The sequence below is a fragment of the Periophthalmus magnuspinnatus genome, chromosome 17 (assembly GCF_009829125.3).
Source record: "Periophthalmus magnuspinnatus isolate fPerMag1 chromosome 17, fPerMag1.2.pri, whole genome shotgun sequence".
NCBI lineage: Eukaryota > Metazoa > Chordata > Actinopteri > Gobiiformes > Gobiidae > Periophthalmus > Periophthalmus magnuspinnatus.
The window spans coordinates 187262-331440 of record NC_047142.1 but is presented as its reverse complement, the minus strand read 5'-3'; the positions used below and the strand labels follow the sequence as shown (position 1 = coordinate 331440).

At 42.4% G+C, this 144179-nt stretch overlaps 6 protein-coding genes across 6 annotated transcripts; 3 read left to right on the top strand and 3 right to left on the bottom strand.

Moving 5' to 3' along the window:
* Window positions 1-33202: 33202 nt before the first annotated feature.
* On the top strand, window positions 33203-34990 carry LOC117385457 (homeodomain-interacting protein kinase 2-like). Its single transcript, XM_033982745.1, has one exon. The coding sequence runs from the start codon at window positions 33203-33205 to the stop codon at window positions 34988-34990; it is 1788 nt and encodes a 595-aa protein (XP_033838636.1).
* Window positions 34991-36945: 1955 nt separating this feature from the next.
* Window positions 36946-46373, bottom strand: mrpl37 (mitochondrial ribosomal protein L37). The gene is made up of 8 exons (XM_033982404.2): window positions 45877-46373; window positions 44046-44229; window positions 43085-43200; window positions 42730-42918; window positions 40403-40557; window positions 39533-39664; window positions 38179-38253; window positions 36946-37309 (listed from the first exon to the last, which is right to left on the bottom strand). Exons 1-8 carry the CDS (start codon window positions 46262-46264, stop codon window positions 37232-37234), a joined length of 1317 nt encoding a protein of 438 aa, XP_033838295.1. The 5' UTR covers window positions 46265-46373; the 3' UTR covers window positions 36946-37231.
* Window positions 46374-47524: 1151 nt separating this feature from the next.
* On the top strand, window positions 47525-59901 carry parp2 (poly (ADP-ribose) polymerase 2). Its single transcript, XM_033983051.2, has 17 exons — window positions 47525-47702; window positions 48587-48796; window positions 49524-49694; window positions 51536-51606; window positions 52215-52265; window positions 52412-52508; window positions 52580-52655; window positions 52729-52831; window positions 53028-53181; window positions 53810-53948; window positions 54217-54280; window positions 55925-56059; window positions 57041-57168; window positions 57322-57421; window positions 57488-57586; window positions 57940-58064; window positions 59448-59901. The coding sequence occupies exons 1-17, from the start codon at window positions 47627-47629 to the stop codon at window positions 59605-59607; spliced, it is 1959 nt and encodes a 652-aa protein (XP_033838942.1). The 5' UTR covers window positions 47525-47626; the 3' UTR covers window positions 59608-59901.
* Window positions 59902-61089: 1188 nt separating this feature from the next.
* On the bottom strand, window positions 61090-65551 carry si:ch211-284o19.8 (protein lifeguard 1). The gene is made up of 6 exons (XM_033982744.2): window positions 65517-65551; window positions 63867-64285; window positions 63113-63313; window positions 62463-62591; window positions 62025-62168; window positions 61090-61271 (listed from the first exon to the last, which is right to left on the bottom strand). The coding sequence occupies exons 2-6, from the start codon at window positions 64272-64274 to the stop codon at window positions 61137-61139; spliced, it is 1017 nt and encodes a 338-aa protein (XP_033838635.1). The 5' UTR covers window positions 64275-64285; window positions 65517-65551; the 3' UTR covers window positions 61090-61136.
* A 4720-nt stretch (window positions 65552-70271) lies between these two features.
* Window positions 70272-79238, bottom strand: zgc:66427 (uncharacterized protein LOC406256 homolog). Its single transcript, XM_033982742.2, has 5 exons — window positions 78474-79238; window positions 78227-78322; window positions 77085-77190; window positions 71377-71472; window positions 70272-70829 (listed from the first exon to the last, which is right to left on the bottom strand). The coding sequence occupies exons 1-4, from the start codon at window positions 79063-79065 to the stop codon at window positions 71415-71417; spliced, it is 852 nt and encodes a 283-aa protein (XP_033838633.1). The 5' UTR covers window positions 79066-79238; the 3' UTR covers window positions 70272-70829; window positions 71377-71414.
* A 798-nt stretch (window positions 79239-80036) lies between these two features.
* tep1 (telomerase-associated protein 1) lies at window positions 80037-136104 on the top strand. The gene is made up of 55 exons (XM_055228801.1): window positions 80037-80119; window positions 81291-81733; window positions 83394-83588; window positions 83679-83828; window positions 84362-84526; window positions 85675-85815; window positions 86703-86774; window positions 87325-87449; window positions 89246-89403; window positions 89592-89701; window positions 91999-92077; window positions 94075-94270; window positions 96172-96445; window positions 96971-97123; window positions 100301-100381; window positions 101267-101388; window positions 101722-101787; window positions 105682-105822; window positions 106606-106894; window positions 107698-107816; window positions 108250-108360; window positions 108634-108751; window positions 109614-109796; window positions 110253-110485; window positions 111513-111651; window positions 113201-113380; window positions 114707-114799; window positions 115016-115151; window positions 115590-115749; window positions 116757-116890; window positions 117265-117353; window positions 117626-117740; window positions 118771-118978; window positions 119505-119625; window positions 119793-119917; window positions 120874-120973; window positions 121450-121605; window positions 122105-122317; window positions 123029-123085; window positions 123574-123700; window positions 124055-124372; window positions 124548-124705; window positions 125089-125193; window positions 125258-125362; window positions 126107-126230; window positions 126654-126736; window positions 127187-127313; window positions 128090-128220; window positions 128347-128465; window positions 129108-129260; window positions 130833-130932; window positions 132163-132274; window positions 132986-133068; window positions 134319-134423; window positions 134876-136104. Exons 2-55 carry the CDS (start codon window positions 81293-81295, stop codon window positions 134993-134995), a joined length of 7818 nt encoding a protein of 2605 aa, XP_055084776.1. The 5' UTR covers window positions 80037-80119; window positions 81291-81292; the 3' UTR covers window positions 134996-136104.
* Window positions 136105-144179: the final 8075 nt, after the last annotated feature.

The following is a 144179-nucleotide window of genomic DNA, read 5'->3' as shown; positions in this document are numbered from 1 at the left end:
TGTAACTTTGTCAATATGTTTACAGTGTTTGCTTTTACAGTGTACAAATGAGAAACACACAGTAAATACGTTTTAGGCTTTTCTTATTCTTACAAAATTGTAAGGAATCAAATACATTTCCACAAACATTACATTTCTCCCCCAATACTATAAAGTCAGAACACGATGCACTGATTTGATATTATGCTCTTCAGTTTTTCGATGGCGCGTTGGAGCTCAAGGTAAAATCCAAAAATAACGTGGAATAATCCTACAGTCTGTTGTTCACTTTCACATTCGTATGGAAAAAAGATTTATGAAGATGGGACACAGAATGTGCTGTCCTGTCTGTCCTCACAGGTGACCTCAGACTCGTCCGTGGACACACCAGTCTCTGTCCAACTGACTCTGAAGTGAAGTAGCACAAAAACGGCGCTAGCTTTAGCTTAGCTTTTTTTTTGCACGGTTCTCGGAAGACTCCGTGAAAACTCACCCCCAGACTGTGCGATAAGTCCCGCGAGTTCTCCTCAGTCCTCAGTCCTCCAGAGCAAGGGGAAAAATCTTCAGAGTAGCTGAAAAGCGGCTTTCAATAATGTTTGTGTTTTCTCGTACGAGCTTCTCTTCGTTGAGTTGTTCGCGAGCCATTGCCACTTCTCGAACGTTCTCTGCATCGTGCATCACGTCATCACGTCATCACGTCCACATCAAATCAAGTAACATGTTTATTATGGGGTATTTTTTTAAGCTTTTTATCAATCATGAATTCTTTATATTTAAATGTTGTAACACCATGCAAATGCATATTTAACTATTTTATAAACTTACAAAATGGAAATTTTACTCTATTTATAATAGGAAATAACATACATTCTCAAGATGAACAAATGAATGAAAGATGAACTAATATAACAAATATTCAAGTTATTACACATAATATAAGATCCGGTACTACACAAAATTGATTCTATTCTTGTGAGCTTTAAGCCATGTTATATGTTGTTACTTCATAAAAAACCAAAAAAACTAAAACAAAAAACAAAAACTGGTTTATTAGTCTGTCTACATATCCAATGCTCAAAATGCTCAGTCTCCCTTGTGATGTTGTGGTTTACAATATATCTGTAATGAGCAAGACAGATTTAGCTCAATTATATGAAAACTAGGTACAGTCACTTTTAAACAGCAAATTCTACCATAGAATCCTGACTGTTCTCCAGCTCACATTTAAATGAGGCATTCTATAATGTTTCATGAAGTCATGTGACCAGCTCTAGGACACTCACCTAGCAACCAGTAACAGTTTCTCGTCACCATGGCAAACCGTGACAAAGAAAATCCTTTGACAAAAGCGATTCTTTGACACGAAGTGATTCTTTGACACAAAGCAATCGATTTGTAGTACTTGTTAGATCAAACTCAACGGTCACAACAAAGTCAATTCAATTCTTCAATTCAATTCAATTTTCAAGTGCTCTTGTATTGCTCTTGTATTGTTCGTATATTGCTCTTCTATTGCTTAGATATCTCATTTTTTGACCAACCTAAATACATACTGAAATGGCTTCAGGATATTCCTCCAGACCAGATCAAACCCTGTTTAAGTTAGGGGAGTACATCGTCTTGGACGTACTTGGGGAAGGGGCTTTTGGTACAGTCACTAGATGCTTTCACCCTCAGAATTTAGAGGTCGTGGCAGTTAAAACCCTGAAGAACGCCAGTAGCGTTCTCGAAGAAGAAGTTAAGATCTTGGAGGAGTTGCGCCTCTTACAACCAGACAAGTACAATATTGTCAGGTTCATTGAATACTTTGCAGAACAGGACTCCGAATGCATGGTATTTGAAACATTAGACAGGAGCCTGTTCGACTTTATGGACATGGAGAGAAGAGGCATTGTCTTTGTGTGAGCTCCGTCCAGTGGCACAGCAGCTCCTGGTGGCCTTTGACGGTCTCAAGACGGCTGGGATCATTCATGCAGACCTAAAGCCAGACAACATCATGCTGGTGAACCACAGTAGCAGCCTTTTAAAGTCAAACTCATTGACTTTGGCCTTGCTGGTTATGCAGACATGATGGACTTCTGGTCCATGGCGCAAACCTTTTCCATACCAATCTCCAGAGATCACTCTAGGCTGCGAAGTCACTGAGGCTGTGGACATGTGGTCTCTAGGCTGCACTCTGGCAGAGTGTTTCACAGGATACTTTCTTTTCAGTGGACACTCAGCCTACGACAATCTCAGGACCATCGTCGAACTGGTAGGACTTCCAAGCGAAAAAGTGCTCCAAAAAGCACATCTGTCTTTAGATTACTTTGTAAGCCCTTCAGGTGACTTCACACAGTGGAGACTTAAAACCTTAGATGAGTACTATGGCAGTGAGAAAGAAGACATGCCCAACGTCTCAGAGTGTCTAGCTGAAAAATTCAGCTCTTTAGACAGTGTTTTTCAGGGGTCTCATACAAGAACGGGAGACCCAGAGCACAGAGACAGATTGGCCTTTGCTGATTTCATAAAGAGACTTCTGGACCTGGACCATGAGATGAGAATCACTCCCAAGGAGGCACTCCATCACCCCTTTGTGACGATGGAACATCTGATCGGTGATGACAGTGAATACAGTGAGAACGCTCGTGGCCTCATGGCCTTAGCTCTTAAAGGGTCCACCACTGTGTCTGATTTGAGCCCTCCTGAACAGCCCAGTCCACACGTCCACAACATGTACCAGAGCCGCTCCGAGATGAGGAGGAAGCAATAAGACCCACCCAAACACTGGAGCACATAGACAACACAAAGTGTTTCAACGAGGGTATTCTAGAGACTCCAATGGACAACGAGGAAAACATGCAACCTGTCAAGTACGTCGATGGGTTTTTCTATTTGGCCGTGAAGATCCAGTTTGGAATGAACCACTTAATGTAGGAGAAACAAGTGTCCCCCAAATACCTCAGTGTTTGAACCCAGCTATTCTAGAGACTCAGATGAACAACAAGGAGAACATCCAGTCAGAGAAGTCTGAACACCGCATCGACGTCACAGGCTTTGAAGATCCTGATCCGATTAGGGAAGCGTCAAATGCCAAAGAAGACAGGCCAGATTACATTGTCATTGACATTCCAGACGACATTGTACCCCAGGACTCAGATTTTGCCAGTTCTAGCCTGAGCAGCATTGTCATCGACATTCCAGAAGACATTGTACCCCAGGACTCATATTTTGCCTGTTCTAGCCTGAGCAGCTCCTGCTCCATTTTGGGATGTTTCAAGACAGTGGCATTTGGTGGTTTTCTAGCAGGACAGACTGCTCTCAGTTATGTGTCATCATTGCTGGAGCCGTTGTACTCCCCATAATTCTTTAGGGTTGTAGGTTTTTAAGTTTCCTTCATCTGAAGGAAACTTAAGAACCTGAGTTCTTAGGTTTCCTTCGGGTTCTTAAGTTTCCTTCAGGTTCTTAAGTTTCCTTCATCTGAAGGAAACTTAAGGAAACTTCAGATGAACAATTTTAATTGTTCTAATTAAAATGGTTCATCTGAAGGAAACTTAAGGAGCTGAGTTCTTAAGTTTCCTTCGGGTTCTTAAGTTTCCTTCATCTGAAAGAAACTTAAGAACTCAGGAAAATATAATAAGTATTTAAGAAGATGAGAAGAAGGTTCAGACACAACCATATTTGATTACACAGGCCACTTTACAGCACAGGAATAGCAGGGTAATATGTTTATTACACTGTTATTGAAGTAAAGTGAGCCGCTGTAATCCCCCATTCGTCCAGGAGTAGCTAGTAGGTGGTAGCTAGTCAAGTGTGATCCCATCTTCTCTACAAATTGTTCTAATTAAAATTGGCAATAAAAAATACAAAAATACAAAATCATAAACTTGAAGTTGACTTTTATTTAGCATGCTGTCTGTAAACAATTTGTCTGAAGTACCAGTCGTGTTACTGTAGTAAAAGTGCAGTTCCTCTGAAGTACCAGTCGTGTTACTGTAGTAAAAGTGCAGTTCCTCTGAAGTACCAGTCGTGTTACTGTAGTAAAAGTGCAGTTCCTCTGAAGTACCAGTCGTGTTACTGTAGTAAAAGTGCAGTTCCTCTGAAGTACCAGTCGTGTTACTGTAGTAAAAGTGCAGTTCCTCTGAAGTACCAGTCGTGTTACTGTAGTAAAAGTGCAGTTCCTCTGAAGTACCAGTCGTGTTACTGTAGTAAAAGTGCAGTTCCTCTGAAGTACCAGTCGTGTTACTGTAGTAAAAGTGCAGTTCCTCTGAAGTACCAGTCGTGTTACTGTAGTAAAAGTGCAGTTCCTCTTCTCTCTGTGAGTCTAAAGTGTCTGGAGCTTTAACAAAATGAAATGATCTGAACATTTGTGTTTGTTCAGTTTTACTTTGGATCATTTTTGTGACTTATTTAAGTCTCTTTAAGTTACTCTTACTTGAGCAGTACTTTTCCCAAATACTTTTTTTACTCTTATTGGAGTCATTTCTTTTTCACTACTCTGTTCTTTTCCTTGAGTAATAAGAATAACATTACTGCAAAATAATATAAATCCTTTTCAGCTGCTGTGATGAATATGTGGGTGTTTTGAAATGTTTCACAATTCCTGGAAGAAAACTTTATCCCAGAAATGGACTTGGGACAAGGATGTTGTGAAATGTTTTGTAAGCGAATGTCAAGGTGACCCTTTGTGAGAGGAACCAGATGCCAGAGTGAGCTCAGATCCCGTCTCACTCCCTTCTATGGTCAGAGTCAGGTCCAGAGTTAGAGTCGCACCAAACTGCGTCAGGTGGGTGGACGGGCCGAGGAAGGGGTGGAACCTGGATTCGAGTAGAGCTAACAAAAGTGACAGTCACACCCAAATCTGGGGCTTTTGCTGGGGCTTCTGGGGCTTTGGGGGCATCTTTAGATTCAGAGCCACTTGTTTCTCACTGAACTGGTCTGGGTCCTCTCAGTTGGGTCTGTTTATATATGTATATTTGTGCACTGATGTAACTATTTTAAGGGGCAAGTGTTTTAATATACTTTGCATATTAGTGAATTGTAAAAAAGCCCAACCAGGGACGGGAGTTGAAAATGAGCTCTTGCTATAAACTCTGTCTGCATCACATCAGCTGCAATGTTCATGTTGTAACTGTGTCTGATTGAATTGTCCCTGTCAAATAAATATATAAATAAATAAAGTTGGGTCTAATGACTGAGACACCTGATCTGTAAGATAAAGTCATTTCTGTTCAGACTCAACACTTCAATAAACCTGTGGAACCTTATTTTGGACTCGGCTTCTTTCGAGAGAAAGCACCCACAAATAAAATGTGCACATTCACATATTTGTATTTGTGTTTATTGAATCATCCACAGTCTCCGTCTGTTCGTCCGTCTGTTCGTCCGTCTGTTCGTCCGTCTGTTCCTCCGTCTGTTCCTCCGTCTGTTCCTCCGTCTGTTCCGTATAAATATATTTAAATGTTGTGGTCGTGGAGCTCAGTTCTACACAGCTCCGTTCAGATACAGAGACAGAAACTTGTGGAAAGTCTGTGGGTTGAATCCTTCCAATCCAGCGGCGACCTGCAAAAAAACAACAAACTGAGAAAAGTTCTGCAGACGACAGACTGTGGCACTACATGAGAGTCTATGGTGAATCATGACATTTTCTCCTGTAAAAACTCCAAACACTAAATGTAAAATGTGACAGAGCTGCTCCAGGCTGAAGGTCGCCGGTTCAAATCCTGCTCTCGACATCATGGGTCAGACTGAGATGATTTTTGACACAAATCACAAACACATTAATTCTGTTCAGCCTCAGAGCCGCAGTCAGAAAGTTCAGGGGCGTTTCTCAAATTAAATAAAGTCAGTGCACACCCTGTGAGGTCAAAGGTCACACGTACTTCACTTATATTTACAGACTTTATACTTATCGTCTACTTTGGGCTGCAGCTTTCTCTTTATTTACACAAACCCAGTGAGAAACTCTGACTCTCTTTTTTATGGGCACCGTGTTTAAATAAATCTACAGGTCCATATAAAACAATTCTAATAATGATAATAATAATAATCAATAATCCAATGATTCTTTTAGCAGTTTAATTGAACACAGAGTTCTTTTTATTGTCCACAAAGATTTTGTAAATATATTTTTAACCAAATAAAGGTTGAATTATGGCGACTGAAGTTTTCTAGACAGAGAATATTTGCAAAGTAAGTGTATTATTAAGTGTAATTATTTCTATTTTTACTACTTTCTACATTTTATAAACACAGAAAACATCAAATATATGAAGTGAGAAATATGGAATTATGTCGCAGAGAAAAAAAAGTCAAATGTCTCTTATTTTTAAGTGATTTACCTTTTTTTTTTTTGGCTACATAATTCCATATATCTCACCTCATATATTTGATGTTTTCTGTACCTGTTTATTTGTGTAAATAAAAAAGTACCTGTACTTCTTTCTTCTTGATGAGCGGTCGCACTTTTGCGTATTCGTACAGCTCCTGATCCTTGTCCATCCAAACCTGAAGAAACAAACAGGACTCACTTTACTTTAAATCATTTTCCAGGATGTTTTGATGTAATCACAGAATCTACAAACACATGAGCCTCTTTATACAGTGTTTATAATAATAATGATGTAGCTCAAGTCCGTACGTCTAAATGAACGACACAGACTGTTTTTCTGTGGTGTAGATGACTGTTCTAGTGAACAGATAGATAGAGCTAGTCTAGATTGACCAGGTAAGACTAGCACGCAGAATAGCTCAGGGAAGCACAGTGACAGTGATAGTGACGTTAGGGAGCAGTTTAGACCAGTGAAGCACAACTCAGTCAGAGGGAACAGCTCCAAACAGACAGAGACTGTGTGTGCCCCACGTACAAAAAGCACAAATAAAACACCCCTAAACTCTGACAAGGAAGCTGTCAGATCTCATAACTTAACAAAAATAAATAAATGTGCCGCAAATAAACAAAATGATAAGTGTGTAAAATGTGGACTGCTAAACATCAGGTCTCTTTCCTCCAAATCTCTTTTAATAAATGAACTAATTGGCGACCTTAATATTGATCTGTTAGCCCTAACTGAAACATGGCTTCGGGAAAATGATTATGTTAGACTAAACGAATCTACACCATCAAGTCACATGAACTTTCAGAGTGCCCGGAGCACAGGTGGAGGTGGTGGTGTGGCCGTCATCTCTCATTCTAGTCTAATTCTCAGCCCCAAACCCAACTATACTTACCTCTCCTTTGAAAGCCTCGCACTCTACATTACGTGCCCCAATTGGAAAAACCAAAAAGCTGTTATATTTATAATAATTTATCGACCTCCTGGTCCATATGCCGACTTCCTGACAGAGTTTTCTGATTTCATCTCAAGTTTAGTCTTGAACTGGGAAAGGATTGTTATAGTTGGAGATTTCAACATTCACGTAGATAACGGCAGTGATTGCCTCAGTAATGCTTTTGGTGCGCTCCTGGATGGGATCGGTTTCACCCAGAGTGTGAATAAGCCGACTCACTGTCACAATCACACTCTAGATCTCGTTCTAACCTATGGTATTGAGATTAATGATCTAATTGTCCTTCCTCAAAACCCTATGATGGATTCAAAATATATATTCAAGTTATATTATGTTATCTCACTGTTCATTTTAAAGGTACTGTAGGTACTGTACTGTAACTGTAGTTACTATAATCATTATATTCATTATATTCATTTCAACTATGTAAACTATGTAATCTGCACTAATGTTTGTTCTTGAGTCTTGCAGAAGTTATCTTTTGAAAGTTGCAGGATCCCACGGGAAGAAGGTCACTCTGAATGTGTGAAACAGAGACATCTTGGGAATGACCTTTGGAGATGCGAAAACAAAATGTATTTCTCTGTGAATCTTATCATATGTTTTCATTTTGTGATGTAAACTATGTCCCCCATCCCTTGAGAACGCATTTGTAACTAGGGTCCCTAACTAAATAAAAGGAGGAGAAAGACGGTGGAAACTTCAGAAGGGAGTGTGGTTGTAAACTGAAGGTTTTGCCTCTCCGCTCTTTCTCCTCAATATTGAGACAAAATAATCTCTCTTGTCTTCTCTTCTCTTTTGAACTCTAATATAGGTTAAAAAGGTGAACCTATCAACTTGGTCCTTCGAGCCGGATCCCAATATACCGGAGGACTCCAGCGGGTGTCGGAGACCCAGGAGAGACTGTGCGCACAGCATCCGAGACCTTTTCCAGGACTGGTTTTCTTCGATATCTTTTGGAGTCTAAAGGTTGACGGGATACCGAGGGAGAGAGACGAGACGAGTGAGTAGCTCTTGCTTTAAAAAACGGTATGACTGGGGGTCATGCGCGTAAAGAAACCCTAATTATCCTAGGCTCCAATTAGGTACTAAAACCTACTAATACTAATAGTAATAGTAGTACTAGGGACGGATGCGGAGTCCCGTTACCGGGTAAAATAGTGATATTTTACTGGCTGGTACAAAACCGTGATAAAAGGGACGGATGCGGAGTCCCGTTACCGAGTAAAATAGTGACATTTTACTGGCCGGTACAAAACCGTGGGAAGTAAATAAAAAGCAAGGGTGTGTGAGAGAGAGACGGGTGAGTGGAGATTCTGAACCACTAGGTGACGAATCTCATACCAAAAAGGTTGGGGAAATACGGTGTATTTCTGTGGATGCAGAGGCAAGATCTCTCCGCCTGCTGAGGCTAAAGTGAGAGATACCACACTAATCACTCGTACCAACCTGTTATTGTATTCCAGCGATAGAGACCTCCCTAGGAGTTAAAAGCTGGACTAAATTTGAGGAAATAAAAATGGGAAATAAAACTACAAAACTGACACCAAAAGATAGACTAAAAGTAAAAGACTGGAAAGCCGTGCACGCAAAATATCCTGAAAAATGTACACAGTTAGATTTGTGGGTAACAAAATATAAATTTGAAGGCGAGTTAAAATCTTCTAAAATAATGGAGCTCCAAAATAAAATACAAAAAAAATGCAAAAATAAAGAATATGATATGTGTAAACAAGGCTACTATCATTTGGAAAGATGGTTGGAATTGGCACAAGCCAGAGAAAAAGGCCAAACACAGGCAAAGCGTAAGCAACAAATTATGCTTAATACAAAGGAGGAAGATGATTTCACCACTGTAATAGCTGCTCAGCCAGAAACACCAGTACAGCAGGCTCAAGCCGAGATAGAGGGAGCAGTAGCGGGAGGGGAGCAGCAAGTGCCCCCGCCCCCGTATCACCCATATCAAGAGGCAACAGAGCTATTACACAAGATGAGAACTACACAAACTAGAAGTGAGGCAAAAGGTAAAGGTGAAAAAATTGAATTTAGTAAAACCATGGGAGCTGACCCTGTGGTCATTACTACTTATCAACAGCCTAATGAAGCATCCGAGCAGGAACAAACTTTCATTATGCCTACTGCCCCCATGAGTACAGAGGAACAGGTCACAAAACCAAAAACAAAATCAAAACACCGGATGACAAAACTTTTCCCTATGATACAAGTTGCAAATCCCAGAGCAGGACAACTAATACAACCTGGTGATGAAAATGGTGGAAGGCACCCAGAAACAATTTTAGTGCATAGACCCTGGACAGAGAGTGACATAGATGATGCATTAAAAGGAATTGTTTCACCCATGGAGGATGTAACAGAGTTTTTGGCATCCATGGAACAATTGAGAAAATCATATAATTTGAATGGACAGGAAGTAGAGAGGGTGTACAGAAAGGCTTTGGGACATCACTGGGCATCTGTTAGTGGGGACTGGGATCATTTGGGGGGTACAAATCAAGATAATTTGGAAATACTGTCCCATGATGACGAACAACTCCAAGTTAGGTTGACAGCATTAAGAACAAGGATCCAAAATAGATTTACTAGGAGAGCAAATTATATGGAAATAAACAGAACTAAACAAAAAGAGGATGAAGGTTTTGAGGAGTTTAAACACAGACTTACAAAGGTGTTTAAAGTACATAGTGGACTTGAAGATGAAGCTGGCAATGAGAATTGTGCATACAGACAGCAATTAAAGAATGCTTTGCACGCTAATTCTACCACAGGAATTCGTAATTGGATTGACAAGCATTATATAAATTTTGCTACAGGGACACTAGATCAATATGTAGATCATGCAATGCATGCAGATAAAGTGATAAAAAACAAACAGAAGAAGGAAAAAGAAAGCCAAATTTTCACACTGGAGGGAGCACAAATACTCTACAATACAGGTAGAGGTAGGGGACAGAGAGGACGGGCTCGTGGTAGAGCTGGTAGAGCACGAGGGAGAAATGCTTTTCAAAGAACACCTGCTAATCCTACTGATATGCAAGATACCAATGAGATAGACAGATGTTGGTGGTGCGGGAAGACAGGCCACTGGAAGAGAGACTGTCCAGAGTGGCCAGGCTATCAAACTAAGGGACGAGGATATGACAGTACAAATGGCCAGATTGCATGACTAGGTCAACCACCTGAAGGATTCTGGTTAGATGACACTGACGACATACCTAACCTATTTACTGACCCAGGGGGCCAGGATTTAACTGAAAATGACTTAATTATGGCAAATCAACAGGCTTATGACCAAGAAAAACCACAGGAAGGAAAAATACTAGTTGATTTACAAGCTGCATTAGGATGCGGACGCACCTTGCCAAAAGTTACTCTACTAGTTAATGGGGTACAAATTTCTTTCTTGTGTGATACTGGTGCGTGCAAAACCACCATGAAAACTAAAGTCCCAGATATGACACACAGTGGGGAGTCAATGACTGTAAGAGCAGCAAATGGAGAAGTTACACATGTTTCACTGACAGAACCTGTCATGATACAAGATCCAAAGGGAAAGACAATAAAACTTGCTGTATTGTATTTCCCTGACTGCCCATTAAATTTGTTGGGTCGTGATGCATTGGTAGCTTTAGGATTAGTCCTAATCCCAGATAACACAGGTAACATACAAGTAAAAAGAATGCAAGAAGTTCAGACCAACAACTTATATGTTATTCACCCAGATGATGAGGAAGAACTGTTTCCCTGAAATGTGTTAGAACTTACACAAGAGGAAGAGGCCATATTAAGTGACGTACCACAGTGTTTGTGGTCAAAAGGGCCATCTGATGTAGGTCTGATTAAAGGGGTAATCCCGGTAACAATTAGACCCAAATCTGAATACAGACCTTGTGTGAAACAGTATAAATTAAAACCTGATGCTATAGAGGGGATTAAACCGGAAATAGAAAGCTTAAAACAAGCAGGGGTAATAGTGGAGTGTAATGACTCACCCTGTAATAGTCCAATATTTCCGGTGAAGAAACAAGCACCATCTACAGGATGGAGAATGGTACAGGACCTACAAGCTGTAAATAATGCAGTAATTCAGCGAGCACCGTGTGTGCCAGATCCACACACACTATTAAATTCACTCAGATCAGATGCTGAGGTATTTACAGTTGTAGACATTAGTAATGCTTTCTTCTCTGTGCCTATACATAAAGATAGTCAATTCTGGTTTGCATTTACTTTTGAGGGACGTAGATATACATTATCACGATTAGGACAAGGTTATTGTGAAAGTCCAACAATATATTCACAGGCAATGTCGACTAACCTAGCAAAATTTAACCCACCTAAAGGAAGCCAAGTACTTCTGTATGTGGATGACATACTTTTGGCTTCGCCAGATAGAAAATCATGTGAAATTGATTCAATTGCTCTACTAAAATTCCTAGCAGAAAATGGCCATAAAGTGAGTAAAAATAAGCTTCAACTTTGCAAAAATACAGTGAAGTATTTAGGACATAGCTTGAGTGCTTGAGGCCGTACAATAGTAGCAGGCCGTAAAGAGGCTATACTTAAAGCACCAAAACCTCAAACAAAGAAACAAATGATGTCATTTCTAGGATTAACTAATTACTGTAGACAGTGGATAGCTAATTACGCTGAAATCACCCATCCATTGAGTAAAATGATGTATGATGTGCCAATAAATATGCATGACAAACTACAATGGACAGAAGAGAGTGAAAAAGCATTTACAGAAGTAAAACAGGCCTTAGTTTCTAGTGCTGTGTTAGCACTTCCTGACTATGACAAACCTTTTGTGCAAATGGTAGACTGTAAAGGTCATTTTATGGCATCAGTTTTAACACAAAAACATGGGGATAAGCTCAAACCAGTAGCATTTTACTCCTCCAAATTGGACAGTGTAGCATGTGCCATGCCACCTTGTGTTCGAGCTGTACTAGCTGCATCTTTAGCTGTACAAGCTAGTTCACTAGTGGTACTTTTCCATACATTAGTACTCCGTGTACCACACGCAGTGTCAGCACTGCTGTTACAAACAAACTTTTCCTTTATGTCCCCAGCACGCCATCTATCTTGCATGACAAATCTATTATCACAACCTCATCTGACAATAGAGAGATGTACAACTTTAAATCCTGCCACATTAATTCCATGTGAAAATGATGGTGAATCACATAATTGTATTGAATTGGCAGAAGAGACTACTAAGTGTAGACCAGATTTGTCTGATATGCCCTTCCAGGAAGGACAAATAATATATGTAGACGGATCCTCCAAAAAGACATTACAAGGACAAAATCAGACAGGTTATGCAGTAGTCACAGACACAGAAATATTACAAGCAAAGGCATTGCCCCATACTTATTCTGCTCAGGCTGCGGAATTAGTTGCATTAACTGAGGCATGTAAACTTATGAGAGACAAAATATGTACAATATTTACAGACAGCATTTATGCTTACTCAACAGTGCACACATTTGCTAAATACTGGCAACACCGTGGAATGGTTACGTCTACGGGAAAACCTGTAGTGCATGCTGAGTTATTAAAAGCACTGATAGCCGCAGTACAACTTCCTAAAAAGCTGGCCGTATGTAAATGTGCAGCACACACTTCTGGTACAGATTCAGTGACTAGGGGAAACGCCTTCGCTGATAAAACTGCTAAAAAAGCAGCAGAAAATAAAGTGCATGTGGCTAGTCTAAAAATAGACCAGGAACTTGACAAAGGACTGCTAAAAGACATGCAGCAGCAGAGTCACATACAAGAACAGCAGATGTGGTTAAAAAAGGGAGCTAAATTAAATGATGACATTTACGTATGACCAGACGGAAAACCTATTTTACCAAAAAATCTTTTTAAATATGCAGCAATTTTGACACATGGTGTCTCCCATGTATCAACAGTGGGGATGGTAAAGCATATAGGTCAAATATATACAACGTATGGATTTAATAATTATGCAAAAAAATTTTTGTAGAGCATGTCTCATATGTGCTAAACATAATCCACAAGGAAATTTCAGACCAAAAAGAGGAAGTTTTCCAAAACCAAAATATCCATTTCAAGAAATACACATGGACTATATACAACTAAATAAAAGTGAAGGAAAACAGTATTGTTTGGTAATAATAGATGCCTTCTCTAAATGGATCGAGTTATTTCCAACTAAAACAGCAGATGCGCTAACAGTAGCAAAAGCATTGTGCAAAGATATCATAACTAGATATGGAATACCAGAAATAATACGATCAGATAATGGAAGACATTTTGTAAATGAAGTAATCACAAACATAGGCCAATTATTCTGCATTAATTTAAAGAATCACTGCGCCTATCACCCCCAAAGTGCAGGATTAGTAGAAAGAATGAATGGTACTATTAAAAACAGATTAAAAAAGTGTATGGAGGAAACTAAAAGACCATGGACACAGTGTTTAGACCTGGTAAAATTGTACATTAATGTATTAGGTGGACAAGGGCTCACACCATTTGAAATGATTTATGGACGGGTTTATAAGTTACCACAGTTTAAGGAAATATGGAAAGAAGAAAATGAACATAATCTAGCTGATTATATGCAAAAAATGTTCAAGAACCAACAAATGAATGCCGACCAAGACCCAAACTCCCCTTTGCAGGAAGCTGAGCTGGTGAAGCCAGGAGACTGGGTCCTGATCAGAAGTGTTAAAAAGAAGCATTGGCACTCACCCAAGTGGGAAGGACCTTTCCAAACCTTAATAACGACAACATCAAGTCTAAAAATAGCTGAGCGTGACAGCTGGATTCATTTGTCACATTGTAAAAAGGTGATACAATATGACGGGTAAAACCATATCTTATGTCATATGCATGTTTATGCTTACTATGGCGGCAATATTGTTGACACTATCAATATGGTATGGGTGGAGGCCTGTGGGACTACCTGCCCCTACAGTGCCAGGGCAGCCAATGCAAGTGATGCAAAACTCTAATCTGACCAGACTCAAACCCAGGTTCAAACGAGAATTACAACATGGGTCACCAAAACCAAGCAGGAAAGGATGGTGCTCAAAGGAAAGGTCATACGCATATGGGATTCAAGGTTGCATTCCAATTGGAACTATTACTACAATTACTATTCCTATGCGTAGTCTGGCAGCAGGAATTGAATATACTAAAAATTACTGGTACATAACTAATGATATTCAAAATCAAGGATGGGACACATTAGTAGCTGACCAGGAAAACAAATGGACACCAACACAAACAAAAACTGCTTGGGCAGGTAGGCAGGCAAAGCTGCTAACCTTAGCCAAAACCGAATCTAACCTATTAATAACAGTAAATAACATGAAAAGGAACTTAACTATTAATGGTCAAGGATGCTGGATGTTTCTGTTGAGAGCTCATGTAACAGGACCAGACCCCATTTATAAGTTAATAATATGTGAAATGAGCAATGTTGATACTCCTGAACCGATTCTGGTTTCTAGACTGCAAGGCAGTGGAATAAAAATTAAAGCAACAATAACCTTTACTAAAGAACAAGTGTTCAATATGGCAACTGGTGTATCTGATTTTGGAAACAATTGGCTAACAATGATAGAACAGGCATCAAAGTACGTTAATAAAGACTGTGTTGCTTGTATGGGACCCAGACCGCTTTTGAGAATGGTACCAACACCTCCTGAATTAACAGTGCAATGTGTGGAGGATATCTTAACTAAAACAGTACCAGAGGCAGAGTGCGCAGAGTGGGATGCAGTTTACCCACTAACAGAACCTGAAAAACACAAACCAATATTTGAGGCCAAATTGCCAAAAGGAAATTACACCTGTATCCAACGCTCAAATTCGGTAACGAATGTTTTAGGTAATATTGATGGAAATCTATGTGAAAGAAATCTGACTACAAATAAAGCACTACCCAAAATGCGCAGTGACATCTACTGGTACTGTGGAGGGAAAATACTTAGAGCAAATATGCCAAATGAATTCACTGGAGTATGCGCTCTAGTTAATCTGATAATACCTATAGAAGTCATGTCAATAGAAAATGAACAATTAATAGCATTGACTAAGCAAAACCCAATTGAAATTGAAAACCATATCAGAAGACCTAAAAGAGAATACAAGGGACGTTGGGGAGAAAATGACCCGACGTATATTGATGCAATTGGAGTGCCCAGAGGGGTTCCTGACGAATATAAATTAGTTAATCAAATTGCCACAGGATTTGAAAACATTCCTTTAATAGCCGCTCTAATTCCAATCACTCCCAATAAAAACGTAGACAGAATAAACTACATCCACTACAACGTACAAAAATTGGGAAACTACACACAGGAGGGGTTTGAAGCAGTGCACGAGCAACTTAGCGCAACCTCACTTATGGCTTTCCAAAACCGCATAGCTGTTGACATGCTCCTGGCAGAACGAGGAGGAGTTTGTTCTGTTATTGGGGCTAGCTGTTGCGTGGTCATCCCTAACAATACCGCTGCAGACGGAAGCCTGACTAGAGCTATAGGCAGCCTGCGTGCGATGAACAGACGCTTAAAGGAGCAGTCTGGGTTGAGTACCCCGTTCTGGGATGACTGGCTAAGGGTGTTTGGGCGCTACAGAGCACTGGTCTCATCGGTCCTAGTATCAATCGCTGTGTTTGTAGCAATTTTAACCTTGTGTGGATGCTGTTGTATTCCTTGTCTTCGTTCCCTGATCAATAGGTTAATAACCGCTGCCATCTCCTCCGCACCTGAGGACAAAGGGGTGCAGATGTACCTATTGGAGGGCAGTGATGACGAGAACCCTGAAGGAGCACTTCCAAAGTTATTCCAAGAAACCCTCTAGGTGTAAGAACGAATGAACCGGTAATTAAAAATCCTAGGGGAAGAGATTACATGGTGATGTGTGTGATGTCACAGTTCGATAAACAGGAGGGAATGATGGATTCAAAATATATATTCAAGTTATATTATGTTATCTCACTGTTCATTTTAAAGGTACTGTAGGTACTGTACTGTAACTGTAGTTACTATAATCATTATATTCATTATATTCATTTCAACTATGTAAACTATGTAATCTGCACTAATGTTTGTTCTTGAGTCTTGCAGAAGTTATCTTTTGAAAGTTGCAGGATCCCACGGGAAGAAGGTCACTCTGAATGTGTGAAACAGAGACATCTTGGGAATGACCTTTGGAGATGCGAAAACAAAATGTATTTCTCTGTGAATCTTATCATATGTTTTCATTTTGTGATGTAAACTATGTCCCCCATCCCTTGAGAACGCATTTGTAACTAGGGTCCCTAACTAAATAAAAGGAGGAGAAAGACGGTGGAAACTTCAGAAGGGAGTGTGGTTGTAAACTGAAGGTTTTGCTTCCCCGCTCTTTCTCCTCAATATTGAGACAAAATAATCTCTCTTGTCTTCTCTTCTCTTTTGAACTCTAATATAGGTTAAAAAGGTGAACCTATCACCCTATACTCTCTGACCATTTCTTAATTACCTTTCAATTTATACTAAAAGACTATCCAGCCCCACAGAAAAAAACTATAATGAAAAGAACATTATCAGATAAATCGGTTACAGAGTTTAAAGAAATTATTGAGCCATTACTGAAAGATATGTCATGTGACAATGGCAATAATTTTAATCCAATTGTCACTGATCAATTGGTTGACAGAACAATGCTCACCTTAAAATCTGCTCTCGATGTTGTAGCTCCGCTAAAACAGAAAAGCATTAAACCAAGACCTCCGGCTCCATGGTACACGTTACAGCTCAGGACACTCAAACAACATGTAAGACGCACAGAGAAGCTTTGGCGCCGCTCGCGCTCTGAGCAGTCTCTGAAGGCATGGAAGCTCTGCCTGCTCACTTATAAGGCCGCTCTGCGGAAAGCCCGAACTAGATACTATTCAAATCTAATAGAAGTAAACAAAAATAACCCCAGATTTTTGTTCAGCACTGTAGCCAGGCTGACAAACTCCCACACTGCTAATGAGTCTCTTATCCCCTCCAACATTAGTTGTGATGACTTTCTTCACTTCTTTGATTACAAAATCACAACCATTAGAGACAAAATTAACAAAGCTACTCCAAAAATCAGCTCTGAGCAAATCCAGTCTGTAATGCCAATGTCCCACATGGACCCTCTAATAATATTAGATAAATTTACTCCTGTTGATGAGGTGGAGATTACCTCAGTCATCATGTCGTCAAAACCATCAACCTGTTTGCTCGACCCTATTCCAATCAGACTCCTCAAAGAAGCCCTCCCCCTAATAATAGATTCCATCCATAACATAATAAATATGTCGTTAGAAAATGGCTACGTTCCTCAGTCCTTTAAGTATGCTGCGATTAAACCCCTTTTGAAAAAAACTAACCTAAATCCTGATGAATTAGTCAACTATAGACCTATCTCTAATCTTCCCTTCCTCTCAAAAATTCTAGAACGAGTTGTGGTGAAACAGCTCTGCCGCCACCTGCAGGACAATAATATATTTGAAAAATTTCAATCTGGATTCAGAGCTCACCACAGCACAGAGACTGCACTGCTTAAAGTAACAAATGATTTACTACTAGCTGCTGATAACGGGCTGGCTTCAGTCCTGGTCCTACTGGACCTCAGTGCAGCGTTTGACACCATTGATCACAACATTCTACTGCAGAGGTTAGAATGTGACATTGGAATCAGAGGGACCGCCCTCAAATGGTTTAAATCCTATCTATCAGATAGGTACCAGTTTGTTAGTATAAACCAGAGCACCTCTCCCTGTTCTAAAGTAGCCTGTGGTGTTCCACAAGGATCTGTGCTTGGTCCAATCCTATTTACTCTGTATATGTTGCCATTGGGTAACATTATCAGAAAACATGGCATTAATTTTCACTGCTACGCTGATGACACTCAGCTGTACTTATCAATGAAACCAAATCAGACTGATCAAATAGATAAACTCAGTGCCTGTGTGAAGGACATCAAAACCTGGATGACCTTGAATTACCTGCTCTTAAATCCTGAAAAAACAGAGGTCATTGTCGTTGGTCCCAAAGGTCAAAGAGATTCTCTGTCGGACCAGATAATCTCACTCGACAATGTGAGTATAGCTTCTAGCCCTACTGTAAAAAATCTTGGAGTCCTATTTGATCAAAATCTCTCATTCACAGCCCATATAAACCTAGCTTGTAAAACCGCATACTTTCACCTGCGAAATATAACTAAAATTAGAAATATTTTACCTAAAAACGATGCTGAAAAACTCATCCATGCATTTGTTACTTCCAGACTTGATTACTGTAATTCCCTGCTTGCCGCCTGCCCCAAAAGTACTATAAAGTACTATAAAGTACTATAAAGTACTATAAAGTACTATAAAGTACTATAAGGAGCCTCCAGTTGGTCCAAAATGCAGCGGCCAGAGTCCTAACAGGAACTAAAAGAAGAGACCACATCAGTCCTGTACTAAAATATCTGCACTGGCTTCCTGTCGAGCTTAGAATCAAATTCAAAGTCGTCCTCCTGACATACAAAGCCCTAAACGGTATGGCCCCATCCTATCTGCAAGATGCTATTGTCCCGTACCAGCCAAACAGAGCACTCCGCTCTCAGAATGCAGGACTATTAGTGGTTCCTAGAGTGTCCAAAAGTACAGTGGGAGGGAGAGCATTCAGTTACCAAGCTCCTGTGCTATGGAATCAACTCCCTGCTGATGTTAAACAGGCCCCCACAGTCTCTGTATTTAAGACCAGGCTTAAAACCTTCCTCTTCGGTATAGACCAGGTTACATAGTGAGGGAGTTAGGGACAAACCCGGGATAAGACAGGCTGCAGTAGGAGTAACTAGCTGGGGGAAGTATGGTAACCTGAGCACTATCCTCTACTTTGCCCTATTTTCTCATCAGCAATGCTATTCACATGTTGTCCCCTGTCCCACTCCCCCTGTGGAGTGTATCTCTTTCAGATGCCCCGATGATAGTTGGACCTCCTCCTCGCCTGGCTCTCCTCCTCCTCGTCTGGTCTTCCTCCCCCTCGCCTGGCTCTCCTCCTCCTCGTCTGGTCTTCCTCCCCCTCGCCTGGCTCTCCTCCTCCTCGTCTGGTCTTCCTCCCCCTCGCCTGGCTGATTTCTTATGTTGTCTGATTTTTCCTGTTGTGTCTGATTGATAGGTTCACCTTTTTAACCTATATTACAGTTCAAAAGAGAAGAGAAGATAAGAGAGATTATTTTGTCTCAATATTGAGGAGAAAGAGCGGGGAGGCAAAACCTTCAGTTTACAACCTCACTCCTTTCTGAAGTCTCCACCGTCTTTCTCCTCCTTTTATTTAGTTAGGGACCCTAGTTACAAATGCATTCTCAAGGGATGGGGGACATACTTTACATACTTTGCAAACAGTGTAAGTTTTGTTTTTGCATTTCCAAAGGTCATTCCCAAGATGTTTCTGTTTCAGGGTTTCAGAGTAACCTTCTTCCCGTGGGATCCTGCAAGTTTCAAAAGACATTTTCTGCAAGACTCAAGAACAAACATTAGTGCAGATTACATAGTTTACATAGTTGAAATGAATATAATGATTATAGTAACTACAGTTACATTACAGTACCTACAGTACCTTTAAAATGAACAGTGAGATAACATCATATAGCTTGAATATATATTTTGAATCCATCACTGATTTTTCCTGTTGTGTCTGATTTTTCCTGTTGTGTCTGATTTTCCTGTTGTGTCTGATTTTTCTTGTTGTGTCTGATTCTTCCTGTTGTTTTGTTTTTTGTGTCTTGGCGGCACGGTGACTGAGTGCCATCACTCATGTCTCACAGCAAGAAGGTTGGTTCGATCCCCGGGTCGCCCAGGCCTTTCTGTGTGGAGTTTTTCATGTTTCTCCTCGTGTCTGGATGGGTTTCCTCCGGGTACTCCGGTTTCCCCCATCAACCAAAACATGAACGCCCTTCGAGACAACTGTTGTTGTGATTTTGGGCGTTACAAAAATAAATGAATTGAATTGAATTGTTCTTTCTCCACATGTGAACGGTTCTGGTCAGACTTTGTGCTTTAAAAGTAGAATAAAAGTGATAAAAGTGCAGCATTAAACTCTTACCTTTTTCTGTGTCCTTCTTAAATATGTTTTGATCCACTTTTGGGTCAGAACAAAAACATTGATTTACGTTTCTTTTTTTAAATATAAATCAGTTTTATTCAACTTAAACTTATTTTCATCTTAGTTAAAATATATTTGTGTATTTACATTTTTGATTAGATGTTTTCAGTCTAATCACATGTTCAAAACTTAAACTTAACACAGTGATTTATTAAGTGCGTTTTATTCTATATTTGTATATCTGATCTGAATCACGCTCTCGACGTAAACTCCAGCTCCCACAGATGAATGCTGCTGTTGTGTCCTTGGGCAAGACACTAAACCCACCAGTGTCTGTGTGTGAACGTGTGAGTGGTTCTTGATGTAAAGTGCTCTGAGTGTCTTAAAGATGGAAAAGCGCTGTATAAAAATAGTACAACACTCCTACGTGACGCAAAATGGGTTATTATCCACTGTCTGGCCAAAAAAACCCTCACCACCTGGATTTAACTGAGCAAATAGGTCCGAGTTTCCTGCAGTTGGTCCGGTCGAGGTTCAGCAGAGTGAGGTCAGCTGACACCTGAATAAACTGAATGACCAGGTTATTCCATCTGTGGATTTTTGGGCATATTCCAAGACAAAAATGCCACGATTCAACGAGCTCAAATAGTGACAGAGGATCAGGAGCAGAGACGTCATTTTCACACACGTCCACCACAGAGTCCAGACCTTAACCCCAGTGAGAATCTTTGTGCTGGAGAAGCTTTGAGCAGCGTCAGACTCGACCATCATCAATGAAACAGGAGAAACATTAAAGCAACAACTGGATGGAAATAAATCTGTGACGATGAAGAAGAAATCGAAATAATGACACAGAGAATGTGACGTGATCAAAGGTAAAGGAACAACCAAATATTAGAGTGTGGGACCTTTTTGTTGGGCAGTGTATGAGGCAGTGTCCAGTGGTGATCTGACCTGAACTGATCAAGTGTCAGAAAAAAAACAGCAACATCGATGAGGAAGTAGTCGCTAAACAATGGTTCTTATTGGCTGCTAGCTTCAGCTCATTGGCCAATCAGGAGCTTTCAACCCCTTTCTGAGGCTGGAAACAAACATCAATCAAATACATGCATTAATATTGAGTAAAACTAGATTTAACCTCCTGAGACCCGAGCGCTTGCAAGACTTTATTTGCAAAAACTAAATTTTTTCACATACATTTTGTGTAAAAAACAAAATGAGAAACAAATGTGCCTCTTGGAACAATGTGTCTCATTTGTGTGACATATGCCTTTAAATAAAAAATAAATAAATAATAATAATAGATTAATTAAAATACAATAAAATAAAATTATAAATATAAAATAAAATAAAAAGATTAAATAAAACAATAAAATAAAATAAATAATTTACTTAAAATACAATACAAAATAAAATAATAAATAACTAAATACAAATACATTTTTTATTAAAAAAACAAATATAAATAAATAAATATAAAAAATAAGTAAATATTCTAAACTCTTATTCAAAATTGAACATGTTCTTGTTGCTGTTCTTCTAAATATTTGCACTGTGGCCTAAACAACCCAAAATGTGTTGTCCACAGATGAGGACGCCAGGTCTCAGGAGGTTAAAGTATTAGACAGACACAAGTATCTCTGCTATAGTTTTTATCTGTAGCTTTAAACTCAGAAAGAGAAAAGTGTTACGTTTGTCCATTTTTTTCAGCAATAATATGACAGATGCAGAATTATTAAAAGGGGCTCTCTCTGTTTATAAGTAACACCCTGTTTGTAGATTAATAGCAGCTGCTGTTACTGCAGCCCTAGACTCCACCCAGAGGTCTCAGGTCAGAGGTCAGCTCCTGTGCCCAAAGCCAGGCTCAAGACCAGTGACTATGACTATGGAACAGCGCCCTCTGCCTGTCAGATCCTCTCAGTCTTTAACACAGTTTAAGACCAGACTGAATCCCACCTCTCCTCCCTGGTATTTAACACCACACAGGACATACAGGTGTTGTATTGTTCTGTTCCTGTGTGTCGTGTATCTGTGTGTTTGTTTTTTGTTGACTTTTGTGTGAAGCACTTTGGTTCAGCTCAAGTTGCTTTAAATATAGAAACAAACTTTAAATGAAATAAATTGTTTTTGGAGACGTTAGGTAACATGTGGTGACAGCGTGCACTCCTGTCCCTCCTTTGAAAACACCACACGAGAACATTTCCTGTGTCTTATGTTGTTTGAGGTTCTGCTCAGTGTGAGCGCACATTCAAGTGTCTTTCACCTTCAGTTCATTTCTGTTTTGTTGTTGTCATTTTGCATAATAAGCCCTTTTTAGAATACTGCCAAAAAGGTGAGTACTGAACAGAACTACTTCTAATTTTTACATTACAAATTAACGTTAAAATATCAAGATCAATGTACTGCAAGTCTTATTTAATAAATAAAATGACACAAAGGACAACAGTTTTCTCCATTTTAGCCAAACATGTAAATGTGTAGAAGTGTCATTCACGTCTTTGTTAAACTCACTGTGTGTGGCCATTTTCTGCTGGTTTAGTGTGAAGGAAAATGAGTTTGTAATGAATCATTTAATGGCATTTAGCAAATAGAAATAATTCTGTTAATCCTAATGGACCTAAAACAGGAAAAGTTTAGTCTGATTCATGTCAGACAGAGAGAGAAAAAAGCAAATGTGTCTTTTTATATAGTGCATGTAAACTTGTGTATATATGATTAGTGCAGGGGTGAGCTGTACAAAACAGTGAGGGACGTTCAGAGGAAATCAGAGGCTTAAGTCATAAATCGTATATGACAGAAGATCCAATTCCCAACACAACATGATGGGCTTTATGTTTTAATCATTTCATCTCATATATTTTTAAAGACTAAAGTAATTCAACCCTCCCAACCATTAAATGTGCCCTGTGCATCTTCCCCAAAAGGGCGTCCTCTGCTCGAGCCCCTGGACATGAATGAGTTTAATGCTGTACTGTGTAACAATCCAGGCAAAGTAACATCTGTATGAAGAAGCAGTTGGTAAACCCTCATTCAAAAAATCCTACTGCTGATGCCACGTGGTTTACAATTACTGCAATCAAAATAATGAACTGAAAACTTGAAACTACATGTATTTTTATGTATTCTTTTTGTTATGTTCAGGGTTACACCTTTCACGATGGCTGACGGAAAGTCGTTTCTTCGAAAGCTTCTAAAAGTCCACCTGGCTGATCGTCCACCTCCTACCCACACTGAGGAGCTCCTGACCAGACTTCAAGGACTGGTCACAAATCTTTCCTGGAGTCCAGATGAGGTCATTCAGCTGTTTACGTCTTTACTGAAGCGATTCGACTCTAAACAGACAGAAGACGACCTGCCGCTGTGGATGCTGAAGATGCTGCATTATGTAGAAATCAATTAGATCACTCCAAACTGGAAATCTGAAAGGTCTACAATCGACAAAGAGATATCTGAAAAGACTTTTATTGAACTGATTCAGGACAAAACAAAAACAGATGAACAACTGCGTGAGACTTTAGGGGCAAATTCAGATAAGGGACTTGATGAAATAATCAGTGAAATTGAGCAACAAAACACAATTGATAAAAAACTTCTCGATGATGCCAAACAAATCATTTTAGAATTCAACTCAGAATCAAACCACAAACATGAACTCACAAGTGATCTGCAGAGGGTGGTAGCTGCAGTGAAGAAGACGAGAAAGATCACTCCCAGATGAACACAGATGGTGAGCTGGACCCTCATGGCTCTGTCCGCAAAAGGTCGTCTGATTCAGGTGAGGACGGGAGAGGGAAAAACCTGCATCATCGCCACGTTTGCCGCCTTCCGAGCTCTGCAAGGACAAAAAGTGGACGTCATGTCCAGCTCTCCAGTTTTAGCCGAGAGAGACTTTAACGACTGGAAAGATTTCTATAAACCAGTCGTGTTTGAGCACGTTCAAAAGCCCCAGTGTGAGTCCCAGCTAATAGTGAAGAGCACTGCTCAGTGTGGATACTTTATACACATAAATTACAGTCACAAGCTAGCTAGCATTAGCCACCAGTTTTTCAAAAAGTCTCTGTCACTTTATTGTTGAAACTCAAACTCCTAAACAAGACCATGAACTGATCACAGGCTCTAGAAAATGTGCTGTTTGAATCCATTTTGTGTTTTTTTTTCTTGAGTTTTCAGAAAACATATCAGTGTGTTTGCTAATGTGTGCATTATGTCAACAAGGTAACTGCTAAACATTCTACCATAGACATACATGCAGAAAGTATCAATAATCAATAGGAAAAAAACTGGTCCTTGGAAGGCCTCCTGGGAGGATGACATCACATCCTAGAATCTGAAAAAACAACCAATCACATTAAAGAAATAAGAAAAATATTAAAATGACAAAACAGTGGTCCGTCACTCTATCGCGGTTCACCTTTTGTGGTCTCGCTGTTTCGTGGATGTTTTTTTTTTACAGTGTATAAACGTGCATTGTGTTCTGCGTCCTGATTGGCTAAGGGACTGTAGACCAGACATGAGCAAACTACGGCCCGGGGGCCTCACACGGCCCTTTGGGTTTATTAATCTGGCCCGCCGAACGTGACCAAATTATATTAAAATAGATAAAAGTAGGCGAAGCTCTGGCCTGGAAACACCTTGGACCGACCGTAGGAGCTGGAGGACGTGTCTGGGGTGAGGGAAGTCTGGGAGTCCCTGTTTGGACTGTTGCCCCCGCGACCCGGCCCCGGATAAGAGGAAGAAAATGGATGGATGGATAAAAGTAAACATATACACACACACACACACACACACACATACATATATATATATAAACATATATACATAGAGAGAGAGAACTAAACTAAACAGAACTAAACCAGGACTAAACCAGGACTGGACCGGGACTAAACCAGGACTGGACCAGGACTAAACCAGGACTGGACCAGGACTAAACCAGGACTGGACCAGGACTAAACCAGGACTGGACCGGGACTAAACCAGGACTGGACCGGGACTAAACCTGAACTATATACTATGGACTTAATCTAGTTGAAATGACTCAAATTATAAAAAGTTTATAAACCACAAAAATTCGAGCCTTGGTTTAAATGACTTGAAATAGGAAAATGAATCTGCAATGAATTTAAATAAATATTTCCGTGCTTGTGTGTGAGTCGTAGTGATTTGTGTAAATTCACTATGTTAATCCTGCAGTGTTCTGGTGTGAGGAAACCATACACTGTTTATATAAATGGACATAACTATCCTGCTGCCGACACGTTCCAAACAGGAAGTGATCATGGGCTGCACATCCGGCGACTCTGGCTCCAATTCACTTTACATTGAAAAACTGTGTCTCCTCTCTCTGTAACTGCTGCTGTCAGACTCATCATTTTGGTGGTGATATGTTCGTGTGGACCCGTTCTACGTGATCCTGGTGTTTTTATTTCACTATTGTGTTTGAGATATGAACATTAATAAGTTACAAATCCTCCGCACTGACAAGCAACTGGAAGTGGAACCTGCATGTCAAGGTGTCGTCATAGCAACACATACAAATAACCCACGCTTGGCCCATGCACTCATCGTTGCGGAAGCATTAGGCCCTACGCCCTGTATGGGCTCAGGCCTAAGTCCAACCATGATCGGGAGCATTTTCAATGGAGATACATTTATACGTTGTTGTGGAAAATTAAAGCCAAAGGAAAAGGAAGGAGTTCGTCCTCATCCAGGATCAGGTTTGTGGAGATGCAAGTCTGCTGACCACAAGGTTTTCAGTGGAATAAAGACAACCAAAATGAAAAAATGTGCTCTTATTTTTGGCTAAAAAGTGACTTAATGTGACTTTAATTTGTCATTTGATGACATCTGTCCTTCCTTAACATTGTATATTACCATTTAGTATAGAAAAAATATAAATATAAATAAATACAAGTTTTATTAACCCTTTCATGCATGAATTATGATAGGCTACTTCAGGATTTTTTTCCAAAGTGTTTTTATTACTCTTTAGGCATGCAAAAGAAATATTCATCTTATTTTTTTTCAAACATGCATTCTTCAAGGAGTTGGTGATGTGTCCACTAGGGTGGACAACGCGCATTTGAACAATGAATGAAATATGTGTTTGAGAAAACAAATATTAAAAAAAAAATACTGAAAACACGATAAAACATGTTGTTGTGTGCTCCCTAACATTGTGTTTATATATTTGAGCCTGAATAAGTGGAATGGTGCAAAAGAAATTGTCAAAAAACACCTTGTGATTCTTTTGCTGTATGTCATCACAAAGGTGCATGACAACATCTGCAGCCATTCCCAAACCACTGGCCACACCAGGCCCAGCCAAAGCCTGACACACTTCAAATCTGAGCATGTATCCAGAGCTCCCTGCTCTAACCCACACTTTCACACCCCAGGGTTTGGGTTTCTTTGGGATGCACTGCTTCAGAGATAAAAGTCCCTTGAATGGAATGATCTGTTCATCAATTGGTTAACAGAATTCTTTGGGATCCACAGCTAAATGGAAAGTTCTTTTTAGTGTATCCAACACTGGCCTGATTTTGAATAGCTTATCACTATTTCCCTGCTCCTGTGAGAAGTTATCAACAAAGTGAATGTAACTCAGAATCTGCTCAAATCGATTCAGTAGCATGGCATTTGCAATCAAGACGCAACCCTTCCTCTGATGACCAGTACATTCTTGATCTTGGGTATCTGAGGTATGACATGACCAAACTGATCCCTAGAAACTGATTCATTTGACCATTTGTAATGGCCAGATTTTCTTTGACTTTTTGCAATGCACAGAGGTTTGATCTGAGCACTATTTCATCTATCAGCTCCTCAGGAAATAGATGCATGAAGAAATCTATTGGTTTTGTTCCTTCAATATTCACCTTCCACTCTCCTAAAAAGGAGGCAAGTCTTCCTCAAACTCATTATCTTTGGTTTTCTAGACATGTCTGCTTTTTTGTGTTCTTGAGCTCTGTCAGGTAGGACATCCTGAGCACCCTCAGCTTCAGCCTCAGCCTGAACTTCCTCAGCATCCTCTGCTCCTTCCACATCCTCAACTTCACTCTCACTACTGCTGCCATTTGCCAATTCTCTTTTCTCTGGTAGCCATTCATCATCACTGCCACTAACATCATCTTCACTTGAGTCAGATGGCATTTGCTGGACTATCCTGTAGGTTTTGGTAGCATGATCTGCACCTGACCGCTACATAAACACAAGGACAAAGATAATTACTCTCATGCTAGAACTAATACCCACAAATTATTGCTATAATATAAATTAAATTGATTTTCATCCAAAACATTACTGCAAATGGTGAATTTAAAAAAAGAAAAAGAAAAACAACAGTGACAGCAATACTATGAATTGTAGTCTAAATATAGCTAGCGATGCATGATGTCCAATTTAGTGGACACATGATTAATCACAATTTCCTCAAATCACAAAATCAAAACTTGGATATTTTAACAATTATATTGTTCCTTAGTTGTTGCTTGATGTCCTCATATTTTTTTTACCTGCAAGGGTCTCCTATAATAGAAGGAATTGACAGAAATTGCTCCCCTGCGAGGCACATGTGCTCTTCTGTCGGCCATCTTGTTTTAGAGATTTTTTTTTTACTCTTGTCAAAGTTCACCAGTGGGTGGCAGTGTATTGTGTGACACATAAGCGTCCACTGTAGTGACTGATGTGCAACTGTGATATTCAAACTCACTTATATAGGAGAAAACAACAATTGAATAGCTGTCCACTGTAGTGACCACTATGCATGAAAGGGTTAATATCAGATTTTTACCATCTTCAAAAAAATATGAAAAATGTGACTAGGTCATTTTAAATAGTTTGCACTGGTCCAGAGTTATTAAGATAAGACGTTAAAGTGACTAATACATTGATTTTGGCGTTCCACCACTGACCTGAGGCACACATCACATGTAAACACAATCACAATTCCCCTTGTAATGTTTCCAAAGATCTGAAATGCCCTGACTGCTGTTGTTGCACCACACGTCCATTCACTAAACCTTCAGCTGACAATAAAGACGTCAAGTGACAACTAATTACAAGTGCGTCTCTGTGGACAATTATGAGTCACTACACAGTTGTCTGTAAACAGCCGAGCATTTAACCAGCGATTAGAATGTGTGGGCTTTTATTTGACAGATTGGCCGTGCGGTGCTGTGTCCTGGTGTTGTGACTGCTGTTTGTGTGCAGGCAGTAAACAGACAACAGGACTAGTTCATTTTAAATGGTTTGCAGTGATTATTCCTCACTTATCTTAAGCATTCTGAGCATCCCATTTCAGAGGCATGGTGACTGAGTGTCTTGCACCGTTCTGGGTTGGATTCCTGATTGGTCCAGGCCTTTCTGTGCAGTTTATTGTCCTTGTGTCTAGGTGGGTTTCCCCCAGGTTCTCCCCATCAACCTAAACGTCATTTTATGCAGCCCGCGAAAAGGTAAATTAAAAGGCATAACTGTCATAAAATAAATCTATACTGCTTTAATGTGTGCATTGACCAGAAATTAATGAGATTTTCCCAACAAGTGGAGCTGAGAAATATTTGCAAATCATCATCACAAAATGTTCACGAGGAGGAAAATTGTCGACATGGAAGGAAGTTAGAAGGACTTTAATCCTGTATTGTCCCTCATTCAAGACTTCACTTTTGTATTCAACAATTATACAATTACTACCAAGAAATACTTGGCTTCGTGGTGTTACCTGCTCATCTCTGTGCAGATTACTAAAATCTGTCTTTCTTCGGAGCATCCCAGGCAAAACAATAACATCAGAATAGAAGGTTTCGGACCATTCACCATGTACAAATTGCCCAAATTTATGTTTGGCTAAGAATATATTGGGTCCTATATGTAACCCTTTTACCAAGCTGCTCATTATTTTGAAAGGAATAACCAAATTATATAGGACTCCTGTAACCTCAAGTTAAACCAATGGTAAAAGAGACAATGTATAAAAACTTTGTCTAGGGTAGAAGTATGATTCTAGCTTTTAAATTTAACAAATAACTCCAAGGAATATAATTATTATGACGAGAAACCGAGATGCAATGTACATTTAAATATTTTTGTAACTTTGTCAATATGTTTACAGTGTTTGCTTTTACAGTGTACAAATGAGAAACACACAGTAAATACGTTTTAGGCTTTTCTTATTCTTAAAAAATTGTTAGGAATCAAATACATTTCCACAAACATTACATTTCTCCCCCAATACTATAAAGTCAGAACACGATGCACTGATTTGATATTATGCTCTTCAGTTTTTCGATGGCGCGTTGGAGCTCAAGGTAAAATCCAAAAATACGTGGAATAATCCTACAGTCTGTTGTTCACTTTCACATTCGTATGGAAAAAAGATTTATGAAGATGGGACACAGAATGTGCTGTCCTGTCTGTCCTCACAGGTGACTCAGACTCGTCCGTGGACACACCGTCTCTGTCCAACTGACTCTGAAGTGAAGTAGCACAAAAACGGCGCTAGCTTTAGCTTAGCTTTTTTTTTGCACGGTTCTCGGAAGACTCCGTGAAAACTCACCCCCAGACTGTGCGATAAGTCCCGCGAGTTCTCCTCAGTCCTCAGTCCTCCAGAGCAAGGGGAAAAATCTTCAGAGTAGCTGAAAAGCGGCTTTCAATAATGTTTGTGTTTTCTCGTACGAGCTTCTCTTCGTTGAGTTGTTCGCGCCATTGCCACTTCTCGAACGTTCTCTGCATCGTGCATCACGTCATCACGTCATCACGTCCACTCAAATCAAGTAACATGTTTATTATGGGGTATTTTTTTAAGCTTTTTATCAATCATGAATTCTTTATATTTAAATGTTGTAACACCATGCAAATGCATATTTAACTATTTTATAAACTTACAAAATGGAAATTTTACTCTATTTATAATAGGAAATAACATACATTCTCAAGATGAACAAATGAATGAAAGATGAACTAATATAACAAATATTCAAGTTATTACACATAATATAAGATCCGGTACTACACAAAATTGATTCTATTCTTGTGAGCTTTAAGCCATGTTATAATGTTGTTACTTCATAAAAAACCAAAAAAACTAAAACAAAAAACAAAAAACTGGTTTATTAGTCTGTCTACATATCCAATGCTCAAAATGCTCAGTCTCCCCTTGTGATGTTGTGGTTTACAATATATCTGTAATGAGCAAGACAGATTTAGCTCAATTATATGAAAACTAGGTACAGTCACTTTAAACAGCAAATTCTACCATAGAATCCCAATACCCAAACCATTTTGTCAAGAACGGTATAATAATAGATAAAATCAAAGAACTGACAAATGAATTTAATAACTTTTTTGTAAATGTAGGGCCCACCCTTGCAAATGAAATTATAGAGCCCAGAGAAAAGGAAGGGTTAAATGAGGAGATTATTCAACGAAATACAAATTCTATGTTTGTAAGGAATGTACACGAAGATGAAATTATACAAATAGTAAGAACATTTAAAAATAAGAAATCTACTGACTGCTCTGATATAAATATGTTATTGATTAAAGACATCATACACTGTATAGTTAAACCTTTTACTTACATCTGTAATCAATCCTTTACAACCGGCATCTTCCCAAGTAAAATGAAAACAGCCAAGGTAATTCCAATATTTAAAAATGGTGACCGACACCTGTTCACTAATTATAGACCCATCTCATTACTCTCGCAATTTTCAAAAATATTAGAAAAACTGTTTGCAGTAAGGCTTGATAGTTTTATTGAGAAAAATAACTTATTAAGTAACCATCAGTATGGGTTTCGATCAAACAGGTCCACTTCGATGTCATGGCACTAGTGGAAGAGATAGTAACAGCAACGGACAACAAACAATACACAGTTGGAGTCTTCATAGACTTAAGTGAGGCCTTTGACACCATTGATCATAAAATACTCTTGAAAAAAATGGAAAGGTGTCAGAGGCTCTGCACTCACCTGGTTAAATAGTTATCTTAGTAACCGACATCAGTATGTGCATATGAACAATTTTAACTCAGATAAAAAGACGATTACACACGGAGTTCCACAAGGTTCCATTTTGGGACCAAAATTGTTCATTATGTATATAAATGATGTATGTGACATACTGAAAAACCTAAAGTGTATTTTGTTTGCAGATGATCCCAGTCTGTGCTGCTCAGGAAGAGACTTAGATCAACTTCTGGATACAGTGGAAAATGAGCTCAAAATAATTAAGAAATGGTTTGATATTAACAAACTACCACTTAACTTAAGTAAAACCAAATATATACTCTTTGGGAATAGACAAATTTCCAAACAAATTAAAATTAAAATTAATGATATAGAAATAGAAAGAGTGTATGAAACTAAATTTTTAGGTATCACCATCGATAGTAAAATAAGCTGGAAAGTACATATAAATAATGTAAAAACAAAAATATCAAAAACTGTTGCTGTAATGTATAAAATGAAAACTATTTTAAATCAAAAATCACTGTTTATATTATATTGTTCTCTTTTCCTTCCATACGTTAATTATTGTGTGGAAATATGGGGGAACAATTATAAATCAAACATGAATCCAGTATTTTTACTTCAAAAGAAAGTGATGAGGATTGTCAATCAGGCAGAATATTATGCATCCACCAACCCACTCTTTATTAAACTAAAAACATTTAAACTAAACGATCTGGTTGAGTTTAATACAGCAGTTGTTATGTATAAGGCCCATAACCACATGCTCCCACACTGTATCCAGGAGCTGTTTAGACCCAGAGAGAGTCGCTATAACCTGAGGGGAACTGGCATCTTCCAAACAACTATGGCAAGAACTACAAAAAAATCTATGTGCATCTCAGTCACAGGGGTTAACTTATGGAATCGTTTGGACAATGAATTAAAAAGCTGCACATCAATCAAAGTATTTAAGAAAATGTATAAATTAAAAATTCTAGAAAAATATAGAGCAATAGTATAACTGTTACTATGACAACTGAACTGAACATTAAAGAACATAGTATAAACTTTGTCTACTACATAATATGAATTATGTAATAGGAAAACAAAATAGTAATAATAATAATAATAATATTTTGATGATTAAAAATAACATCTATGATCAGGATAAAAAAGGACTACTAATGATTATTATATATACAAATATAAATCCAGAGTTAATTGTAAGAATATAAAAACAAATGTATTTCTTTTGTTGTATACTGTATGTTTTTCTTTAGATGTGGAAACAGGCATAAATAAGCTTTGCTTCAGCCTATGCCTTTCAGACACAATGAACAAATTCTATATATGTGTATGTGACTGTGACAATGTTTTATTTATTTTCTGTGTGTGTCTGAATAAACTAACTAACTAACTAACTAACTAACTAACTAACTAACTAACTAACTAACTAACTAACGTCACTTTAAACAGCAAATTCTACCATAGAATCCTGACTGTTCTCCAGCTCACATTTAAATGAGGCATTCTATAATGTTGTCATGAAGTCATGTGACCAGCTCTAGGACACTCACCTAGCAACCAGTAACAGTTCTCGTCACCATGGCAACCGTGACAAAGAAATCCTTTGACAAAGCGATTCTTTGACACGAAGTGATTCTTTGACACAAAGCAATCGATTTGTAGTACTTGTTAGATCAAACTCAACGGTCACAACAAAGTCAATTCAATTCTTCAATTCAATTTTCAAGTGCTCGTGTATTGCTCTTGTATTGATCGTGTATTGTTCGTGTATTGCTCGTGTATTGTTAGTGTATTGCTCGTGTATTGCTCGTGTATTGCTCTTCTATTGCTTAGATATCTCATTTTTTGACCAACCTAAATACATACTGAAATGGCTTCAGGATATTCCTCCAGACCAGGTCAAACCCTGTTTAAGTTAGGGGAGTACATCGTCTTGGACGTACTTGGGGAAGGGGCTTTTGGTACAGTCACTAGATGCTTTCACCCTCAGACTTTAGAGGTCGTGGCAGTTAAAACCCTGAAGAACGCCAGTAGCGTTCTCGAAGAAGAAGTTGAGATCTTGGAGGAGTTGCGCCTCTTACAACCAGACAAGTACAATATTGTCAGGTTCATTGAATACTTTGCAGAACAGGACTCCGAATGCATGGTATTTGAAACATTAGACAGGAGCCTGTTCGACTTTATGGACATGAGAGAAGAGGCATTGTCTTTGTGTGAGCTCCGTCCAGTGGCACAGCAGCTCCTGGTGGCCTTTGACGGTCTCAAGACGGCTGGGATCATTCATGCAGACCTAAAGCCAGACAACATCATGCTGGTGAACCACAGTAAGCAGCCTTTTAAAGTCAAACTCATTGACTTTGGCCTTGCTGGTTATGCAGACATGATGGACTTCATGGACATAGGGCAGCCTTTTCCATACCAATCTCCAGAGATCACTCTAGGCTGCAAAGTCACTGAGGCTGTGGACATGTGGTCTCTAGGCTGCACTCTGGCAGAGTGTTTCACAGGATACTTTCTTTTCAGTGAACACTCAGAATACGACAATCTCAGGACCATCGTCAAACTGGTAGGACTTCCAAGCGAAAAAGTGCTCCAAAAAGCACATCTGTGTTTAGATTACTTTGTAAGCCCTTCTGGTGACTTCACACAGTGGAGACTTAAAACCTTAGATGAGTACTATGGCAGTGAGAAAGAAGACATGCCCAATGTCTCAGAGTGTCTAGCTGGAAAATTCAGCTCTTTAGACAGTGTTTTTCAGGGGTCTCATACAAGAACGGGAGACCCAGAGCACAGAGACAGATTGGCCTTTGCTGATTTCATAAAGAGACTTCTGGACCTGGACCATGAGATGAGAATCACTCCCAAGGAGGCACTCCATCACCCCTTTGTGACGATGGAACATCTGATCGGTGATGACAGTGAATACAGTGAGAACGCTCGTGGCCTCATGGCCTTAGCTCTTAAAGGGTCCACCACTGTGTCTGATCTGAGCCCTCCTGAACAGCCCAGTCCACACGTCCCACAACATGTACCAGAGCCGCTCCGAGATGAGGAGGAAGCAATAAGACCCACCCAAACACTGGAGCACATAGACAACACAAAGTGTTTCAACGAGGGTATTCTAGAGACTCCAATGGACAACGAGGAAAACATGCAACCTGTCAAGTACGTCGATGGGTTTTTCTATTTTGGCCGTGAAGATCCAGTTTGGAATGAACCACTTAATGTAGGAGAAACAAGTGTCCCCCAAATACCTCAGTGTTTGAACCCAGCTATTCTAGAGACTCAGATGAACAACAAGGAGAACATCCAGTCAGAGAAGTCTGAACACCGCATCGACGTCACAGGCTTTGAAGATCCTGATCCGATTAGGGAAGCGTCAAATGCCAAAGAAGACAGGCCAGATTACATTGTCATTGACATTCCAGACGACATTGTACCCCAGGACTCAGATTTTGCCAGTTCTAGCCTGAGCAGCATTGTCATCGACATTCCAGAAGACATTGTACCCCAGGACTCATATTTTGCCTGTTCTAGCCTGAGCAGCTCCTGCTCCATTTTGGGATGTTTCAAGACAGTGGCATTTGGTGGTTTTCTAGCAGGACAGACTGCTCTCAGTTATGTGTCATCATTGCTGGAGCCGTTGTACTCCCCATAATTCTTTAGGGTTGTAGGTTTTTAAGTTTCCTTCATCTGAAGGAAACTTAAGAACCTGAGTTCTTAGGTTTCCTTCGGGTTCTTAAGTTTCCTTCAGGTTCTTAAGTTTCCTTCATCTGAAGGAAACTTAAGGAAACTTCAGATGAACAATTTTAATTGTTCTAATTAAAATGGTTCATCTGAAGGAAACTTAAGGAGCTGAGTTCTTAAGTTTCCTTCGGGTTCTTAAGTTTCCTTCATCTGAAAGAAACTTAAGAACTCAGGAAAATATAATAAGTATTTAAGAAGATGAGAAGAAGGTTCAGACACAACCATATTTGATTACACAGGCCACTTTACAGCACAGGAATAGCAGGGTAATATGTTTATTACACTGTTATTGAAGTAAAGTGAGCCGCTGTAATCCCCCATTCGTCCAGGAGTAGCTAGTAGGTGGTAGCTAGTCAAGTGTGATCCCATCTTCTCTACAAATTGTTCTAATTAAAATTGGCAATAAAAAATACAAAAATACAAAATCATAAACTTGAAGTTGACTTTTATTTAGCATGCTGTCTGTAAACAATTTGTCTGAAGTACCAGTCGTGTTACTGTAGTAAAAGTGCAGTTCCTCTGAAGTACCAGTCGTGTTACTGTAGTAAAAGTGCAGTTCCTCTGAAGTACCAGTCGTGTTACTGTAGTAAAAGTGCAGTTCCTCTGAAGTACCAGTCGTGTTACTGTAGTAAAAGTGCAGTTCCTCTGAAGTACCAGTCGTGTTACTGTAGTAAAAGTGCAGTTCCTCTGAAGTACCAGTCGTGTTACTGTAGTAAAAGTGCAGTTCCTCTGAAGTACCAGTCGTGTTACTGTAGTAAAAGTGCAGTTCCTCTGAAGTACCAGTCGTGTTACTGTAGTAAAAGTGCAGTTCCTCTGAAGTACCAGTCGTGTTACTGTAGTAAAAGTGCAGTTCCTCTTCTCTCTGTGAGTCTAAAGTGTCTGGAGCTTTAACAAAATGAAATGATCTGAACATTTGTGTTTGTTCAGTTTTACTTTGGATCATTTTTGTGACTTATTTAAGTCTCTTTAAGTTACTCTTACTTGAGCAGTACTTTTCCCAAATACTTTTTTACTCTTATTGGAGTCATTTCTTTTTCACTACTCTGTTCTTTTCCTTGAGTAATAAGAATAACATTACTGCAAAATAATATAAATCCTTTTCAGCTGCTGTGATGAATATGTGGGTGTTTTGAAATGTTTCACAATTCCTGGAAGAAAACTTTATCCCAGAAATGGACTTGGGACAAGGATGTTGTGAAATGTTTTGTAAGCGAATGTCAAGGTGACCCTTTGTGAGAGGAACCAGATGCCAGAGTGAGCTCAGATCCCGTCTCACTCCCTTCTATGGTCAGAGTCAGGTCCAGAGTTAGAGTCGCACCAAACTGCGTCAGGTGGGTGGACGGGCCGAGGAAGGGGTGGAACCTGGATTCGAGTAGAGCTAACAAAAGTGACAGTCACACCCAAATCTGGGGCTTTTGCTGGGGCTTCTGGGGCTTTGGGGGCATCTTTAGATTCAGAGCCACTTGTTTCTCACTGAACTGGTCTGGGTCCTCTCAGTTGGGTCTGTTTATATATGTATATTTGTGCACTGATGTAACTATTTTAAGGGGCAAGTGTTTTAATATACTTTGCATATTAGTGAATTGTAAAAAAGCCCAACCAGGGACGGGAGTTGAAAATGAGCTCTTGCTATAAACTCTGTCTGCATCACATCAGCTGCAATGTTCATGTTGTAACTGTGTCTGATTGAATTGTCCCTGTCAAATAAATATATAAATAAATAAAGTTGGGTCTAATGACTGAGACACCTGATCTGTAAGATAAAGTCATTTCTGTTCAGACTCAACACTTCAATAAACCTGTGGAACCTTATTTTGGACTCGGCTTCTTTCGAGAGAAAGCACCCACAAATAAAATGTGCACATTCACATATTTGTATTTGTGTTTATTGAATCATCCACAGTCTCCGTCTGTTCGTCCGTCTGTTCCTCCGTCTGTTCCTCCGTCTGTTCCTCCGTCTGTTCCTCCGTCTGTTCCTCCGTCTGTTCCTCCGTCTGTTCGTCCGTCTGTTCCTCCGTCTGTTCCTCCGTCTGTTCGTCCGTCTGTTCGTCCGTCTGTTCCTCCGTCTGTTCCTCCGTCTGTTCCTCCGTCTGTTCCTCCGTCTGTTCGTCCGTATAAATATATTTAAATGTTGTGGTCGTGGAGCTCAGTTCTACACAGCTCCGTTCAGATACAGAGACAGAAACTTGTGGAAAGTCTGTGGGTTGAATCCTTCCAATCCAGCGGCGACCTGCAAAAAAACAACAAACTGAGAAAAGTTCTGCAGACGACAGACTGTGGCACTACATGAGAGTCTATGGTGAATCATGACATTTTCTCCTGTAAAAACTCCAAACACTAAATGTAAAATGTGACAGAGCTGCTCCAGGCTGAAGGTCGCCGGTTCAAATCCTGCTCTCGACATCATGGGTCAGACTGAGATGATTTTTGACACAAATCACAAACACATTAATTCTGTTCAGCCTCAGAGCCGCAGTCAGAAAGTTCAGGGGCGTTTCTCAAATTAAATAAAGTCAGTGCACACCCTGTGAGGTCAAAGGTCACACGTACTTCACTTATATTTACAGACTTTATACTTATCGTCTACTTTGGGCTGCAGCTTTCTCTTTATTTACACAAACCCAGTGAGAAACTCTGACTCTCTTTTTTATGGGCACCGTGTTTAAATAAATCTACAGGTCCATATAAAACAATTCTAATAATGATAATAATAATAATCAATAATCCAATGATTCTTTTAGCAGTTTAATTGAACACAGAGTTCTTTTTATTGTCCACAAAGATTTTGTAAATATATTTTTAACCAAATAAAGGTTGAATTATGGCGACTGAAGTTTTCTAGACAGAGAATATTTGCAAAGTAAGTGTATTATTAAGTGTAATTATTTCTATTTTTACTACTTTCTACATTTTATAAACACAGAAAACATCAAATATATGAAGTGAGAAATATGGAATTATGTCGCAGAGAAAAAAAAGTCAAATGTCTCTTATTTTTAAGTGATTTACCTTTTTTTTTTTGGCTACATAATTCCATATATCTCACCTCATATATTTGATGTTTTCTGTACCTGTTTATTTGTGTAAATAAAAAAGTACCTGTACTTCTTTCTTCTTGATGAGCGGTCGCACTTTTGCGTATTCGTACAGCTCCTGATCCTTGTCCATCCAAACCTGAAGAAACAAACAGGACTCACTTTACTTTAAATCATTTTCCAGGATGTTTTGATGTAATCACAGAATCTACAAACACATGAGCCTCTTTTATACAGTGTTTATAATAATAATGATGTAGCTCAAGTCCGTACGTCTAAATGAACGACACAGACTGTTTTTCTGTGGTGTAGATGACTGTTCTTTCTCCACATGTGAACGGTTCTGGTCAGACTTTGTGCTTTAAAAGTAGAATAAAAGTGATAAAAGTGTCTATATGTGACAGCTCATCTAAACAGGAGAGAAGACGACGTGTGTGAGGGGATCGTCCTCCACCACAGACTGAATAAAGACGTCACTGAGTCTGACGTCTCCACAGCTTCAGCTCCTGATGAAGCTCATCCAGGCCAGAGCAGGTGTAGAGTCTAACCTGGAGCAGAGTTTTATAAAGTCGAGTATCACAGCAACCAAAGAGCCAATCAGGAGTGAGGATGTTGAAGGTCACGCCCACACTTCTGGTTTAGCACTGTCAATCAAACCTGTTGCTAACGCTAACAGGAGCGACCTCGGGGAAAGAAGGACCTGATTTGTCTGTTATTAATGTTCAGATCTTGATTTACAGACACAATAGTGAAATAAAAACCCCAGGATCATGTAGAGGGTTAATACGAACATTTAAGACCAGAATGACAGAGAGGGGGGACAGTTTTTCAGTGTAAAGTGAATTAGAGCCAGAGTCAATGGAGCTGAAGCCAAAAAGAGGTGCAATTTCCTACATTTCCTGCAGTTAAAAAAACAAAAAACTGCTCCAACAGGTGGCAGTAAACGTATCTATTAATTTGATACGCAACAATACAGCAAAGCAAAGTGTGACGAAATATAAACATTTTCCACGATGTTTGGTCTTTCTACTCATTTTCCGTGCGTTTTGCCGATTATTTTCCAGGTTTTTGAGAATTTCCATGAGAACTCTGATAAAGAAGATTCAAATACAAACAGAAACTACGGCCGCAGAGAGAAGAGGAGCCCGGATTCGTCGCTACTGAACCACGACAAAAAGGCAGAGAGAGAGGTTTTTTGTCATCTTTTCTGAGCATTTTGAAGAAGTTTTAGATGTAAAATTTAGAATTAGCAGAAGACAAAGTTTAAATCTGTCAACTGGACAAATTGTTGTGGGAGTGAAGAGGTTTGTCTGCACATCCAAGCCGCGGCTTGGATGTGCAGACAAACCTCTTCACTCCAACAACGTCAGATTTAAACCACATTATCACCAGCGTGTTTATATCATTTCATGTCTGACCAGGTTCTTCACGCCGCCGTCCTCCGATAAATCTGTGGTGTTGAGCTGGAAAACCAGGAAGTGGAAGTAGCGTCCGTTGGTGCCCACAGCCTGGACCACGACCGGGCGCTCCAGCAGGCCCCGGGGCTCCAGCTGCAACGACAACAAACAGTTTAACGGAGAGTCGATGGAGCAGAAGCACAAACAGGCCAAGGATTAGATAAAACTCACTGTTTCTAAGTGAACTGCTTTAGAATAAGAAAGAAAAGAGTAATTATGTGGCCACAGTAATAATAATAATAATAATAATAATAATAACAGTTGAAAAAAAAGTCTTTTTCTATAGTGTATATAAACGTTTGCGTTCTAGACTAAACTTTTCATGTTTCAGGCCCATGAGTGTTCAGAAAGTTTTGTTTATGACATTAAAAAACTGTAAAATGAATGAATTCATAAATAGGTGCGTTTGATTCTGTTTTTATTCAGTTCTGCTTAAACATTCGTGGCAGTGGATATTATTTCTTCAGATTTGTAAAATGGCCTAATCTTTATTAAATGTGTTGAACGGCTCTGTCTGTGTGTGTGTGTTGTGTGTGTTGTGTGTCGTGTGTGTGTGTTGTGTGTGTTGTGTGCCGTGTGTGTTGTGTGCCGTGTGTGTGTGTTGTGTGTGTTGTGTGCCGTGTGTGTGTGTTGTGTGTGTTGTGTGCCGTGTGTGTGTGTTGTGTGTGTTGTGTGTGTTGTGTGCCGTGTGTGTTGTGTGCCGTGTGTGTGTGTTGTGTGTGTTGTGTGCCGTGTGTGTGTGTTGTGTGTGTTGTGTGTGTTGTGTGCCGTGTGTGTGTGTTGTGTGTGTTGTGTGTGTTGTGTGTGCATGTGGCGTGTGCATGTGCTGACCCCGTACTGCAGATGCGCCCGTGCCAAGGCGTTCCCGAAGGCGAACATGACCATCTTGGCTCTGAACTGTTCCGGCCGTAGAGAACAGCGTGAGCTCTTCTGGTCGTGGAAGAAGAGTGTGTGAGCGTGAGGAAACGGGAAACCCTCCCTGAAACCTGCAAAGAAGAAACACAGAAAGAAACACCAGTTTGAAGAGTTCAGTTTAACTGTGTGTGTGTGTGGGGGGGGTCCTGTGGGGGGGTGTGTGTGTGCGCGCTGTGTGTGCGGGGTGGGTGTGGGTGTGTGTGTGTGTGTGTGTGTGTGTGTCATTTTAACACTGGACTTTATGCAGAACCATTAAATCAGTGTAACTTTGTTCTTCAGAAACAGACTTTGTGGCGTTGAGCTTTTCTTTGTCCCTGAGATGTTTCGTCTTTGAGCTTTAAATTGGAGACAGATATTTGTTCAAACTTCAGTGTCCAGCAGAGGGCGACGTTTGGCTTTTAGTTTTTAAACAATCGGCCGTGAAAAAGAAACATATTGGTCAAGCTCTAATTTAAAGGTGCACTATGTAACTTTTCTGGTGGAGGGTCGTACTGGAGAGTAGCAGGTACTGCCATCAGGTCAGGTTACGGGTCAGATCTGTGGAGGAGTGACTCTGCTCACAGTTAGAATGTTTGATACATTTAAAGTTGTAATGTAGAACATTCCAGGCAAAGAAAAAAATAACATCCCCATGACGACGAGCAGACGACAGACCCCCATCAGAAAAGTTACACAGCACATCTTTAATAAAACAAACAGTCTTTGCCCATGTTGGTCACCAATCTATTTTATAAATTATATTTTTCAGTTATAGACAGAAACATTTACCCCAACAATAGTAAATAAATTATAATAAAAGTATATTATGTAGTAAAAAATAAAGTAAAGCATAAAAATAAAAACATATTACAAATATATCGTGTCATAAATATTGTATATTACTCTTACTCAGTTTAAGTCTCGGCTCAAAACTCATCTTTTCTCCGTGTCTTTTAATCCTGTGTAGATAGAATGTGTTGGTACTTGCTCTGTTATTGTATTTTATGCTCTTTTGTATAATGTAACTATACCTCATTGTGTTTTATGTGTTTAGTTATTTTATGTGAAGCTCTTTGGTCAGCTCAGGTTGTTTTTAAATGTGATGTATAAATAAACTTGAATTGAATATTAAAGTCAATGTTATATGGATATATGGAATTACGTAGTACAGAAAAAAGTGAAATAACTTAATATTTTTCAGCAAAGCCGTCGGAGACTTTCAGGATTTGAGGATCTGAATCTTCAAAATATATAAATAAATAATAAAATTGAATTTCCTACTGTGAGGATTTGTCTTGTGTTTATAAAATGTAGAAAGAAGAAAAAACACAGAGTGAGAGGATGTGACCTTTGACTGGTGCTGTATTTGTAACATATATATTTAAATGTATTTGTAACATATTTAAATGTATTTGTAACATATTTAAATGTATTTGTAACATATATATTTAAATGTATTTGTAACATATTTAAATGTATTTGTAACATATTTAAATGTATTTGTAACATATATATTAAATGTATTTGTAACATATATATTAAATGTATTTGTAACATATATATTTAAATGTATTTGTAACATATATATTAAATGTATTTGTAACATATATATTAAATGTATTTGTAACATATATATTAAATGTATTTGTAACATATATATTTAAATGTATTTGTAACATATATATTAAATGTATTTGTAACATATATATTTAAATGTATTTGTAACATATATATTAAATGTATTTGTAACATATATATTTAAATGTATTTGTAACATATTTAAATGTATTTGTAACATATATATTAAATGTATTTGTAACATATATATTAAATGTATTTGTAACATATATATTTAAATGTATTTGTAACATATATATTAAATGTATTTGTAACATATATATTTAAATGTATTTGTAACATATATATTAAATGTATTTGTAACATATATATTTAAATGTATTTGTAACATATATATTAAATGTATTTGTAACATATTTAAATGTATTTGTAACATATTTAAATGTATTTGTAACATATATATTAAATGTATTTGTAACATATATATATTAAATGTATTTGTAACATATATATTTAAATGTATTTGTAACATATATATTTAAATGTATTTGTAACATATATATTTAAATGTATTTGTAACATATATATTTAAATGTATTTGTAACATATATATTAAATGTATTTGTAACATATATATTAAATGTTTGTACTTTGTTAGATCAGAGTTCTGGACTGAAGGACGTTACCTGTGCAGTTCTTGAGGAGGTGGTAGACGTCGACTTGCTGCAGGTCGATGGTGGGGGACACGGGGTAGAACGAGTCCAGGATGAGCTCTCTGGTGCCCTCTACGTCCTGAGGCTCACACTGCGGCGGCAGAGGGTCCATGCTGGTGACCAGGAGACCGTTCAGCCCCCGGATCTGGAACAGGTCGTCTCCTGAAAACACGTCACAGACGCACAAAAACAAAAACATGCTTTAAATGTAGTTTTTTTGGACTGAAAAGTTACAAAGTGGGTCTTTAAGCCTCTGTTTGCTATTTCAAGGTTAAAACTTCCATTACAAAGAAACATTCGACTTTTATAAGAGCGACTGAGGAGGAACCTCTTTTCCACGTCGCTGCCAGAGAGTGCTGCTCCGCGAGGATCCGTCGTCCAAGCGCCGGGTGAGAGGGGAGCAGCCCGGCGCACAGGTGGAGCAGGTTCTGAAGAAGGACTTTACTGGAGACAAGACAGAGGACGAGTCTTTAGATCAGAGACAAAACTAAACAGAGGACGAGTCTTTACATCAGAGACAAAAGAGAGGACGAGTCTTTACATCAGAGGCAAAACAGAGGACGAGTCTTTACATCAGAGACAAAAGAGAGGACGAGTCTTTACATCGACAGAGACAAAACTAAATTAAAGCCGCAAGCCGTCATCGAGGACTCCTCACGGGTCGGGCTTGACACTCGGTCGACCCGGCGCTCACTGAGGACGGCGCTCACCGAGGACGGCGCTCACCGAGGACGGCGCTCACCGAGGACGGCGCTCACCGAGGACGGCGCTGACGTGCCTCTTGTCTCTGTGTTATTGTGGCTTTGGGCTGCACTTGTCACTAAATAAAGTCGCTGACGCGCTTCATCGTCATGGCAACACCGTGCAAAATATGACTTTGACCCTGGGACTTTTTAGATCTGTCACTCTGCCAAATTTCATGTTCTTCAATGAAACTAATAGTTGTTTTATTAGTTTAAATTTAAGAAAACTCTGAAATTTTTCCATTAGGATTTTCACATCGTCACGGCAACACAGTGAAAAACACCATATGGTTCATTTTGATTTTTTTGATCAGGACGACACGAAGAGCCAAATTTCACTTTATTTAGATACTCATTTTTTTCTCATAAATGGGATTTTGGGATCAGTTCTGTTAGAATAAAACTGGCGCCTTCACAAATCACCAACACGGTTAAAAATACAACATGGTTTTCACAAACAGGACTTTTGTGTTGCCAATATTTATAAAAAGTATTGACCGTATATGTTCTGAGTACTACAGTATTCTGCAGTACACTGTGTGGTACCTGTATCGTTCCTGCACAGGTTTGGGCTCAGTCGTGTCCCAGAAGCGAGCGTGTTTTATGGCGTTCTTTACTCGCTCGTCCTGATCCGGGATCTGATTGGCCAGACCCTGAGCCAATGAGAGCAGCCGAGGAGGCAGAGCATCGATGAGTTTGGTTTTGGTCAACCACAAGGCCTGAGGAACACCTGGAAACACAACAACGAGATTTAGGATTAAGGCACAAAAAGATTCACTTGAGGGGGCAAAACTGTTTAAAGCTTTTTTTTTTAAAGGTATTACTTGGAAAAAACAACACCTCATTATATTTAAGATTTTGCTAAACATTTCACATGTTTTTCCCCAGTTTAGACATTTTTTAGGTTTAAAATTTTACTTCCTGGTTGAAAATGATGACCTCACGCTGGGGAATCCCATAACTGTGACTTAAAAACAATGAAACTAAGAACAGACTGAGCCACAACTCCAGTGTGAACAGAAATTATTATGTGACAGATAAAAATATAAGAAAACACATTTATTTTTAAAAGTCAATGTTTAAACTATAAAAAACTTTATCCATCAGATTAGTCAAATTTAAGGGAAAATGTCATATGCACTTTAATTTGATTATTTTAATTTGATGTTTAGTTTCATAGTCTTGAACATTTCTATAAAACAGTTTCCAAAGAAATGAATTCAAAACTCAAGTCTGTCTTTTTGTTATTTTTACGATTTAATTAGCAAATACTGGTGAGAAGTAAAGTATTTCATTGGAAAAACACTGGTCTAAAAAGAATCTAAAAACAAACTGTGGCACAGTCTCTTTCAGATGGAGCTTTGGCAGCTCTTCATTTTTTATGTAAAATAAGACACAATGTTTTGTCTGAGGAAACAGTGGGACTTTAAAACGAACTGCATCCAGTCAAACTGTGACTTTGATTTGATAAAGACTGTGCAGAAGTTAAATCTGTAACTGGACAAAATGTTTTAGACTGAAGACGTTTCACTGCTCGTCCAAGACATTTATTCAGTTCTGCTCAGATTCCTGCTGGACACTGCCTTATATCTGTCTGAAGGGGGCGCTAACGACACTGAAACTGGAAACAGCTTTTGTCTCAGTGTAGTGAACAGTGAACTGGAGAAACTAAACACTCCATAAGAGAATGAATCAACACGAGAGAGAACAGCTCAGGACCACAGTCTGCTCAACACGAGAGAGAGCAGCTCAGGACCACAGTCTGCTCAACACGAGAGAGAGCAGCTCAGGACCACAGTCTGCTCAACACGAGAGAGAGCAGCTCAGGACCACAGTCTGCTGTTCATCTCACACACACTGACCACAACTTTGAACAGAGGGAGGGTCAGATCTGAGCCACAGAAAAGAAATGGTTTGAGGAGAGTTAAAGAGAGAGAATCCTTCCTGAAACAGGAATGGAGACATAATAATGATCTCTCACAGATCTATGATTCCACCCTTAGACCCAAAGCAAACAAATACAAAGAGAACAATAGCAGGGCCGTTAAGGCTGAAACTGAAGACAACAGCTGTTTTCAGTTTCAGTGTCGTTAGACAGATATAAGGCAGTGTCCAGCAGGAATCTGACCAAAACTGAAGCAGCATCTTGGACGAGGAGAGAAACGTCTTCACTCTACAACAATTTGTCCAGTGACAGATTGAAATGTCGGCTTTTGTTCTGGACCAGCCCTGGACGGCTGAGGGACACAGACACTGAGCAGGCCGAGTTTATGCAGTTTTTTGTATTTTAGTATTTGGTCCTGTGGTGTTTGTAGTATTTGTTCCTGTAGTATTTGGCGTAGTATTAGTAGTATTTGTTCCTGTATATGCTGTGTACCTTCCAGCACGTTGGTCCTCTGGTGGATGACGTAGCAGGGCTGGTCTCTGCGCATGCGCATGTCGCACCGCGGGGGGCTGCGGTATCTGTGCGGGTCTTTATAGTCTCTCTCCCACCGCGGGCTCTGCGGGGCGGCCAGCCCCGGGACATAGTGCATCCTGTCGGCGTAAGTGATCCTCTCCAGGCCCGGGATGTGCACCTTCTCCCGGGGCACTTTAGTAGGAGGAGCCCGGGCTGCGAGGCTGCGATGGAGGCTGAAGTGTCTCCTGGGGCTGAGGTGTCCCCGGGCTCGTCCCTGTCCTGTCAGCGGCCTCGCCTCTGCCAACAGCCCGGCTCTAGTCCACCCTCCGCCCGCAGCTCTCAGGCACCGCGCCGCCTCTGGAATCATGTCTCTGAGTCAAATTATACAGTTTGTGTTCAACGACAGCGTGACCCGAACCAGAAAACATCAGGAGGCCGCCATGTTGTTTCTTCTTCACAGAGTCCAGAGTGAAGAGCTGCTCTACTGCCCCCTGCTGTCCAGAGTGAAGAGCTGCTCTACTGCCCCCTGCTGTCTCTATGTGGCCATAAACTATATAAAAGTAAAACTAAACGCTCTGTATGTGGCTCATGTGAGCGCAGTTTGGCGGGTTCTTACATAACATCACTAGATGCTGTTTACTAAGTGTCCTGGTGGTGCTGGGTTGTTGTTTGTGTTGTGGAGTTTATTTCATTTTTAATGCTCTGAACCTTGTCATTAAAGAAAACTGCAAACTTATTGCACTTAGATGTGGAAATTAGTTCTAACGGCAGCAGAGCTGGAGGTTTGTTAATCTGTTTACTGCTGCAAACAGGACACGAGAGTTGTTACTGTAACTTCCAATAATGTCAAAAATACCTCTCCCTTGTTCATAAACTGTGGTTGTACATGTGCATCTTTTCTCTGTAAATTATATATCACAGATTAAAGTTGGTGGAGTTTGATCTATCCATTATCACGTAATTATAATGATCTAAATAAACATAGTTTGTGACATTCATGGATTTTAAACTGCTGGAAAAAATGGCATGAGACCAATCATTCCCTTTTTATTGCACAATAATTAGATTCATAGACTCAAATTGAACGTGTTAAAATATGAACAAAAGCTTCACAACAAGCATTTAACTTGATCAAACTATTAACATAATAACCTCATGAGGGAAATGTGTCATTCATCTAAATTCTTTCCTGAAATACTACATGCTAGTTCCACTCACAAGAACTCTGTGGCAGAAACTACACAGAAAATACTCCGTAAAGTCATTTTAGATGAGTTTATGTGTCTTTCACGCGCTGTTTAATATTATTTTAATGTTAATTGTTCAGAATAACAGTAGGGCACATTTTCCTATGAGTCCTTCAACAAAATAAGTCCGTGTAGCAGCAAAAGCGGAAAGTAAAACCAGTTCCGCAAGAAAAAATAGATCCTTTCCAAGCCAGAGTACTCTATATTCACAATAAAACATGTTTGTAAACTACATTTATAAAAAGAATAAACTACCCTTAATGAAACTATTTAATATTATAAATTATATAAATGCATCTTTTAAAGCATATTCGTATATTTATGCACTTATATTTCTGGAACGCAAACTATCGTAGCGCTGCATCTTCCCCTCACACGATCTTTACCGGCGCCAAAACATTAGACACTGGGAACATTTCTCTCCGTCATTTTTTCTCATTTTTCGCTGTAAAATTGTTCAAACCTGACTTTTTGAACCCACCATGAGGCGAACAAGAAGTGCAAGAAATAAGAGCCAGAGCAGTTTGCCTCAGAGTGGTGAAGGCGAGTCCAAAACAGGTCAGTTTGAGTCTGGTGTTAAAACCAGGAACCGCGTGACGTCACGAGGAGGGGTCACGTGGGAGAGGGACATGTCCAGGCTGTTTGGACAAAGAGAAAATAAAACAATAATAACAACGTGTTTAGTTTATTTAAAAATACTGGACAGAATGTGTTTCAGAACTAATCCAAGAGTTTGTTTAAGTGGCATTAGTCTCATGGATTTACTTTGTTATTGCAGAGTGAGCCCTGGTTCATCTGAATCTTAAACATATTTTTGTGTTTGTTTTACCTCATACATTATATTTATTTAATCAATCATACTCATGAGTCATACAGTATTTGCTACATAAATATTCAGTAAATGTTTGAGATGGAGGCAGTGGCTGGTGTTTGGATCATAGACCACAGTGTTGTGTTGTGTTGTGTTGTGTTGTGTTGTGTTGTGTGGTGTTGTGTGGTGTGGTGTGGTGTGGTGTGGTGTGGTGTGGTGTGGTGTTGTGTTGTGTTGTGTTGTGTTGTGTTGTGTTGTGTTGTGTTGTGTTGTGTTGTGTTGTGTTGTGTTGTGTTGTGTTGTGTTGTGTTGTGTTGTGTTGTGTTGTGTCTGTGACTGGAGAACTTCTATAATTTCTCACAATATTAAACATTGCCCCTTATGAATCATTATGTGCATTTTCATTTAAATTGTAAATACTGTATTTATTATATTCACACTTGGGATGAGACTTGTACTTTTTTAATGCACTTTAATAAGAATAAACATGAACTGTCTGCCTTTTGTCTATTTGAGGTGTTTTTACACAAAACAGTAGATTTCTGTTGTGATTGTATTTATTGTCTCGCAGTATTGATTACTGTTTATGATACAGTTCTGATATTTCCTTGTTTAAATGTGTATTTGTCAGTGTGGCAGTGGACGGGGGACGGGGGCCAGTGGGAGTCGTATCCAGAGTCCGTGTGCACAGAGCTGGACTCTGCTCTGGCTTCAGGAAAAACATCCTTCACTCTGAGTCTGGAGTCTGGGAAAGAATATGACATCGACCTGAAAAAGATGGTTCAAATCAACCCGGTCACGAAATACAAGAGAAAGATCCGCTCCCACACTGTAAAGACAGGTGCGTGTCGACTTTATCGACTTTATTGATCCTGTGTCTTTGTATAAACTCATTCTTTTCTACAACTTTTCTGCATAAATAGTAGTTTTTGGATGAACTTCTATATTATCTGAAACTGACCCCCGTGAGCTTTAATCCATGTTCTAATGCTCCTCCTCAAAAACAGATCTGGAGTTGTTTTTAACACTTTATTATTCGTCTGTAACATCTCCAAAGCTGAAAATGCTCTGTTACACCTTGTGATGTCATCAAGTGGTAGTTTTCATGTTAACTCCTCCTTTTACCTTTTGTTCAGTCGAGATAAGAGACAACTCCAGGACTGAAATGATCCAAATGATTCTAGTGAAGGTGGAGTTTAAAAACACAGCGGAGCACTTCCTGTATTACAACATGATGACATCACAAGGTGGAACAGAGTGTTTTCAGTTTGAGAGAAGAACTCAGCCTAAATCTGCAGGTTTGTGTGTTAAACATGTGAATGAAACAAAACACAACTCCAGGTCTGTGTGTGACGAGGAAACGACACTAGAACAGATCAGAGAAAAGAGGAATATAGGCCGTTTTAATAATAAATAAAATAGTCAGCGATTCTTTTATCAGTCGATTAATCAAGATGATTCTGAAGAACCGCAGCCCTCGTGACACGTGGATCTAACATGTAACCTCTGTACGATTTAACATGTAAAACAGTCTGGACATTAAAACATTATTATGTCTTTATTTTCAGAAAACATAAATGAAGAATTGGAAATTTGTGCTGCTGCGATGAACGGAAACAACACAGAAAATAAACAAGAAGAAGAAACAGAGGAAGAACCAGCTTCAAAGAAACGCAGAGGACAAAACAGAAGCCAAACCAAAACTAAGACTGTCCCCAAAGAAGAAATCAAAGTAGAAGGTAGAACTAGAGTTAAACATTATGGTACTAGTCAAAGTCAGAGGCAGAGCTGCAGATAAACACGATGGAACTGATCAGTCCATCCAGCAGTTTTTTCTCTCACTTCAGTTATTTGTCCACAAACCTGTGAATCTAAGACTTTGTCCAAATATGACTCAGATGAAGCTGCAGCAGCTTGACTGGAATTTCCCCACAGCAGGGGAGGCATATCTCATCTTATCTCATCTTATCTCATCTTATCTCATTTTATCTCATCTTATCTCATCTTATCTCATTTTATCTCATTTTATCTCATTTTATCTCATCTTATCTCATCTTATCTCATTTTATCTCATTTTATCTCATCTTATCTCATCTTATCTCATCTTATCTCATCTTATCTCATCTTATCTCATCTTATCTCATTTTATCTCATCTTATCTCATTTTATCTCATCTTATCTCATCTTATCTCATTTTATCTCATTTTATCTCATCTTATCTCATCTTATCTCATCTTATCTCATTTTATCTCATTTTATCTCATTTTATCTCATTTTATCTCATTTTTATCTCATCTTATCTCATTTTATCTCATTTTATCTCATCTTATCTCATTTTATCTCATCTTATCTCATTTTATCTCATCTTATCTCATCTTATCTCGTTTTATCTCATCATATCTCGTTTTATCTCATCATATCTCATTTTATCTCATTTTATCTCATTTTATCTCATCTTATCTCATTTTATCTCATTTTTATCTCATCTTATCTCATTTTATCTCATTTTATCTCATCTTATCTCGTCTTATCTCATTTTATCTCATCTTATCTCATCTTATCTCGTTTTATCTCATCATATCTCATTTTATCTCATCTTATCTCATCTTATCTCATTTTATCTCATCTTATCTCATTTTATCTCATCTTATCTCATCTTATCTCATCTTATCTCATTTTATCTCATCTTATCTCATCTTATCTCATCTTATCTCATTTTATCTCATCTTATCTCATTTTATCTCATCTTATCTCATTTTATCTCATTTTATCTCATCTTATCTCATCTTATCTCATTTTATCTCATCTTATCTCATTTTATCTCATTTTATCTCATCTTATCTCATCTTATCTCATTTTATCTCATCTTATCTCATTTTATCTCATTTTATCTCATTTTTATCTCATCTTATCTCATTTTATCTCATTTTATCTCATCTTATCTCATCTTATCTCATTTTATCTCATCTTATCTCATTTTATCTCATTTTATCTCATCTTATCTCATCTTATCTCATTTTATCTCATCTTATCTCATTTTATCTCATCTTATCTCATTTTATCTCATTTTATCTCATCTTATCTCATCTTACCTCATCGAGGACGTGATGGTGGAGTGTGTTTATGTCTGTGTGTGTTTACTGCTCTGCTCTTACGTCATGTCTGGAGCGTGTTCTTGGACGTGTTAACGATCATTCCATCAATCAATTAGATGATAATTCTAATCATTGATTAGTTGAGATGAATTGATTCACTTGCTGCAGCTTCAGTCGAAGGTAAAGACTTTATTATAACAGGATTTACACTTAAACCCAAAATATTTGTGCTCCAGAAAAATCAGTTTTGTGCTAAAGGCCGAGCATAAGAATGTTTTTAGTTTATTTGTAACTGAATAAATAACATAGCAGAGAAGTTTAATGCCATATCAGGGAACATTCCTGGCAAAACAAAAGCATCTCCATAAAAACAAGCAGATAGTGAATCTTCCACCTAAAAGGTGACACAGTGAATCTTTAAATGTGCTCTTGGACACAGCCTTTATGATGTTTTTAGTTGTAACGTTTCATCTTTTATTGAGCAGAAACGGTGAAGACGGTGGTGATGAAGGGCAAGGCTCCGGTCGACACTGAATGTAAAGCCAAACTCGGAAAGGTACAGTTAAAATTACTTTTTTAGAAAATTAAAAAAAGAAAGAAAGAAAACATCCAGAAGTTTTTTTTTTTATTTTGCCTTATAAATTAAAGGCACTGACCTGATTTTTAGTCTTAAAAATAATAAAAACAAGTTCATTTTAAACAGTTCAGAGGTTCAGTTCCTCCTCACTCACCTCATGCTTTTAGAACATCCTGATTATTCACCACGATGAGTTTATAAGAGCAGGTCATAACTATCAGAGACCAGAGTTTTACTGTTAGGGTAATGCTAACAACAACTAGCATGCTAACACACACATCCTGATTCTCTGACAGTTTAACTATTTATATACAGACAGTTCACAGTTTAAACATGAAACACATGAGGAACACGACCTTTAAGTTTGTTTACAGTTTGTGTTTGTTTACAGTTTGTGTTTGTTTACAGTTTGTGTTTGTTTACAGTTTGTGTTTGTTTACAGTTTGTGTTTGTTTACAGTTTGTGTTTGTTTGTTTATAGTTTGTGTTTGTTTACAGTTTGTGTTTGTTTGTTTATAGTTTGTTTACAGTTTGTGTTTGTTTGTTTACAGTTTGTGTTTGTTTACAGTTTGTTTGTTTTCTCTTCAGGCTCATGTTTACTCTGAAGGGAAAGATGTTTATGACGTCATGTTAAATCAGGTCAGTAGAGTGTGTCCCTCTCACCAGGAGGTTGTGAGTTTGACTCCTGACTGGAGTTTGCATGTTCTGCCTGTGTGACTGTGGCACAGTGGTTATCCTCTCTGCTCCCTCTCACCAGGAGGTTGTGGGTTTGTGCTTATTTTCAGACAAATCTCCAGTTCAACAATAATAAGTTCTACCTGATTCAGCTGCTGGAGGACGATGTGTCCCAGTCGTTCAGTGTGTGGATGAGGTGGGGTCGAGGTAACACTTTATAATGACACAATCTTATGACCAAAACATTTCCTTTAGTTTCACTTTTGAATCTGTTTTAGTTGGAAAAGTGGGTCAGAACAGCCTGACGTCGTGCGGAGGAGACCTGCTCAAAGCTAAAGACGTCTTCAAGAAAAAGTGAGATCATTTAAACCTTAATATTTCATGTTTTTAGTCAGAACTTAAACGTTTTCTGATGTTTTTACTTCAGATTCCTCGATAAAACCAAAAACAACTGGGAGAACAGAGAGTTTTTTGAGAAAGTGCCTGGGAAATATGACCTCGTGTTTATGGACTACAGCACCGGCGATAAGGTCAGAAGACTTTTAATATTATTGTTTAAAGGGGCACTGTGGAACTTTTCTAGTGCTGAATTTACCAGATAAACCCTGACCTATAAAGTACACGTAGTCAAATAAATACTGTATATATAAACAGATTAATTTAATGCCGTATTGTGAAGCAGTGGCATCCATTTTGAGCGTCTTAAAGTTCTGTTCCTAATCTCAGGTGGAGAATAAGACGGAGCCGGACGCGGCGGCGGTGAAGAAACCGTCGACGTTGGACGGTAAAGTTCAGTCTCTGCTGGAGCTGATCTGTGACCTCAGGGCGATGGAGGAGTGTGTCCTCGAGATGAAGTTTGACACTCGTAAAGCTCCTCTCGGTCAGTGCATGTTTATGTTGTTACTTTGTTTGGAATGTTCCACAGTATGGCATTTAACTGGTCTGTTTCCATGGAGACACTCACCAGGCCAAGTTACACGTCAGATCTGTGAATCCTCCTGATGTAACCTGCACATTGTGACTTTTATATTGGTTTGGACGAGAGGAAACACACAGCACTGGAGAGAGACGGGGCCTTTCAGACGACACACACGTTTAACACTTTATTATTCGTCTGTAACATCTACAAAGCTCAAAACGCTCTGTTCCACCTTGTGATGTCATCAAGTGGTAGTTTTCTCTTTAACTCCTCCTTTTACCTTTAGTTCAGTCGAGATAAGAGACAACTCCAGGACTGAAATGATCCAGATGATTCTAGTGAAGGTGGAGTTTAAAAACACAGTGGAGCACTTCCTGTATCACCACATGATGACATCACAAGGTGGAACAGAGTGTTTTCAGTTATAAATCTGCAGGTTTGTGTGTTAAACATGTGAGAATGACACAAAACACAACTCCAGGTCTGAGATGAGGAAACAGGCCTTTTTAAAGTGACTCGTTCTTTCCTGAGTCGGACATTTTAAAATTCAAATTAAATGTAAAATATTTTAAATTCATTTGTTTTTCAGGTAAACTGACCACGGAGCAGATTCGGGCTGGATACGCCGCGCTGAAGAAAATCGAGGAGTGTTTGAAAAGAAAAGGAGGGAGTCGCGAGCTCCTGGAGGCCTGTAACCAGTTCTACACTCGCATCCCTCATGACTTTGGGTCAGGAAAATATTTATATTTATTATTTATATTTATTAAAGTTGTGCAGGTTTTTAGAGAAACTGTGTGTCCTGTGTTTTATAGAGAAATCTGCTGTAGTTCAGACGTCTGCAAACTCAAGTACATGCGATTCTTGTATTAGTTCTTCACTTCATGTTTCAGTCAGACTTTTTAAACACAAACCTCTTTAGTTTTTTACCAAAATGCTGCAGCTCCTTAAACAGTGAACACAAAAGAATCTGCGACTAAAATGTTCAAACTGTTTCAGGCTAAAGCCGCCGCCCGTCATCCGCACAGAGCAGGAACTGAAGGAGAAGATTGAACTTTTAGAGGTGAAACAACATTAAAGCAGCATTACGTAACTTTTCTCTTTTCCACAGTAGGATGACATCACTCTGGGAGGGTTGTATATGTATGTCTATGGCAGAATGCTTAGCAGTTATCACAGTGACACAAACGCACACATTAGTAAACACAAAAGTGTTTTTAAATGGACTGAAACTCACAACATGAGTTTAAAGAGACAAGTTCAGAGTCTGAGGTCAGTCTGAGGTCAGTCTGGGGTCAGTCTGGGGTCAGTCTGAGGTCAGTCTGGGGTCAGTTTGAGGTCAGTCTGGGGTCAGTCTGGGGTCAGTCTGGGGTCAGCCTGAGGTCAGTCTGGGGTCAGTCTGGGGTCAGTCTGAGGTCAGCCTGAGGTCAGCCTGGGGTCAGTCTGAGGTCAGTCTGGGGTCAGCCTGGGGTCAGTCTGTGGCCAGTCTGAGGTCAGTCTGGGGTCAGTCTGAGGTCAGCCTGAGGTCAGTCTGGGGTCAGTCTGAGGTCAGTCTGGGGTCAGCCTGGGGTCAGTCTGAGGTCAGCCTGGGGTCAGTCTGTGGCCAGTCTGAGGTCAGTCTCTGGTTAGTCTGGGGTCAGTCTGAGGTCAGTCTGAGGTCAGCCTGGGGTCAGCCTGAGGTCAGCCTGGGGTCAGTCTGAGGTCAGTCTGAGGTCAGCCTGAGGTCAGCCTGGGGTCAGTCTGGGGTCAGTCTGAGGTCAGTCTGGGGTCAGTCTGAGGTCAGTCTGAGGTCAGTCTGGGGTCAGCCTGGGGTCAGTCTGAGGTCAGCCTGGGGTCAGTCTGTGGCCAGTCTGAGGTCAGTCTCTGGTTAGTCTGGGGTCAGTCTGAGGTCAGTCTGAGGTCAGCCTGGGGTCAGCCTGAGGTCAGCCTGGGGTCAGTCTGAGGTCAGCCTGAGGTCAGCCTGGGGTCAGTCTGGGGTCAGTCTGAGGTCAGCCTGAGGTCAGCCTGGGGTCAGTCTGGGGTCAGCCTGAGGTCAGCCTGGGGTCAGTCTGGGGTCAGTCTGGGGTCAGTCTGAGGTCAGTCTGAGGTCAGCCTGAGGTCAGTCTGGGGTCAGTCTGAGGTCAGTCTGGGGTCAGCCTGAGGTCAGTCTGTGAGTGACTCACTGAAAAACTGTTGGCTAATGTTAATGTTAATGCTAATGCTAGCTTGTGACTGTAGTTACTTGAGAGTGATTTGTTTAACGGCACAAATCGCCGGTTGTTGTTCAGATAAATCTGATGTTTCTGGTCAGATTCTGTTCAGACAAAACTCAGATTAAAGTCAAACAAAGCCTCAGACAGAGCAGTGCCTCCAGTTAGCATCACACCCCCAGGGAATGTGGATGACATCAGCTGTATGAATCCCATACTGTGGAGCATTTATTTTATTTAAATCACAGACAGTGCTCAGGCCGTTTATGAGGAAAGTTCCGTAGTGCTCTTTAAGCTGATCTGAAGAATGAGCTTTGATTGACTCTGTGTTATTTTTTATTGTAAAGCCGCCGTGTTTGTTTTGACCTCACCGTGTTTGTTTTGACCTCGCCGTGTTTGTTTTGACCTCGCCGTGTTTGTTTTGACCTCGCCGTGTTTGTTTTGACCTCGCCGTGTTTGTTTTGACCTCATATTAAACGACGTCTGTCCTGACGCCTTTACCCTCGTCTGTGTCTCAGGCTCTGAGTGACATCCACATCGCCGTGACGATGGTTCAGTCCAGTGAAGACGGAGACGAGCATCCACTGGACCGACAGTACAGGTCTCTGTGCTGCGCTCTGCAGCCGCTGGACCACAACGCTCACGAGTATCAGGTCAGAGACACGAGTATCAGGTCAGAGACTCACGAGTATCAGGCCAGAGACTCGCGAGTATCAGGCCAGAGACTCGCGAGTATCAGGCCAGAGACTCGCGAGTATCAGGCCAGAGACTCATCACTACAAGGTCAGAGGTCAGGTCAAAATTAAAAAGAGGGTGTGTCCAAAACTTTCCCTGGTTTTAGATCAATTTGAATTAACAACATGATTTCTATTAACTTAAATGCCAGAATAATGAGAAGGACTTTTTTAGACTATTTTTTCTCATTTTTTCAAAGTCAGAAGTTTACACACAGTGAGATTATTATGACTTTAAACAGTTGAGTAGAACTCATAGGTTTATTGACCTGTGACCTGTGACCTGTGACCTCTGCTGCAAGTCACAAAACAGATGCATCAGGAGGAAAGAACTTTATGTGGAAAAACTGAAGCAACATTTCAACACATCAGCAGGAAGTTAAAGCAACAAATGTGTCTTCAAATGGACAATGACCTGAAGGATAACAAAGTGACTTAAGGATAACAAAGTCAGTGTTTTGGAGTGTCCATCACAAAGTCCTGATCTCAGTCCTGTTGAAAATGTATGAACAGACCTGAAAAGGCCTGTGCGAGTGAGACGGACACAAACTGGACTCAGTTACACCAGTTCTGTCTGGACGAATGGGACAAAACTCCAGACAACTATTGTGAGAAGTTTGTGGAAGGAAATCAAAACATTTGACCCAAGTCACACAGTTTAAAGACAATGGGACAAATACTAATGAAATGTGTGTAAACTTCTGACTTTGAAAAAAAGCATGAAGAAAAAAAATACTACTCTTATTATTCTGGCATTTAACAAATAGAAGTAAATGTGTTAATTGTGATTAACCTAAAACAGTAAAAGTTTAGTCTGATTTCATGTCAGACAGAGAGACTAAAGCCTTTGAGTCTTTTTCTCTCGTGTATCTAAACGTTTGGTGTGAACTGTGTCTTTAGGTGATCGAGCGTTACCTGCAGACGACTCACGCCTCCACACACAGAGACTACGTCATGACGGTGGAGGACATTTTCACTGTAGATCGACGAGGAGAGAGCGAGAACTTCCTCAAAGACCTTCACAACAGGTTTAGTGTCTCATATAAACGAGTGTCGTTCATTTAAACATAGAAAAACACTTCAGTCTGTTTTATTTTGCGTGTTTGTTGTACAGACACAGCCTCATTAAAGTCATGTATGTTTTGTTAACGTGTACATTTAAACCTGTTCTTCTTCCGTAGGACTCTGCTGTGGCACGGCTCTCGTTTGTCTAATTGGGTCGGGATTCTCAGTCAGGGGCTTAGGATCGCTCCGCCCGAAGCCCCCGTCACTGGATATATGGTATTTGGACTTTAAACATATAAAAAGAGAGTTTGCATTAAAATATTTGTCATTTATTTCCTTCAGTTTGGTAAAGGGATCTACTTCGCCGATATGTCGTCCAAAAGTGCAAACTACTGCTTTGCCAATCAGCAGAATAATGTGGGACTGCTGCTGCTGTGTGAGGTGAGTTTGTGCTTTAGGTCATTTCAAAAGGTTAATCGCCTTTAGTCGATTAATCGGTGGATGAGTCTCAGTCGAGCAAAGTTTGTGGATGAATCGTGTGTTTTGGACGATGAGGATTTCTCTGAGACGACAGAAGTGACAGTATGTTTTTTTATCTGTAAAAAGATTAAACTCATGATTCACAAGCTTAATCTGTCTTTATATAAAACATATATCTACATAAATAATAGTTTTTGCATAAGCGCCTCCTGCAGGTGGAGTCGTGTGAGTGCAGTTTGGGTCAGATACACAGATACAGAATAGTTTTACCACGCCCCCTGATACTCCCGCTCTATGACCCGTCTCCTCCTCAGGTTGCCCTGGGCGACAGTAACGAGCTGTTTGATGCTGATTATGAAGCGGATAAACTTCCTCCAGGAAAACACAGCACCAAAGGCCTGGGCCGGACCGAACCGGACCCCAAGAACACGGTCACACTGTGAGTATCAGAGCGGTCACACTGTGGTATCAGAGCGGTCACATGTGAGTGTCAGAGCGGTCACGCTGTGGTATCAGAGCGGTCACACTGTGAGTATCAGAGCGGTCACACTGTGAGTATCAGAGCGGTCACACTGTGAGTGTCAGAGCGGTCACACTGTGGTATCAGAGCGGTCACACTGTGAGTGTCAGAGCGGTCACACTGTGGTATCAGAGCGGTCACACTGTGAGTATCAGAGCGGTCACACTGTGAGTATCAGAGCGGTCACATGTGAGTATCAGAGCGGTCACACTGTGGTATCAGAGCGGTCACACTGTGAGTATCAGAGCGGTCACATGTGAGTATCAGAGCGGTCACACTGAGTATCAGAGCGGTCACATGTGAGTATCAGAGCGGTCACACTGTGGTATCAGAGCGGTCACACTGTGAGTGTCAGAGCGGTCACACTGTGAGTATCAGAGCGGTCACACTGTGAGTATCAGAGCGGTCACACTGTGAGTATCAGAGCGGTCACACTGTGGTATCAGAGCAGTCACACTGTGGTATCAGAGCAGTCACACTGTGGTATCAGAGCGGTCACACTGTATCAGAGCGGTCACACTGTGGTATCAGAGCGGTCACACTGTGGTATCAGAGCGGTCACACTGTGGTATCAGAGCGGTCACATGTGAGTATCAGAGCGGTCACACTGTGACTATCAGAGCGGTCACACTGTGAGTATCAGAGCGGTCACACTGTGGTATCAGAGCGGTCACACTGTGGTATCAGAGCGGTCACACTGTGGTATCAGAGCGGTCACACTGTGGTATCAGAGCGGTCACACTGTATCAGAGCGGTCACACTGTGGTATCAGAGCGGTCACACTGTGGTATCAGAGCGGTCACATGTGAGTATCAGAGCATGTCCATCTCCAAAGCTCAAAATGCTCTGTTCCACCTTGTGATGTCATCAAGTGGTAGTTTTCTCTTTAACTCCTCCTTTTACCTTTAGTTCAGTCGAGATAAGAGACAACTCCAGGACTGAAATGATCCAGATGATTCTAGTGAAGGTGGAGTTTAAAAACACAGTGGAGCACTTCCTGTATCACCACATGATGACATCACAAGGTGGAACAGAGTGTTTTCAGTTTTTGAGACGAGCTGAATGTTTAACTCGTCTCCAGGTCTGTCTGTGATGACATAGATCAGAAAACAGTGTCTCACCTGAGCTCAGTCCTGCACAGATCAGGAGGAATGTGTTTGGAAACGTGAGGAATCATTTCAGACGACTCTGGTTCTGTTTTTCACAGTAAAAATCCAAATCCTTTAAGACGCTGTAAATATAAATGTGTCTGTTCTTGTTAAAATGTGGAACAAATCGTCTTTATCGTTTGTTTCTCCTCAGAGACGGGGCGACTGTCCCCATGGGTCCAGGCGTCTCCTCTGCAGCGGTGAACCCCACAGGATACTCTCTGCTTTATAACGAGTTTGTGGTTTATGACCCGGCTCAGGCCAGAATGAGGTACCTGCTGCGTGTCAGGTTCAGCTACGCCTCCCTGTGGTGAGACTGGGAACTGCAGCTCAAATAAGAGAGCGTTTGAAATGAACATAACTCTACAGAAACGTTTACGATACGACAAAACCTAATGTCATTTTATCAGTTCATTGTAGAAGCAGAACATTTTGCACTATTCTCAAACATTACACTTTTTAAACTGTGTCTGTAGATTTAAATGTTTCTTGTAAAACCGTAAAAGGTTAAAAACATCATGTGTAAATCTGCACTACAGAACTCTGTGTCACGCCTTTATCTGTGTTTTAAAATGAAGATGTTTGTTCAAGTCTTTTGTTGCCATGGCCTTAAAAACAGTTAATAAAAGAGAAAACATAAAACAGTTTTAGATTCTGTGTTGAATAAGTCGTCACAATTTCAACGTGTTTGTAATATTTATTATGTAAAATCTCATTTAGAGCAAGTACAAAAAACAGTATGTAAATAGAAACAAAAATGTGAACAATATTTGAAAATGACGAAAGAAAAAGTGTCTGGTGTTTAGACGCTCCAGTGTAAAATGTGACGTTAAAGCTACAATCTGCAACATTTGATGTTTTCACCAGTAGATGGCAGCGGTGAGACCATGAGGACAGGCACAGGGACGATCTGGAGTTTGATCACGAGTATCATAGCAACCAAACAGCCAATCAGGAGCGAGGCTGATGAGGGGAATCTTCATTTACAAAGAGTGAAACAGTGAATACGACATTTAAAGACAAAAGACAAGTCACAATTTACTAATGTAGAGTCGATGGAGCAGGAAGTGCACACACGATCACTTCCTGTTTGGAACACTGCGCCTGACAGTTTATGTCCTTTTATATAAACAGTCTGGTCATGTTACAGAATGTAGCTTTAATGCTGCTCCAGAATCACTTCATTTATGTTTAACTTTACAGACAGAACCAGCACAAAAAGACGACACAAAGAGACGACACAAAGAGACGACACAAAGAGACGACAAAGAGACGACACAGAGACGACAAAGAGACGACACAGAGACGACAAAGAGACGACACAAAGAGACGACACACAGAGACGACAAAGAGACGACACAGAGACGACACAGAGACGACACAGAGACGACAAAGAGACGACACACAGAGACGACACAAAGAGACGACACACAGAGACGACACAGAGACGACAAAGAGACGACACAGAGACGACAAAGAGACGACAAAGAGACGACAAAGAGACGACACACAGAGACGACACAAAGAGACGACACAGAGACGACACAAAGAGACGACACACAGAGACGACACAAAGAGACGACACACAGAGACGACACAAAGAGACGACACACAGAGACGACACAAAGAGACGACACAAAGAGACGACACAAAGAGACGACACAAAAAGACGACACAGAGAGACGTGTCTTTATTCTGTAAAACTAACACATTCATCATAACAAACTAAAAATGATATATACAATCTACAAATCAGACACACACCCTCCTCTGATTGGATGAGGAGGTGTGGAGGAGGTGAGGAGGTGAGGAGAAGGTGTAGAGGAGGTGTAGAGGAGCGTTCTCATCTTCGTCCGAGCAGGTAGAGGAAGATCAGGACAATGTCCAGATAAATGATCAGAGCTGCAGTCACATAATCCTCTGGACTCACACGGTGAGACATAGAACCGGTCATCATCTGGACATCAGCCATCAGGAACTGAGGAGGAGGAGAGAGGGGGGAGGAAGAGGGGGGGGGGGGAGGGGGGGGAGAGAGGGGGGGGGGGAGGGGGGGGAGGAGGAGAGAGGGGGGGGGGGAGGGGGGGGGGGGAGGAGAGAGGGAGAAAGAGGTGAGACAAACATTAATACTCAACATTTGTATCAAATCACTTGAACTGTAGCACTGGCTGCTGTGGCTCAGTCGGTAGAGCAACGCCAACCCGAAGGTCAGAGGATGATTCTCACTCAAAGTTCTGTTGTTGTGTCCTTAGGCAAGACACTTCACCCTAGTATGAAGTGATGTGTGAGTGCCGGTGGTCAGAGGGGCCGATGGTGCAGATGAGCAGCCGTGTTTCAATCAGTCTGCCCCGGGGCAGCTGTGGCTATAATAGGATCTTACACCTGTGAGTGAGTGAAAAATGACACAGCTGTGAAGAGTCTGTGAAGAGTCTGTGAAGAGTCTGTGAAGAGTCTGTGAAGAGCCTGTAAAAAGCCTGTAAAAAGCCTGTAAAGAGTCTCTGAAGAGCTCATGAAGAGCCTGTGAAGAGCCGTATGAGTGAGTGGAGCTCGTAGGTTAAAGGTGTTTTTTTCTCTGACTTGAACAAATGTTTTGATATTTATTAGTTTAACGTTTAGTCTGGAATATTTATTTGTCTGAAAACAAATATTTGGCACAAAATTCAAACTGCAGAAAGCAGCAGCTCAAACAGAAAAGTTCCTCAGTGGATCTTTAAATCCCGCGGTTCATTCTTACCAGAGAAAAGAGCAGCGCCCCCAGAGATCCATATCCAACATCAGCCATGTGAGAATAATAAAACGAGGAGAAAACCACAAACATGAGCAGGTCCAGACCGAGGATGAGGAGGAGGACGTAGCACAGGGTGAAGTCATAACGGCTCTGAGGAAGAAACAACGTGAATTATACAACGTGAAACACGTGAAACACGAAGAGGAGAAACAACAGGTCCACATAAGAATAATATAATAATAAGAGAAGTACTAAATATGTTATAAACCAGGACTAAACCAGGACTGAACCAGGACTAAACTAAGACTAAACCAGATTCAAACGGGACTTGTGTCATTCATCATTGCCCCATCTAAAGTTGGTGTTTCATAAAGTTTCAGACCTGTGTGTCTGAGTTTCATAAAGTTTCAGACCTGTGTGTCTGAGTTTCATAAAGTTTCAGACCTGTGTGGCGAAGGCGATGATGCCCAGAGAAATGGTCAGCGTGGCTCCCATGGCCATAATCACCGTCATGGTGTCGTGGTACGAGGCGATCGTCCCCACCATGTACGACAAACTCACGGTCACCACCACCTGCAGAGAAACGGCACAGGGAAACGGCACAGGGATCACTGAAGCTGATCAGTTAAGAGAAAAGACACAGCTGAGGTAAATCCATCAATAAACTGCACTCACATTTTTAAGGGGAGACACTACATTAGAGTTTTGTCTTTAATAAACCTGAGTTCTCTGGGACAGTAAATATCTAAATTTAAGGTTTATTTCTGTTCATCTGCAGCGTTTGGCCTAAACACGACTAGAAAACACAGAAAAATATGTAAAATGAAGCTGTTTACTTCTGTATAAAATAATCTGCCTGGTCAAAAAAAGGTCCCACACTTGGACCACGTCACTTTCACTGTGTCATTGTCTCGATTTCGCTTCATCACAGGTTTATTTCCATCCAGTGTTGCATTATTTTTTTCTTGCAGATGTTTGATGGTCGAGTCTGACGCTGCACAATGAAAATATCACTAAACCAGCAAACGGATGGTTATGTTCTGTTAATCTGGGGAATCGTCTGCGCTCATGAACACAAAGGCGTTTTCTCTGACCAGAGCGATGAGGTTCCATGGGTGTCGTCGGCTCAGGGACGTGCAGAGACTCAGCGGCACCACGACCACGGCGAAAACGATGTAGGCCGAGACGTAAACCCAGATACTCGACTGGACCAGCTCCTTCACGGTCGACGAGAACGTGAAGATGCAAACCACACAGAAGGTGAAGAGCAGCTGCAGGAACACGAGACTGAAGACCTGAATAAAAAGACAATACATGTTTGAGTTTTCAAACTCATGGTTCACCTGGTGCAGACCTGGAGTCGTAAAGTCCTGGGCGACACTCACAGATGAGGGACGATATTTTTTGGTTTTGGGGAAACTAATTTGATTCAGATGCAGCAGATTTAGAAGATGCAGACGACCAGAACATGCAACTCACTTTGGACGACTGGGCGTGGCCAAAGCTCCTGGTCAAAGCCTGAGCTGGTCTGAGCTCGGACGCTCAGGTCTGTCAGCATAAAACAGGACTAAACCGGGACTAAACCGGGACTAAACCGGGACTAAACCGGGACTAAACCGGGACTAAACCGGGACTAAACCGGGACTAAGCCGGGACTAAACCGGGACTAAAACAGGACTAAACCGGGACTAAACCGGGACTAAACCGGGACTAAACCGGGACTAAACCGGGACTAAACCGGGACTAAACCAGGACTAAGCCGGGACTAAACCGGGACTAAACCGGGACTAAACCGGGACTAAACCGGGACTAAACCAGGACTAAACCAGGACTAAACCAGGGCCTTACCTTCCTGACAAAAGCCCTCCGTATGGTCTTGTCTTCAAAAGCAGATGTTGTGACAGTCGCCTCTACAGAACAGACCTCTGGGTTTAGTCCGGACTCTGGGAAGGTCTCGTATGGAAACGGCTCGCCGGGTTTCTGCGAGGGGTAGACACCAGGGGTCACTGTGGAGTACGGAGGAGGCTCTTCAGGCTGGACTTCAGGCTGGACTTCAGGCTGGACTACAAGAAAATCCGGTCTAAAACCAGGACTTGGAGCGGGACCTAAATAGGGATTTGGATCAGGATCTGGACCAGGATTCAGATCAGGATTAGGATCAGGACTTGGGGAGGTCTGGATGGAGAATTGAGGAGCAGCAGGAGGCGGCTCAGAGGCAGCAGCGTCCTGAGGCTCAACGAGCACCGGGTCCGACATGTTTAAGAAATCTGCAACAACAGATACAAGAATGAAACTAAACTGAATCCTCTGACCCTCGATCCTCTGACCCTCTGCTCCTCTGACCCTCTGCTCCTCTGACCCTCTGCTCCTCTGACCCTCTGCTCCTCTGACCCTCTGCTCCTCTGACCCTCTGCTCCTCTGACCCTCGATCCTCTGACCCTCTGCTCCTCTGACCCTCTGACCTCTGCTCCTCTGACCCTCTGACCCTCTGCTCCTCTGACCCTCTGACCTCTGCTCCTCTGACCCTCTGCTCCTCTGACCCTCTGCTCCTCTGACCCTCTGACCTCTGCTCCTCTGACCCTCTGCTCCTCTGACCCTCTGCTCCTCTGACCCTCTGACCTCTGCTCCTCTGACCCTCTGCTCCTCTGACCCTCTGCTCCTCTGACCCTCTGCTCCTCTGACCCTCTGACCTCTGCTCCTCTGACCCTCTGCTCCTCTGACCCTCTGCTCCTCTGACCCTCTGACCCTCTGCTCCTCTGACCCTCTGACCTCTGCTCCTCTGACCCTCTGCTCCTCTGACCCTCTGCTCCTCTGACCCTCTGACCTCTGCTCCTCTGACCCTCTGCTCCTCTGACCCTCTGCTCCTCTGACCCTCGATCCTCTGACCCTCTGCTCCTCTGACCCTCTGCTCCTCTGACCCTCTGCTCCTCTGACCCTCTGACCCTCGATCCTCTGACCCTCTGCTCCTCTGACCCTCTGCTCCTCTGACCCTCTGCTCCTCTGACCCTCTGCTCCTCTGACCCCCGACCCTCTGACCCTCTGACCCTCTGCTCCTCTGTCTCTGGCAGGAAGAGGCCCATAAAAAGTCTGAACTTCTCAAATCAGGGCAAACCTTTTTTTTTTTTTTACGTAATTTTTTATCTTGAGTCAAACTGACTAAAACTACAATTTAGGACTGTACTGAGACCAAACCAGGTCTAAACCAGGACTAAACCAGGAATAAACCAGGTCTAAACCAGGACTAAACCAGGACTAAACCAGGACTAAACCAGGACTGAACCAGGACTGAACCAGGACTAAACCAGGACTAAACCAGGACTAAACAGTGATCTGTACCAGATCTTGTGTCTGGTTATATTTTATATTTTATTCTACTTCTATAAAACTTTGTCTTTGTACGAGGTTTTATGTTTACTAGTTTTTCTTATTTCAGTTTTATATTTTGTCTTTTATGTTTAATTTTCTTTGATGAGTCATAAATGTTTAAAAATCACTCACCTTCAGAGCCGAGTGTGGAGTCTCAGTGAAACGAGTGAAACACGACTGTGGCTTTTATCGTGACGAGCTGAGGTTTAGTTCATTTCCTCTTTTTAATATTAACAAACAAGAGGAAACTTGGCTGAATGTCCAGACTTACAACATCTCTCATGTAGTGAACGTATTATATATATATATATATATATATATATCAGCATCAGCACCTCCTCCACATCAAACTGTACGATAAGAATGAGACACTGCCCCACACCACCAGGACCTACAGCTCAGGGTGGAGGTGGAGAAACAACAGACATCACAGAACCAAGTGAACATCAGGAAAAAGGAACATGAGAAACTAGAGAAAAACCAAGAGCTCCACCAGAAAAGTTACACAGTGCAACTTTAAACATCCATCCATGTTCTTCCTCTTATCCGGGGCCGGGTCTGAGCAGGGACTCCCAGACTTCCCTCACCCCAGACACGTCCTCCAGCTCCTCCGGTGGGGCAACTTTAAACAGTAGAAATAAAAGTCCCAGACCAACGCTGCATTTGTCACACATATTTATTGTAAAAAATACATATAAAAACAATTTGAGACATACAAAAGATTGGAGCTTAGAAACAGTATTGAACTGACAAAGACCAAGCCATTTCTCGCATTTCATATTTACATTTCAATAAATAAAAGTCAAAGATTTTTTCAAAGACCAAGAGAAAAAAAAGATTGTCCGTTTACCTTGGGGCTGCCAAAACCACTGGAAATATTCATTGAGAATACAAGGTTTGGAAACCAAAAGGGAAATAGTGAAAACCTAATGCGGCTCATAGTTTTGTACATTAGCCTTTACAGAGAGTCCATTTTAAACACTGCTTCAGGTTTTGCACCAGAGCGAAAAAAAACGGGCCAAAGAATCAGGTAAATGTGCCATTTTAGGGCTGTTTACACAAGAATGCCCCTGTGTGTGACGGTCACTGTTTTCACACAGTTTGTATGGTTCACTTTAATCTGTTATTGACACAGGAGGAAAAATATTGTTTTTTTTTCTTCTGCATCCGTTCAGTTTGAGAATGTGCAACGATTTTGAAAAGGTGATTTCAACACAGTGGTTTTCAGATTACTCAAATCTGCAGCGGCACAGGGACAGAGTGAGGCCGAGTGAAAACCAGACCAGGTCCTGGGTTTAGTCCTGGTTTAGTCCTGGGTTTAGTCCTGGGTTTAGTCCTGGGTTTAGTCCTGGGTTTAGTCCTGGGTTTAGTCCTGGGTTTAGTCCTGGGTTTAGTCCTGGGTTTAGTCCTGGTTTAGTTCTTGGTCCCCGTTTAATCCTGGTTGAGTTTTGGTTAAATCTTTGTCAGATCTCGAGTCCTTTTAAAGTGAAATGTTTAGACCTGGTTCATCCTGGATCTTGAAAGTGGTTTACAGTGGACCGTTTTAAAATGCACTAGGACTGTGACTATGAGTGTTCCCGTTGCGAGATAGGGCCAAAGCACCAGTGATCTCAACTCAAAGCAGCCCGTTTATGTTCTAAACTGTTGTACTGCATTTTTGTGTAAGCAGCCGTTTTAGATTGTCCATTTCTTTACAAACCACAGATCTGACCCTCCCAAAATGAAAAAATACAAAACAGGTAAACGAGCCCCCCCCCCCCCCGAGCCAAAAACATCAACATCAAAATTCATCACGATTATTAACAATGACGACCGCTGTAACTCGCCGCCGCTCCCTCGAAATGGCCACACGACAAATACTGTGAAATCTGAAAGTTTCTCCTCAACAAAACCAGGAGGAGCATCAAACTGGCCCAAAATCATAAACATCCACCAACGTTTACCCAGAATCCCCATCGGCGTTTTAAAGGTTCAGTGTGTAGAATCATTATGCCATCTCCAGAGAAGTGTCACCAAACTCACATTTTCACTGTAATCACACCTGGATGATTTTTTCGCGAGCATATTTAAATAATAATAATAAAGAGAAAAGCCTAAACCTGAGCTCGTTTTTGTTTCATATTTATAATAATCCCTACAGACCTTCAAGTGAATGTGTAACCAGAAATTAGTGATACATTTAATTTAATCTACGCTTGATATTTTTGTGAATACATTTAGGTCGTCTTCAGGCCGTCGTACTTGAGCAAAATCTGGATCCATCTCAAATTTCCTCACAAAATGGCACTGAAAAGCTACACAATGCACCTTTAACAGCAGCCAAAGAAACAATATTTTCCTGTACCACACAACCCCATTTGTCAGTCAAGGCAACCAGCACAAGGCAAAAGAAAGCAACAAACACAACAGCAATGCTCATAATAATGAAAAACTATGTATTAATACTTGAAAATCCTAAAGAAAAGGGCTCAAATAATCCACTTTCTGTCAATAATCTCCGGTAATGAGAGATCAGCAACACGCCAAGTAAACACGCCCCAAACGTGTAAGAAACAAACAACACGCGCCAAGTAAACACGCCCCAAACGTTTAGCGCAGATAAATCATGCACTGGTGACCTCTTGGTTGGCTTCACTGGTAACGAGTCCTTTATATCTGCACAAAACCAGTGTTTTTATCTGCATAAACAAGTCTATATCTGCATAAACGAGTCCTTTTTATCTGCGGTAAACGAGTCTTTTTATCTGCGGTAAACGAGTCTTTTTATCTGTGGTAAACGAGTCTTTTTATCTGCATAAACGAGTCTTTTTATCTGCGGTAAACGAGTCTTTTTATCTGCATAAACGAGTCTTTTTATCTGCGGTAAACGAGTCTTTTTATCTGCGGTAAACGAGTCTTTTTATCTGCGGTAAACGAGTCTTTTTATCTGCATAAACGAGTCTTTTTATCTGCGGTAAACGAGTCTTTTTATCTGCGGTAAATGAGTCTTTTTATTTGTGGTAAATGTTGAAAACTAGGTTGAAATCTCTTACAAAACTTGGCTTGGGTGGGGACAGTTGAACAATTTTGGAGTATTGCCAGACTTTTCCTGTAAAGAGCGGCCATTTTGAGGACCTTTTGACCATTCAGTCCTTTTCCTCATACAAAAAAAATCTCTCTTTAGATTTTCCAGACATTTTCAGAACAGTTTGTGGATTTAAACTTACTTATCTGTATAGTTTATTTATCTAGAGATAGTGGGATTTGAACCAACAACCCTTTGGTTAACTTAATTTGAAAATAAAAATCAAATCACAAGATTTGTCCACAAAAAATCAAATTATTTTTCCCAAAATTGTTCACGTCTCCACATCGCTCCAATCCAAAACAGACCACGACGAACAGAACTAGAGCCGTGTCCTTTTTGTTTTGTACCACATAATTCAAACGATGGCATGTAACAGTAGAATTTGTAATAAAAATTTACATTATTTCAGAAAAACCTGCTCAACTTTGCAGAATTTGGGGCATTTTTACAATAAGCACGTACACACACACACGCGCACACACACACACCCCCACACGCACACACCCACACACGCTCCATATGAAAATACTACGATTCCAAAGACGGGATGAAGTCTTTCCTCGTCAGTTCACTCAACCACTCAAGAGTCTCCCAGATTTAGAATGAAAAAAGAAATGAAAAATAAAAAGGTTAAACCAAAAAAAGGGACAAAAGTGCTCAAGAATTGTGCCAAGACCAGCGCTCCCATGGCCCTATGAAAAACCATCCACTTCCTGTCTCCTTTCAAAATAGCAGCACGTTTAAATCAGCGCTAACCCTATCCACCACGACTGACCTTTTCAAAATAAAAGTCCAAGAACGAAACAAATCCCCCAGTGAAAAGTTTACAGCACAAACTCTGATGGAAAAACAAAGACATCTTTTTTTTTTTTGTAGCGATATTTCGATGTTAGCGGTTAGCCGCGTCGTAGGGCTGCACAATATAACAGATTAGCATTAGCATTAACAGCATGGATCGTTAGCAACACGTAAAGCTAATGATCAGCGTCCGATAACGCCTCTACACTCCACGACACACACTTCAATACTTTATGATGCAAGTCTGGTCACCCCTGAATCTCCCCTGGATGTGATTGACAGATGTGTTAGCCAATCAGGAAGACGCACGGTCCCACTGTATCAAAACAAATATGGCGGCTTACGAGAAAAACAATATCATATGGGACTGAAAAACATGGAGGACATCTGCATAAATGAGCGACGCACTAAACTCTGTTCATCTGAAAACAGAGAAATGTCATTTTGTGAGTAAATGATGAGCGACCAATGAGCTCCTTCGATTCACAAGCGTCACTGAAATAAACAAATCTGATTGGAGGAAGTGGTGACCAGACGGACATCCCTCTGTCTGAAAAATACAGACACATCAGTCTGGACTTGCCCCATTAAACTCTTTATGCTACAATTATTCCAAAGGTTTGTGGGAAAAGTGTAAAATAAAAATGTGAGAATATTGAAAAGTGCAGTTTTAGTCATGATGATTTTCAAATGTCCAACATTAGCATTATGTTTTATATAATTATGTTTTATATAATTATGTTTTATATAATTATGTTTTATATAATTATGTTTTATATAATTATGTTTTATATTATGTTTTATATTATTATGTTTTATATTATTATGTTTTATATAATTATGTTTTATATAATTATGTTTTATATAATTATGTTTTATATAATTATGTTTTATATTATGTTTTATATTATTATGTTTTATATTATTATGTTTTATATTACGAGCTTCACATCTGCTCAAAACGTCAAAGATTCTCTTTCAACTTTAAACACATATCCATTTGTCTTCGTAAACTGCGCAGCTCTACCGTTTGTTTCCATAGATGATTTTGGGGAATTTGCAAACTGAAAATAGTGAACGTCCAAAGCATGAGGCCTTCACACGACTTTTAAAAATACTGAACTCGAATGACCGAGATAGTCCCATTCAGTGAGATCAAATTACACAGGTAGTGTCCAGTCTCACAGTAACAGATCCGCCCTGCGGCCCAGCGGCCCTCAAGTTCAAGATTTAATTAAAACAAAAAAGTTGTTTGTGTTTACTTATATTTCATCAGCAACAACATTCGATGTGTTCAATGGTCTTTGTGTAAATACTGGTCAATCCTCCGTTGCCGCTGGCGCAGAGCGAGCGTCAAACTGGTTCCTTTTTGGTTTGAAACTCTCTGGGGACGTCACTGGAGCCTGGAGGGTGAATCGTCCACTTGAATGTTCAGCTCCAAGAACAGCTCCAAGAACAGCTCCAAGAACAGCTCCAAGAACAGCTCCAAGAACAGCTCCAAGAACAGCTCCAAGAACAGCTCCAAGTTCAGGGGTTTGTTCAATCAGGTTTTTGGGGTTTAATGGGTTCAGTGTAATCTCCTGAAAAAGACAAAACATGTTTGAACATGAGACTCTGCAGGTCAGATATCACATACACCAGGTCAGTCACACCAGGTCAGTCACACCAGGTCAGTCACACCAGGTCAGTCACACCAGGTCAGTCACACCAGGTGCTTCATGTTGTCGTCACATTATATAATAAAATATACACTGGGGATTTTCGATATTTAGTTTTTGAGTAAACTCAAAAATGATACAAAATTTTAATTTTTGGGCATTTTTCAGAGTTAGAACTTTAAATAAAACTGCAGCCAGTTGGTGCTTCATTTTTTATTGAAAATAAATAAATGTGTTAAACTGTGGCGTCTCCTCTTGAGCGTCCACACTGGCTGCAGTTATATTTTAAGTTATAAAATGATTTAAATGTAAACGGCTAAATCATAGATTTCTTGTGGCCACGCCCCCTCAGATCCTCACAGACTGTGAGGTTTATGTCTCATTTATATAATCTTATATAGTCCCTATAATCTGAATAAAACCATTACACTGCCCTTTGAAGTGAACACTGTCACTTCCTGGTTGGTACCTGAGTTGTTGGTCACATGGTGGGTCATGTGACACAGGTCAGTCGAAGGGATGCTCCGGGCAGCAGGGCTTCACCTTGGACCAGGAGTCAATGCAGCTACAAAACAGACGACAGTCATGTCACATTTAGTGTTACCATACTTTATTTCAAACTTTCAAACACTTTGAGACAAAAACTGGTTCATCCAAAAGGACAAAACCCCAAGACATAAAGTAATGTGTCCATTCAGTGAAGAGTGAGTGTTACACTGGAGAAACTAAACACTCCATAAGAGAAAGAACCAACACGAGAGAGAGCAGCTCAGGACCACAGTCTGCTCAACATGAGAGAGAGCAGCTCAGGACCACAGTCTGCTCAACACGAGAGAGAGCAGCTCAGGACCACAGTCTGCTCAACACGAGAGAGAGCAGCTCAGGACCACAGTCTGCTGTTCATCTCCATCTCACACACACTGACCACTGCTTTGAACAGAGAGAGGGTCAGATCTGAGCCACAGAAAAGAAATGGTTTAAGAGGAGAGTTAAAGAAGAGATTTTTGTAGGAAAGACAATCCTGCCTTAAACAGAAATGGGGCCTGAGACATCACCTGTCCCTCATCTATAACTCCCCCGACCCAAAACAAAACGGGAACAAAGAACAATCGGTGGCCATTACAGGCAGAATAGGGTCGTTAAGGCTGAAACTGGAGACAATAGATGTTTACAGTTTCAGTGTCATTAGCTCCTCCCTTCAGACAGATATAAGGCAGTGTCCAGCAGGAATCTGACCAGAACTGAAGAACAGGACGAGCAGAGAAACGTCTTCACTCCTGCAGCAATTTGTCCAGTGACAGATTTTATTTTGTCTTTTGCTCTGGGTTAGACCTGGACGACTGAGGGACACACAGACAGTCAATAATATGTGCTATTCCACATCAACATGTACTTTGTGTTCTATTCCATGTGTTACATGTGTATTACATGTGTGTTACACGTGTGTTACACGTGTGTAAGCCTCAGTGTGCAGTAGTTCACACTGGTCCATGGTGTGTACTGGTCTATGTGTCTTGTACTTGTGACAGAGACACATCAGTATAAACAGATTCAGGAAACTGGGACTTTTTTAGTATCGATACCTGTGAAAATGAGAATCTAGTTTCAATACTAGTTTTAGTCTTGATTAGCATCTTATTTTTTATACTTTAGCTCGAGACACATCAGGTGGAACTTCAGTGCAGGAACGAAGGTCATTTAACATTTGAGTCATTTCCTGCTTCTGAATGTGCAGACGCAAACTTTGCTTGCTCCTGCTGCTTCCTCCTTACTTTGCTTTTTTTAATCTGCAAGATGCTCTTGTCCCGTACCAGCCAAACAGAGCACTCCGCTCTCAGAATGCAGGACTATTAGTGGTTCCTAGAGTGTCCAAAAGTACAGTGGACACTCTAGGTCAGTGGTTCTTAACCTGGGTTCAATCGAACCGTAGGGGTTCGGTGAGTCAGTCTCAGGGGTTCGGCGGAGGTCAAGACACACACCCGACTCATATGATTCACGGACTGTGTGTCTCCAGACGTTGGCCCAATTCGACAAATGCACCTTTGATGTGTCTATCGACGTACCTGCCCAACTTAAATGAGCCGTTCGAACGGCATAAAAACAACATAAAAACGAAGAAAAGGAACAGACTTTTCTGTGAAAATGAGATGAGAGTGGCCAAGGGGAAGCCACGCATTTCTGAAATGGTCTCTCAAAGGCAACAGCAGAAGTCACTGATTTGCACTAAATATTCATTATTATTGTGGCCTGATGGAAATGAGGTGATGGGTGTGTGTTAAAATGTTAAAAATAATAAATAGCATAAATACAATAAGTTCATTTTTGGTTTTACTCTTTGAACACAGTGATGTTAATGCACGGTTCATGTGCACCAGTAAAACACACATATGTCTGGAATTTGAAAAAATATATATACATATAATTTTCAATGAAGAAGGGTTCGGTGAATGTGCAGATGGAACTGGTGGGGTTCAGTATCTTCAACAAGGTTAAGAACCACTGCTCTAGGTACAGTCCTTCACCTATGGCCCTTCCTGACCATCTAGAAAGTCTCATCAGATCAGGAATTAAGATGGCTCCCCTCACACCTAATATAGAGCGATCAAGAGTTCTGGCATCAACTATACAGAACTCTTCCCCATACCCACCTATCCCCCCTCGTCTTTCACCCAAACTCCCCCCTGCTCCGCCTCCTCACCTGGTCCCTCACCCGGTCCCTCACCCGGTCCCTCACCCGGTCCCTCACCCGGTCCCTCACCCGGTCCCTCACCCGGTCCCTCACCCAAACTCCCCCCTCCTCTCCCTTCCCTGCCTTCCCCCAGAGCTGTTATCAACAAGAGTTAGGACACACAGGGCCTCTGCTGTCTCAGGACATACAGTCATGATAAAGATAATATCAGACTGAGGCCTGTGATGGAGCTATATCTACAGTTACACCACGTAGACTGATTAACAGAAGGACAGACTGTCCAATCAGAGACATTTAGTTCACATTCCCTGTAAGACGATAACATCCAGTCCTACTGAAACTAATCTGAAACTTGCTGTGCTCAATGTCAGATCTTTATGTAACAAGTCCTTTTTAATTAATGATTTTATTTCCTCTTTTAATCTTGATTTTATGTTTTTAACTGAAACATAACACAACAAAAACACAGGTAATGCAATTCTAGTGGAATCAACTCCACCCAACTTCAAATTTGAATCTGAAACACAAGTAAACAAAAAGGGTGGAGGTGTGTGCGCATTTTTTAGAGATAATTTAGTTACTCACAGATTGTCATTTGTGGTGTTTTCATCTTTTGAGTATGTTTCATTCAAAATGGAGCTAAAACAATCCCCCTCCAGACTCTGCTGGGGAGGTTTGTATTTGACTAAGCACTGTCTTTTATTGATGATTTTACTGAGATGCTTTCAGTCGTATGCACAGACTTTGATGCTTTAGTCATTACAGGTGATTTTAATGTACATGTGGATAATGTGTTTGACAGAAAGAGCTAAAGAGCTCAGTTCTGTGAAACCTTTGGTCTGACTCATGTCAGTGAGCCACAACAGAGGACACTCTGGACCTGCTCATCACAAAAGGAGTAAATATTTCAAATGTCAATGTGGTGGATGTTGCTCTGATCATTTCTGTGTCTTCTTTGACCTGTCTGTTATTCCCAAACCAGCGGCTGGTCCTGCAGTTGTTCAGAGGAGACACATAAATGATAAAACAGGTGCACTGTTCATGGAAATGATTCACTTTGAAAATGCCTCATGCTGTCTGTGCTCAGTTTGCTGTCATCTCTCACTCACATAGTTAATATGTCACTTCAATTTGGAACATTCCCAAGAGCTTTGAAAACAGCGGTTATCAAGTCTCTCCTAAAGAAGAGCAGTCTTGATGCCACAATATTGAACAATTATCGACCGATCTCAAATCTGCAGTTTTTAGGCAAAGTCCTTAAAAAAACTTGTTTACCAACAGCTTATTAACTTCCTCGAAATTAACAACTCCTTTGATGTTTTCAGGTTTTAGACCCACCACAGACTGAGATGCTCTTATCGAGGACAAATGACGTCCTCCTGACACTGATGTAAAGTCTCAGTGTTGATCCTGTTAGATCTGAGTGTTTGACTCTGTGGATCATGGGATCCTCTTACAGAGACTAGAGGACTGGGAGCGCATCTGTGGTACTGCACTAAACTGGTTCAAATCCTATGTAGAAAACAGGGAGTACTTTGTTGAAATTGGAAAATTCACACGTGTCCTGTGGCTCAGGTCTCTGGCTCCTGTGGCTCCTGTGGCTCAGAGACTTTAAATCAGCTCTGTGTGTATAAGTCTCTCCATGGCCTCTGTCCAAAGTTCATCTCCGACATGTTAGAGCCACATGAACCATCTCACAGTCTGAGGACTTCAGGGACCGGCCTCCTGCTGGTCCAGAGTCAGGACTAAACATGAGGAATCAGAGTTTAAGTTTTATGAAGCTAAAACCTGGAACATTCTCCCTGAAGATGTGAGACAGGCCTCGACTTTGACAATGTTTAAATCCAGACTCTGTTCTGTTCATCTGTGACTGAAAGGTTTTTATTCTGCCTCTTCTCTTTTAATGGTAAATTTATGATGATTATTTGTGATTATTTATGTTTTGATTTGTGTGATTTTAATGTCCTTCTTATTCTGTAAAGTACTTTGAATTACCTTGTGTATGAATTGTGCTGTACAAATAAACTCGCCTTTGCCTACTGAGTTAGCGTTGATTATGCTAGCTGTTAACCTGACCACATTTTCATCATCTTACACTCTGAAATGGTTAAAAATGTTACCCATCCGCTATGGCTTTAGTTTCCATTGATTCAAGTTTAAAATATCGCACAAATAACGTTTTAGAATGTTTACTTTTACAAAGACTCACAAAATCCTGATACAAATTTGGTTTGGACAAAGGAGTTTAGGTTAGAGGGGCGTGGAGACATGTGACTAGCTGATTATTTATGTTTTGATTTGTGTGATTTTAATGTCTTTCTTATTCACACACTTATGCAATAAACACAGCACTTTAAAAGTTGTAGTAACCCTCCTGAGTTTATGTTTTTGACTTGGCTTCTGTCCTTTTTCTGTATTTGACTGTATTTTGTGTATGTGGTATTTTATGTTAAATGTGACCATCAGCCTGTCCAGGGACGACAGATGGAAACAGCCTGTGGCTAAAATCTGCATATTTACATATGTATCTTATGTTCATTAATATGCACTGTCCCTTTTCTAAATGAATAAATAAATAAATAAATTCTGTAAAGCTCTTTGTACAGCACAATTCGTACACAAGGTAATTCAAATAAACTTGCCTTGCCTCATGTGCTAATGCTAATGCTAATGCACGCTAACACCCAGAGCCGTGGGCCTCGGGGCTCCACACGGCGTGAAACCAAACTCATAATGACTGTGGAGATTGGGATTATGAACAGCTCAGTTAATAATAATGCAATAATCTCAGGACATTAACGTCACTGAGCCTCAGAAAATGAACTTTCTAAAACACATGTTCTGTCCTGTTCTTTTTAACAGCAAACGTGATTCATTTGAGTATTGACTTTGTAGTTTTGAATTTAAAAATTCAACAGTGGACAAAAAAAAATCAGGACAGTGAGAGTCACATCCTGCCTTCTGTTTGTGTCACTTTTATAATAGTTCATCATAATAATTTAAATAAAATGTTTTTCTCAAATTCAGTGTCCTGGAGGTTCATAGTTAATGGCCCATAAAATGACTGATTAAGAGATAGTTCTAAAATGTAAAATGGGAAAATTAATAGCTTTAGTGTTAGCGCTCTGTGGTTATTTTAGCGTTAGTTCAGTGTCTGTTCCAAAGGCTAAATGAAATTATCAAAGAGCAAACACAAATATCTTTTCTGTCGTGTTTTAAGTGTCTGCAGAGCCTCCACAGTCTGCATTTAACCTGCTCTAGGCTTTAGCATTAGCCACAGATGGCAACAGCAGCAGAGCTCACACCTGCGGGTGCTCCTTCTGGTCTGAGTACTCACCGATATAATACCTGTAAAAATATGCGGCTTTTGCCGATATCGGTATCGTATTGGAACAACCCTAGAAAAAAGCTGTACAGCCTCAGTCAGATTCAAAACTCACAAAACTAAAAATGTGGTGGAACAGTCGGAGAAACAGAGCGTGACTGACCTCTTGTGGTAGACGCAGAGGCAAGCGAGGCGGGCGATGGTTTCTCCCTGGACCAACTCTTCCAAACAGATGGAGCACTCGCCGCTGTCTTTACTGAGCACGTCCGCTGGAGGCACAAGAGCACAACATCAGAACAACTGGAGTCTAACGTCTGTGAGACGCCCCGGGCGTCCAGGTGCGTTTAACTCTGTCCACTGGACTAAACGTTTCACTGCTCGTCCAACAGCAACTCAATGTGTTCTGAGGGTAATTAGACAGTATTTATAAAAATAATATCATCTATTAGACCATTTTTAATTCACTTTCATTTATTTTGTAAAGCCAAAATCACAACAGCAGACGCAGCTTAAGGTTTTGTCGATTTAACCAACAGAAAGTTAGAAAATCAATAGTGAAACAGACACTGGTGAATAACAAGATTAAAAACATTCAAGCACATGGACAACTGTCCCAGAGCGCCCCCTGTCTTAGATCACAGGAAACTGAATGAGGAGCTGGCACTACTGAAAATGAAAGACAAAGGCCCTTATATTTTTAACAACAAATTCTGTAGATAGAGTTTAGTCTAGATTATACTCACTGTTGTAGTTTTACACTCACTGTTGTACTTTTACACTCACTGTTGTACTTTTACACTCACTGTTGTACTTTTACACTCACTGTTGTACTTTTACACTCACTGTTGTACTTTTACACTCACTGTTGTACTTTTACACTCACTGTTGTACTTTTACACTCACTGTTGTACTTTTACACTCACTGTTGTACTTTTACACTCACTGTTGTACTTTTACACTCACTGTTGTACTTTTACACTCACTGTTGTAGTTGTACTTTTACACTCACTGTTGTAGTTGTACTTTTACACTCACTGTTGTAGTTGTACTTTTACACTCACTGTTGTAGTTTTACACTCACTGTTGTACTTTTACACTCACTGTTGTAGTTTTACACTCACTGTTGTAGTTTTACACTCACTGTTGTAGTTTTATACTCACTGTTGTAGTTTTATACTCACTGTTGTAGTTGTACTTTTACACTCACTGTTGTAGTTGTACTTTTACACTCACTGTTGTAGTTGTACTTTTACACTCACTGTTGTAGTTGTACTTTTACACTCACTGTTGTAGTTTTATACTCACTGTTGTAGGGCAGGGGGGGAGAGGTCAAACAGCCGAGCAAATGCTCCTCGATTCGACCTCCAGGAAAAGGTTTGGAGCAGAATGGACAGCGGATACCTGCCACAGAGAAATGATTAAACCTGATTAACCCTGTGTGTGACTTATATATTCTGTCTGCTCTTTTAAACCCTTGTTATGACTTAATCTCTGCTCTTTTAAACCCTTGTTCTGACTTGTATATTCTGTCTAAACCCTCCGTGTGACTCACTGCCGTGCCGGTTGTTGACTCGGTACAGTCCGATCCACGCCTCTGACACGGGTCGGGGCTGTGTGCTCCTGCCCCGGGCGGACCTCACGCTGCGGGAGGAGGAGTGCCTGGTCCCGGGGAGCCTCTCTGAGAAAGTGCGGTGCGGAGTGCGGCCTGTGCTGTCCTCCAGACCGGGCTGAGGCTCCGCTTCCACCGGGGCCTCCGGGCTCCTGCCGCCGTCCTCCCCGGACTTCCCCTCGGTGTCCCGGGCCGGAGAGGCCGGAGAGGCCGGGGAGGCCGGAGAGGCCCGGGCGGAGGGCGTGGAGGCGGTGGAGGGGGTGTGCTGGAGGTGCTGGAGGTGCTGGTGGTGCTGGTGGTGCTCTGCGGGGCTCCCCTCTGCGCTCGCTCCGTGCTGTCCCGGGTCTGAGTCGCTTCCTTCCTCTGATCGGCTCCGGTTTGTCTCCGTTTCTTCTAAACTCCCGGTGAAATGGACCATGAGGCTGGAGGGCCGAGCACAGCGGGGTCTGCGGTACGACTCCCGCCTGGACCCGTCTTTGCCAAAGGCTGCGGGGAGGACGGGGTCCTCCTGGAGGCGGCTCGCTCTGGTCCCCATCTCACCGGGCCCAGGCTTCAAGAACAAGAAGGAGCTTCAGCCGCGGAGCTTCAGCCGCGGAGCTGCGGGTCTTTATTGAACAAAGGCCCAGGGCCCGGGGCGGACACTGGAGATGAAGCGGTTCCTCGCTCCTGGATCGGCCTCAGTTTGTCCTTTCGATCCACATTTTCCTTTTTCTGCTGCAGCGGAAGTGGAACATGGAGCTTCCTCCTGAAAACTCCTTTACAAACATTACGGTAACAACACGCCCCTTTACAAACATTACGGTAACAACACGCCCCTTTACAAACATTACGGTAACAACACGCCCCTTTATAAACATTACGGTAAACACAAAACAGCCCTGAAAGACGATAAAAGATTAAAATGTCATTAATATTGTAGCATTCGTGCTCTATGGATCAATAATAATAATAATAATAATAATAATAATAATAATAATAATAATAATAATGTCATAGTAAACAAATACATATTTTGAATTTTATAATTGAGTTTTATATGAACAAGGATCAAACTAAATTCCAAAAAGTCTCACCTCAAAAAGTGTTGACACAAGTCATTTGGTATTTTTGCACCTTTATTGGAGTTAAAATTTATATAATATATTTATTTTGCTCTGTGTTTTTATATTGTAAAGTGTCGATAAACCGCGATAAAACCTCTGAGTTCTTACAACATTATTACAACAGTTTGCATCATGATCTGCAAATGTCTCTGCGCCTCAAAAAAAAAAAAAAAGTGTACACAGCCGCCTGAGCCAATCAGCGGCGTGTTTCCGCATCAGCTGACCAATCAGCGGCGTGTTTCCGCATCAGCTGACCAATCAGCGGCGTGTTTCCGCATCAGCTGACCAATCAGCGGCGTGTTTTCGTAGCAGCTGACGCAGTGACGCAGCCGGTTTACCATAAACGAGCTTTACCCTCGGTCCAAACTCGATGAGTTGAGTCAAATCAGAAAGACGCGTCTAAATCTGTCCCACAAACTCAAACCGCGGCTTTAATTCTGACATCGCTGCTTTTTCTGCGCTAAACTGACGGTGCTTCGTGTTGAGGTGAGTGTTCTGCGTCAGAGGCGTGTCACTGTGCGTCAAAACACAAACAATGAGCTCATTTAGATAAGAAAATACAGAACTATAACACTACTTTAAAAGACTACTTTAAACACTAAACACTACTTTAACACTACTTTAAAAGACTACTTTAAACACTACTTTAAAACACTGCTTTAACTCTGTGTGTGTCTTTGTGGATGAAGTTTAATCACAGAAGTTTGTGCATTTGTAAAATTACTCAGTTTGGGAAGTTTTATATCTGAAAAAGTGCTGTAAAGTTGTAATAGTTGCCTAAAGTTTATTTGAGCTGCCACTGGAGACCACAGCTTTAATTGACAGAATCCTGAGTGTGAAGTTGAAGCTCAATATAATACAACAACTCAGACTTAACATATACACAACCAGCTTATATTACCTCATGCATTCAGCAGCACAGGCTCAGTTTTAAGAGTGAGGTTAATTCAACATAAATGACTGAAGTCTGTGCATTCAGTGTAATTCCACTCCTCATTTCTAAGATGGCGGTTTTGTTGTATTGTACAGTCATTTTAGACTTTGCTCTACTTACATTCAATCAATAGACTTTGGCTCACAGCAGTGTGTGTGTGTGTGTGTGTGTGTGTGTGGGGGTGTGTGTGTGTGTGTGCGTGTGTGTATATATATATATATATCTGCACCATCCCCATTGTTCAAACATCTGGAGGAATGCTGCTGAACCGTGTGTTCTATGGGAGTAAACACTAAATCCACACACTATAGGACCTGTGTCATTTCTGTGTTGGTCACTTTTTTCCCCTCTTTTGTTTAGCAACACCCTAACAAATATAATGATCTCGTGGATGAATAAAAGTCATTCTTTATAAACAGTACAGCTGCAGCTTTAATCGCATCAGGGTCAAAATCACAGATTTGAAGGGAACGCCGTTAGAAAGACACAAAGTCACTATATTTAAAGTACCATAAAGTATAATTTCTCTGTAAACAAAATATCTTCTTTTATTCAGCATAAAAAGTCTAATCCTGTAGTTTAGATCTGCAGATGTTCTGAGTAACATAAGTACTACCAGTATTATGACTGTAGAAAAATGTTTATAGAGAATCTGTTAGTTGTTTAAAGCAGTTATTTTGTTCAGTGTTTAATATCTCAACAAAATCTGAACTTTATTTGCAGACATGAAGACCTTGAGTTTATCCACGGGGGCGTCCGGAGACGGGCGGAGTCAGCCTTACACCTGCACCGCCCCAAATCTAGAGAATAAGCTCCTCTCCCAAACGTCCACTTTACTCAAACCCCCAGAAACCTCTCCCCTTTTATCCCTGTCAGTCTCTCAGTCTGTCCTCTGTCCCTCTCTCCAGCCCTCGCTCCTCTCCTCTACCACTTCTAAACTCTTGTGTCCAACACTCCCGTCCTCTCTCCTCTGTACCCAGAATAAGCTGCTAAAGACTGAATCTCCTCTTCTGTCGCAGCCTAAGTCCTCTGTAGTGTCCTCTGTGCAGCCTGGGAGTGCTCTGCTCAACCGGTTTGTTCATAGTGAATTGAAGGAGACAAATGGAGGTGATCAGACCAGAGACACACACGACACAATGTGCTGCACTGGGGAAGACACTACTGTGGTAAACCTGACCCCTCAGTCCTCTACACTGTGGAGTATTCCAGACATACAGTGGGGAAAAAGTATTTATTCAGCTTCCAACTGTGCAAGTTCTGCCACTTAAAAAGATGAGAGAGGCCTGTAATTTTCATCATAGTTTCACTTCAAATATGAGACAGAATGAAAGAATCCAGGAAATCACACTGTAGGATTTTTAGTGAATTAATTGGTAAATTCCTCGGTAAAATAAATATTTGGTCACCTACAAACAAACAAGATTAGTGTCTCTCACAGACCTGTACCTTCTTCTTTAAGAGGCTCCTCTGTCCTCCACTCGTTCTCTGTATTAATGGCCCCTGTTTGAACTCGTCCTCTGTATAAAAGACACATGTCCACAACCTCAAACAGTCAGACTCAAACTCCACTATGGACAAGACCAAAGAGCAAAGGAACCACAAACAAAACTGTAGACACCAGGCCCCGAACACTCAATCTGCAACAGGTAAGAGCTGGAGTCAACAAATCAACTGTGGAGCAAGTATTACAAAATGGAACAAGACCAAGACCTGGGGCTCCACCAAGATCTGACCCCGTGGGGTCAAAATGACACAAGAACAAAGAGCAAAAACCCCAGAACCACACGACCGAGTGAATGACCTGCAGAGAACTGGGACCAAAGTAACAAAGGGACCATCAGTAACACACTACACCACCAGGGACTCAAATCCTGCAGTGCCAGACGTGTCCCCTGATTAAGACAGGACATGTCCAGGCCCGTCTGAAGTTTGACAGAAGCATTTGGATGATCCAGAAGAGGATTGGGACAATGTCACAGGGTCAGATCAAACCAAAAGACAACTTTTTGGTGAAAACTGAACTTGTCGTGTTTGGAGAAAGAATGCTGAGTCTCATCCAAAGAACATCAGACCTACTGTGAATCATGGGGGTGGAAACATCATGCTTTGGGGCTGTTTTTCTGCAAAGGGACCAGGACGACTGATCCGTGTAAAGGAAAGAATGAATGGGACCAAGTATCATGAGATTTTGAGTGAAAACCTCCTTCCATCAGCGAGGACATTGAACATGAAACGTGGCTGGGTCTTTCAGCGTGACAATGATCCAAACACATCGCCCGGGAAATGAAGGAGTGGCTTCATAAGAAGCATTTCAAGGTCCTGGAGTGGCCCAGTCTCCAGATCTCAACCCCACAGTAAATCTTTGGAGGGAGTTGAAAGTCCGTGTTGTCCCAAAACATCACTGCTCTAGAGGAGATCTGCAGGAGGAACGGACCAAACTACAGCAACAGAGAAAACCTCTGGAGACAGAAAACGACCTGTCACTGCAACAAAGGGAATATAACAAAGTATGAGATGAACTTTTGTTATTGACCAAATACTTATTTTACTGAGGAATTTACCAATTAATTCATAAAAAATCCTACAGTGTAATTTCCTGGATTCTTTCATTCTGTCTCATAGTTGAAGTGAAACTATGATGAAAATTACAGGCGTCTCATCTTTTTAAGTGGGAGAACTTGAAGAGTTGGTGGCTGAATAAATACTTTTGTCCCTCACTATATTAAGAATGTCTCCATGGAGATGGATCCTCAGACTCGCAGCACATTCACAGGAATCCAACTAAACAAACAAATACATGATATACATTTTGTTTTCGGTCTGCAGCATTTCTCTGAAGAGCATGTGTCTGAAGAAGAGTCCACTATGTTTGTGGAGGAAGAGCAGAGTGTGTCAGCCATCTTTGAATCCCCTGAAATGGAGGAGGAGGGGGACTCAGAGGAGAGTCGAGTCGTGACCCTGGAGTTTGAGGAGCTAAGGAGAGACGAGAAGGACCGAGAGGAGCAGCTCAAAGACAAAAAGGTCAGAGCCAGAATCTAACACCTCTGAATCTATGGACCAGACCCTGCGGAGCTTCAGATCGACCTCATGTATTTATGTTTATGATCTCAGTACCTGCTGCTGAACGTGGTGTGCTGTTCGTTGGTGAATAAGTCCAAGTCTCCGGGTCAGGAGGACTGGGACAGCGAGGACTCTGTTTGGACTAAACTCATAAACCTGAGCAAAGACATTTCAGAAGAAGATCCTCAGTTTCTGCTAAAGGTGAATCCATCATGAAAACTTTTATATTTTTATATATTAAACTGTATCTTAATTCTTTGGAAAGGCATTTTAAACCAGACCTGTTCTGTAAACTGGATGTTTCAGAGCTTTACAACATGTTACAGCTGTTTCCCACTGTGACACGCCCCCTGTGACACGCCCCCTGTGACACGCCCCTTGTGACACGCCCCCTGTGACACGCCCCTTGTGACACGCCCCCTGTGACACGCCCCCTGTGACACGCCCCCTGTGACACGCCCCCTGTGACACGCCCCCTGTGACACGCCCCCTGTGACACGCCCCCTGTGACACGCCCCCTGTGACACGCCCACTGTGACACGCCCTCTGTGACACGCCCACTGTGACACGCCCACTGTGACTTAAAATGTGTAAATTAAAACAGAATGATCCACAAAGATGAGAACCATAGAGACACAATAGGACTGATTTAAAGGAAAAAGTCGTATATTTAAATATCGAGCTGATGTCGCTGCTCTGAGGTCATTTATTAAAAACCTGGACTCTTTGCGCAGGTGGCCGTTTACACTCGCCAGGAGCTGAACATCAGGATCACAGCTAACTTCCTGTTAGCTTTAGCGGCTAACCTCCCCTCCACAAAGTCTCACGTCCGTCGTTATTTCTGTGCCGCTGTTCAGCTGCCTTCAGACTGGCTCGAGGTGGTCAGGATCTACAGCACGGTGAGTTTGTGTTTTATTATTTTGTGTTTTCTTCTGAGGTTAAAGCCCCAGAGGAAAAAATAAAATCAACTGCTCTGAAAAATGTAGAAAAACATGTGTCCTCACAGCGGGCTCGCATCTCCATAGACCTGACTCTTTAGCATGGAGGATGGTCTCTTCCTGCTTATAAACGTTTTGTTCGTGATAATATTCCACAGTGTGGCATTCATCCTCTCCATGGAGAGGAGCAGTCTCATCAGATCTGTGGAGATGCGAGCGTCTCTCTACATGGTGAGAAAGAAACTGAATAAACCGACGTGTTTAATGCTCTACTGGGAACATTCAGGCGAAGCAGTGGCATCTCCATGGAGACAGAGAGAGAATATTCATCAGAAAAGTTCCATAGTGGAAGAAAGCGGCTCACGTCTCATTTCAAACTTAAACACTTGATGTGAACGGATCAAATCAAAAATATCGCAGCCGTTGCTTCTTTTATTTTGAATCTGAACTAAGTGCACAGCCCATTTATTTCACCTTCTGATTTTGTCTTAAATTTCCCTTTAGTTATTTATTTATTTATTCAATATAATTTTTTTAATGTATTTATTATATTATATTCATTTATGTATCATTATGTAACCAATATATTCAGTCTTTTGTATCTGATCTTGATATTGATGTATTATCTTTGTTTTTTGTTTTTTTTTATAATCTTCAAAACTGACCGGTATGTCCAATTCCAAATGAATTATTTATGCATCTGTGTGTGTGTGTCTGTGAATGTGTGTGTGTGTATGTGTGCGTAGGGGTGTATCTGTGTGTGTGTGTGTGTGTATATATGTGTGGGGGTGTGTGTGTGTGTGTATAGGGGGATGGGGGTGTGTGTGTAGGGGTGTGTGTGTGTGTGTGTGTGTATATGTGCATATATGTATCTATGAATAAATGTAAATCTTCCTCTTTTTTGTGCCTGCTGTCCTGTTGTATTTTTGTGTCGTGGTTATATTTGTTCAAAAGTATTTAAAAATCAATAAAAACAATTGGAGAATAATAATAATAATAGAAAAGTTCCGTAGTGCACCTTTAGATGTCTAGTGAATATGTGGATACTGAATTTACTCTAAAAACACTAATAATTGTCAATTAAATGTGATTTTGTGTTTTTGGTGCAGTGTTTCAGTCGCTCTCTCCCCATGTGCCTGAAGAAAGGACTGACGGATAAATTCAAACAGTTCAGTGAATATCAACTGGCAAAATACAACACTCGCAAACATCGGAGCAAACACAACAAAAACAAGACGTCTAAAGCAAAGGTGAATAATTAACCTTAATAAAGCAGGAACAAGGACTTCATTCATAATGAACTCAGTTTATTAAGAACGATTCAGGCGGAGGAACGACTCAGTTAAGGAGTTTGGACGAAGAGTTTGTGTCTGTGGAGATTTTACACGTCTGAGTATTTTATGTCCTGGGCCCTACTCAAACCCTCCTTTAAATAAAATACCACCTCTTAGTTATTCATTAAGTCAGCAGTTAGTTTATATTTTCTAATTTTATTTTCTAACATTAAGTCATTTAAGATCAATAATAAAGCTTTCAATGAAGTTGTTAATATTATGTTTTCTACTACGGAAACATGACATTTGAACAAATGTCTTTCTAAAATACATTTCCTTTGCACCTTCAGCTCACATCCTCTGGGTTAAAGGGTCAACAGTTTGACACATGAGCTGATTCATGTGAGGATGTGACAGAAGAGACTGCACAGACTCTGAGTGCAGCGCTCGTTTCACTCTGGAGAACAACTGTAAAACTCTGACTCCTCAACTTAAATAAAGAACCTAAACATCATTTTTATTGTCCTCATTTAAGAGTTTCACCTCAGGGACAAAAGAGACGGGAGGTGTATGAAAGAGTGAGCGAGCCCCTCGGGGTCTGGGGGTCGATAAAGACGTCACTGAGAATCATTAAATATGTCTCTCCTCTGGATGTGGGACATGGGACACAGAGTCACAGAGACTTAAGAGTAATTATTCAACAAAGGAAAATATAAATGTTTTAAATATGGGATGGATGATCAATAATGATCAAAAAACTGAGTTTGTCTTCATTAAAATGATAAAATAAATGTTTTTTCTTTGTGTAAAAAGCAGATTTTCACTTTTGGCATCAATGTGTTTTTTTTCTATTTTATTTACAGGAACCGTCGGCTCAAGAGCTGAAACGTTGGGCCAACCTGGTCCAATCGGAGCCAGCGCTGATCCAAAGACTCGTACGACCGCTTTAATATGACATTTAAAAATATGTGTAAATATCCCATTTTACACAAAACTGAGATTTAAGTCACGTTCTAATGCTCAAAAACAGACCTGGAGTCGTGTTTTGTTTCATTCACATGTTTGAGTCACAGTTTATTATTCGTCTGTCACATCTACAAAGATCAAAATGCGACGTTCCACCTTGTGATGTCATCAAGTGGTAGTTTTCATGTTAACTCCTCCTTTTACCTTTAGTTCAGTCGAGATAAGAGACAACTCCAGGACTGAAATGATCCAGATGATTCTAGTGAAGGTGGAGTTTAAAAACACAGTGGAGCACTTCCTGTATCACCACATGATGACATCACAAGGTGGAACAGAGTGTTTTCAGCCTAAATCTGCAGGTTTGTGTTAAACATGTGAGAATGAAACAAAACACAACTCCAGGTCTGTGTGTGACGAGGAAACGACATAGAAAAGACCAGAGAAAAGAGGAATATGGAGCTTTAAACTAAATACATTTATTATCTTGTTTAATTGTGTTTTATGTTTTGTTTTTTTCAGATTATGGGCAATTCCAAAAAGCAGGTGGTGGATAAAAAACAGAGTGAATTCAGTTTAAAGAAAATGATCAAAAGACTCCACATCAAAGAACCAGCAGAATATGTGATGGCCATTTTGGGACGAAAGTAAGAACTTTATAACACGTTTAAAGATGTTTATAACACGTTTAAAGATGTTTATAACACGTTTAAAGATGTTTATAACACGTTTAAAGATGTTTATAACACGTTTAAAGAACTTTATAACACGTTTAAAGATGTTTATAACACGTTTAAAGATGTTTATAACACGTTTAAAGAACTTTATAACACGTTTAAAGATGTTTATAACACGTTTAAAGATGTTTATAACACGTTTAAAGATGTTTATAACACGTTTAAAGAACTTTATAACACGTTTAAAGATGTTTATAACACGTTTAAAGATGTTTAACACGTTTAAAGATGTTTATAACACGTTTAAAGATGTTTATAACACGTTTAAGGATGTTTATAACACGTTTAAGGATGTTTATAACACGTTTAAGGATGTTTATAACACGTTTAAAGATGTTTATAACACGTTTAAAGATGTTTATAACACGTTTAAGGATGTTTATAACACGTTTAAGGATGTTTATAACACGTTTAAAGATGTTTATAACACGTTTAAAGATGTTTATAACACGTCACATTTTAAAGATGTTTATAAATAACAGCTCAGATTTTAAAGATCCTAATATAATAACACAGGTGTGTGTGATTATAGACACACAGGTGTGTGTGTGTGTGTGATTATAGACACACGGGTGTGTGTGTGTGGGGGGGGGGGGGTGTGATTATAGACACACAGGTGTGTGTGTGTGATTATAGACACACAGGTGTGTGTGTGATTATAGACACACGGGTGTGTGTGTGGGGGGTGTGTGTGTGTGATTATAGACACACAGGTGTGTGTGTGTGATTATAGACACACAGGTGTGTGTGTGTGTGTGATTATAGACACACAGGTGTGTGTGTGTGATTATAGACACACAGGTGTGTGTGTGTGATTATACACACACAGGTGTGTGTGTGTGTGTGATTATAGACACACAGGTGTGTAACTGTCAGATACAGGTGTGTTCACCTGGTTTATGGTTAATATCTGTAACTCCTGAGTTTATTCACGTGAAACAGACATTAGTTTAATCCTGGTTTAGACCTGGTTTAGACCTGGTTTAGACCTGGTTTAGACCTGGTTTAGACCTGGTTTAGACCTGGTTTAGTCCTGGTTTAGACCTGGTTTAGTCCTGGTTTAATCCTGGTTTAATCCTGGTTTAGACCTGGTTTAGACCTGGTTTAGACCTGGTTTAGACCTGGTTTAGACCTGGTTTAGACCTGGTTTAGTCCTGGTTTAATCCTGGTTTAGTCCTGGTTTAGACCTGGTTTAGACCTGGTTTAGACCTGGTTTAGACCTGGTTTAATCCTGGTTTAATCCTGGTTTATGGTTTATACTGTGTTTTTGTTTTATGTGGATAAATCCAGTAATTACAAAGTTCAACGTCTCTGAGATGTTTTTTTAGCTTTGTCTGGATTTTGGAATGTTCCACAGTACAACATTAAACGTCTTATCTTGATTTTTTTCAGTTACAGGCGATTGTTTTAAAAACATAAATTCTTACCGATGGCGTCACCTGCTGGTCTGTTTGGAGACAGATACATTTAATGCCAGGCTGTGGAACATTATACAGAAAGCAATAACATCTCCATGGAGAAACACTAACACCAGAAAAGTTACACAGTACTCCTTTAATTTACTACAGCTTTATCACATACAAGTGACCTTTTGACCTCAACACTGTCCTCTGATTGGACCATGTGTCAGAAAACTTTACAAAACACATTTTAGTTTGAGTGTTCAGTTTTGTGTGACTAAACGTCGAGCGTTCTGTCGTCTGTAGATATCCGTCTGATGCGAAGGCGTTCACTCACAGCGGGATTAAAGGGACGTGGGACAGAGAAAGAGCTGGGAAAAGGATGAAACTAAAAGAACCTGAAACATGGGAACACCTGCTGTGTCGAGAGGGGAACAGCGCCACCACATGGGAGAAGCTCATAGGTACAGGCACATGTGGTACTTTATGTTTTACCTGTATAATTTTTAAATACAGGCTCTAAGTACTACCTTCAGTTTAAAGTCTCTCTACCTTCAGTTTAAAGTCTCTCTACCTTCAGTTTAAAGTCTCTCTACCTTCAGTTTAAAGTCTCTCTACCTTCAGTTTAAAGTCTCGCTGTTCTTTCCTACAGACAACAACTCTCTCCCTTTTATGGCGATGTTGAGAAATCTGAGAAACATGATCGTGGCGGGCATCAGCGCGGCGCACCACAAAACCATCCTCTCCAGACTCACCAATAAGGTCAGACGGGACTTCAGTGCCCATGTGGGTAACGACAGTGACACCTGGAGGGGCGTGATTGGGAGGAACGGCCTCCCTGATCTGAACCCGAGCGGTGTTTTGTTATTGGACTTCTGTGCTAGTCACAGTTTGTCCATAACAAACACCATGTTCGAGCACAAGGGTGTCCATCGGTGCACATGGCACCAGGACACTCTAGGTCGGAGGTCGATGATCGACTTTGTTGTCGTGTCATCTGACCTCCGACCGCGACACTCGGGTGAAGAGAGGGGCTGAGCTGTCAACTGATCACCACCTGGTGGTGAGTTGGATCCACTGGCGGAGGAGGAAGCCGGACAGACCTGGCAGGCCCAAGCGCATTGTGAGGGTCTGTTGGGAACGTCTGGCAGAGCCCTCTGTCAGGGGGGTCTTCAACTCCCACCTCCGGGAGAGCTTCTCCCTGATCCCGGGGGAGGTTGGAGACATGGACTCCGAGTGGGCCATGTTCTCCACCTCTATTGTCGATGCGGCTGCTCGTAGCTGTGGTCGTAAGGTCTGTGGTGCTTGTCACGGCGGCAATCCCCGAACCCGGTGGTGGACACCGGAAGTAAGGGATGCCGTCAAGCTGAAGAAGGAGTCCTATCGAGCCTTGTTGGCTCGTGGGACTCCTGAGGCAGCTGATGAGTACCGGCGGGCCAAACGTGCCGTGGCTCGGGCAGTCACAGAGGCAAAAACTCGGGGTTGGGAGGAGTTCGGGGAGGCCATGGAGGAGGACTATCGGACGGCCTCAAAGAGATTCTGGCAAACCGTCCGACGCCTCAGGAGGGGAAAGCAGTGCTTCACCAACACTGTTTACAGTGCGGGTGGAGAGCTGCTGACCTCGACTGGGGATGTTGTCGGGCGGTGGAAGGAATACTTTGAGGATCTCCTCAATCCCACTGTCACGTCTTCCGAGGAGGAAGCAGAAACTGGGGACCCAGAGGCGGACTCGTCCATCACCCTGGCTGAAGTCACTGAGGTGGTTGGCAAGCTCCTCGGTGGCTCCGGGGGTGGACGAGATCCGTCCTGAGTACCTCAAGTCTCTGGATGTTGTGGGGCTGTCTTGGCTGACACGTCTCTGCAACATCGCGTGGCAGTCGGGGACAGTACCTGTGGAATGGCAGACCGGGGTGGTGGTCCCTCTGTATAAGAAGGGGGACCGGAGGGTGTGTTCCAATTACAGGGGAATCACACTCCTCAGCCTTCCCGGTAAGGTCTATTCCAGGGACTGGAGAGGAGAATCCGACCGATAGTCGAACCTCGGATTCAGGAGGAGCAGTGTGGTTTTCGTCCTGGTCGTGGAACACTGGACCAGCTCTGTACTCTCGATCGGGTCCTCGAGGGCTCATGGGAGTTTGCCCAACCAGTCCACATGTGTTTTGTGGATCTGGAGAAGGCATTCGACCGTGTCCCTCGTGGTGTCCTTTGGGGGGTGCTCTGGGAGTATGGGGTCCGGGGCCCTTTGCTAAGGGCTGTCCGGTCCCTGTATGACCGGAGCAGGAGCTGTGTCTCTGCAGTAAGTCAGACCTGTTCCCGGTGCATGTTGGACTCCGCCAGGGCTGCTCTTTGTCACCGGTTCTGTTCATTATATTTATGGACAGAATTTCTAGGCACAGCCAGGGGCCGGAGGGGGTCTGGTTCAGGGGCCGGAGGGGGTCTGGTTCAGGGGCCGGAGGGGGTCTGGTTCAGGGGCCGGAGGGGGTCTGGTTTGGGAAACACAGGATTTCATCTCTGCTGTTTGCAGATGATGTTGTCCTGATGCTTCTTCGAGCCAGGACCTGCAGCACTGGGGCGGTTTGAGCCGAGTGTGAAGTGTCTGGGATCAGAATCAGCTCCTCCAAATCCGAGGCCATGGTTCTCCACCGGAAAAAGGTGGTTTGCTCTCTCCGGGTGGAAAGTCTCTGCCCCAAGTGGAGGAGTTCAAGTATCTCGGGGTCTTGTTCACGAGTGAGGGAAGGATGGAGCGTGAGATTGACAGGCGGATCACCTTGGGGTCCCACCGGAGGAGCTGGAGGACGTGTCCGGGGTGAGGGAAGTCTGGGAGTCCCTGCTTAGACTGCTGCCCCCGCGACCCGGCCCCGGATAAGTGGAAGAAAATGGATGGATGGATGGAAAAGTACAGATACCAGAACAAAACATACTCAAGTAAAAGTATCATATGAAAAAATCGACTTAACTTAAAATATTACCGCGTTAGTGTTAAGTGAAGGTAGTTAACATACAGTGTGTTTACATTTGTGTATCGCATAAATAAAAACAGTTCCTTCTTGTTTTCACAGAAAGCTGTGATTCAGAGCCGTCAGTTCCCGATCCGGTTCCTTGCAGCTTATAAAGTCATCATGGAGCTGCAGACTTTAGGTGAGAGGAAATAAAATGAAACGGCTGATGAACACAAACATAACATGATTTTCTGACTCAAAAGTCTCACAGAAATATTGTCGACTGGTAAGAGCTTTTTCGTTTAGTTTTTTCTTAGTTTAGTTAGTTTTAATTAGGTTAAGGAATAGACTGGATACTCAATACTGACAACTGATAATAAAAACACTCTTTATTTACACAATGTGCTGTTTCACATTAAATGTTGTACTTTGTGTTCTGTAATAATAATAATAATACATTTTATTTATATAGCACTTTTCAGGACACTCAAAGTCACTTCACAGTGGATACAATAATAAAATATCACAAAATTTACAACATAAAATCGAACATTAAAAGCGATTTTGAACAGGTGAGCTTTGAGTTCTTTCTTGAAGGTGGGGAGGTCAGAGGTCACGGAGGGGTTTAGGTAGTGAGTTCCAGAGGGTGGGGGCAGCGATGGAGACGGCTCTGTCCCCCCAGGTTCGGAGCTTGGTCCTACAGGGCAGGGACAGGAGGTTGGAGCTGGAGGAGCGGAGGGATCGAGATGGAGTGTGGAGGTGGAGCAGGTCTGTGAGGAGGGGCCAGGTTGTGGAGAGATTTGAATGTGATAAGAAGGATTTTGAAGTGGATGCGCTGAGGGACGGGGAGCCAGTGGAGCTTGTGGAGGACAGGAGTGATGTGTTCACGTGAGCGGGTGTGGGTGAGGAGCCGGGCAGCGGAGTTCTGAATGTACTGTAGTCTGTTGAGGGTTTTGGATGGTGGACCGTAGAGGATGCTATTGCAGTAGTCGATTCTGGATGTGATGAATGCGTGGATGAGAGTTTCAGCGGCAGAGATGGTGAGTGATGGGCGGAGACGGGCTATGTTTTTGAGGTGAAAGAATGCAGTCCGGGTTATGTGCTTGACGTGGAGTTCAAATGAAAGAGTGGGGTCGAGGAGCACACCGAGGTTACGGATGAGTGAGGATGGAGAGAGTGTGGTGTTGTCAAAGTGGAGGGTGAAGTGTTGTGAGGATTTGGAGATGTTGTGTGGACCGATGATGATGAAGTCTGTTTTGTCACTGTTAAGTTTGAGGAAGTTGTGATTCATCCAGTTTTTGATGTCTGTTAGGCAGTGGGTGAGAGTGGAGTGGATTGTGGGGTTGATGGATGTTGTGGAGATGTAAAGTTGGATGTCAGCGTAGCAGTGAAAACGGAGACCGTGACGACGAATGATGTTGCCGAGGGGGAGGATGTAGAGAATGAAGAGGAGAGGACCAAGCACCGAACCTTGGGGGACTCCCTGCTGCAGGGGGGATATGGAGGAGGAGCAATGGTTGAAGTGGAAGAACTGTTGCCGGTTTGTGAGGTAGGACTGGAGCCAGAGGAGAGCAGAGCCGGTGATGCTGAGTGAGTTTTTGAGTCGGGACAGGAGGATGGAGTGGCTGATTGTGTCGAAGGCTGGAGAGAGGTCCAAGAGGATGAGGATGGAGAGGTGGCCAGAGTCGGAGGAGAGGAGGAGGTCATTTGTGACTTTGAGCAGAGCTGTTTCGGTGCTGTGTTTGGGTGACGCTAATGCTAACGCTAATGTAACACATTTATATTTATTCAGCTCCATGAAGCACAGACAGAACTGAACACGTGTCTGGTTTGTTAACGTAAGATATTAACAGTTAATCAGATAAATAAAGCAGAAAAAACAACAAGTTTACTCTGGATTTACTCAGACTCAGCAGACTAACATTTTCTTTTAGGGACGTTTTTGTTCAGTGCTTCTCAGACGTCTTTTAAATTACTGTAATGTTGATATTTTAAATAATTTCACATATAAGTCTCATCTGAGTATAAGTCGCACCCCTGGACAAACTATAAAAAATGTGCTTTTCAGAGTACTGCATTTTCTGGACTATAAGTGTCACTTTTTTTTTATAAAGTTACTCAAATAAACGTCCCTGAGTAAACGTCCCCGAGTAAATGTCCCTCAGTACTACTCTGGTTCTGTCTTTGCTTGTTTAGCCACAGCTGCAGCGGAGGCCGTCCCATCGAAACAAAACATCTTGAAGGAAATCCTGCAGAAGATTCCTAAAAGTCCAAGATTCAAGAGCCAGAGCTGGGATCAGAGCCCAAAGAGCCGGATCCGCTGCGTCCTGTCTGTGCCGTTCGTCTACAGATTCTACAAGGCCAAGAGGGCACAGCTGAAGTCTGCGGCGGGGTACGAGCGTGAAAACTCCTCCTGCAGAGTCCACTGTGCCTCTGCAGGACTCGGGTTTATAACAGACACATTCATTTTGTATCGATCTGTCACCATCTTATCGATTTATTTATTTTTTTTGTGGCTTTTTAAAACGATTCAAATGTGTCAGTATTAAAGCCGATTGTGCTGCTCCAGGACAGATGTGTCGTATAAGCAGCTCGTCAGGTCAAACTAACTCTGCTGTGAACTGCATTTTACAGTCCAATAATCAGGAAGTGCACGTTAGCATGTTGGTTGTTGTGAAGTGGAGCTCAGGACCTGGAGCTGGTCCCACTCTGTCAGGTTTGACCTGTCGCACTGAAGGACGGGTCAAATGCAGGAGATGAATTTCCCTGACGCGGATTTTGAAAGTTTAACTGAACCTTTTTCCAAACACATCTGTGATAAATGAAGTGATTTTTATGTCCCTGAGGTGTGTGGACCATAACGTCTCACTGTTTAATGAAGGAAGTTCAAACACAACTGAACCTGGGCCTGGGCTTTAATCTACAGAGCCCTGGGCACAGAGAGGGCACAGAGAGAGGGCACAGAGAGAGGGCACAGAGAGGGCACAGAGAGGGGGCACAGAGAGAGGGCACAGAGAGAGGGCACAGAGAGGGGGCACAGAGAGAGGGCACAGAGAGAGGGCACAGAGAGGGGGCACAGAGAGAGGGCACAGAGAGAGGGCACAGAGAGAGGGCACACAGAGAGGGCACAGAGAGAGGGCACACAGAGAGGGCACAGAGAGAGGGCACACAGAGAGGGCACACAGAGAGGGCACACAGAGAGAGAGGATACACAGAGAGGGCACAGAGAGAGGGCACACAGAGAGGGGGCACAGAGAGAGGACACAGAGGACGCACACAGAGAGAGCACACAGAGAGAGAGGATACACAGAGAGGGGGCACAGAGAGAGAGGACACACAGAGGGACACACAGAGAGGGCACACACGGAGGGCACACAGAGAGAGGACACAGAGAGAGGGCACACGGAGAGGGGCACACAGAGAGGGCACACTGAGAGAGAGGATACACAGAGAGGGGGCACAGAGAGAGAGGACACACAGAGGGACACACAGAGAGGGCACACACGGAGGGCACACAGAGAGAGGACACAGAGAGAGGACACAGAGAGAGGACACAGAGAGAGAGGACACACAGAGGGACACACAGAGAGGGCACACACGGAGGGCACACAGAGAGAGGACACAGAGAGAGGACACAGAGAGAGGACACAGAGAGAGGGCACAGAGAGAGGGCACAGAGAGAGGGCACACAGAGGACGCACACAGAGAGGGGGCACAGAGAGAGGGGGCACACAGAGAGAGTACACAGAGGACACACACAGAGAGAGCACGCACACAGAGAGAGCACACAGAGGACGCACACAGAGAGAGCACGCACACAGAGAGGGCACACAGAGAGAGAGGATACACAGAGAGGGGGCACAGAGAGAGAGGACACAGAGGACACACACAGAGAGAGCACGCACACAGAGAGAGCACACAGAGGACGCACACAGAGAGAGCACGCACACAGAGAGGGCACACAGAGAGAGAGGATACACACAGAGGGACACACAGAGAGAGGACACAGAGAGAGGACACAGAGAGAGGGCACACAGAGAGAGAGGATACACACAGAGGGACACACAGAGAGAGGACACAGAGAGAGGACACAGAGAGAGGGCACACAGAGAGGGACACACAGAGGGCACACACAGAGGGCACACACAGGGCACACACAGGGCACACACAGAGGGCACACACAGAGAGGGCACACACAGGGCACACAGAGGTTTTTTATTGTCAGTTTGAGATTGAGACAATACCATATTAAGTTAACATCTGTTTTTAAACGTCTCTGTGTTCTGTCCTCAGTCAAAAGTCGTACTCTGTGGAGTTACTGCAGCGTTATCGTGACGCTCTGGAGAAGGCCGTTCAGATCTCCTCTCGTTACAACATCCCTCCTCTGCCCGGAAAAACTGTGATCCTCCTCAACGCAGACATGCAGAAAATCTGCTTCTCCCAAGACTTCTGCCTCCCCCCTGACCCCACCCCCCCGGGGGAGGTGGAGGAGGAGGAGGAGAAGAGGGAGAGCAGACGGAGACGGAGGAGGAGGGACGAGACACCAGAGGATCCACTCTCTCCCACTGTGAGTTTGTATATGTGTGTATATACATACTGTCATAGTTCTACCTGTTTGCATGTTTTTTCCTCAGTCCGGCTCCGTTTTTCAGCCTGATCCGGCCCTTCTTTTGTTACCTCCCTGTTTTCCCTCTCGTTTTGTTAATCAGCCCAGGGTAGATTATATTTTCTGCTTCTGTTCAGTTAGTTCTTGCTCGATTGTTGAACAGTCAAGAGCAACATTCAAGCTCCTCTGAAATACTCTGTTTGCATTTCTGTGTTTATATCTTTTTGAGTTACCTGTTCCTGAGTTTATTTGTCCAGCCTGTTTCCCTTATTGAATCCCCAGTGTGGAAGAGATTTTCGTTGATGTTAAATGAGACATTATTCCTCAGTTGTTTAGTTCCTGATTTACCATATTCCAAATGACCTGCTTAAAGGACACACTCTGTTGTAGTTTGAGACCTTTGACTGTTCTTTGTGTTGCGTTTGAGTCCAGTTTTCCTGATACATGTTTTCCAGACTGGTTTCAGACATGTCCTCTGTCCTGCAGCTCGTGGAGTTGGGCGTGTTACTGTCTCTGATGATCGGCTCCAGAGCAGAGGACGTCAGTCTGGTCCTCACCACCTACGACCAGTGGACGCAAATCAAACTAGAGTCAGACAATCTGCTCAAGAACGTCCGGACAGTCGCCAAGAGGATCAGGGTGTGTACGTGTGTGTACGTGTGTGTACGTGTGTGTACGTGTGTGTGTACGTGTGTGTACGTGTGTGTACATGTGTGTGTGTGTGTTACGTGTGTGTAGGTGTGAGTAGGGGTGTGTGTTATGTGTGTGTACATGTGTGTTACGTGTGTACGTGTGTGTGTGTTACGTGTGTGTACATGTGTGTGTGTGTGTTATGTGTGTACATGTGTGTTACGTGTGTACGTGTGTGTTACATGTGTGTTACATGTGTGTGTTTAAATCAGTTCAGGACCAGAGCAGGACCGAACTATGTCAGGAAGACGTCACTGATGAACGTCTTATCCTTCACTTTATGAAGTTCCTCAGATAATTTTGTGAAATCCTTTTTCAACATTTCATTCTGTTCTGGCGTCGACTGCTCCACCTGCACAATCAGCTGTTTAACTCCTCCATGTGTCGACTGAACCTTTGGCAGGAGTTTTGTGATCTCAGAAACATCGTGTGAAACTGATAAACTGGTCACTGCTCACAGCGTCAGAGGACGGGATTTAGAGTATTTATCATCTTAAACTCTCCAGTGGTTTATTAGACTGAAGTACAGGACAGTCTCGTGTCGTCTCGTGTCGTCTCGTGCCGTCTCGTGTCGTGTCGTCTCATCTCGTGTCGTCTCGTGTCGTGTCGTGTCGTCTCATCTCGTGTCGTCTCGTGTCGTCTCGTGTCGTCTCGTGTCGTCTCGTGTCGTCTCGTGTCGTCTCGTGCCGTCTCGTGTCGTGCCGTCTCGTGTCGTCTCATCTCGTGTCGTCTCGTGCCGTCTCGTGTCGTGTCGTCTCATCTCGTGTCGTCTCGTGTCGTGTCGTGTCGTCTCATCTCGTGTCGTCTCGTGTCGTCTCGTGTCGTCTCGTGCCGTCTCGTGTCGTCTCGTGTCGTCTCATCTCGTGTCGTCTCGTGTCGTGTCGTGTCGTCTCATCTCGTGTCGTGTCGTCTCATCTCGTGTCGTGTCGTGTCGTCTCATCTCGTGTCGTCTCGTGTCGTGTCGTGCCGTCTCGTGTCGTGTCGTCTCATCTCGTGTCGTCTCGTGTCGTCTCGTGTCGTCTCGTCTCGTGTCGTCTCGTGTCGTCTCATCTCGTGTCGTCTCGTGTCGTCTCGTGTCGTCTCGTGTCATCTCGTGTCGTCTCGTGTCGTCTCGTGCCGTCTCGTGTCGTGCCGTCTCGTGTCGTGTCGTGTCGTCTCATCTCGTGTCGTCTCGTGTCGTCTCGTGTCGTCTCGTGTCGTCTCGTGTCGTCTCGTCTCGTGTCGTGTCGTCTCGTCTCGTGTCGTCTCGTGTCGTCTCGTGTCGTCTCGTGCCGTCTCGTGCCGTCTCGTGCCGTCTCGTGTCGTCTCGTGTCGTCTCGTGTCGTCTCGTCTCGTGTCGTCTCGTCTCGTGTCGTCTCGCGTCGTCTCGCGTCGTCTCGTCTCGTCTCGTGTCGTCTCGTGTCGTGTCGTCTCGTCTCGCGTCGTCTCGCGTCGTCTCGTGTCGTCTCGTGTCGTCTCGTGTCGTCTCGTCTCGTGTCGTCTCGTGTCGTCTCGTCTCGTGTCGTCTCGCGTCGTCTCGCGTCGTGTCGTGTCGTCTCATGTCGTCTCGTGTCGTCTCGTGCCGTCTCGTGCCGTCTCGTGTCGTCTCGTGTCGTCTCGTGTCGTCTCGTGTCGTCTCGTCTCGTGTCGTCTCGTCTCGTGTCGTCTCGTGTCGTCTCGTGTCGTCTCGTCTCGTGTCGTCTCGTGTCGTGTCGTCTCGTCGTCTCGTGTCGTCTCGTGTCGTCTCGTGTCGTCTCGTGTCGTCTCGTGTCGTCTCGTCTCGTGTCGTCTCGTGTCGTCTCGTCTCTTGTGTCGTCTCGTCTCGTGTCGTCTCGTGTCGTCTCGTCTCGTGTCGTCTCGTGTCGTGTCGTGTCGTCTCGTCTTGTCTCGCGTCGTCTCGCGTCGTCTCGTGTCGTCTCGTGTCGTCTCGTGTCGTCTCGTGTCGTCTCGTGTCGTCTCGTCTCGTGTCGTCTCGTCTCTTGTGTCGTCTCGTGTCGTGTCGTCTCGTGTCGTCTCGTGTCGTCTCGTGTCGTCTCGTGTCGTCTCGTCTCGTGTCGTCTCGTGTCGTCTCGTCTCTTGTGTCGTCTCGTGTCGTCTCGTCTCGTGTCGTCTCGTGTCGTCTCGTCTCGTGTCGTCTCGTCTCGTCTCGTGTCGTCTCGTCTCTTGTGTCGTCTCGTCTCGTGTCGTCTCGTGTCGTCTCGTGTCGTGTCGTCTCGTGTCGTGTCGTGTCGTCTCGTCTCGTCTCGCGTCGTCTCGCGTCGTCTCGTGTCGTCTCGTGTCGTCTCGTGTCGTCTCGTGTCGTCTCGTGTCGTCTCGTGTCGTCTCGTCTCGTGTCGTCTCGTGTCGTCTCGTCTCTTGTGTCGTCTCGTCTCGTGTCGTCTCGTGTCGTCCCGTGTCGTCTCGTCTCGTCTCGTGTCGTGTCGTGTCGTCTCGTCTCGTCTCGCGTCGTCTCGCGTCGTCTCGTGTCGTCTCGTGTCGTCTCGTGTCGTCTCGTGTCGTCTCGTGTCGTCTCGTGTCGTCTCGTGTCGTCTCGTGTCGTCTCGTCTCTTGTGTCGTCTCGTGTCGTGTCGTCTCGTGTCGTCTCGTGTCGTCTCGTGTCGTCTCGTGTCGTCTCGTGTCGTCTCGTCTCGTGTCGTCTCGTGTCGTCTCGTCTCTTGTGTCGTCTCGTGTCGTCTCGTCTCGTGTCGTGTCGTCTCGTCTCGTCTCGTGTCGTCTCGTCTCGTGTCGTCTCGTGTCGTCTCGTCTCTTGTGTCGTGTCGTCTCGTGTCGTGTCGTCTCGTGTCGTGTCGTCTCGTGTCGTGTCGTCTCGTCTCGTCTCGCGTCGTCTCGCGTCGTCTCGTGTCGTCTCGTGTCGTCTCGTGTCGTCTCGTGTCGTCTCGTGTCGTCTCGTGTCGTCTCGTCTCTTGTGTCGTCTCGTGTCGTGTCGTCTCGTGTCGTCTCGTGTCGTCTCGTCTCCTGTCGTCTCGTCTCGTGTCGTCTCGTCTCGTCTCGTCTCGTGTCGTCTCGTCTCGTGTCGTCTCGTGTCGTGTCGTCTCGTGTCGTGTCCTTGGGGGACGTCCCCGTCCTGTGTGTGACTGAGCTCTGTGAATGGTTTTAATGTTTTATAAGGATTTTCTTCATGTAACATTTGTTGGCCTCTTGTTGTAGAATCTGGAAGAAATGTCGCATGAGGAAAGAGAAGAAGAAAAGAAGAAGTCGGACTCCTTCAGTTTCTCAGAGCAAAACAAGGTACATCTGTCACCTTCAGTATATTTGTTTATATTATGTTTATATGTTTATGTTTGTTTATATTATGTTTATATGTTTATATTTGTTTATATTATGTTTATATGTTTATATTTGTTTACATTATGTTTATATTTGTTTACATTTTTATTTGTTTATATTATGTTTATATCTCGTACTTTTGACGTGATGCAAATGTTTCCCAAACTTAAAGAGGGGGTATTATTTATTTATTTATTTATTTTTAGCTTTCTACCCACATTCTAACATTTTTCCTTAATCAGAAACATGCCTGAAGAGGATTTAACGCTCTGAAGGGACAGTGACTTAGCATAGAGAGCGGTCGAAGAGGTTAAAAACGAAAGAGAAACTGAAAACAGTTAGTGCAGATAGTATGTTGTTTTCAAAACAATAAAACTAAACATGGTGATCTAAATATGTTACAGTTAATACCCCACACAGGTAAATACCCCCCCTCTAATGCCCCACAGAGGTAAATACCCCCCCTAATGCCCCACAGAGGTAAATACCCCCCTCAAATGCCCCACAGAGGTAAATACTCCTCTTTATTACCCCACAGAGGTAAATACCCCCCCTCTAATGCCCCACAGAGGTAAATACTCTTCTTTATTACCCCACAGAGGTAAATACCCCCCCTCTAATGCCCCACAGAGGTAAATACCCCCCTCAAATGCCCCACAGAGGTAAATACTCCTCTTTATTACCCCACAGAGGTAAATACCTCCTCTTTATTACCCCACAGAGGTAAATACCCCCCCTCTAATGCCCCACAGAGGTAAATACCCCCCTCAAATGCCCCACAGAGGTAAATACTCCTCTTTATTACCCCACAGAGGTAAATACCCCTGTTAAACCTTGTTGTTTCAGGTGGATAACATCATCGTGGTCACTGAGTGCTGGTCCAGCTCTGACATTGAATGGACCATAAACAACTACAGGAAAGACGTCAACAACGAAGCACTTTATGTCCAGATCCTCCTCAAATCAGAGTACGTTATTATTATTATCATTATTATTATTATTATTATTATTATTATTATCTTGTTTTTATTTGGCAATTTTTCATGTTTATAATCTTAAAGCCACACTCTGTGACCTTTATCCTGGGAGATTTGCCCCGTGTTTGTCTCATGGATGTGCTATTCCTCAGACTGAATCCATCTTACATTTATTTTATTCCTTAAAAAACTACATTCTAATTGTGAGTTTAATGTCATACTGCGGAACATTCCAGGCAAAGCAATAATATCTCCATGGAGACAAACAGATGGCAGATCTTACATAATGCAGCTTTAATAACTGTCCATTTGTTTTTGTCGCAGTAATGTTGAAAACACTACAGACAGAAACCACGTGATACTGACGGGCTTCAGTGACCAAATGCTCAGGTGAGTTAATCAAACACTAATCAATATGAGAGTTAATCAGACACTAATCAATACGAGAGTTAATCAATATGAGTTAATCAAACACTAATCAATATGAGAGTTAATCAGACACTAATCAATATGAGAGTTAATCAATATGAGTTAATCAAACACTAATCAATACGAGAGTTAATCAAACACTAATCAATACGAGAGTTAATCAAACACTAATCAATATGAGAGTTAATCAAACACTAATCAATATGAGAGTTAATCAATATGAGTTAATCAAACAGTAATCAATATGAGAGTTAATCAAACAGTAATCAATATGAGAGTTAATCAAACACTAATCAATATGAGAGTTAATCAAACACTAATCAATATGAGAGTTAATCAAACACTAATCAATATGAGAGTTAATCAGACACTAATCAATATGAGAGTTAATCAATATGAGTTAATCAAACAGTAATCAATATGAGAGTTAATCAAACACTAATCAATATGAGAGTTAATCAGACACTAATCAATATGAGAGTTAATCAATATGAGTTAATCAAACACTAATCAATACGAGAGTTAATCAAACACTAATCAATACGAGAGTTAATCAAACACTAATCAATATGAGAGTTAATCAAACACTAATCAATATGAGAGTTAATCAATATGAGTTAATCAAACAGTAATCAATATGAGAGTTAATCAAACACTAATCAATATGAGAGTTAATCAAACACTAATCAATATGAGAGTTAATCAAACACTAATCAATATGAGAGTTAATCAGACACTAATCAATATGAGAGTTAATCAGACACTAATCAATATGAGAGTTAATCAAACACTAATCAATACTAAAACTAGTATCGAAACTAGATACTGAGCAGGAATTAGAGAAATTTAGTCCTGGTTTAGTCCTGGTTTAGTCCTGATGTAGACCTGGTTTAGTCCTGGTTTAGTCCTGGTTTAGTCCTGGTTTAGTCCTGGCTTAGTCCTGGTTTAGTCCTGGTTTAGTCCTGATGTAGACCTGGTTTAGTCCTGATGTAGACCTGGTTTAGTCCTGGTTTAGTCCTGGTTTAGTCCTGATGTAGACCTGGTTTAGTCCTGGTTTAGTCCTGGTTTAGACCTGGTTTAGTCCTGATGTAGACCTGATGTAGACCTGGTTTAGTCCTGATGTAGACCTGGTTTTAGTCCTGGTTTAGTCCTGATGTAGACCTGGTTTAGTCCTGATGTAGACCTGGTTTAGTCCTGGTTTAGTCCTGGTTTAGTCCTGGTTTAGTCCTGGTTTAGTCCTGATGTAGACCTGGTTTAGTCCTGGTTTAGTCCTGGTTTAGTCCTGATGTAGACCTGGTTTAGTCCTGATGTAGACCTGGTTTAGTCCTGATGTAGACCTGGTTTTAGTCCTGGTTTAGTCCTGATGTAGACCTGGTTTAGTCCTGATGTAGACCTGGTTTAGTCCTGATGTAGACCTGGTTTAGTCCTGATGTAGACCTGGTTTTAGTCCTGGTTTAGTCCTGATGTAGACCTGGTTTTAGTCCTGGTTTAGTCCTGATGTAGACCTGGTTTAGTCCTGATGTAGACCTGGTTTAGTCCTGATGTAGACCTGGTTTAGTCCTGGTTTAGTCCTGGTTTAGTCCTGGTTTAGTCCTGATGTAGACCTGGTTTAGTCCTGGTTTAGTCCTGGTTTAGTCCTGGTTTAGTCCTGGCTTAGTCCTGGTTTAGTCCTGGTTTAGTCCTGATGTAGACCTGGTTTAGTCCTGATGTAGACCTGGTTTAGTCCTGATGTAGACCTGGTTTTAGTCCTGGTTTAGTCCTGATGTAGACCTGGTTTAGTCCTGATGTAGACCTGGTTTAGTCCTGATGTAGACCTGGTTTTAGTCCTGGTTTAGTCCTGATGTAGACCTGGTTTAGTCCTGATGTAGACCTGGTTTAGTCCTGGTTTAGTCCTGTTTTAGTCCTGGTTCAGTCCTGGTTTAGTCCTGGTTTTGTCCTGGTTTTGTCCTGGTTTAGTCCTGGTTTAGTCCTGATGTAGACCTGGTTTAGTCCTGGTTTAGTCCTGGTTTAGTCCGGGTGTAGACCTGGTTTAGTCCTGATGTAGACCTGGTTCAGTCCTGGTTTAGTCCTGGTTTAGTCCCGGTTTAGTCCTGATGTAGTCCTGATGTAGACCTGGTTTAGTCCTGATGTAGACCTGGTTTAGTCCTGATGTAGACCTGGTTTAGTCCTGGTTTAGTCCTGATGTAGACCTGGTTTAGTCCTGGTTTAGTCCTGATGTAGACCTGATGTAGACCTGGTTTAGTCCTGGTTTAGTCCTGGTTTAGTCCTGGTTCAGTCCTGGTTCAGTCCTGGTTTAGTCCTGGCTTAGTCCTGGTTTAGTCCTGATGTAGACCTGATGTAGACCTGGTTTAGTCCTGGTTTAGTCCTGATGTAGACCTGGTTTAGTCCTGGTTTAGTCCTGATGTAGACCTGGTTTAGTCCTGGTTTAGTCCTGGTTTAGTCCTGGTTCAGTCCTGGTTTAGTCCTGGCTTAGTCCTGGTTTAGACCTGATGTAGACCTGATGTAGACCTGATGTAGACCTTGTTTAGACCTGGTTTAGTCCTGGTTTAGTCCTGATGTAGACCTGATGTAGACCTGGTTTAGTCCTGGTTTAGTCCTAATGTAGACGTGGTTTAGTCCTGGTTTAGTCCTGGTTTAGTCCTGATGTAGACCTGGTTTAGTCTTGGTTTAGTCCTGGTTTAGTCCTGGTTCAGACCTGGTTTAGTCCTGGTTTAGTCCTGGTTTAGTCCTGGTTCAGACCTGGTTTAGTCCTGGTTTAGTCCTGATGTAGACCTGGTTTAGTCCTGGTTTAGTCCTGGTTCAGACCTGGTTTAGTCCTGGTTTAGTCCTGATGTAGACCTGGTTTAGTCCTGGTTTAGACCTGGTTCAGACCTGGTTTAGTCCTGGTTTAGTCCTGGTTTAGTCCTGGTTTAGTCCTGATGTAGACCTGGTTCAGACCTGGTTTAGTCTTGGTTTAGTCCTGATGTAGACCTGGTTTAGTTCTGGTTTAGTCCTGGTTTAGTCCTGATGTAGACCTGGTTTAGTCTTGGTTTAGTCCTGATGTAGACCTGATGTAGACCTGGTTTAGTCCTGGTTTAGTCCTGATGTAGACCTGGTTTAGTCCTGGTTTAGTCCTGGTTTAGTCCTGATGTAGACCTGGTTTAGTCTTGGTTTAGTCCTGATGTAGACCTGGTTTAGTCCTGGTTTAGTCCTGGTTTAGTCCTGGTTCAGACCTGGTTTAGTCCTGGTTTAGTCCTGATGTAGACCTGGTTTAGTCCTGGTTTAGTCCTGGTTTAGTCCTGATGTAGACCTGGTTTAGTCCTGGTTTAGTCCTGGTTTAGTCCTGGTTTAGTCCTGATGTAGACCTGGTTCAGACCTGGTTTAGTCCTGGTTTAGTCCTGGTTTAGTCCTGGTTTAGTCCTGATGTAGACCTGGTTCAGACCTGGTTTAGTCTTGGTTTAGTCCTGATGTAGACCTGGTTTAGTTCTGGTTTAGTCCTGGTTTAGTCCTGGTTTAGTCCTGGTTTAGTCCTGATGTAGACCTGGTTTAGTCTTGGTTTAGTCCTGATGTAGACCTGGTTCAGACCTGGTTTAGTCCTGGTTTAGTCCTGGTTTAGTCCTGGTTTAGTCCTGATGTAGACCTGGTTTAGTTCTGGTTTAGTCCTGGTTTAGTCCTGGTTTAGTCCTGGTTTAGTTCTGGTTTAGTCCTGGTTTAGTTCTGGTTTAGAGTTGAGTTCTACATTAATCACAGTTTTAATGTTTTGTTAAGATAAAAAATAAAATATAAAATTATGTTTTAAATAAGCTGAATAAGTTTTTAAGTGTTTTTTTTGTAAATAAAACGCCTGATATAAAACGGTCTTGTCTTCTGTCTCAGGTTTGTCGCAGAACGCGGTTCGTCCCGACTGTTGGACCACGTGGAGCATTTGGACAAAGTTTACAACATTCCACCACCAGAGGGCGCTAAAGAGCCTCTGAGCCACACTGCAGTGTCAGTCACAGCCAGTCCCAGTGTGAGGTATTTGACCTCAGAGCAGTGTGATTCACACAGACACGCTCTGTTAGCATTTATACACAAACTTTAAGACACAGAGTCTGGACTCACGGTAAACGTGACTCAAAGTTCATCTGAAACGGCACATTTATACAGAATCAAACTTTAAGACACGTTTAACGTGAGTCCAGACTCAAAGTTCATCTGAAAAGACTTAAAAGAAACGTCTGACTTTATTCAGCATCAACAGCGACAAACCAGAGATTCTTTCTGCTTCAGTTGTGTCCAGTTAAAGCCCCTGTCTGTGTCTCTGTGTGTCTGTGTCTCTGTCTGTGTCTCTGTCTCTGTGTGTTTCTGTCTCTGTCTCTCTGTCTGTGTCTGTCTCTCTGTCTCTGTGTCTCTGTCTGTGTCTCTGTCTCTCTGTCTGTGTCTCTGTCTCTCTGTCTCTGTGTCTCTGTGTCTGTGTCTCTGTGTCTCTGTCTGTGTCTCTGTGTGTTTCTGTCTCTGTCTCTCTGTCTGTGTCTCTGTGTCTCTGTCTGTGTCTCTGTGTCTGTGTCTCTGTCTCTGTCTGTGTCCCTGGACACTCCCAGTGCATTGTGGTCTACATTGACCGGTGTAGTGACCTGATGCCCTCTATTTTTCAAGGTGCATTGTGGGAAATTTTGAGTGCAGTATTTTCTCACCCACTGGACGTTCGGACAGCACTAAAAATGGGCCGTAAACGGCGCCCCCTGCAGGGGACGTGTGGACGTGTGGACGTGTGGACACGGTGTAGGTCTGATTTAACCCTTTGTATCCGTCCTCTAGGTGGCGTGGCGTGCGTGTCTTCATCTCGTCCACGTTCAGAGACATGCACGCCGAACGGGACGTCCTGGTTCGTTCCGTGTTCCCCGAGCTGCGGCGCAGGGCCGCTCCACACCGCCTCTACCTGCAGGAGGTGGAACTGCGCTGGGGCGTGACGGAGGAGGAGTCGGGTCGGGCGGTGGAGCTGTGTCTGAGCGAGGTGTGTCGCAGCCAGGTGATGGTGGTGCTCCTGGGGGAGAGGTACGGACTCACGCCCCCTAAACCTCAGCTCCCGGCGCCGCAGCACAGCTGGGTGAGGATTTAAAGACTCGACAAATCACAGCGACAGGGACACGCCAGGGACACGCCAGGGACACGCCAGGGACACGCCCGACACGATATCGACACACACACGGAAACAATCACTGGATCAGACGTAATGAGACGTTCACGGGTCGAACGCCCAGAAAGTCTCAGAATGTTTGAACTTTTATTTAGAGAATGTTGTTCTGTGATTATTTGAGAGATAAACCACAGTCACATCAACATTTGGATCAGTTTTGATTTATTTTATTTTAAATGAAATAAACGCTGTTTTCAGTGGTATCGGTTGATACTTAAAGCTGTAGTATTGGAATCGGTATCAGATCAGTAAAAGCCGTATTATTATTATTATTATTATTATTATTATTATTATTATTATTATTATTATTATTATTATTATTATTATTATTATTATTATTAGATACTGTCCGTCTCTCAGATGGTGCAGCAGAATATTCAAAATGAAAATACATGAAATGTTGAACCTCATAAATAATTGTGTGTAGTAGTAGTAGTAGTAGTAGCAGTAGTAGTAGTAGTAGTAGTAGTAGTAGTAGTAGTAGTAGCAGTAGTAGTAGTAGTAGTAGTGGTAGTAGTAGTAGTAGTAGTGGTAGTGGTAGTGGTGGATTTGAAAGGAAGAAATGTGACTTTGGTTTAAATTGATATGAATAAATCATATTTTTTTATCTGTATAAATGGTGTAAAAATGTAATGTTTGTTTGTCTGTTTCTTTCTTTGTTTGTTTCTTTGTGTGTGTGTTTGTTTCTTTGTGTGTGTGTGTGTGTGTGTCAGTTGGCATCTGCTCCTGAAGGCCTGTCCGTCACAGAGATGGAGATTCGACAGTTTGAGGCTCTTTATCCAAACGCTCCACAGAGAATGTTCTGTTACATCAGAGACGCCGACGTCATCGAGTAAGAAACACACAGGGTTTATGAACCAACAAACACACAGGGTTTATGAAGCAACAAACACACAGGGTTTATGAAGCAAGAAACACACAGGGTTTATGAAGCAACAAACACACAGGGTTTATGAAGCAACAAACACACAGGGTTTATGAAGCGTGAAACACACAGGGTTTATGTAATGAACCGTGAGCCGTTATGTAAAGTGTAAAATCATGCCGTGTATTTACAGATTTATTATTGTTCTTATTTATGTTTAATTAGAGACAAAAATCACACCTGCCTCGTCACATGAGCTGTGTTTGTTTATTCTCACTCAATCTGTGCAGTAAAAGTACACGATGAAGTACCACCGTTTTCCTTTTGAGTGTTTTGTCAATTTAATAAGTCTGAGTGCTTTTATACTCTCACTTCATTAAAGGTTGTGTTTTACTTTCAGGTCGGTGCCTGTGGCCTGGAGGGCCGACTTCACTCCTGAATCAAGAGACGCACAATCCAAAATGGCCGCTCTGAAGAACCGACTGAAGGACAGTGACGCCAGAGTCACAGAGTGAGTTTAACCTCAAAAACACACTGGACTTTTGATTCACACATGTTTGAGTCACACTTTATTATTAGTCTGTCACATCTCCAAACCTCAAAATGCGACGTTCCACCTTGTGATGTCATCAAGTGGTAGTTTTCATGTTAACTCCTCCTTTTACCTTTAGTTCAGTCGAGATAAGAGACAACTCCAGGACTGAAATGATCCAGATGATTCTAGTGAAGGTTTAAAAACACAGTGGAGCACATAAACATAATAACATCATATTTTGTTTTGTAGTTATCCGAGTGAATGGGGCGGAGTTGTTGATGGAAAACCGTATTTGAAAAACCTGGAGTATTTCCGTACGGCCGTTCTGGAGGATTTATGGGCCACTGTGAAGGAAAACTTCATTGAGGTAAATATTTATTGTAGTGCTTCTTCCAGTTTAGTGGGAATCCCATTTATTTCATAATTTGAAAAAAACCTCACAGTTAAAATCTGATATAAAGGACTGATTTATGTCCAGTGGTCATGTGACCTTCACTCTGCAGCTGGAAAACGCCTTTGTCTGTGGAAATCTGCAGCAAAATAAAAAAAAAAAAAACAAGGACGATGGCGGCGCCCACAGAAACTCCACAAGGATTTATGAGCTAAATGAAGCGTCGATTCAAAACAAACATGAAACGTGACATATACCATGAAAAAAAGAGCTTTGTGCTTTTGTGGGACAGGTGTGTGTGCTTTTCTCTCTCTGTGATTTAACTGAAGTTTAATTTATCGTCCGCTGTGGTGACGCTTTGACCCGTCAGACGCACACGGTGATGTTGGGTCTTTTTAATAATAAATAATAAATAATGTCTTACACTTGTAATGTGCTTTTTCAAAGCTCCACACTAGACTCATTATTCATTCATTTCACACTTGGTGATGGTAAAGTACTACTGTAGCCACAGCTGCCCTGGGGCAGACTGACGGAAGCGAGGCTGCCAATCTGCACCATCGGCCCCTCAGACCACCACCATCATTCACACACACACCACTTTCATACTAGGCAATGTGGGTGAAGTGTCTTGCCTAAGGACACAACAACAGAACTTGGTCTGAGCGGGACTCGATCCTCTGACCTTCGGGTTGGGACCAGCACTCAACCACTGAGCCACTGTCGCTCTTCACTGTCGCTCAGCCCAGAGCGGCGTTGAACTAAAGTCTGGATACATAAAGGTCTGTGTGAGTCCGGCTGCTTAGTCTGTTTTTTTGTGTGTTCTTTTTATTTACAGACGTCCGACTCCTCGGACACTGCAGACTCTGAACAGGAAGCTCATCAGGAGATGTTGTGTCATCAGTTTTGCGGTCGATCTAAACTCTTGTCCTCCGCTGTGACTCTGGTGGAACAGTCCCAGGCCAAAGGAGGGATCGTGGTGCTGGAGGGAGGAGCCGGAGAGGGGAAAACTGTATTTATGGTAAATTATCTTTATTTGATTTAGTGTTTTCTTTTTACAATCGATTATTATTCAAGGAAGATTTGGACAGTTGTGAAGTCGGCTGTACATGAATCACTGCTCAAATCATTTCTGTGAAGGTATTATTATTTATATTATTATTAAATATTTAAGTTCTGTATGATGCATTTTCAAGTTTTTTTTTCTTCCTAATTTTAAGTTTATTGACGCCTGAGTTGGTTTAACTAAATCCACTTTTTCTCCACTAAACTGTACATGGTGTTTTAACATTATCTAATGTTCCTCGTCAATTCTTTGGCAGCAGTTTTCTGGTCACAAACCTCAGCGCTGCCTCCAGTGGCCACTGCACCTGCTGCAGGGGCGGAGTTTAAACTGTGGACTCCTGTTAGACCAATCACACTGGTCCTTATACCTATATATATTATTGATATATTGATGTTATTCACATTTCCTCAGGCTGCACTGGGACACGCTCTGAAAACTACAAAGATGAAGCCGACACGTGACATCATTTCCTACTCTGCCGCGGCCAGCCAATCAGGTCGCTCTGTGGACAAAGCGACGCGTGATGTCATCTCCTACTCGACCGCTGCCAGCCAATCAGCTCGCTCTGTGGAAAACCTGCTGTGTTTCCTCATAAAACATTTGAGGAAAAATAATGATGAGACGCCATTGCCCCGATTGTACCGGTGAGTGTGGAACTTTAGATTTATATTTATATTTGTACAGAAAGAGCCTCATGAGAGAACCAGAACCAGAACGAACAAAACTAAAAGAACTGCATCTGTGAATGCATCAAACACGAGATCAGGCCCACGACGGACGAGACGCGAGATGAGGCCCACAGACAGAGCGAGACGCGAGATGAGGCCCACAGACAGAACGAGACACGAGATGAGGCCCACAGACAGAGCGAGACGCGAGATGAGGCCCACAGACAGAGCGAGACTCGAGATGAGGCCCACAGACAGAACGAGACTCGAGATGAGGCCCACAGACAGAACGAGACTCGAGATGAGGCCCACAGACAGAACGAGACTCGAGATGAGGCCCACAGACAGAACGAGACTCGAGATGAGGCCCACAGACAGAACGAGACTCGAGATGAGGCCCACAGACAGAACGAGACTCGAGATGAGGCCCACAGACAGAACGAGACTCGAGATGAGGCCCACAGACAGAACGAGACTCGAGATGAGGCCCACAGACAGAACGAGACTCGAGATGAGGCCCACAGACAGAACGAGACGCGAGATGAGGCCCACAGACAGAACGAGACGCGAGATGAGGCCCACAGACAGAGCGAGGCGCGAGATGAGGCCCACAGACAGAACGAGGCGCGAGATGAGGCCCACAGACAGAGCGAGACGCGAGATGAGGCCCACAGACAGAGCGAGACGCGAGATGAGGCCCACAGACAGAGCGAGACGCGAGATGAGGCCCACAGACAGAGCGAGACGCGAGATGAGGCCCACAGACAGAACGAGACGCGAGATGAGGCCCACAGACAGAGCGAGACGCGAGATGAGGCCCACAGACAGAGCGAGACGCGAGATGAGGCCCACAGACAGAGCGAGACGCGAGATGAGGCCCACAGACAGAACGAGACTCGAGATGAGGCCCACAGACAGAGCGAGACGCGAGATGAGGCCCACAGACAGGAGATCTGCCGGGGCCTCCTCTTTAACAGATAAATAAACGTTGCTGTTTCCTCAGGGACCTCGTGTCTGAACTTCACTCTGTTTTGAGTCAAAGTCAAAAAAAGTCTCTGGTGATTCTCGTGGATGGAGTCGAACTTCTTCAGGACGACAGCGAACACGTCATCTCTGACTGGATCCCACAGCGCCTCCCACAGGTCACACATACACACACATGTACAGATACACATACAGACACACACACCCCCACACCCCGACACACACACACACACACACCCGTACAGATACACATACAGACACACACACACACAGACAGATACATATACACGCACACACACACACATACAGACACACACACACACACACATACAGACACACCCCCACACACAGACACACACACCCCCACACACAGACACATATACACACACACATACACACACATACAGATGCACATATACACAGACACACCCCCACATACAGACACACACACATACACACCCCCCCACACACACACACACACCCCTATACACACACACACACCCCCCCCACACACACACTGCTTTAACTTTATAAAAGCCTGTTTTATTTTTTGTTCATGTTTGTGTCACTGATCATATTTTTATCTCCATTAAACCTGCAGATTATTGATCGTTTCATAATTTACTCAGGACTAAAACCAATGACTTAATCTTAGTCACACAGTTTCATCAAATCCTCCTGGAGTCTGCTCTGCCCCGCGACCTGTGACCCACGACCTGTGACCCACGACCCGCGACCTGTGACCCATGACCTCTGAACCGCGACCCGTGACCCACGACCTCTGACCCGCGACCTGTGACCCACGACCCGCGACCCGTGATCTACAACCCACGACCCGTGACCCACGACCTGTGACCCACATCCACCTCTCGGGGCGTGTCTGTTGGACGTGCATATCCACCTCTCGGGGCGTGTCTGTTGCACATCCACCTCTCGGGGCGTGTCTGTTGCACATCCACCTCTCGGGGCGTGTCTGTTGCACATCCACCTCTCGGGGCGTGTCTGTTGCACATCCACCTCTCGGGGCGTGTCTGTTGCACATCCACCTCTCGGGGCGTGTCTGTTGTACATCCACCTCTCGGGGCGTGTCTGTTGCACATCCACCTCTCGGGGCGTGTCTGTTGCACATCCACCTCTCGGGGCGTGTCTGTTGGACGTGCACATCCACCTCTCATGTCTGTTGGATAAAAATGTTTGTTTTATCTGAGAGACACTTGGACTTTATGTTTGTTAGAATTATATTTCTAATAAACAGTTTTTGAATAATCTAGTCTTTCTTTACCAACACGTGGTGCATTTTTGTGACTCTTGTGTTTGAATCATTTAATTTTATATTTTATTATATTTTTGGTTTTCGCACTGGACCAAACCATTGGACAATAATCAGAGAGAAAACCATTTTCATTATTGACACACTCTTACTCCTGTTGATGTTGTGTTTATGTTTGGTCCATGATGTTGTCTTATCTAAAGTCACGTACAGTTTTGTCTCTTCAACCTGCTCCACAGCAGCGCCACCTACTGTTAGATTTAATATTGGTTTCGTGTTCTTATTTCATTTTAAACCAATTACAATACTCTTTGTTTTTATAATATTTAAAACACAACTCCAGGTTTGTGATGAGAAACAACATGAGAACATCAGAGGACAGTGCGATAATAAAGAGTTTGTTTTTTAAAGTTTTTGTCGCTCTTGTGTATTTTCAGGGCATGTGTTTGGTCGTGAGCGTCCCGACCTCCTCTTCGCTCCTTCAGGCTTTGGTAAAGAAAAAGTCCACTTTTCTGTTGACTCTGGCTCCTCTGACCATCACCGACCGCAAAGACATCGTCCAGGAAAGACTCAGCGCCTTTGGGAAGAAACTCAGCGACTCGGCCTTCAACAACCAGGTACGAGGTGGACTGGGCTCTACACAGGAGCGGGTCGTATTTAGTTACTCATAGTTTTTACTCATGCTTAAGTATTTGTATTGAAGTAACAGTACTCTGACTTCCCCCTGAGGCTAAAGTGACCTGAGCTTTATGTCGACAATATGAAATGATTCAGACGTTTCAACCTGGAAAGACTCTGACATGAAAGAAAAGCATCGTAGGCTTTAGTGAAGGAGTAATCTTTGCGGCGAAGGGCGGGGCCAGTTGATTATGTTTAGGAGATGTTTTCCCCGGAGCTCAGATACTGGAGGTGGTCGAGGTGAAGCAGACGCCAGTGAGGGGGCGAGGAGGTGGATGAGGAGGTGGATGAGGAGGTTCTGGGACACAGACTGAAGTGTCCATGCAGCTGCGATTTTAAACAGGACAGACTGGGAGCTGGTTGGATGAAGAGGAGGAGTAATAGGAGGAGGTGATGAAGGCGGAGGAGCAGATAAACTCTGGAGAAGCAGTGAGTGGAGTTGGGTTTTCCAGGCTGAATTTACACCAGCTCCATTTGTGTTTCCTGCTCCTTCAGATGTGATTTAGTTTGATTTAGTTTGGATCATTTTTGTGACTTATTTCATGTTTTGTCACATTCACCAAATTTATAAATCAGATGTTACGTCCCGACAGTTACTCTTTGTTACTTTTTGTTTTTCTTGGACCACTACTTTGTACTTCTACTTGATTTATATTATTTTGAAGTAACAGTAGTCTTACTTGAGTTTGGCTCTATATTTATACTATATTACTATATTTATTATACTATATTACTATATATACTATATTTATTTATGTGTTTATTTATTTACATGTTTGTCTGTTTATCTGTATAAAGTGACACAGAAAACACTCAGGCCTGAGGTCGACTTAAGTCATGACCAAAACGACGTAGTCCAAAAAATAATGAAGTGGAGAAAGTGAAAAGGCAGTTTTTCTCCAGTTTTATTTTCTTAATCGTTGATACTCGTAGGATTCTGCAGCGTCGCGTCGTCATTTTGGTGCAAATAAATAAATGTGCTGCTCTAGTGTGATGTGCATCTGTCCATAGGGGGCGCTATAGCATGAGGTGCTTTGTTGTGACGACGTTTACAGCGACAGCAGCTCCATTGGTCTTATTCCTTTTATGAAGTTGTATTAGATGAATATTGTGATTTAAAATGTGTAGATTCTAACATAATGATCCACAGGTGTCACAGATTTTAACTGTAGAGACTCAAACACGAGAGTTTGTTTAAACTGTGCAGTGAACTCACTCCATGTCTTTTTCTTATAAGTGATGTGTAAAATGATTGTGTGCTGCAGGTCCAGACTCTGATCATGAAGAAGGGCGCGGTGAGCCCTCTGTACCTGCACTTGGCCTGTGAAGACCTCAGGAACTTTGCCTCGTTTGATAAAGTAGAGTTTACACTTTTCTTTTATCTTACACTTAAATTACAGCAAACAGTCTGTTTTTAAATATGTCTCTGTTAAAGCTGCCAGATGTATCAAAAATCAGATATTAACTGATACTAAAATTAATATGAAACTAGATGCTCATTTAAGCCGGTGCAGTCACTGAAGCGTCCGTGTGTCGTCTTTACGTCCCTGACCTCTTACACCCTGTGTTTTCAGTTGAATGTGAGTCTGCAGACGTTGCCTCAGTCTCTGCCTCAGTTGGTGCAGTTCAGTTTGGATCGACTCTGCTCCGAGTTCAGAGAGACGCAGGGACTGCGCTGGGCTCTGGCGGCGCTCGCCGTCAGCTGCAACGGTAACGAAATGTTTAACCTGCTCAAAAACAGACCTGGAGTTGTGTTTTGTTTCATTCACACATGTTTGAGTCACACTTTATTATAAGTCTCAAAGTGCTCTGTTCCACCTTGTGATGTCATCAAGTGGCAGTTTAAGTGAACAGCTCCTTTCACCTTTAGTTCAGTCGAGATAAGAGACGACTCCAGGACTGAAATGATCCAGATGATTCTAGTGAGGGTGTGTGGAGGGCCTTTAATCTCCTTGAATATGTGACTAGAATTATGTTTTGACCCCAACAGTGTCGTACTGTAACATCTGGTCGCCATGGAGATGTTGGTGCTTTGTAATGTTCCATAATAAAGCAAATCGTACTACTCATGTTCATTTTCAAGATGTTTATTACATTTAATAAATACTATTACTATTATCAGTGACAATAATTCCATGTTCACCACAGGACTGAAGGAGAGGGAACTGTACGCCGTGCTCAACACCTGTAATGACCTCTGTACAACACAGGGGGCGCTCTCCTGGGACAGAGCTCTGGACCTCAGCAGGAACCCCAGAGGAAGAGTCCCCATGGCGAATTTCACTCGAATAGTTCACAGTCTCCAGAGGTACTGCCCTGGATCTGTTTGAATATCTGTGTAGAGTTTAAAGTTCAAAACACGTGCCAAATACACGGCAAACACACGCCAACACACGCCAACACACGCCAAACACACGCCAAACACACACCAACACACCCCAACACACGCTAAACACACGCCAAACACACACCAACACACCCCAACACACGCCAAACACACACCAACACACGCTAAACACACGCCAACACACGCTAAACACACACCAAACATGAGCTAAACACACACCAACACACGCCAACACACGCTAAACACACACCAAACATGAGCTAAACACACACCAAACACACACCAACACACGCTAAACACACACCAACACACGCTAAACACACGCCAAACACACGCTAAACACACGCCAAACACACACCAACACACGCCAACACACGCTAAACACACGCCAACACACGCTAAACACACACCAAACATGAGCTAAACACACACCAACACACCGAACATGAGCTAAACACACACCAACACACCAAACATGAGCTAAACACACACCAACACACGCTAAACACACACCAAACATGAGCTAAACACACACCAACACAAGCCAAACATGAGCTCAACACACGCTAAACACACGCCAACACACGCCAAACACACACCTACACGCGGCAAACACACACAAACATGCACCACACAGCAACACACACCAAACATGAGCCAAACACACACCAAACATGAGCCAAACACACACCAAACATGAGCTAAACACACACCAAACATGAGCCAAACACACACCAACACATGAGCCAAACACACACCAAACATGAGCTAAACACACGCCAAACACACACCAACACATGCCACACGCCAAACACACACCAACACACGCTAAACACACTTCAAACACATGGTGAAGAAACACGGTGATGTAAATGTGTCAAAATGCACTTATTGATTTTCTGATCTGATTCTGAGTTTTCCGTCGTCTCTGTGTTTTCCACCCTCTTTATCTCTGTTGTCTTTTTCAGTCTCGTTGGACCGTCTCACTGCTCGGACACAGACGACGTCCTGGTTCTGTCCAATCCTGAAGTGAGACGAGCGTTTGAAGAGTTTTTCCTCCCGACAGAAACCGACCGCCACAGAGCCAACCTCATACTCGCCGGTACGACGCCCCAAGTCTGTGGCTCCTGATCCCATAACGATTTCATGATACCGATCCAATACCAATCTCATCCCGTATAAATTATGAAGTATTCTATGGAGAACTTGGCCCCATTTGATTAAAAGTATTACCAGATTTTAAAAGGCCTTTTAAAAAAACCTAATAATGTTTTATTTTTTATGTTGTAAAATAATGTTTCAAACTTGTCACAGAAGCTTCAGACACAGAGACATTCGTGATGTTTAATGTTCATTGGACTAAAGACGGTGTGTTTTCATCATATTCAGTATCGGATCAGGACGTCTCTTCTAGTTCTGAATCATGGGGTGATTTATATTTTTATTTTTAAGACGTTTTTACTCGTGTTTCTGCAGCGTATCTGTGGAGCTCGGCCGATCCAACAGGGGGCGACACTTTCCTCCACTGTGAGGCCTCTTCTCTGCTGCAGCTCCCACACTGTCTGGTTTGTCACATTTTTAAACTTTTCTGACTTTTAAAGCTGCTTCATAAACTTTACTCATCATTGTCTTGTACTTGAATGTTCCACAGTGGGGCATTAATGTTTAGTTTTTTCTGTTTATATTGTATTTTAAACATGGCGCCCATGAGCCTCATCGGGTTCCCCTGTATAAATAAAGATAAATAAATGAAGCGAGCGGCTGATGATCCAACCAGGCCAAGTTACATTTCAGATCTGTGGAGATGCGAGCCTGTTGATTTGTGTGTGTTCTTTAGGTGCGGTGTAATCAGGAGAACTCTTTAACGTCCCTTCTCTCCAGTTACGACTTCATCTTCGCCAATGTACAACACGGACTTCTGCACCACCTCCTGAAGATCTACACCTCGTTCAGTAAGTAAAGAGCAGCCACACCTCTGCAGCCTGCCCCGAGGCAGCTGTGACTCCATCATCTCTGCACTAAACTCTTCACTCACAAGAATCAGTAAAAAACGTTTATTCAAATCCTCAAGGTCAAAAAATATTTAGAATTATTTAACTTTATTTTGCTTTTTAATTCCATACGTCGTGTTTCATATATTCAGTGTCTTCTGTTTGTACATAAAATGTAGAAAGTAGTCAAAATACATTTTTAATTTTTTTAATTTTTCAGGTCAGAGTCGGGTTAGAGTCGGGTCAGACTCAGGTCAGACTCAGGTCAGACTCGGGTCAGTCGGGTCAGACTCGGGTCAGACTCAGGTCAGACTCGGGTCAGAGTCGGGTCAGACTCAGGTCAGACTCGGGTCAGACTCGGGTCACACTCAGGTCACACTCGGGTCAGACTCGGGTCACACTCAGGTCACACTCAGGTCACACTCGGGTCAGACTCAGGTCAGACTCGGGTCACACTCGGGTCACACTCGGGTCAGACTCGGGTCAGACTCGGGTGAGACTCGGGTCAGACTCAGGTGAGACTCGGGTCAGACTCAGGTGAGACTCAGGTGAGACTCAGGTCAGACTCGGGTCACACTCGGGTCACACTCGGGTCAGACTCGGGTCAGAGTCGGGTCAGACTCGGGTTAGAGTCGGGTCAGACTCGGGTCAGGCTCGGGTCAGACTCGGGTCAGACTCAGGTCAGACTCGGGTCACACTCGGGTCAGACTCGGGTGAGACTCAGGTGAGACTCAGGTCAGACTCAGGTCAGACTCGGGTCACACTCGGGTCAGACTCGGGTGAGACTCGGGTGAGACTCAGGTCAGACTCAGGTCAGACTCAGGTCAGACTCAGGTCAGACTCGGGTCAGACTCGGGTCAGACTCGGGTCAGACTCAGGTCAGACTCAGGTCAGACTCAGGTCAGACTCAGGTCAGACTCGGGTCATCCTTGCACACTGTGGTGAGTTCTTCTTTGTCTTTAATCTTGGACTCTCTGGTCTTTGTCTTCAGGTTGCTCAGATCAGGCTGTGGTGGACTGCTTCATGTTTCTTCAGCGTCACTCGTCTTTGCTCTCGTCTTGGCCGGCGCTTTTTGTTCAACAGGCTCTGAACGATCCACCCGATACGTCAGCGCACATCTGGGCCCAAAGCATGATGGGAAAAGGAGGAGTGCGGGCCGTGAAGTGGCTCAACAACACCCAAAATAACCTGGACATGAGGTGAGTTCATCCTGGTTCAGTTTAGTCATAGGTGGTGCAGTGGTGTTGGTGCTTTGCAGACACATCACGCTGAGGGTGTTCTACATTTATGTGCATGGTGGAATGTTTAGCGGTTACCATGGAGACACAACGCACACACTAACAAACCCTGTCAAATAAATTTTAACACTAGTTTGTGACTGTCATTTGAGAGGGACTGTAGTTAAAATTAAACCAGTTTGTGTTAAAATAAAGATCAGATTAAAGTCAAGCCTCAGACAGAGCAGTGCTTACAGTTAGCATCAAACCCCCAGGGAATGTTGATGACATCATAAGTATCACACCTCAAGAAGAGTGTGTGAGTCTGGGGCTGTTTTCAGGTAAACTACAGACACACAGAAAAGTCCAGTTAGAGCATGGATCTGTCTGTAAAGTGGATGAAATGTTTTTATCTCGTGTGAAATTATTCTTAAATTAAATTCTTAATTAAAATGGTATTAAATCTGGTGTAAAAATGGTTGTAAATCTCGTTTCTGTTCCCTGTCAGTGTGGTTGTGTCTTCGTTCCCCTCTGGACTCTCGTGTCTGAAGCTCAGTCCTGATGAACAGATGATGGTGGTGGGGACAGTTCGAGGGACACTGCACTTTGTCCACACACAGACTGGACAGGTAAAAACTATGAGGACTCATGAGTGAACTTGTTTCTTTTATTTGTGGTTTTAGATTTTAGATTTAGATTTAAAATGTAACTTCATTGAGTTTATATAAATCATTCTAACTAAATGTTGCATTATCTGATTCCAGTGTGTGGTTCTGTTGTACGTTTGTGTTCTCAGGAGGTGCGTTCTTTAGTGAGCAGCTGTGATGGCGTCTCCTCCTGTGTTTTTGTCACAGTCGGACTTTTGGTCTCCACCTCCTTTGACGGGAAAATTGAAATGTGGGACGTGGACAATGGCTGCAGGTCAGAAAATAAATGATTTAAAGAAAATTCACAGTTTACAACACGGCCAGAGTAAAGGTCTGGACACTACCAGAGTAAAGGTCTGGACACTACCAGAGTAAAGGTCTGGACACGTCTATTCAATTCAATTCAATTCATTTATTTTTGTAACGCCCAAAATCACAACAACAGTTGTCTCGAAGGGCGTTCATGTTTTGGTTGATGGGGGAAACCGGAGTACCCGGAGGAAACCCATCCAGACACGGGGAGAAACATGAAAAACTCCACACAGAAAGGCCTGGGCGACCCGGGGATCGAACCAACCTTCTTGCTGTGAGACATGAGTGATGGCACTCAGTCACCGTGCCGCCAAGACACAAAAAACAAAACAACAGGAAGAATCAGACACAACAAGAAAAATCAGACACAACAGGAAAAATCAGACACAACAGGAAAAATCAGACAACATAAGAAATCGGCCAGGAGACCAGACGAGGAGGAGGAGAGCCGGGCGAGGAGGAGGAGAGCCAGGCAAGGAGGAGGTCCAACTGTCATCGGGGCATCTGAAAGAGATACACTCCACAGGGGGAGTGGGACAGGGGCCAACATGTGAATAGCATTGCTGATGAGAAAATAGGGCAAAGTAGAGGATAGTGCTCAGGTTGCCATACTTCCCCCAGCTAGTTACTCCTACTGCAGCTTATCTTATCCCGGGTTTTAATAACCCTAACTCCCTCACTAAGTAACCTGGTCATACGCTATACCGAAGAGGAAGGTTTTAAGCCTGGTCTTAAATACAGAGACGTCTGGTTATTTACCTTTTTTTCTTTACTGCATAATTCCATATTTCTTTCTTCATGTTTTTGGTCTTTATTAAATGTTTGAAATGGTAAAAATAAATTAAAAAAAAGCTTGAGTGGGCGTGTCCAAACCTTTGGCTCGTAAAGTCCATAAATTCATTGTTGTTGTTTCCACAGGACGGCTGTTGTGACGGGACACAATGACGCTATAACAGGAAGTGACCTCTCTGCAGACAGGAAGTACCTCGCTACTGTGTCTCTGGACTCCACTTTAAAAGTTAGACTTTTCTCATCATTTAAACCACTAGTGTAAAGGAACCAGCCCTAAATGTGTGCATTGTGTCTCCATGGTAACTGTTAAACATTCCACCATAGACATACATGCAGAACACCCCCAGTGTGATGTCACTGCTGAGGATCAATAGCAGGAAACTGAAACCCATTCAGTGAAAAGACTGGACAGCACATGTTTGGTAAAGTTCATCCAAACGTGTTCCTCACTGTCGCATTCTGAGCCACCAACAACTAGCATCCTAACAGCGCACCAGCCTCATTTCCTGGTTTGCAAACAATATAAACATTTTATGATTAGATGCAACAGGACAAACCTCATTTTGACCCTAAAGGAGCTGCTTTTATGTCAGAGCTGGAGCAGAACAAATGTTATGTCATTAAATATTTAAATCCACCTGTGTTTTGTTCTCCCAGATGTTTCAGTAGAACATCACGTCTCGTGTCTCCACCTGTGTCCAGGTGTGGAGTGCGTCTAAAGGGGAGCAGATGGCCTTCCTGCCCAGCACCTGCCCCATGAACTGTGTGACCTTTGACCCAGAAGGACACGTGATCGCCGCTGGCTGCTGGAACGGCAAAGTGACCGTGTGGAACTGGCTTCAGAACACGACCATCGCAGTGAGTGAAGTTTGAAAGCTCAGGGTTAAATAATGACCACGAGAACAGCCTTATGTAAGAGTGAGGATATCGGCCGATATTCAGTCAGTCAAAGTTCTCAGTGTTTATGGAATTCGCTTGTAGCTGGTTAGACTCAGCGATGCCTTTGAACTCTTAATATTTACTCTTTTTTTTTTAAGTTGTTGTCGGTCAAACGTCAGGGAAAGACGGCGCCTGATGTGTCTGTTATTAATGTAACACAGACACGATAGTGAAATAAAAACCCCAGGATCATGTAGAGGGTTAATACGAACATTTAAGACCAGAATGAGTCTGACAGCAGGTAGAGAGGAGACAGGAAGTGCGCCCATGATCACTTCCTGTTTGGAACATGATGGCAGCGTGTTAGCTACGTCCATTTATATAAAGAGTCTATGATTATACAGTATTATATCGTATGAGCCCTTTGATCATTGATATTACAGTATTTACTGAGTAACAGTTTGTCCTCTGTCCTCAGTCTCTGGTCGGTCATGGACGCTCTGTGCACAGTGTGGCCTTCTCCTCCTCCTCCTCTCTGCTTTGCTCCGGCTCAGTCTCTGGTGAGGTTCGGGTTTGGTCCACGTTTAGTTCTTCGTGCGTGGGCTGTTTTCAGGCGCACAGCAGCTCCACGGAGTCTCTGACCTTCATCGACAACGGGAGGAGACTCCTGAGCGCCGGGGCCGACCACACGGTGAGTGAGGACGATCAAAATGAAGAGTCTGATAAAGAACAATGTGAAGAATAGAACTGTGTATGACCCCTGACCCCATCTGAGGGCAGGACATCATCACCAGAAACTGAAAACCTCCAGTGGAGCGATTATTATTACTTTTATACACTTTTAAAGTTTGACAGTTATGAAACAATTGTCACTGCAGTCGTAGCAATTAACAATTTAAAACAAGGTTTTATATTTTGGAAAACAGTCAGAAATGTTCCATATCACAGGAAGATGAATGAAACTTACTCTTATTATGGGAGGTCACCTCTCCATAGACTTGACCTTTAACCTGCTTGTCTCCATGACGACTGTAAGAAACTGTAAGTTCATTATGGAGGATGTCTATGGCAGAAGGGAAACTCAATGCACACATTAGCAAACACAGCCAAATATGTTTAAATATATTCTGAAAAAACAAGAACAAATGAATAAGGATTTAACAAGTTGAACAAAAAAGGTGAGACTGACTCTTATTATTCGAGCTCTCGTGTGACTCTTATTTGAGTCTCCTGTTGTTGTTCTAGTCAAGTCAGTTCTTTCTGGTCAGAAAGACAGAGCCTCAGACAGAGCAGTGCCTTCAGTTAGTATTATTTTACATGAGGCTGCAGGTCAAAATGTGTGATCTGCACTGACTTTAACAGATCCCAAATGATTTTAAAACAGTGTGAAATCTGTCCACAGCTGCAGCTTTGGTCTGGAGGACTCGGACGATCAGTCACGTCTCTAAGAACTGAAGAGGTAAAGTTTTTACAAATGTGTAGAAATATTTAAACCTGAATTTTGAGTTTAGATAAAACCTGTCAAAGGTCTGGACACTTTCTCTTCTATGATTCACACTGTAGATTCTCCCTGGAGCATCAAAACTATGAACGACTCATGAGTGAAACAAAACAGTCAAAATAACTCCAAACTTTTGTAAAGAATAAATTGTTCACATTTGCTCTGGTCACTGCTTTAGACACTTGGCATTGCACAAACCCTGACGTGTCTCAGCCGTGAAGTGAGAAAAGGCCAAGTGTTTGTCCAGAAGCAAAGTGGATCCTTTGAGCATTTGAATATTAAAAACATTTGAGTCTCTTCATAGTTTTTCACTGCTACATCATTCTGTACGTGTATCTTGCGTCTTATTTTCTTATATTTGAGGCGTCTGTTTGTAAAATTAATGAATAGGTGTCCAAACATTTGACTTGTCATGTTTGTGTCATTTAAATCCATTCTCTCCTCAGTTCCTCTCAGAGCCGCCTCAGAAGAGGAGAGCGCCCCCTACAGGCCCTGCTCTGTGTGTGTGTGTGACCGGAGACACTGCAGCTGTGGGAACCAAAGAAAACATCAAACTGTACAGTCTGGACTCAGGTCTGTGTGAGAGCAGAGAAAAACAGTAATCAAGTCTGGAAGTAACAAATGCATGGATGAGGTTTTCAGCATCGTTTTTAGGTAAAATATTTCTAATTTTAGTTATATTTCGCAGGTGAAAGTATGCGGTTTTACAAGCTATGTTTATATGGGCTGTGAATGAGAGATTTTGATCAAATAGGACTCCAAGATTTTTTACAGTAGGGCTAGAAGCTATACTCACATTGTCGAGTGAGATTATCTGGTCTGACAGAGAATCTCTTTGAGGTCAGATGTCCAGATACAGGCCCTTCAGTGCTGCTTGCGGGTGTAACTGATGCTGACAGATGAGAAAAAACATGTGTTTTGTTGTAGGAGAAAAGATCTGGACGTCTGACGACCTCCCCTCCTCTGTCAACTGTTTACTTTGGGTCTCTGTGGACACGGGTCTAGAGCAGGACCAGAACCAGGACCAGAACCAGGACCAGGACCAGAACCAGGATCAGAGCCGGTCCAAGGCCAAGTCTGATGTGTTGGTGTCGGGAGGAGGCGATGGGCTCGTGCGGATCTGGAGAGAACTTGATGAAAAGGAGGGGCTGATGGGAGGGCTGGAGGTGGCGGCCATGTTGGGTCCTCACCAGGGTCCAGTCCTGACTTTGGCCAAAAACACGACTTACCTGGCAACGGCCTCAGGTAAGAAAAAAACACTTATATCCATGAGTTTGAGAGGTTGTTCAGATGACATGAGTGACAGATGGATACGGCATAAACTGTTGTGTGTACAGAACATATACAGATTAATATTATATAGAGTTAAAATCTTTTAAAGGTGTAGTTTCTGTGTGTAAATGTCTCGTCTCTCGTTCAGACGACTGCTCCGTGGCTCTGTGGCTGCTCTCAGACCTCCTCTCGTCTCCTCACTCCCCTCTCCCTCCTCACTCCATCCTCAGAGGCCACAGCAGAGGAGTCACCTCCCTCTGCTTCAGCCCAGAGGGAGAGCGCCTCCTGTCGGGAGGAAAGGACCAGGTGAGTCACCACAATCTCAGATCAGACATGAGCTTTGGGTAATGACCCACAGGACAAGATGGCAACAAACAGTTCAATGAGTTTGCTCCTCAGGGGCTGAGTGCTCCTCCTTAGACACAGGGTGAGGAGCTCAGTCACATAAGAGGAGCTCAGAGTAGAGCTGCTGCTCCTTCACATTGAGCGGATCCTGCTGAGCGTGTCCTGGACAGACCCTGGACACACTGGAGGGACTATGTCTCTTGGCCGGTCTGGGAACAGGATCCCCCCGGAAGAGGTGGAGGGTCACTGTCCCCACAAAAACATTATAAATATTTATATTTTTCTCTCCTGTTGCACTAAACATAACCCTGTGTTAAATGTATTAAACCCTGTGGTTTCTACAGGCTTTGATTTTATGGGACGTGAGCTCGACTCCAGCTCTGACTAAGTCCCTCCTTCACTGTCACAGAGACTGGATCAGCGGATGTGCCTGGACCAAAGACTGTGTGGTAAGTTCACACTTTGTTTAGATCCATTAGTGACGTAACAGTGACATAAACTCTGCATTTTCAGGTGAGCTCCTCAAACGACGGGAGACTTTGCTTCTGGGATTTGGAAACAGGAAAAAGTATCAAAGAAATCTCCTGGAAGAACCCCCTGACCTCTGTCTGCTGCCAGGTCAGTGTATGAAGGTCACGGGGTCAGGCTCAGGGGGTTAAGGTCACAGGGTCAGGCTCAGGGGGGGGTTAAGGTCACGGGGACAGGCTCAGGGGGTTAAGGTCACAGGGTCAGGCTCAGGGGGGGGGGTTAAGGTCACGGGGTCAGGCTCAGGGGTGATCAGCACTTGGTTGTGAGTTGGATCCGCTGGTGGAGAAGGAGGAAGTACAGACCTGGCAGGCCCAAGTGTACTGGGTCTGTGGGGAACGTGTGTCAGAACCTTCTGTCAGGGGGGTCTTCATCTCACACCTCCGGGAGAGCTTCTCCCTGGTCCCGGGAGAGCTTCTCCCTGATCCCGGGAGAGCTTCTCCCTGATCCCGGAAGAGGCTGGAGACAGTCCGAGTGGGCCGTGTTCTCCGCCTCTGCTGTCGGTGTGGCTGCTGTGGTTGCAGGGGCTCTCGTGCCGTCTGAAGGTGGAGTCCCATCGAGCCTCGTTGGATTGTGGGACTCATGAGGCAGCTGACCGGCACCAACAGGCCAAGCTGCAGCTCGTGTGGTCTGAGGTCTGGGCCTCCCTGATCAGATAAAGTGGAAGAAAATGGATGGATTCTTTTGACAGTCCTGCTTCACTCACGAACAGATAAAATAAAATGGTCTTAGTGGGACTATGTCAGTGCTGTGATAAAAGCAGAATAAAACATGACTTCTGTTTTACATGTGAAGATCAAATCCATATAAATGACCTGGTGGTGCTGTTGTCTCCAGGGTCCGTATGTGGCGGCGGGATGTTCAGACGGGGGGCTCCATGTTTGGAACTGGGACGGTGCTGTAGAAATCTGCCACATCTCGGCTCATCCTCAGCCCGTCCTGCACTGTGCCCTCGTCACAGGTGAACATCAGCGATACACAAGTTAAAGAACCGTCTTTGAGTGGGGAACGAGAATAATCTGTGCAATACATCAGTATAACTCCAATCAAATAATCTATTTTAAAATACAGTATGTAACTTTTCTGCTGGTATCCATGGAGACCTTATTTATTTCCCTGGAATGGTCCACAATATGGCATTTAATCTATAATAAAGATTCTGCAGACGGCGTCACAAACTTTGGAGCTGGATCAGTGAGTGGGAACATTACATGAGAGTCGATGGTAAATCATGACAGAAGAGATAGACGTGTTTAATGCCACACTGTGGAATATTCCAGGTCAGGCAATAGCACCTCCCTGGAGACACAGTGGACCTGCGGCGAAGCTCTCAAGACTCCGCCCCCTGCCTATTAAACACTAATTATATTAAACATTTTTACAGATTCTAAAGACTCGAACCCCGAGGACCTGACGGTGGCGACGGCTTCAGACGACGGCACAGCTACAGTCTGGAAACCGCTGCAGGTTTGTGCTTAAGCCTGAGCATATCCACACGTAAAATGGCTTTTCTATGCAGGAATTGAGCTGTTAGCATGCTGGTTGCTAAAATGTTCTTTACTTCTTTACCAATTCAAATTTGCGCTGTATGTTTTTTTGTTGTGGTGCACAGCAGACTGTGGTCCTGAGCTGCTCTTCACTGAGTCGACACTTTGTGTCTCGGACGTTAATGTGATTTTCAAGGGATTTTTGATCAATAAAAATATGTGATGTATATCAGTTTAAAGCCACACTGGGGAATATTCTTGGCAAAGTACTAAACACCAGACAAGCAGGTAGCGGACCCTCCACCAGAAAAGTTACATATTGAAACTTTGAAGTTCTAAAACGTAAAATGCCATTATCATTGCAAATATGACAAACATAAGTTTTGCTGCTGTATCATTTTCCATTAGATTTAACCCTTTGCGCTCACAGGTGGAACACTGCAGCACTTTCCTCGGTCACTCTGGAGCAATTCGAGGAGTGGTCCCAAAGATGGCGTCCGCTGAGCTGCTCACTGTGTCTGAGGACGGCTCTGTGCGCTGCTGGGACTGGAACAAAAGTAAGAATACACATGTGTGAACAAGTATGACTCACTGTTGGACATGTCCTTAAATGTTCCTTAGTATCAAAATTAACTTTGAAATTTTTGTGTCGTGTATTTTGAATAAACTGCATCTTGTCACGAATATCACATTTCACGAAGGTTTCAAAGGAAGTCAGACTTGAACTGCAGTGTTTCAGCAATAACAAAATAACACACTGCAGATAAATCATCTTTGTCCAAACAGTTAATACCATATATTTTATTTTAGTGTAATATCAGTGTCCACTTTGTCATGTAACAAAATCCAGACGCATCAATAGATTTGTAAATCATTTTAAAGAGTTGTGTAATCCTTCAGTCATCCAGGTCTGAGAGAAAGACGCTCCTTTAAAAAGAAAGACACCATCCCTGCCCCATCTATAACTCCATCCTCAGACTCAAAGCAAACAAAGGAAACAAAGAGAACAATGGAGCTTGCCAGGATGTCAATAGGTGTGAAAAACACCCATTAAGAGTTGAAGGAATATGCCGAGTACGACTCAGGCACAGTGCACACTTAGTGTAGCTCAGTAGACCTCAGCCACAAACAGAAACTGTAAACAAAACCTGTTTCAGTGTCGTTAGCGCCTCCTTCAGACAGATATAAGGCAGTGTCCAGCAGGAATCTGACCACAACTGAAGAAGAGACTTGGACGAGCAGAGAAACGTCTTCAGTCTAAAAGTTTTTGTCCAGTGACAGATTTGACATTTGGCTTTTACTATTTTAAAAAGATGAAATTTTCACTTTTCAGCATCTCCTCAGAGGCGTAAAGGCTCCGTCTCAGCTCTGTGCTTCTGTGTGAAAAAGGCTTTGGTCATCGCCGGGTTTGACAGCGGTTTACTGGAGTTTTGGTTCAACAGTCACAGCGTCGGACACAAACAGGTGAAACTGCAAAACTAATCTGAGCATTTAGCATCTCAACACAAAGTTTGTTTTTTTAAATATTGTCAAATGTTTGGAGACTTTTGAAAATAAGTGTAGCTTTTATTGTAAATGTGATGGGTGAAGGTCAGTAAAGGGCCAGTGACGGCCGTCTGCTCCATGTCCGAGGGTCTGGTCGCCGTGGGATACGACGAGCCTCATGTGGACGTGTTCAGAGTCATGTGGACCCAGAACAGCTCCGTCAGGTAAGTGAAAATATGTGTGAAAATGTGTGAAAATGTGTGTGAAAATGTGTGTGAAAATATGTTTAAAAATGTGTGTGAAAATATGTGTGAAAATATGTTTAAAAATGTGTGAAAATGATGTGTGATGTTCTGTATGGAAACACACAGGACACACACACAGGACAAAAACACACATGACACACACACAGGACACACACACACATAACACACACACAGGACACACACACATGACACACACAGGACACACACACACACACAGGACACACACAGTCTCTGTTCATCTCTTGATCGTCTAAGGTTGGGCCATTTTGCCTGAAAATAAAATCGTGAATTTTTCCTCTAAAAATTAGATTTTTGATTAGAATTTTTCCCCCTCGCTCTCTCCCCTGTGGCGACCCCTCCCCCTGTGGCGACCCCTCCCCCTGTGACCCCTCCCCCTGTGGCGACCCCTCCCCCTGTGGCGACCCCTCCCCCTGTGGTGACCCCTCCCCCTGTGACCCCTCCCCTGTGACCCTTCCCCCTTGACCCCTCGTCCTTTTCTTCGTACCATAATCGTGTGGACTTTTACTTTGAGTAATATCTTTTGCTGACCCCTTGTGGAGGACGATCAGCCTCAGATTAATCCTTTTTTTCTCTTTGCAGTTTGCTGAAGATAAACTCGTACGTCGTAGAAGAGGCGGTGATCAGTCTGACCTTCTGCTCTTTGCTTCTGGGTGTCACCAAAACTGGAAATATTCTAAATGTTTTTTTTTGTGAAGACGAGAAACACAACTGGAGGAGCCACGAGATCACAAGGTCAGAACAAACCCAATGTTCAAACATCCACAAGAACCAGATTGGATCTGATCAGGTCGATTGTTTGTTCAGTTAAACAGACGATAATATTCTGCTCTGTGATTATAATGTTTCCTCATCTCAGACCTGGAGTTGTGTTTTGTTTCATTCACACATGTTTAACGCACAAACCTGCAGATTTAAACTCCACACACCTTCATTTCTAGAATCATTTGGATCATTTCAGTCCTGGAGTTGTCACTTATCTCGACTGAACTAAAGGTAAAAGGAAAAATTGCCACTTGATGACATCACAAGGTGGAACAGAGCATTTTGAGCTTTGTAGATGTTACAGACTAATAAAGTGTGACTCAAACATGTGTGAATGAAACAAATCGACTCCAGGTCTGTTTTTGAGGAGGTAATAACATTTTAAAATGGATTAAACCGCAGAATAAATCAGTCAAATCAGAGTCGCAGTTTGAGACATTATCAAATCCCAAACACTGAAATTATTTCATAATAATGAACAATAATAATAATTATTATTATTTTAAAATAATATAATATTAAAATATATTTTAAAATAAAGTAGCGTTGTACCTGTAGTTTAGACAAACTTGTTCTGAAATGTGGTTCTTGGATTAGTTTGTGTTTGTGATTAGAGCTGTTTATAATGTGCAGAATCCTGCTTTTTGAACATAAACTCACTAAGGATGCACCAGTCCAGCCTTTTCATGCTGATCTCATTCTTTGCTGATACTATCAGGTATCTGCCGATATAAACCGATATCCACCGATATCCACCGATACCAGAGCAGAGACTAAAAACAGCATTTATAAAAACTGGCTATTTGAGAGAAAACTAACAGAACAACTTTGAATAAATAAAAGTTCAAACATTCTGAGACTTTCTGATTCGATTATGATGTAAATGTCGTATTACATCAGCTCATACGTTCAACCAGGAAATCGGCTCAACCGATATTTGGAAGTCGATATTCGATCCAGCACGTTTTCAGTATCGGCACCGATATCTGACACCAGTGTGAGATCAATGCATCCCCATGAATCACAAATCTAATCTTAATGACTGGACTCGTGTGAATGTGACCCTTAATCATGTGAATAAGGCCCTTGATCATGTGAATAAGGCCCTCGATCATGTGAATAAGGCCCTCGATCATGTGAATAAGGCCCTCGATCATGTGAATAAGGCCCTCGATCATGTGAATAAGGCCCTCGATCATGTGAATAAGGCCCTCGATCATGTGAATAAGGCCCTCAATCATGTGAATAAGGCCCTCAATCATGTGAATAAGGCCCTCAATCATGTGAATAAGGCCCTTAATCATGTGAATATAGGCATCATGTCTGATCCTGGATTTGTTCTTCTTTTTGTATTCTACATGATTCTTTTTTTTAATTCTTTTTTCTTTTGATTCTTTTGTTTTGATTCTCCTGTTTTGATTCTTCTGTGTGTTTTGATTCTCCTGTGTTTTGATTCTTCTGTGTGTTTTGATTCTTCTGTGTTTTGATTCTTCTGTGTTTTGATTCTCCTGTTTTGATTCTTCTGTTTTGATTCTTTTGCAGTTGGCATCATCAGACTCGTTTCCTGAGTTTTGTTCCAAACGATGAGAAAAGTACGTGGCTGGTGGGAGAACAGGGCGGGGCTTTGTGCCTGGGGTTTGTGGTGAGTCTTTTACTCATTTACACGTCTGAGCCACATGTGTGTCTGTCCCAGGGCAGAGTCATACACGTTGGTGTCATACACGTTGGTGACGAGAGCTGTCAAACACGCTGTTTTAGTTTTGTCACGATGCTAAAACCTCAAACTAATACTAAGGAACAGACTCGATACTTGATACTGATTCCAATACCACGATGATAATAAAACCTCTTTATTTAGACAACAGAATGTGTAGTTCCACATTAAATGGTTGTACCGTAAATTTTGGAGTAAAAGCCTCTACTTTTTCCTCACGTCTTATAAAACCGTGTGGCAAATTTATAGATTTTTAGTGACTAACGTCCACCGGGGGGCGCTCTCTAGCAGTAAATGTAAAAGTGAAACAGACGAGGGGAAACATTACACGCTGAAGGATCCACTAGTTTGATTTTGAACTGTCATTTTGGGCATCATCACACGAAGAAATGAGTCAAAGAAGGAAATGGAGCCACTGCACGTAAGTTTGACCGACAAAGAAGGAAATAGAGCCACTGCACGAAGGTTTGACCGACAAAGAAGGAAATAGAGCCACTGCACGAAGGTTTGACCGACAAAGAAGGAAATAGAGCCACTGCATGTAAGTTTGACAAAGAATGTTGCGACGCTGGAGCTGCAGTGAGAAGAACTTGGTGTAAAACGACAGCAAAAGTTTTCAGAGGAAATAAAAGCAGAAGGTGTTGATGCTGTTTTATTTTCTAAATGCAGGTTCGTCTCGTGTTGACGTCGTGTTGGTCCAGATTTTCAGGCACAGTTTGAAAAAAAGTGTCTTAAACCAATAAAACCTCCGTGTGTGTAAATATGTGTCACAACAAATGTGTAACATGACGTTTATATTCAGGTGCACTCTTTAGTCTGAAGTGTGCGGTACTTTGTGTTATATGTGTGTAATCCTCAGTGTGCAGCAGGTTCATAGTGGTCCGTGTGTGTGTGTTTGTGTGTGTGTTGGGGTGTGTGTGTGTGTGTGTGTTTGTGTGTGTACTAGTCTATATGTCTTAAACTTGTGACAGATTCAGCTCAAGATGAAAAAGTGAGACCTCTAAAGTGTGTCCTGTCCTGGACAAAGTGTGTCCTGTCCTGGACAAAGTGTGACCTGTCCTGGACAAAGTGTGTCCTGTCCTGGACAAAGTGTGTCCTGTCCTGGACAAAGTGTGTCCTGTCCTGGACAAAGTGTGACCAAACTCTGCTCTGTCCCAGTTCTCGATGGGTCCACATTGTGACATCCGTGACTCGTTTGGACACCTGAGACTCTGTTCAGATGAAGAGGAGGAGCGAGGAGTCCTCATCACTGCAGCCACCATCGACAAAGGTACATCCACCTCCACAAAACCCTTTAGATTGGATTATTTATTAGAATAATAAAAGTAAATATGTTAAATCAGACCTGTTCTATAAACTGTCCAGATGTTTCTCCATGTTCCACAGTGAAGCTTTAAACAGACGTGTTCAAACTGCTCAGATGTTTCTCATGTTCTGGTCGTTTCTTCTCGTTGAGCCTCTGAAGTTTTATTTGGACTGATTCATGTTTGAGTTTAATCTTTAATCCACTATTTTCAGGACACCATTTTGACGAACTGCGTCCGTTTAACCCCCACCGTGACACGCCCCCTGTGACACGCCCCCCGTGACACGCCCCCTGTGACATGCCCCCGTGACACGCCCCCTGTGACACGCCCACTGTGACGTCCACACTTCCTTGTCCAGTTTTATTTTCTTAATCGTTGATACTCGTAGGATTCTGCAGCATCGCGTCGTCATTTTGGTCCAAATGAATAAAAAAGCTCTGCTCTGGTGTGACGTGCATCTGTCCATAGGGGGCGCTGCAGCATGAGGCGTTTGGTGACACTGGACACTGGACACCACAGTTTTCTCTTGCTTCTTTTATTCGATTGTTTTAGATGAATATTGTGATTTAAAATGTGTAAATTATAACAGAATGATCCACAGAGGTGAGAACCATAAAGACACAAGCTCAACAGGAATAATTTAAATATTTGTAAATGATGTTTGTGTCTTTCAGATTTCCTTGTGTGTGGAGACGTTAAAGGAAACATGTGGTTTAACTTTTCTGCAGACATGTCATCTCAGAGAGACCGACAACCAGTGAGTTAATAATAATAATAATGATGATAATAATAATAATAATAATAATAATAATGATAATGATAATGATAATGATAATGATAATGATAATGATGATGATGATGATAAATGGCCCTCGCGACCGTGGGAAGCAGAATCACATAAACCTCATCTTGACGTGTGATTCAATATTTCCAGTGTTACTTGAGGGTAAATGTTTCCAGCCCATTGTAACTTTGCAGGGGGCGCTGGAGAGCCATTTTTAAAGATGATGTTTTAATCCATTTTGTCGAGCTCCTCAGAACACACAGATGCTACGTTGGATTTGTCCACATCCGACAATTTTTTCAAGAGTTACAGGGATTTTTAGGTTTTCAAAATGGCCTGACCCCTGACCTTGAGACTTATGTAAATTATTTTAACAACTTTTGACCCCAGACATGTCCTGATGATGGCCGACGCCCTGTGTGGTTTTAGGGCGGGGCCTGTAGGGTTTAGGGCGGGGCCATAATATTTTTCTGTTTCAAGATTCTCTTTGTACCTGCCAAGTTTTATGAGCCCACAACGAAATAATAGGCTCCACCCCCTCCTCTCTCATAATGTATTTAAATTTTCCAGAGGCACCACTGACAACTTTTCTGTTCCAATAAAAGTGACCGAGGCAGATCCAAATATACAAAATATATAAATATATGTAAATCCTCGTGTGGGGCGTGTGTGGAAACGTAGTGACGGAAAACTAACTGGACACAGACGTCAGTTTTAAAGTCGTGCACATGAAGATGATTTTTACCAAACAGAATCGGTTGATGATTCAGACGTCGTTCCACAGGATGATCAATAATAATCTGATTAAAGATGATGAACGGATGAGTTTGGGAATCTGTAGATACTTGATCAGACTCACTATGACACAAAACCTCCTGTAACTGGAGAAGATGTGGGACGGCCCATATTCTGCGGGACGGCCCATATTCTGTGGGACGGCCCATATTCTGTGGGACGGCCCATATTCTGTGGGACGGCCCATATTCTGCGGGACGGCCCATATTCTGCGGCCCACTGGTGAACCCGGACTCTCAGACACTGGACATATGTGTCTTTGAGTCGAGCGTTTCATTGTTTAAAAATGACTTTTCTAAATTCAGTTCTACCTGTTTGACTCAGAGGTAAATGCAGAGGTGGGCGGGGATAGGGGGTAGGTGAAAACAGGATTAAAGCATCATTCACTTTCTCATCATCTGTCCCTTTAATGACTTTTCTAACGTCAGGCGCACGCCGAGAGGATCACAGCCCTGAGACTGACGCCAGACGCCATCGTCTCCGCCTCCCTCGACAAAACCATCAAAGTCTGGGACCGAAGAACCAAGAAACAGGTCAGACACAAACACGGACAAACTACACGATAAACACGGGCAAACTACACGATAAACACGGACAAACTACACGATAAACACGGATAAATGACACGATAAACACGGACAAACTACACGGTAAACACGGACAAACTACACAATAAACACGGATAAATGACACGATAAACACGGACAAACTACACGATAAACACGGACAAACTACACGGTAAACACGGACAAACTACACGATAAACTACACGATAAACACGGATAAACTACACGATAAACACGGATAAACGACACGATAAACACTGACACATTTATCACTGACACACACTGGATCACACACATTAGTGTGTTGTTGTGTTGATAGTTGTTCTTTTGTGCGTCTTCTCAGTTGGGGATGTTTGTTTGTGTTTGTTGTTGTGTGCTGTTGTGTGTTGTTGTGTTAATAGTTCTTTTGTGTGTCTTAGTTGGGGATGTTCGTTTGTGTTGCGCCCGTCGTTCATTTGGAGATTGATCCTGAAGACAAAACCAAACTGGTTTGTGGAGACCGACTCGGAAACATCTACTTCCTGTCCTGGACACAATAAAGACCTGAACATCCTGCGGCGTGACCCCGGCGTGACCCCGGCGTGACCCCGGCATGACCCCGGCATGACCCCGACTTAAACACTGCAAAAACAACAGCTCCTGTTAAAACTGCTTGAATCAATAATGAGGATATTTATCATGACCTGGACATAAACCACAGACAGAGCTGAAACAGTGTCTCCTCTGTCCTCTCTGTGTCCCCTCTGTCCTCTCTGTGTCCTCTCTGTGTCCTCTCTGTGTCCCCTCTGTCCTCTCTCTGTGTCCTCTCTGTCTCCTCTGTGTCTCCTCTGTGTCCTCTCTCTCTGTCCCCTCTGTCCTCTCTCTGTCTCTGCTGCTTCAGACTCATTCTGGTCTTAAATGTTCGTATTAACCCTCTACATGATCCTGGGGTTTTTATTTCACTATTGTGTCTGTAAATCAAGATCTGAACATTAATAACAGACAAATCAGGTCCTTCTTTCTTATATATAAATACACACACACAGGTTTACACACACACACACCCCCCCACACACACACACGGAACAGAACACAAAGAACAACATTTAATGTGAAACATCAGTTTCTACATAAAGAGTTTTTCCTGGTATCGGTTCCGTGTAAAGTATCAAGTCTTAGTATCGAGACTTTTCTGCATCAAGTGACTGATAAACTGATAAACTCAGTGTGTTCTTATTATTTGAAGTAGTTCTCATTAGAAAAGAACCTTTAGTTCATGTTGAGTTGTTAATATTAATATTTAAAAAATGTAAAATGGATTTTGTCGCCTGTAGCTTAATTGTCTCACACTATTTTTCAACAGTTTTAACTGATCTGGTCTGGTCTGATCTGGTCTGATCTGGTCTGGTCTGATCTGGTCTGATCTGGTCTGGTCTGATCTGGTCTGGTCTGATCTGGTCTGGTCTGATCTGGTCTGATCTGGTCTGATCTGGTCTGATCTGGTCTGATCTGGTCTGATCTGGTCTGGTCTGATCTGGTCTGATCTGGTCTGGTCTGATCTGGTCTGATCTGGTCTGGTCTGGTCTGATCTGGTCTGGTCTGATCTGGTCTGTTTTTTTAAACTGCACTGACTCAGACATGGAGCTTTTCAAAATAAATGAAACATTTTAAAAATAAATTGTGTCTTTATTATTTGGCTCAGTGGAGCTTCACAACAAGAAGGTTCTGGGTTCAATCCCTGGCTCACCAAAACTTTTGTGTGTTCTCTCTGTGTCTGTGTGGAGTTTGTTTGTTCTCTCTGTGTCTGTGTGGAGTTTGTTTGTTCTCTCTGTGTCTGTGTGGAGTTTGCGTGTTCTCTCTGTGTCTGTGTGGAGTTTGTTTGTTCTCTCTGTGTCTGTGTGGAGTTTGCGTGTTCTCTCTGTGTCTGTGTGGAGTTTGTTTGTTCTCTCTGTGTCTGTGTGGAGTTTGCGTGTTCTCTCTGTGTCTGTGTGGAGTTTGCGTGTTCTCTCTGTGTCCATGGAGTTTGCGTGTTCTCTCTGTCTGTGTGGAGTTTGCGTATTCTCTGTGTCTGTGGAGTTTGCGTGTTCTCTCTGTGTCTGTGTGGAGTTTGCGTGTTCTCTCTGTGTCTGTGTGGAGTTTGCGTGTTCTCTCTGTGTCCATGGAGTTTGTTTGTTCTCTCTGTGTCTGTGTGGAGTTTGCGTGTTCTCTCTGTGTCTGTGTGGAGTTTGCGTGTTCTTTCTGTGTCTGTGTGGAGTTTGCGTGTTCTCTCTGTGTCTGTGGAGTTTGCGTGTTCTCTCTGTGTCTGTGGAGTTTGCGTGTTCTCTCTGTGTCTGTGTGGAGTTTGCGTGTTCTCTCTGTGTCTGTGTGGAGTTTGCGTGTTCTCTCTGTGTCTGTGTGGAGTTTGCGTGTTCTCTCTGTGTCTGTGTGGAGTTTGCGTGTTCTCTCTGTGTCTGTGTGGAGTTTGCGTGTTCTCTCTGTGTCTGTGGAGTTTGCGTGTTCTCTCTGTGTCTGTGGAGTTTGCGTGTTCTCTCTGTGTCTGTGGAGTTTGCGTGTTCTCTCTGTGTCTGTGTGGAGTTTGCGTGTTCTCTCTGTGTCTGTGTGGACACATTTAGGGCTGGTTCCTTGACTCTCGGTTTAAATGATGAGAAAAGTTTAACCTTTAACTGAACAGACACATCAAATCAGTGACATCTGCAGCTTTTTACATCAAAAACATCAGAAATCAAAGGTAAACTGTCCAAACCAGAGAGAGACTCATCCTGTGTTTGTGTCCAGGAGGTCAGACGACTGTAACGTCCTGATCACTGGACTCTCCAAACGAGCCACAGAACAGAACATCCAGAACATCCAGAACATCCAAAACACTGCTGCTCGGGTCAGGACTAGAACCAGGAAGTACTTCACACATGTGTCCTGTGGCTCAGGTCTGTGGCTCCTGTGGCTCCTGTGGCTCAGAGACTTTAAAGCAGCTCTGTGTGTATAAGTCTCTCCATGGCCTCGGTCCAAAGTTCATCTCTGACATGTTAGTGCCACATGAACCATCTCACAGTCTGAGGACTTCAGGGACCGGCCTCCTGCTGGTCCAGAGTCAGGACTAAACATGAGGAATCAGAGTTTAAGTTTTATGAAGCTAAAACCTGGAACATTCTTCCTGAAGATGTGAGACAGACTCGACTTTGACAATGTTTAAATCCAGACTCTGTTCTGTTCATCTGTGACTGAAAGGTTTTTATTCTGCCTCTTCTCTTTTAATGGTAAATTTATGATGATTATTTGTGATTATTTATGTTTTGATTTGTGTGATTTTAATGTCTTTCTTATTCTGTAAAACACTTTGAATTACTTTGTGTACGGATTGTGCTATACAAATAAACTCGCCTTTGCCTTAAAGTGGAGTCCAGAGACACAGTAGCGAGGTACTTCCTGTCTGCAGAGAGGTCACTTCCTGTTATAGTGTCATTGTGTCCCGTCACAACAGCCGTCCTGTGGAAACAACAACAACAATGAATTTATGGACTTTATGAGCCAAAGGTTTGGACACGCCCACTCAAGCAATTTTTTATTTATTTTTACCATTTCAAACATTTAATAAAGACCAAAAACATGAAGAAAGAAATATGGAATTATGCAGTAAAGAAAAAAAGGTAAATAATGATAAATAATAAATCATTTTAATATTTTATATTAAAATCCTCAAACTACTCGCCCTTTGCCTTTGCATCATTGGGCATAAAAAGGCGCAACAGCGCCCCCTGCAAAAGTCAAAATACATTGCACCAATGGGAGACGTCCCAACGTCAACTTTGCCGTAGAGCCACAAAGTTTGGTTCACATGTTCTTTAAATGATACCAAACAAAAAATAATATCATGGCCACGCCCCCTGACACACCGGAAGTCGGCCATCTTGGATTGAAAATTCCGATATGCAATTTCCCCATTTTCACTCACGTCGCATTTTAATCAACTCCTGAGGGATGAAAAATCACTACATCATCTACACAAATGGGGCATCAAAGGTTCTCCAGTTTATGATGATGTCCATCACGGTTTCCGTGCGGCGAAGACGCAAAATTCCATCGGAATTTTTAAAATTTTCACATGTCAAAATTTGCTCCTGTTTGTGCAACAAAAATCTGATTGGGCTCAAATTCAAATCAGTTGTAAAACTCTCTTGTCTAAACCTACTCATTTTGAAAGATAAATTGGCGCGATAGCGCCCCCTACAGAATATCAAATTTGTATGGAGGGCCGAAAATTTTGTTTTCCCAAATGTTACCAAATTTGATACAAAATTCCATTGGATCATCCCAACCAATAAAGTCAATCAGACCCATGTTGTATTGTTCACTGTGTTGCCATGGAGATGTGCCAAACAGCTCATGTTATCCTAATGGGAAAATGTCCAAATTTTTGTACATTTCTAAGTCTTATAACAACTTCTTTGCCAAATTTCACATTCCTCAATGAAGCTCAGTGATTCTTCAGGTCGTCCACGTCACAAAAGTCTGGGGGGCCAAGTTTGTATTTTGCACGGTGTTGCCATGGCGATGCCTGGAAAAACCCATGTTTATGCATTTTATGCATCAGCACTTCCAATGTCGTTTGACTTCGTTTTATTGCGACTTTGTGCTGGACTTTTCACCAGAGGCAAGTGACACGTCATCGCCACCTACAGGAAGCGCCGGGTTGGCCAAGTATGATGCCGCTTGCGGCTTTAATTTTTATGTTTTTTCTGTTTATATTGTATTTTCAATTCAATTCATTTATTTTTGTAACGCCCAAAATCACAACAACAGTTGTCTGAAGGGCGTTCATGTTTTGGTTGATGGGGGAAACCGGAGTACCCGGAGGAAACCCATCCAGACACGAGGAGAAACATGAAAAACTCCACACAGAAAGGCCTGGGCGACCCGGGGATCAACCAAACCTTCTGCTGTGAGACATGAGCCACTCAGCCACCGAGATATACACACAAAAACACAACAACACACAAAAACACACAACACACAAAAACACACAACACACAAAAACACACAACACACAAAAACACAACAACACACAAAAACACACAACACACAAAAACAAAACAACACACAAAAACAAAACAACACACAAAAACACAACACACAAAAACAAAACAACACACAAAAACAAAACAACACACAAAAACACAACAACACACAAAAACAAAACAACACACAAAAACAAAACAACACAAAAACACAACAACACACAAAAACAAACAACACACAAAAACAAACAACACACAAAAACACACAACACACAAAAACACACAGCACACAAAAACAAAACACACAAAAACAAACAACACACAAAAACAAACAACACACAAAAACAAAACAACACACAAAAACAAACAACACACAAAAACAAAACAACACACAAAAACAAACAACACACAAAAACAAAACAACACACAAAAACAAAACAACACACAAAAACAAACAACACACAAAAACACACAACACACAAAAACACACAAAAACAAAACAACACACAAAAACAAAACAACACACAAAAACAAAACAACACACAAAAACACAACAACACACAAAAACAAACAACACACAAAAACAAAACAACACAAAAACAAAACAACACACAAAAACAAAACAACACACAAAAACAAAACAACAGGAAAAATCAGACAAAACAAGAAAAATCGGCCAGACGAGGAGGAGGGGGGCGGAGGAGGAGAGAGTAGCTGTCATCGGGGCATATTTTAAACATGGCGCCCATGAGCCTCATCGGGTTCCCCGCATAAATAAAGATAAATAAATGAAGCGAGCGGCTGATGATCCAACCAGGCCAAGTTTCATTTCAGATCTGTGGCCAATGTACAACACGGACTTCTGCACCACCTCCTCAAGATCTACACCTCATTCAGTAAGTAAAGAGCAGCCACACCTCTGCAGCCTGCCCCGAGGCAGCTGTGACTCCAGAAGGATCTTCTCTCTGTGTGGAGTTTGACACACGCTCGGTTTCACAGAGGCTCATTAAACCTCCGTCGTGATGGGAACAGGAGGAACTTTACTAAAAGAATCAGCTTCATCTTTTAAAATGTCCTGAACCTGCTCAGAGCAAAGAGCCACATTTACCTCCTGATTCAGACAAAACGGATCCAATAAAACTACGATAAAACATGGACAAGTGTAACCCCCCCCGAGCATCACGTTAGCATCACGTTAGCATCACGTTAGCATCACGTTAGCATCACGTTAGTTTATAATAAGCACATGTGACTCAGAGATGATGTTTCTACATGAAACTGTCACTGAGTCACATGGAGTCGATTTAAAACGACGTAAACTATTTCTCAACTAGAATTATAATTTTGTACCATATTTACATCAAAATAATCCAACAATCACCAACAATCTGTTAGTTTAGAAAATTAAACGGTCGGTCAGCACATCCTCTGTGTCCAAAGAGTAAAAGAATAAAACGTAAAGTGAACCTGGTCACACCTGAAACACGTGGGACTGAATCAAGAAAGTCATTATCCCCACGTGACTCAAACAGGAAGTGAACAGAGCGAGTGACAGGAAGTGAACAGAGCGAGTGGATCACACTTCGGCCGTGTCTCAATTCGCCAAATGCTCCTTTTGAAGGTTCCCTTCTCAGTTCTCCTCAGTGCAGTTTGAAGGTTCCGGAGGAGAATCTGTCCTCCTCAGTGTCGTCTCCATCTTGCTGAAGTGGGACAGGTCCACACCACGGACCGCACTTCCACCTCTGTCTTTGAGCGTACGATACGTACATTATGTACGATATTTTTAATGATTTATTATTTAATAGAAGAAAAGTCAAGATGTCGTCACAGCCGTTTCTTTCTGTTTAGATTGAATATCAATAGGCAAAAATAACGTTTGAGGTGATTTTTTTTCTCATTTGTAGCTACTTCATAACTTTAACAAAATAAACCTTGTGAAAACGTAATAACAGAGACAGAGGAAACAGGATCATTTTCACATTCATAGTCTATAAACCAGAGACACTGATTAGTTGTACATATAGTGGGATATTTCAGTTTAATGGTTCAGTATTTTGTCCAGTGGCTGCACCACTTTAATAACAGTAGAGGGCGCTGTTTCCCTTCTATGTCGTGCCAGTTCTTTTCATCTTATTATTGTGAAGTATTTTCTATCAGTGCAGCTACATCAAACTAGTGTCTTGATTTAATAACACGAAGGTAAATGACACGTGTCCACCAGGGGGCGCAGACGTATGGAATGTACCGGAACTCATGAAGATTTTGTGCCCGTCTCAGGACTCTGTTCTGTCTGTTCTGTCTGTTCTGTCTGTTCTGTCTGTTCTGTCTGTTCTGTCCTTTCCTCAGAGTCCGTTGCTTCATTGTTCATTATCTGTGTGGATCATTAAACTCTTCTGACTTTATGTTTCTCTTGGTCTTTGACACAATAGAAACGAACATTCTTAAATTTTTCTTATTGCAATAATAATTTTTAATGATAATATGTATTATTATTATTAAGTGGCTCTTTTCACACAGAGCTGTGGCTCTTTTTACACAGAGCTGTGGCTCTTTTCACACAGAGCTGTGGCTCTTTTCACACAGAGCTGTGGCTCTTTTTACACCTTCTCTGCCTGGACCGACTTGTGAGAGCTGAGATTCAGGTCTTCATCTTCTGGCTGGTTGGTGCCCCACCCCCTCATCTCACACCGGGTGCTGCTCCACTGTCCACCACATCGTTCATGGGCGGGGTTTGCAGGGCTGACTGGGGCAATAGACGACTGGCATGTCACTTTAGAGAAATCGGAAAGAATATTGATAGTACTGCTCATGTTACATCACATATATTTACAGTCAGTGTTTACAGGTAATCACCCTGAAACACGTCCAATAACAATTTGAAACTTGCTATTCTGTAAATACCTGGATATAATCATGATCCATGGGCAGCTCCTCCAGGGCAGAGACCTCCGCTGGTCCACTGTGCTCCAGCGACGGCCTCCACTTCATTGTCCCCCTCGTCCTCCACTACATTCTCCTCTGGCTCGTCCTCCAGGGCCACAGTGTCTCCTGCCCCAAGGCAGATGTGGAGGACGGCACAGTGATGAGCTATGACAAGAAAATATGATTTAGTCTTTCACAATCACATTTTTCATGATATTTAACATTTGACTTACATGTGGTGCAAAGGTGTGGTGGACCTCCAGTGCATGAAAAACGATGGCCCTGAATCTTGTTTTCATCATTCCAAAGGCACGCTCAATAATTGAACGTGCCTTTGGATGATGAAAATTGAAGGGCTGGGCTCCCACACCTTGCACTGGCTCTTGTAGGGAGTGATGAGGGGGAGTGGACGCTGGAGACAGGGGTACCCTCCATCTCTGAGGATGAAGTATCCTGGAGGAGGATCCAGTCCTCTCTGGTACAGAAGACTGTATCGAAGCATCTGGCATCATGGACAGAACCAGGCCACCTCACTTAGGTGTCTATGAAGTGGCCCTGATGGTCACAGCCTGAAGGATGATGCTGGGAAACAGTTTCCTGTTTCTGTAGCTGTGACCATCAGGGCCGCTGGGTGGCCTGATTCTTACATGGCAGCCATCTATTGCCCCAGCTGCTCTCCTAAAGGCCCTGTGCCTCGCCAGCCGTGCAAACCCACGGGTCACTGCCTCAAAGTCATCGTTGGTAAGGAGGTGAATGACTTTGTGACACCACCACCTCCCCAGTGACCCTGTGGACGATGGGGTGGACAGTGGAGCGTGGTATCCCAAACACTCAGGACACCACCCGGTACGATGTCCCACAGCCAGAAGAGGAAGACCAAGACCTCGAGCTCAGCACCCCGTCCGTGCCGTCGGTCCAGCTCCAGAAGGAGCATTAGCACTGCCAAGGATTCCCTGCTCAGCCCAAAGTCAGGGCCGTGTGTCTTTGTGATTAAAGAACCTTTCCAGCTCTGGCACACTCAGGTTAACACTGCAGTACAGTCTTCAGCGCTGGTTTGGGGAAAGAAACAGTTACATTCAGTAAAGGTCTGTGCAGTTATTCCCTGACAATAAGAATAATAATACATTATTATCATTAGAAGTTATTATTGCAGTAATAACAATAATAAGATGAATTTAACTGGCGTGGCATAGAAGGTAAACAGCGCCCTCTACTGGTATTAAAGTGATTTAGCCATGGATCAAATCAAACCTGCCCCAAATACTGAACCATTAAAATACACAACATCCCACTTTGTACAACTAATAAGTGTTGGTTTATAAACTCTGGTTTATAAACTATGAATGTAAAAATGATATTGTTACCTCTGTCTCTGGTAGTCTCTAGTGTATTAAGACGATATATTTGGTTAAAATTATGAAGTAGCTACAAATAGGAAAACAATCACCTGGAACCTTAGATTTACCTGTTGATGTTCCACAGAAAACATGAATTATTTTCTTCATTCAATCTAAAAAGAACTGAACGCCTTAACTCTTCTTCTATTAAATTATGAAAAATGAAAAATAAAAAGATCATTAATTTACTGTCCATTTTACACCTATGGTCACATCCAACGGCGTATAGTTACTCACCAGCCGTCGCCTTTAGTAGTAATGTAAGCCACGTATCGTACGCTCAAAGACAGAGGTGGAAGTGCGGTCTGTGGTGTGGACCTGTCCCATTTCAGCAAGATGGAGACGACACTGAGGAGGACAGAGTCTCGTCCAGATCCTTCAAACTGCACTTTGAGGAGAACTTCGACGGGAAC

Bases quoted from the DNA above. Each gene is read 5' to 3' on its own strand.
- LOC117385457 (XM_033982745.1), top strand. From the start codon at position 33,203: ATGGCTTCAGGATATTCCTCCAGACCAGGTCAAACCCTGTTTAAGTTA.
- mrpl37 (XM_033982404.2), bottom strand. From the start codon at position 46,264: ATGATTCCAGAGGCGGCGCGGTGCCTGAGAGCTGCGGGCGGAGGGTGG. The intron at 44,230-45,876 runs GTACACAGCATA...TTGTGTTTCCAG, and splicing joins GAGGACCAACGTGCTGGAAG to GTGTTCCTCAGGCCTTGTGG. The intron at 38,254-39,532 runs GTCAGACATGAA...TTGTTTCTTCAG, and splicing joins ACGGCGGCGTGAAGAACCTG to GTTTGGATGGACAAGGATCA.
- parp2 (XM_033983051.2), top strand. From the start codon at position 47,627: ATGAGGCGAACAAGAAGTGCAAGAAATAAGAGCCAGAGCAGTTTGCCT. The intron at 52,509-52,579 runs GTAACACTTTAT...AATCTGTTTTAG, and splicing joins GTGGATGAGGTGGGGTCGAG to TTGGAAAAGTGGGTCAGAAC. The intron at 58,065-59,447 runs GTGAGTATCAGA...GTTTCTCCTCAG, and splicing joins CCCAAGAACACGGTCACACT to AGACGGGGCGACTGTCCCCA.
- si:ch211-284o19.8 (XM_033982744.2), bottom strand. From the start codon at position 64,274: ATGTCGGACCCGGTGCTCGTTGAGCCTCAGGACGCTGCTGCCTCTGAG. The intron at 63,314-63,866 runs GTAAGGCCCTGG...CTTTTTATTCAG, and splicing joins GGAGGGCTTTTGTCAGGAAG to GTCTTCAGTCTCGTGTTCCT. The intron at 62,592-63,112 runs GTCAGAGAAAAC...GTTTCTCTGCAG, and splicing joins CATGGAACCTCATCGCTCTG to GTGGTGGTGACCGTGAGTTT.
- zgc:66427 (XM_033982742.2), bottom strand. From the start codon at position 79,065: ATGGGGACCAGAGCGAGCCGCCTCCAGGAGGACCCCGTCCTCCCCGCA. The intron at 78,323-78,473 runs GTGAGTCACACG...TCTCTGTGGCAG, and splicing joins AGTCAACAACCGGCACGGCA to GTATCCGCTGTCCATTCTGC. The intron at 71,473-77,084 runs GTCAGTCACGCT...TCTGTTTTGTAG, and splicing joins CTCTGCGTCTACCACAAGAG to CTGCATTGACTCCTGGTCCA.
- tep1 (XM_055228801.1), top strand. From the start codon at position 81,293: ATGAAGACCTTGAGTTTATCCACGGGGGCGTCCGGAGACGGGCGGAGT. The intron at 85,816-86,702 runs GTGAATAATTAA...TTTTATTTACAG, and splicing joins ACAAGACGTCTAAAGCAAAG to GAACCGTCGGCTCAAGAGCT. The intron at 121,606-122,104 runs GTGAGTGAAGTT...CTCTGTCCTCAG, and splicing joins TTCAGAACACGACCATCGCA to TCTCTGGTCGGTCATGGACG.